Source organism: Anarhichas minor, unplaced genomic scaffold (assembly GCF_050575085.1).
Source record: "Anarhichas minor isolate MPS153535 unplaced genomic scaffold, ASM5057508v1 ptg000035l, whole genome shotgun sequence".
NCBI lineage: Eukaryota > Metazoa > Chordata > Actinopteri > Perciformes > Anarhichadidae > Anarhichas > Anarhichas minor.
This window is the reverse complement of record NW_027466481.1, coordinates 223,226-366,205: the sequence shown is the minus strand read 5'-3', so window position 1 is coordinate 366,205 and position 142,980 is coordinate 223,226. Positions and strand designations below refer to the sequence as shown.

Genomic DNA, 142,980 nt, shown 5'->3' with positions numbered 1-142,980 from the left:
AGATACATTTATTTGTTCTTCTCCTGCTTAGTTAGGAAGCCTCCGTCTTTGTCTCCAATAGGTAGAATACAGTATTATCTGAGCATTCAAAGTGCTTCATCCCAACAAGAATTAGCAATAATTAAAAAAAAAACATTGCATTTAAGATGACTGATAAAAGTAAACTTTTTTAATTATGTGGCAAGAAAAAATGATTTGGTTATTTTACAAATCATGATAGGTTTCAGAGCTCCTGACTGACCAGCGGCCCAAAATGGATCTAAAGCATTACTGGAATAGATGTCTTTCAACTGCGGACAATGTGACATTGAGGTCAGGGGAGCTTAGGTGTTGCCTTATGATAGGCGAGTCTTCTCCAAATGACTCCCACAAAGCAGTAAACATCAAGAGAAACTTACAAATTTCTCTTGATGACTACTCTGCTCTGAGCACTAAAGCTGCAAAAAGATGTTTTAAAAAAAAGGGGGCAGCCCGAACAAGCTCCCACATAAACACGTATTTGTGCACACGCGGGCCGAGCATGCGTGTTCATGGCACCTACATGTATGTACTCACGCACACGCACACAAACACACAAGCACCTATCCCTCTAGGGCGATCCACGACCCTCCCCCACCCTTGAAACCCGATCTGTCGGCATGCAGCGCGGAATTCTCCAATCGCCCTGACTTTTGACCTCTGCCCTTTTTGGCAGTGCACACAAGAGAAGATGAAGTGCCCAAGCCTCTCTCTTCCCTGACACAAAAAATCCCCTGTTCTAGCAGCCCTCCCACACATGAACGGGCGCGCACACACACACACACACACACACACACACACACACACACACACACACACACACACACACACACACACACACACACACACACACACACACACACACACACACACACACACACACACACACACACACACACACACGGGACGCATTTGAGGCCAAACACTCTGTGGTTCCTGTGAAGCACATGATTGAAATGATTTCTGATATGTAGGTAGCAGATACGTGTGTGTGTGTGTGTGTGTGTGTGTGTGTGTGTGTGTGTGGTAGACAGAGAGATAAACTTTTAAAATCCCTTCATTATATTCCTCACAAAGCAAAGACGCAAAAGAGCTGCTAAGGCGGTGAGGGGTTTTAGTGAAGGGACAACAGAACAGCCAGAACTTGTTATCATTACCGTCATCATCTTCTTCATCGTCGTCACAATCCTCATCATTGTCCTCATCAACAGGGAGGAAGAGACGGGATAGAGAGTCAAAGAGAGGGTCACAGCCATGTGTTTCTGTCATTTGCCCCCTGACTCTGTTTTTATGTGGTGTCTGTTTGTGCTTTTCCGTCTCTGTAAATAACATTTCTTGTGTGTTTGGACTCTCACCTGCCTCAAAATCTCCATCTCAACTATCGTCCCAAAAGGCTGTGATGTGGCAGTAAGAAAATATGACCTGATGATCTGGTGTAACTGATGCAAGTTCCTCGTTATTGGCAGTGCCGCTTGTTTGGCACATTTGATCAATTTGTGTTGGCTCAGCTTTCATTCAGATTCAGGGCTCTACACCTTTTATTTCAGACTTCAAATAGAAATGTTGACCAAAATTCTCCCTCAAATCTTTCATCTTGTGGTATTTGGTTGTGTTTTTAGTTTTGGTTTTATTTGCCCAAGTTTTGAGATCTTTGAGATCAATAGAAATACAATGGAGGCGAGTGGAAGAAGTAACTTCTCCATTATCAAATCGTGTGTCCCTGTAACGGAACACTCTTTCAACAGTTTTCATTAGAAAGTATTCTAATGAAAGCTGTTCATATTGAGGTCTGTTGGTTAACAATACATTTGTTACTGGAAAGACAGACTCCAGTTGAATGTTTTGAATGCCATGGTTCAATGCTGTGAGCGCCACGCATTTCAAATTTCATTCATATACCATTTCATTGGGGTGGTGGCAGAAATCTCAGAGATGAAGGCCAGAGTCATCTTAAAAACGAACCAGTGCCATCTGTCCACATCTAGAAGCAAAAGTGCTTCTACTTGTTCTGAATGAGGCCAAGATAACCTGTAATCACAAAGTGGGGCAAGACAAGATGAGTTATATAAATGGAGATAACAGCGCACACTTTTGGACTCGAAGACATTCATGGTGTGGTACTCTGTTGTAAACATGCAAAGTGTCATAAAAAGTTGTGTGAAGACTGAAAGATGAGAGCTTGAAGAAGTATTAATCTTACGCACATTTGTCACTTCCACACATCTGGCTAATTACTACAGGAAGTGGGCAGGCTTGTCAGATTGACGGTTTCATTACAAAAGTTACAAAAACTGGTCTGGCGGAAAGGTGTGGGAGCGGAGAAGGTTTCAAAAGCCGTTTGATGATCCGACAAGTACTTCGTTTGAAGTGTACTTATGCCTTCATCTCAAATAAAACAAAAACTATATTCACGGCTAGATACCACTCAAGGTAGACTTGTAATTTGGGTGAATTGACCCGTTAAATGTCTTTGAGGGGGAAATAAGGGAAGTTCAGATATAGTTAGTCAAAAGACCGACAAACAACTTCAGCTGTTCAATGTGTTTTAGGTGGCGTTTCTAAGAGGATACACTCAGAAGATCCTCAGTATTTCTTTCCTAAATTGTTACAAAACTTAAAGCACCTTTAATCTGTTTTTTAGAACAATTAAAACGTGTTTTGTCTGTTTATGTATATCTTAAAAATCTAACATAATGCCACGAACATTTAGGACACAGGACCGCTCTGTTTTATCCCTGTACTTGTAAACCATTAAGCAAAAGAAACTGTGATATTTTACCTCACTTCTGGAATCAAACTAGCTCAGATATTAAGTTGTTTACGTGCCTCTCCGTGATGTGCTGAGAGTTTCCCCATACGTCTGACCCCCGTCTCCCAAAATGCGTCTCTAAAATCTCTCTCCTCCACCATCTGACCGCTGCCATTTGTGCATTGTGTGTGTCCAGCATGACTGCTCTCGTCATTTTCCCCTTTGATTGGCCTTCACACAATGTAATCAGTGTTGCAGCTGTCTGAAAAGGCCTCTTGTGCAGTATCTGAGCAATGCCGATCACCCCGACGCGTCCACAACTTTGCTTTTAGTTCCATTCAGGCGCTGTGACAAACGGCAAACTGTCTGGTGAGCATGTGTCAAGCCACTTGATTTAGTGCTTTGTTTGACTGCTCTGGCCCTTTTCTGAATGTCGCCTCCGTTTTGTATGGCCTCACTGTATTGGTAAAAATTGCCATGGCCGTAAGCTTGAAATTTTAATGTACAGACAGACGGAAAGAATTGTCCCACTGTATGTGTGGGTCATTTGATGTACTTCCAATACACAAAAGCTGACTTATTCCCTAATTTTCTGGTTTTTTGAATATGAATAAAATGATGGAGTGAAGAATCAATCAAGATCATCTTCGGGTGTAACTGCACAAAGTCAGTCGGCTCTCTAATGCCGAGGCATAACACAGAAAAATATACGAGGACCAACATATTTTGCATTTCGTAATGTGAAATAAAGATCCAAGCCAAGTAAGTTTCAGGGAAGTGCCATGTGGTTTGAGTTATATTGTGAGCAAGTGATGTGCTTTTAACTAGGTATAACTCTGTGTACTGGACCCCTAAACTGTAGCCAATCCATTAAGACAAAGCTCTCTTGATCCCTTTCTTTAAATCCTCCACCGTGGCTGATTAAATGTAGCCGATTTTCACGCCAGTGCCGTGGAGGCCGCGAGGCCTGAATGGCTCCTCACAGCACGACCACGGTGTGCTGTCACTCCAACAGCATGAGGAGGAAGGAGAGGATAACCAGCAGGCTGAACAGTAAAGGCACATGTTTTATGATCCTGGTTAGACCTGATTGATACATTGACTGTATGTAGACTGTCTTGAGCACGGACAACATGTCACATGTGATCTCTAGATTTTCCTTTTCTGCTCAGCATTCAAGCAAACACACTCTTTGCAAAGTTTCTCCCCAAAGAAACAATCAACAGTCATTCCAAAATTTTATTTGTTTTCCGTGCACTTTATTAAGCAGACGCCATCAAAGCAGCGAGAGAGCTGAACAGAAAAGTAGGCAAGGCAATAAATTACAACGCCGCTGGACCGTAATGATATAACATTGACTTAATTGGCTATTAGCAACACAAAGTTAGCTAACTTAACACATAAATTCTAAATTCTTACAAATACGTTAAACATACTTTGCTGCCATTTTCGACTGGTGCTCAAGTTACTCTCCCCCGCCTTCAGGCTTATTTATTAGGCTGCTTATTTCCGTAAGCTCTGTTCGTTACCGAGCTGTTTAAATTTGTCCAATACCAGTTAATGACCAACTACCTGCCAAACTGACATTCCCCTCAGTCTCAGCTGTAGTGCTTAGTAAATGTTAGCATGCTGCCACGCTAAACTAGCATGGTGAACATGGTAATCATTATATTTGCTTAACATCAGCATGCAAACATCGTCATTGTGAGCATGTTAGCATGCTGATGCTCACTGGATGTAGACTGATCAGACAGAGCGAGATTTAGCAGCCTCTGGCGGTCCTGTGTGTAATGACTGAGTGAGTGTGCACCTCTGTGTCTGTCCACACCTAATCTCACATTCTGACTCACACATTCTCAAAACACCTTTTATTGCCTGTTTCATACTGCCATTGACTGCCTGCGGACTCCTCACTCACCACTCCTAAGCGGAACCCGGCCGGTAGGGGCCGCTAATGATAACACAGCTGAGTGCAACACCGACCCCCAGCGGCTATACTCTGCAGCCAGTAGCCTGTACGACTTTGATTCCGTTGCTTGTATAACGTCAGATGTTTTTGAAAATGAAATCAATAACCAGTCACATGCTGTCTTGGCTGGTAAAAAAGGATTAAAACAGGATGTAGCATCTTCTATCATCTATCAGATTACTGACCTATTGAGTGTCTTATTTCCTGCGTGACTGTACTTGATTTCTCTGAGTAACCTGACTTCTTGCATGCATCGTTTGATGTGTTCACACCTTCATTTTTAACTGTATAGTTGAAATCGGATGATAGATTCAGGTTTTATACTTCTATAATACATTTTTATTGTATTGTGCTGATTAAGGCATCATTTTAAATTACGATGTTTAATTTCACCGACTGTTAGAATAGTTCCCATGATGCATTGACCCTTTTCATCCTCCTCAATCTTTGTTTCATGAGCCATTTCAAAGGAAAATAACCCAATTACAGGCAAATCCAGTGAATTCCTTCCCCCAGATCAGTCCAAACAAAGCATTACTTATGCATCACTTGACTCCCAATACGTGACCCTTCGGACAACAAACTGCCCTCCCCCATCTCCCTCCTCCCTTCTCCAAAAAGGGTGTTAAGACCTGTCCCCACTCTCCCAAGGGAATGCTGGGAAAGGAAGGCCTCCACATCTGTCCCAAGCCTCGGGCGGAAAGAGTGAAGGAACGAGACGGCGAGGGAAACATTCCTTCATCCACGAGAAAGAAAGAAAGAAAGAAGGAAAGAAAAAAGGACGAAAGAAGGAAAGAAAGAAAGAGATGGGGGACCAACGCAAGTAGACGGGAAATAAAAGAATAAGAAAAAAGCGAGGGCTGTTATCTCCGACATCAGTGAGAAACTGAAAGCAGACGGCGAGAGACGGACTGAAAATGAAAGAGTCATTTAAAGAGGGAGATATTTTGTGAATGAGAGATGGATCTTGCCTCCTTATGAAGCCATCCATCACTCCTTCAATAGCCCAGTGGGCAGAAGGAGGGGAGCAGGCACCCCGGGCTCTTCTTCAATAGGCCGGGAGGAGAGGAGGACGGCTGCAATGTGCTGGCGGAGCTGTGATCTTTACCTCCCTCCCTCCTGTGAAGTCAGCAGGGAAAGTGATTAGGCCTGCCTCTCTCCTCCTTCTCCTCCTCCTTCCCTCCATTTTCCCCTCTAATACAGGTTGTAACAGAGTTAGGCCTCCCAATGAGAGCCTGCTGCTAATTTCTTCACCTCACTAATGTTCCACTGTTGCAGACCAAACAAACAAATACACCTGCAATTTATCAGACTACTCCTCCCTCTCCTCCTCCTGTCATGTTACAACCAAAATACATGTCAATTATTTAGCTTGTTACCAGTAAATACCAGACACTTTAAGACACGTCCTCGTCACACAGGAGGTATCTTTTCTTCTTTAAAACATCAAACTAAAGATTACAAAAGATTTTGAAAATGAGAAGTTAATAGTGTTAACAGTGCCATAATTTATCCTAAATCTTACTATTATATTATACTGTACATTGGAGTGACATCCATATGTCTCTGACGAATGTTAGAATCCAGACGTCTGGACCATTACTTTTAATTTCATAGACGCATATATAATCAGTGGCCATTATATACTATCAGGTACACCCGGACAATCTATTGCAATCCAATCCTGCCATAAATTAACCTTTATGTAGTTGATAATGTTCAGTGTTTGGTGACATTGTCAGAAATGTTTAAATTCATTCATATGTTTATTATTGAGGTCACAGTTTTATCTGATGCTGTCCAGTACAACTACATGACTAACTGTGACCTCAATAATAAAACATTTAATTGAAATAACTATTTTTTGCATCGTAGAATTTATGTAAAAAAGCACACTATCCAAGGAATGAGTAGATATGGAATAATTGAACCATCATCACATTAATTAAGTGTTCATCACTTTGACCTGGGTGACAACGTTGTTAAAGTAAAGGCTTCTCTTCTGTTGAGTAGCCAAATCAATCAATATATCCACACAATAATTCAAAATACTGTGTTCATGTCAGAAATGTACAAACATTGAATCTTTAAGATCCCCAAAATGACAAAAAACATCAAATGGATTACAAAAAAAACAGTTAAAAGGTAAAAAATATAACATTTCGGTTGCCTCTTCTATGTTTTAGTTCCCTTTTTAATATTCTAACAATTCAATTTGCCTAATCTCCAGCAGTATTGATACAGAAATGAGATGTGAACACTTTCACACTGGGGTGTGACAACTGTGAGATGTTGTTGACCCCTGTCTGTCCCCTCTCGTTCTGCTGAGGTCCCTTCACGTTAAGGTCACAACCTAGCAGTTTTATTGGCCCTCTAAAGTCATCAGTGCATTGGGATTGGATGAAAGCCCTCTAATGGAGTCAGTAATTGGTCCAGTTTATCAGTTTATTAGGTGCTCTGGCTGTGGGAACAGCTTTGACGTATAAAAGTAAAGTATACATCATTAGCAAAGAACCAGCACCTTTAGTCAAAACCGTTAGCACGACTACGTCATTTGGAAAAAAAGTGTTTAAAAGGAATATTTTCAGGTTTGTTTTAAGGAAATGTGAGAAAATATAGAATGCGGAAGCAGGCAAAAAAAAGAGTCAGCTTTGAGATATTCAAATTGCATCTCAATTTAAGTCTGAAAAGATTCAGGGACCAACAGAAGCTATTGGAAATCAATCAAAATCTTGTGAGCCAAAAAATAAGCTCCTTTCTCTCAACTTATATTTTGTTTTGATCTATTAATCAATTAATTGTCTGACAACCCCATGCGCGCACACTTTCTCACTATTCCTAAACCTGCAAGAGAATCGGTTGAGAATGAAATCACTAACTTAAGCTGTCATCTAGATATATTGTGCCCTATTTGTTGTCTGCTGCTCAGAGAAGTGACAGGACGTCAAAGGCTCCGTCCACGACCTCCAGTAAAGAGCACAGCTTTGGTCTTTGGTCTTTTTTCTCGGGTTCCCCATTATCTGTGTGACCCGTCCCTTTAAAACACTTCGGACGAGTGAAAGGTCCTGAGCTCTGGCATAGATGTCAACCTTTGCTATTCAACCTGCACGCTTGCACACCCCCGCTGCAGGACGAGGAAGCACAAACACACAGACACTTGCAAATATACCTGTATGCAAAATCAAAAGAGACGCGATGTATATATGAAATATCTGAGGTTTGATTCTGTAGCACACACACATCCACACACACACACTTGAATCTTGAATCTGCTGAGGTTTCATGAGACCACAGGAACCTGGTTCTGGATGAGCTGTCAACAAAGAAGAGGAAAACAACTGTATAAAAGCTTTCCCCCACCCTCCACATACTCACCATCCCTCTCCCCTCCTCACCCATGGACTCCTTTCTCCCACTGACCACTGTTCAGAATTGCCCCCTCACCCCTGTGACCCCCCCCATTGGGCCCTTTCACTCCGCGACAATGGCTGCTGGGGGCCGTGTTATTTGAGGCACTAAAGAGCCATCCCTAACCGCCCGCCCCCAGGACAATGCCCACCCCCGCTGAGAGCTTTCTTCCCCTCACCTCCCTAATGACAGGTTTCATCCTCTCTGCCCTGACCCCCGGGAGGGGCTGCGGCTCTCGGCTCGGCCCACCGCCTTTCTGCCCGCTGACCCGCTCCGCCAACAGGCCCGCCTCCCGCTCACTAATACACATATACACACTTTCACCCTCTCACACGGGCTGTTTGCATGCAGGGAGCAGTGGTGGGAAGTAACGAAGTACATTTACTCAACTACTATGCTTCAGTACTATTTTACAGTTTTACTTCACTACATTTCAGAGGGGAATTTTGTATTTTTTAATCTACTAGATTTATTTAACATCTTTAGTTAATGTAAATAAATAATTTCATTTAAAAAAACAAAACAATAAAAACAGCCCATCATTACAGGTCAAATAATAGTCACGGAATGCAATCTATTGGTTTCATGAACATGGACACGAAATGTCGTTCATGTCGCTCAGGACAAAAATATTGCCAATGGAAAGTCAATTGGGATCCTTTTTCGTGGTGGACACACATATTATTAATAGCATCCACTTGACTAAGCAACAGTCAAAGCAGGTGTGGTTTCAAATATCCAAAAAGACCACCGTGCTGTGGTTTTGAGGTTGTGTAACAGACTGGTAACCCCTATGACCTGCCTGTATGTACAGTAGCAAAAACTATCTCCAGCTACAACAACGAAATGCTGCTCGTACATCGTTGCATCAGTATAACCAATGACAATAAAACTATTTTGAATGCAGGACTTTTGTTTGTAATGGAGGATTTTTACATCTTTGTATCGGCACTTAAACTTCATTAAAGCATCCGAGTACTTTTTCCACTGCTGTGTGACAGACAGCAGTGGAAATCAATTTTCAATCAATGAAAAAGGTCCCACAGAGCAACAAGCACGAGCAGCCAGACGATCAGATGGTTTGTAAACTTGTAGCTACCACAGATGAGCTACACACATTCATTTGTACCTTTAAAAGCTGTATTGTTACTAACAATAATAATCATTTTACAGTGGGAATTGAATAATTTTTATTTTTTATTATTTTGACTAGCTTGGGGATTTGTTAACAACGTGTATGACCGCTCATGTTTTTTGCCCTGTTGTACCCATTTTGAGCTAAATTCAGCAATCACTTTGGCACTTTAGCTTTCAGACGTGTTCGGACATCACATCACACAAACTGGCCTTAAGACGTAACTGATATGTCCCGGTTCGAATCTGACTGGGGACTTTTGTTACATGTTATCCGCCTCCCACATTGTATCCACAAAGAAGATAACTCCACAAACTTGCGGCTGTTGTCAGTTAAAAACACATTAACAGATATCCTAAACCAGTCTGACAGTTTGCTTGTAAAAGAAATATCTCGCCACGTATTCACATGACAAAAGTTGAAGAAATGTGGCTTTGTCTTTAAGTTGGAAACCTGTAGTTCAACCTCTAGACACCTTTAGGTTCTGTGATCCTGCTAAATATTCACACAGCCGCCTGTTCGCCTAATTTAACCTCACACTCAGCTCATGGCTGTCGACAGATGAAAAACCGCCGCCTCTCTTTTACAGGTTTTGGAAATGATTCAACGCCCTCCAAACACCCACAGGGTCAGGAAACGTACTCAACACATTAGCAGCCTCACAAACTCTCAATTCAAGTCAACTCCAAAATTCAGTCGGACATTCTTATGCGACAGCTGCATTATTCTCTCGGACAGCGTGTTAAAGGAAACCTCTAAGTCATCACTTACAAGTTGTCACTCACAGGCTAAGATAGTTTACTGTTCATTCATTATCCGAGCCTGAAGCATTGCAACACCTTTCCTCACGGGGGAAATCAACCTCTCTGCTCCGATGTAACGTCTGTCTTTGTGATGGAGATGTATCGCTGTCAAAGGGACCAATGCTCATTGGCTAGTTTAGCAATTAAGCTTGTGGAAACTCAAATAGCTCGAGCCGAGAGGAGTTACATTCCCTGTGGTTAATTAATGACAATGATTAATAAAGTTAGTCATTTTTTTCTTCATTGTGTTTTAGATGGAGACACGAGAGGGAAACTTTCTTCCTGTGTTGCTAATTAAATATTCCCCTCGTCGAGTATTACAGAGTCGATTAAACAAATAAGATTGCATCATGATTCCACACTAAAAAGCTGCTAATACAACAACCAGATGATAATATACAGCAACATATTACCATCCACTCACAAGAATGTTCAGTGGCTAAAATGTGTGGACAGTACAAGTGTGATTAAAGGAAACAGCGGACCAACCGCCGAGTTTGTAGCTTTGAAAAAAGAAAGAGAGAGAGAAATTGTCTTACGAGTGAAAAAAGAGAAAGTTGTTGAGGTTCCTGAGTCGGCATTGAATTCTGTCAACGCAGAAAAAGTGGATTTCACATTTTGGGCCAAAATGGTCCAAAAGAAGCTTTTACCATTTGATTCTGAGACTTAAAAACCTGCCTTTTTGAATTAGCGGACAGTGGCACAGCAAAATCCTAGCATTCACATACCAGCCCTGCCTTCCTGGAGCATCTGTGCTCCTTTAGCAGGTATACCTGCTGCACACTAATGTATTTCTGCCTCAACGTGTGGTCAGATTGATAGTTTTCTCCTCGGAAACATGATCTGATGGCTGCATTTGAAAACACCTGCCGGCAAGAGACGCCGACACTGAGATCACTTTAACCTGTGAGCACTCAAATGGCCTCGGACCTAGTAGTCTGACTCACCGGATGTAGACTGTTGGGAAAATAGTCTGCCATCGGCCGCGTATTTCACACAGCATTCCCCTCCCTTCTGCATCCTGGGCTTACCGCCACCCAAAATTATTGTTTTGATTCCTTTAAACCAATCGCAAACAAGCCACAGCATTTTTTCCCCTACAGCAGAATGATCATGCGTGGAGCCAGTTTTTTTTTTTAGCGCTGACACACTGCTGTAGAGATACGTCTGGCTATGCGAGACTACTAGGCCACTGTAGCTGGAGGGCTAACTGCTAACACGCTAGCCAGCTGGGACATACTGGCACTAATCAGTCACAATAGCTCCCCAAGTATATTTCTATGTTCAGGAACTGTGCCACTGACTACCCCTGACATTTTGTTCTTAAGATTATACATCATTAATTTAACCATCGTTGTATTTGTACCATTGACTCTTGTCTCATAACTCATTTATACTCTGACAGAGGAGGTTGCAGGTGCTCAATACAGAATTCAGAGAATATCTCTTGCCTCCACACCAAACCAAAAAACAGCGTTCAACCAGTTTGTCAAGAACGTTTATTACTGCCACCAAAGGTTAAATGAACCTGACACTGTTAAGTGTTTGGAGAAAGAGAAAGAGTTGCCACCATTTAACAGAAGGGTGAGTGGCGGTGGGCGTCTTGCTGCTGCTGCTGCTGCTGGGCGCTGAGGTGGAGAGAGGGCGAGAAAAGCAGCCGCCGTGCAGCAGTGACATGAAGGCGACAGGTTGTGACAGGATGAGCCATCGGGCTGCAGGGCGCACAAGTAGGAATCTTTTCACTTTCTCACACAAAGACAAACACACTCACGGATACATGCATTTCCCAATCAGACAGATCAAATGTCTTTCTTTTTTAAGCAGGTGTACACGCTAACATAAATTGTTTAGTGAAAGATTAAACTCACACACACACACACATCTTGCACGCTAACTTGTGCGGAGATTTCTGACACTACAAACGTTATACCGTCATGCATTTGTTCACTTTTTCTTGTACACAGAGTGGAAATACTTGAATGGACAAGAATACTCACACACAGACAGGCCCAAACAGCCAAACACACACACGTGTGGGCACACAACTGTACAAAGCTGGATTTATGCCTTTATCCTAAAGGCAATTACCAGCCCTGCCTACCTGGAGCATCTGTGCTCCATTAGATGTACCTGCAACACATAACAAATGTATTTCTGCCTCAACATGTGGTCAGTTTGATGGTTTTCTCCTCAGAAAAAAAAAGTGAGCACTCAAACGGCCCCGACTTGGACATCGGAAACTTTCCTCCAGGTGATGGTAAGTTCACTGAACTGTTCCCAAATGTATTTGACAAATTTGTCACTGAGCTTGAGGTTAATCTGTTTATCAAGGCTGGCGTTTGCAAATGTTATTTTGCTAGAAAACAACTCCAAAAGAGTCAATGTGTTATAGAAATGCATAAAAAAAACAAATCTACTGTAGGTATATGTTGAAGGTTCTCTATAGGATACTCTATTTGCTATGTAAAGATATAGTGGGGTAATGTCTACCTGACCAGAGCATGAACTCACTCTTCCTCTTTGTGTGTTGTAGTCCTGGCTTCTCTGTACTTTGTTTACATAGCCCGGCAGGCCTCGCATTTTAGTGCATGTGAGCGTGCCCCACTGGTTAGTTCATGGTCGCTGCTCTGCACTGCGTTCATACGGCGGTTTACCTCTAATAACGCCGCCCCGACCGTCGGCATCATCACGGATGCGTAGCACCCACTCTCCAGTTCCCCCCAGGCAAACACTGTTGGCTCTTTTACACCCTTAGCGCTATTAGCACTGTTAGCTGTGGCCGCCGCCTCAGCGATCTGAATAATAGATTTGCTCTGAATTTCAAATTCAGCACCTTTAGTGAACCTGTTTTGCAAGTATTCTTGGTGAGAGTACGCAGGTGTGTTCTGGATCTGACCGGTATCGGTTTTTACCAACGAGTAGGCCTTTTAGGTACTGATACTTGTTGGTCATGGAGTGTCATATACTGTAGTTACATGCCACATATTATGCCCCCGTCTTTACTCCACTCTGCTAAACCACACACGCCTCACTGCTTGTCCACAGCTCCTCCCTGGGGGGTCACAGTGGCAAGGAGGGAGGGATTTCACGCTTGACCTTCCCCTCACAGCTTTGTGAGCCCCTTCACTCCCGCCTTGATTCTCTTGACCTACTTGGTCATCCAGGAGCAAGCCACTTATAATACCTACATCTTACCCAGCAGCACGCTCGCTCTCTCTCTCTCCTCTCTCATACACACACATGCACATCTGTCTCGCACATCTGTCTGTTGGTTTCTCTCTCTGCAGGGATCTGTAGCGGTGGCCTCTGACTGTGACTGATGCAAAAGTTTAGAGATAAAGATTTAATCCCTTTGCGCCAAATATTGTTTGAGACCGCACACTGAATTCTGGGAAATGCATTGCCTGCACTCTCCAATCCTTTTGTTTGTTTTTTAATCCAAATCTCTCGGGATCTCTCATGTGTTGTCACATGTGTGGAGGTCTACAACATTCACAACTTATATGGAGATGACTTTCCTTACAAACACATCTATAGGTATAAAGGACTTAATCATAGAGCTGTACATTATATTGAACAATTCAACGCTTAGAATTATTAGGACTGTTTATGGTGGGAGGGTGTCACGATCATCAACTAGTAATTTGTTACAAATTTACAGTAAATCAGCAAAAAGTGCAATCGTGCTGTAATAGCTTCACCGATGACAGTCGCCCTTTGTACCAAGCTCTGGGAACCCCCCACCCCCCCTCTTCCTCATCCTTTCTCACCCTCCCTCACCCCTCTACAGCCCCAGAGGAGGTGGATGGAGCGTCTGCAGCACTCAGCGGCATCCAGAGCCCCTTGTTTCTCCCCCCGGCGAGCACCACTTAAGGCCTCCTGTCTCACACTGCAGCCCCGCCGGTAGTTGGGAACCATTTTCTACTCAGATGAGCGCAAACAAAGACATGCATGTGCGGGAGCGAGGAAGAGGGAGGAGGAGGAGGAGGAGGAGGAGGCCATTGGAGTGTTTGGTAAACAACGAGAAAGCCGAAGGGAGCGGCTACACGGGAGGAGACGAAGAGGGGAAGTGGAGGCGAGGGAACACGAGGAGGAGGACAGAAGGGAATCGTACTCTGAGATATGACTGAGTCGGAAGCCGGTAAAGAGCTGAGTAAAGAAAATTGCAGGGGCTTCCATGTCACAATCCGCGGTTGAGCTGATCACAAAGGAAGGGGACGGCACACCTGGCACTAAACAAACACATATGTATACACAGACACAAAGCTGGAGCTGTACATGGTGCTCTGTGTGGCAAGCATGCATCCTCCTGCACATACAATGTAAACCACCTGAAAGTGCAATCAGATGTAAACAACATCCAGAACTCACTCACTCATTCATTCACACACTCAGCATTCATAAAGGCATTGCTGCAGCCACTACAAATGACAGAAAGTGTGCACATCCCTTAAAGACACCCTGTAAGCTCTTCAGTGTTACCCTGAGCCGCGTCCTATTCTGAAGATTTGAGGGTTGAACCCAAAGATGACAAAGTCTTCATATCAAAGCCCACACACTCCCAATTGACCCAGCGCTCCCCCTGACCCCGTTGTTTTATTTGAGCCCTAATAACTCTCCTAATTAAAGCCCCTTCCTATTATTTTTTTTCTCTCTACTCCTCTGTAAAAGGCCTGGGTTTCAAAGTGCTAATAAAATAAACTGAAGGGGGCCCATTTCTTTATTTGTATGTGTGTGAAGAGTGTGTGGGAGAAGAAGGCAGGGAGAGGAGGGGGGTGTTGGAAGGACAGAGGTTTTAGGTTCAGAGGGGGGTAAAAGAAACAGAGGTCAGTGGAGACAAAGAAGTGCGAGACCCCGGGGTCAAGCTGCCTGGTGTCCACAGTCACCGGCCTGGCGTTGTTGCAGGGCGAATGGCCCCGCTTGTATAATCGCCGGGGTATGTTTTGTCCACGAGTGTAGGATAGAATATATCACGGCGCTGCTGACAGATGAACAATAGATCACGTTTTGTGGAAGTCCGAGTGGAGCCTCCGCAGCTCCTTTGAGCTGGCTGGTACATCTGGAAGAGCCAAGATTAACCCTGCGTTTACTGGCCTCGCGTATAGCTGACCCTTTTGACCCAAACTGCAGCTTCAACAATATCGCTTATTGGTTAATATAGGATTCAAAGACACCCTATATATGTGGCATCAGGGAATCATCCTCTTAGAAGCGAATGGGATACAATCAATACAAAAGTGTTGCGTGTTGTTAGGAGAGCATCAGCAACTGACTGTTTGAAAGTGAAATAAAACACAATAGCGGCTCTCTGAGGCTGTACTTTAGCGTGCTCTTCATAACAATTCTAACATGCTGATGTTTAGCGAGTATAATGTTGACGATGTTTACCCTCTTGCAACCACAGACTGAATATAAGAAGTGGACGTAGTCACCCATTGGTTTGTGGACTACAGTTTTGAAGCTTCTAGTTAGGCATTTTGACTCCATTCTGGTTTTTTTACAACCAGGAGTGACACGATAGGGTGGAGCTAAGTACAACCCAACACTAAATAGATTGTGAAAGGGTTAAAGTTCTAAGAAGAAGACGTGGACGACTCCTAGACCGAACAACGCCGTGGTAGCGGCCTGTTAATCACAAGGTAGCCCTAAATCATAGACCATAATTTACTAAATGAACAGCATGCAGTATTGAATACTTGAAACCATAGACTAATGTTTACAATGTTTACTGAGGTAATAAATCAAGTGAGACGTAGGGTCATTTTCTCATTGACTTTATACAATCAGACTTATGAGATGAGAGGAGTCGCCCAAATTTCATGACAATCCATCCGACAGTTACAATTCACCTCAAAACCACAACTGTTGGAGCTAGAAGACAAGTCAGGGGTTCACAAAAATCACCAGGATTATATCTCTGGGAACCATGAACGTCTGCAGCAAATTGCATATCAATCCATCCGATAGACCAAAATGGTGGACCAGCAGACACAAATTGCCACTCCAAGAGTCCCGCCGCTATCATCCCCACAAATTGAGAAATAATAACTAACACAAACATTTATGTATGTCATCTAAAACCAGGGTTCAGCAGGTGCAAAGTGACACCACTGCCCGCATGAGAAAACCTGGTGCTAATCAATTCCTTTTTTTTTATGATATTTGAAGCTCAGCCATAAATGTGCTCAATCTCTGTTAACGCTCCCCTCGGTTTTACGATGATAAACATGTCGGTGTGGAGGTTTATGAGTGCGGCTGGGTCTTTCTGCAGCGACTATAAAAGCAGCCATGTGAATGTCATATGCTTCATGGGTCTGCTGCATGTTCCTGTGCGCTGGCTGCCATTCAAATACCCCAAAATATTCTCAACGCCGTTGTTTGAATAACTTACAACCTTTCGACTAAAAACATCAGCACTGAGCAATGCCCGAGGGGAGAAGCAATAACATAATAAGGTGATATGATAATAGCTTCAGGCTGTGCATGAGATTTAAACATGATCATATAGGGTGTTGAGTACTCCAGGGGGTTAAGTGAACGTAATCCTCGTTGAGACGCAGCGCTAAAGAAGGAGGGAAAAGGGAGGCAGAAAAAGTCATGTGTCAGGGTTCAGCCATGAGCAACTGGGAGCTCTGGGGAGGCTGAGGGACGATTTGGGGGCTAATCATTAGAGAGGGCTGTAAAAATGTTGAATGCAAGTTGATCAGCGGTCAAAAGAAGTTTATGAGGTGAAAAGCCTCTTAAGGCAAAGGGTAACTAGCCAAAGCGTGCAAACTGGGTCGCAGCTTGCACAGAAAAATGATGTGATTGACAGCGAGTGGAGACGAGGGGGGTGCAATAGGAATGAGGCACAGGTTCAAAGCTAGCGCGCAGGAAAGGGAAGATCACAGGGGTTGAGCGAAAAAGGTTGAGGGAAGGTACAGCGGGAAGCCACAGAGAAGGCCTTGAAAGAGCCTTATCTGTGACCCATCTGTCTTGACATGCACACTCCTATGGTTAGTGCCCTGGAGGGGAGGGAAGGGGAGACGCATGCGTGTCAGTAACTGAGTGTGCAGGGCTTAGGGCTAAGGCCTTGGCCTGTGCACTCTGGCCCAAAAACCAGCCTAACCAGCCCTATGCCTCAACGCCCCCAGGAGAAACTCTCATGACTTACTGCTGTGATCATGTGATTGACTGAGCCGCCCGCGCAGGAGGAACAAAAAAACAAAACGCATTAACAAAAAAAGGCCGTCACACATCAGTGGAGGTACAGATGTTACTTTCTTTGACAATACACTTTTTATCAGGGGATTTTTTTTGAGTCGTAAACAGAGTCATTTCGTTATCGATCTAAAAACAAACACAATAAATCACAGGCATCAAGAACTTTTAAATTGCCAGTGGAGTGAGCCAGGAGAAAGGTGGCATTCCTGTTTTACTCCATGACCTAACCGCTCATTTTACTTCATTAGATGCCTGAGAGGTTAAGTGAGGAATTACAACCAGCTGTCTTGTTACTGATACATATTTACACTTAAACATCCTGAATGTAATTTTCAAATCACCTATTTCAGAAGTCTTACATCACCGGACTGTAAGTCCATCATTCCCAGTCTCATGTCTATTCAGATACACTTATTTCACTTGATATCTAGTGTGAAAATAAATACTTAAAATCAAAAAATAAGTTTGAAAATTAAAGAGAGTTGATCAAACTGTTGTGTTATCTGTCAAGCTTCAAATGCAGATGTTTCATCTGAATTTAGACCCAATATTTACACATCATTTGGACTTTTTTTCATCGTGGGGAAGCCTTTCAATGCCTCAACAGTGTCGGACCACTAGGCGCTGACCTGTGATTCTGTATATATAAAACTAAGCTTCAAATCACTAAAAATACACTTCACTGATTTGGAATCAGTTTGTGAGGTCCTTGCCAGTTCCCACTCTTACTGTCCACAGCAAATATCTATCAGTCCAAGTTGTTTTGCATCAAATCCAACCTCCTAAGATGTGTAACTTTACTTGCATGTACAGCACACCTGGGAGATTTACCATAATGAATACCTGATGTGGTGAAGCACTTAATTCCGCCTATAAAATAACTCCCTTCTTCCTTCCTGTGGGCCCCGGCTGTTGTTTATCAAACGAGGTAACGTCCTGTCATGTGACCCCTCCTCCCTCCTAGAAACCCACCTGTGTGGACTTTTCTCTTAATCCCTCTCTACCCCCCCTCTTTTCTTTTTTTTTTTTGCTGTGCGCTTTGAATACTTAGACTACGGAGTGTAACTAATTCTCCCACACAAGGATATTGTCTTCTCCCTATCTCTGCCTTTGTCCTTCCCTTTAAAGCTGGCTATTCACTGATTTCATTAGTTGGCGGTGTGGTGTGAGAGAGAGTTGGCTTAGGGGGGCCTTCCCAATTAAAGGCCTTAATAGTCTATTACCATCACCTTAAATTCAACTCTGTTTTTTTACACACAAAACCAGGCTAAAGACGAATCACCAGGCCAGTGTGGGAGCTTTTAAAAGTCATTCTCTGAATAATTAACTGTAATTAGGACTGATGGTTTTGCTTCAAAATGTACTGTTGTACTATTTCAATATTTCAGGGACAAATATGTGTCTTTTGACAGTTTTCTTTAATGACGAATCAGCTTTTGCATTGAAAACAACAAAAGTAATGATTGTTGTTCCTAGTGGGGGTTTAAATTGAATGTGTTTAACAGGCGGCTCTTCCTACACACATGCTGCACAGATCCTGCAGCTGACCAGGCGGCCAGAGGATAAAGCTAGTCCCCTGGGAGGACCAAACCACCCTTTCTCAGACACCCATTTGTCGTAGAACCCCACCCCACCTCCTCCCTCTCCCTCCCGATGGATGACCCTGCAACCAGCAGGGGTCAGCTGCGCAGAAGGAGCCCCCCGCACCCATGCCCGAGGTCCGGAGCCGCAGCGTAAATCAGAGGCTGTTCATCGCGGGAACCCTGCCCTGCCCGAGGTCTCAGCCCAGCCTGGCACCATCTGTCCCGGGGCTCTGACGCAGAGGCAGCGCTGCCAAGGTGGGTTCCCACTGACCTGCTGCGCCCTCCAGGCCATATGGGCCAGACCTGGGACCGGAGACAGATCCATCACACTGCAGTATGGACATGCTAGAGGAGGCTTGGTGCACTGGTCTACTGTAAATTAACTCTGAATGAGCTGATACAGTACACAACTTAAAGGAATTCCTCACAATAGAATGCAAACCATTACGTTGACAACACAAATACAAAGTGTCCACAAAAACTGGTAAATGTAAGTCAAGCTTATTCATGATATTGTAGAGCTATTTCATCAAATCACGTTGTTGTGTCCATCCCCTTGTGGGAATGACATTGATTCGCGTTTCAACAATTATTCAAGTACTGTAAAGTACTCTTATACTATATTTGTGCATTTCCATTTCATGTTACTTAATACTATTCCAAACGCTGATCACACACATTGATGACTCAGCATTAAAACTGTAATAAATAATAATAATTCACAGGAAGCAGTTTTCTGCAAGTTGCATACTTTTAATCTTTCTTTTTTTGCTAATGGCACTTTTATGTACATTTTGAATGCAGAACTTTTGCTTGTAATGGAGTATTTCTACATTGTTGTATTGGTAATTTTACTTAAGAAAAGTACCAGAGTACTTCCTCCACCACTGGTCAGTATAAATGAACTAACATTTTAACCCATTCATAAACATGCCTACATAAACATTCTTGGTTTAATAATGTACACATAACAGCTTGTGTATGTATACAATTTAATTTAGCTTTTTAATTAGATGGGTTTAATGAGAAATAGATTCATAAATGGACGCTTTGCTATAAAAACTACCCCTTCTTATCACACTGAGCAAAAGCATCTAAATAGACTTTGATATAGTGCACAACATCTCCTGCATACGCAAGCAATAACACAGGGTGGAAAGAGTACTGTATTAACATGTAGAAGTACTGTTACTTGACATTAGTGTTACTGAAGTGGAAAATTGCTACTCAAGTGGGGAAGCAGCCTTTTTGAAGACAACACAGAGTACGGTAAACAAAAAACTGCCAATTTGGCTTTTAATGAAGTCGTACTGATCATCACTCAACATTTCCTCAGAGACTGATCCATGAAGTTAAAAACAAACTGAAGTGGACTCTCCTCCTGATTACACCTTAATTGCACAGCTGTAGGCTACTCTCAAACTGCTGCTTTTTTTTAATGCCAAAAGTAGTAGATTACCTAAGAATATGCAAGAAAAACAGCGAAAAGTGCACAGAAAAAGAAAGTCAATTAGAGCGCTCGCAATTCCACCTCTGGCCCAAACGAGTCACAAACGGTGACCTGACCGACCTTGTTATTTTGCTGAATAACTGCCACAGACTAAAAAGGTGATGTGCTACTCACACATGTAAAACAGCCTCAACCTTTTAAGTGCAAGACAAGTCTCTGCACTCCACCTCATCACCCTTGATGACTTGACGTCTTTCCCCTCTCCATCACAACAGCACCTGGAATAGTGACACGTAAATCTCATCGGCAGAGACAGTCTGCGGGTCCCGGGGCAGTGCAAGCCCAGCTTATTGCTTTCTCCCACAGCCCCGACCTTGCTTCTTGCCCCCTTAGGCCTGGCTCTAATGGGCGAGCAGGGGTCATAAAGTGGTTGTGTTACTGTTTTCCTTTTTCCAAACCAGTGACACCAGTTGTTCACCCTCCTCACCGGGGCCTTTTGTGAGGCCTGACAGGCTGTCAATTCCAGGCGGAGGATGATTGTAGAAGACGACATGCGTTACCTCGAGGTCACACCACATTCCATCCACTGAAGTCCTGTCTTTATCAGCTCGTAATAACCTTTAATAGCTTTTTGCAGCAAAGCCTTACAAGTATTGCTTTGGCTCTGCGGAGTGCGTTTGGTGCCGTCTCATTCAAATCTAGACATGTTTCTTAAAAGAAATGACCTGAAGCGCAGATCATTCTTGTAGATGAATGATAATTGGGGTAAGGGATCGTTGTTTGTTAAGACTCCCACCAACGATTAGTAACGTATATTTGTTGTCTCATCCCTCTCACAGGCTTGAGGAGTGATTTTTGGCCGTCATCAGAGTTTGAGGGGAGGACGAGAAGACCTTCACTGTGACACAAACAACCCCAAGACACAAATAGACGCCCACCCACACACACATGCAGTAAAGAGTGTGTCATTCTGAGAACAAACTGCCGAACACTTTCTACTTTTGTCCTCTGGTTTGTTCAGCCAATTACTGAAAAGCTATAATAATGATGATCCAAGCATTATAATTGAGCCACTGTTTAAAGAAATGCTTCTTTTGTAAATTAAAACATTTGATTTAGATGTTATTTAGTTTATCAAATGTATTGGGTGGTTCTCGCTCAGTAGTCCTGAGATTACTTGCAATACTTTATCAGTAGATTGTGTTTTTATTAAGACTACATGTACAACCATGACAAAATTTGACTTCTAGTTGAATAATGAAGACATCTTGTATTCATCAGCCAACTCTCTGTAATTTGTTCACATACTGCCCTCATGTGGTGAACCAGCAGTACTGACATTATTCTCCCAACCATTTCATATGTCAACTACTTTAAGCAATGGTCCCTGTCAAACATCACAAAAAGAGGTTTTGGCACAACTTGTTGAAATAATGTCTTACGATAAGATATAGTTGTTTGTTATTTGAGAGGGTTTTGATATAACTGTTTTTCCCCCAAACTATTATACATCATTATAATAAGGTTAAGTGATTATTTGGGCCTTATAGAAGGATGTCTATAAAAGATTATATTCAAAACATTTGACCAACAGGGTGGAAGGCATACAAGGCTTACAGACACCAAATCAGAAATGTACCAGATGACTCCATCTCATTTATGTTTTTAAATTAAACGCATTGAAGGCTTAAAATGTGTTTGCATTCATGGCACCCTTCGTAAGTAATCCCTTTGCTTTGAGCACAACAAATATTGCTGTTGTATTAAATCTTGAAGGGGTTAAAAGGAAAGGTTCAGATGTGTATCAGTCTGTCTTAATACTCCCATGACCATAATGTAGAGTTGACAGTCACTACAGATAAAGATCCTGAAGACAGCGAATCATCAGCGATCAATATTTCAAGTTACATATTGGCATGCGAGTATTTTATTTAGATAGACTGGAAAACGACGCTTTAAATTAAGGTGCGGGACCTGTTTCTTAAGACTTAAATGCAACAACAGTGCCTCATTGTTTCAGTCAGATACAGTTCACAGGTTCAAATATCGTACCATGTTAATTAGCGTTTCAGGAGAGACCGCTGCCACTCACACCTTTTCAGTTGCCAACTGCGTCTGTAAAGAGTTCATGTGTAATAAATTCCTCCCTGGTTATTATTATATAAACTTTCAATTATGACTTGCAGAAATGTATTTTTTTTTTTCTTAAAGAAAACTGTTTATTTTAATTCACTAGCAGAAATGCATTCTTAACCATCAAATCTTCACCTCTGGTCCGTATTAAATGCTATTACTGCTCAGACAATAGAAGCTTTTCTGACAATAAAATGACGATACACCATCAATCTGAAATCATTGAGACAGAGCTGTGAGCAGCAGCACTGATCTGGAAGGTCCTCACATGATTTCCTCTGTATTGAATTAAGAAGTGCAAAATACCTGCGACCACCTGTCGTGAAACGGGCTATTATAGCATTTGTTTGACTGCACTAAATGTACCCCGAAAAAAACATTGCTGACTTAGTGTTTACAATTCTTGTTTTATTATGATAGAATAACCATATGAACCCATTTTGTATTGAAATCTGCAACAGAACCCTGACTGCCATTACATTAATGACATTGATCTTTATACCTCTCCGAAAGCATTCACTGCCTTCTTCACAGTTCAGTCCAAAAGCTTCATAGTCCACAACCCTTCACTCCCGCCCGGCCTTCAGTTTCTCCTCCACCGTGTGATCCCCCCTTGAGCCTCCCATGCAAGGTGGACTCTTAGCCAGGGAGGGGTTACTGCCCCACTGCTCAGGAGTCTTTGCCTGGATAGCCAGGGCATGAACGCAGCTACTCAACTCTTCTTTCAAAGCCTCGTTCACCAGACGGTGGCGCTGTATCAACGGCAGACCATCAAACTGCGAGCTGACGACCAGGACACGGAAATGGGATTCAGAACCCGGGGGCACGGCGTGCATGTGGCTTTCATTGTGGACCTCTAAGTGGTCCGGCTTGAGTTTGTCGGTCAGTTTGGTTCTTATAGACCTCTCAACGGGCCGGCTCTGGTCTGGATCCATGTGTGGTCTGAAGTGGGCCAGAGGCCGGCTTAAGGCAAGACTGGTAGAGATGGGCCGAACACAGCGGAGGACAGTGGGAAGCATCGGAGGTTGTGGCAGGAGACCACCTATGAAAGCCAGATGGGTAGAAATACAGGTGACATGCCATTTAATGAGCGGAAAGATATTCATGTTGTGGTCGGCATACTGATGAGATAACAAGCTTTGGGGTGTATTAAAACACTGCACTGGTATCGGCTTACTGCCTGTTATCAGCAGATACCCTGAGTTAAAGAACTGGAAACGAATTTAGAAGAGACAAAGCTGGATCAGTGCATCCCTAATGAATCACAGGTCACCTGCTGTACCAATACATAATAAAGTCTCTTAACTAAAGACCTCCATAATAAACATAATTGACACCATGTCAAAAGCTGAACCGTATAATATAAGGCAGAAATGTATTTAAATATAATGTACAGGTTAACGTTATATGTAACTGCAATGGTGCCTTATACGTTGTGACATTTAATACCGGTAATGTGCCTGTTTGGCTGATAGCTTGGTGGCTAACCATTCAAGCTAAACGTAAGCTAATTCACTGCTCGTTTGCTAGCATTAGCTGTTAGCTGCATTAGCTGCTTAGCACAATAAACACCCAAATATGTAAGAAAACTGAGAATGTAATGGCGTCTGTAACAGGTTTATAAAGGGTAATGTATCGGTCTGTGTTTATTAATACACTTAACTAAGTCATGACGCAAACGTGAAGAGTGAATTTTGTGAACTACTCACCTTGTAAGTAAAGTCAAGTTGCGTCGCTGGTACCATACGCAACACTCACCGGAAGTGACAGCACACACGCTGGGCTGTGTAGTTTTTAATGCTTTGTAGTCCTGTAAGCGGCATCGCTGGCAGCTACAGGATATTTAATCATTGTCTGATGTTAGAGAGTGGATCAGAATGAATACAAAATGACAAGTGAACAGTGGTGGAAAATTGTCTAGGTAGGGCTGTGCCACATCCAATACATTTCGGCAAAGATCCCAGTATGATTTAATGCAAAACAATTAAGGTATCAAAAACGCATTACTACTTTGCAGTTCAATATTTAACATTTATTCCAACACGAAAAAAAGCAGCATTACGGAGTAAGAGCGCGTATGTGTGTGTGTGTATTCATTGTAACTTATGGTTGATTTTTAGTGCATGTCTTGAAAATCAATATAAATTATAAATAAATATAAAGCTTCAATTGAACTTTCCCAGTTTCACATCTCAACCGCACTGTGGCTTTTATATATAAAAGCACCCTTTTACGAACGTGGCTTCAACATATCGGGTTAAACTACATTCTCGCACCATGCCATCCTATGAACGCAGTCGTTTACACACTGGTCGTGTGAGAGAGATGTATGTAACTTGTGGTGAGAATGCCAGTTCATCTTAATCTAGGTTGAACACTGTTGTATATCAATTTTTTTTTTTTTTTTCATTTATATTTTGCACGAGGTAGGCCTACTAATTTTTCTATTTTTTTAAAGTGACAATCTTTAAGTGTTTCATTTAGATATAAGGGTCTATTGCTGAAGGGAGGAAACACAATGATGATCGAGCATATAGCCAAATAATGACAGTATTGCAATACATATATATATTTGCAGTATTACGAACTGGGTGTGTGTGTGGCGATAAAGTTGCTCTATTGCACTTTTTCTCACAATTCTGAAAAATAGCATGTTAAGTAATTTCGGACGCAGCCAAAAACTCCAGACGTTTAAACTTTAAGCACAATTGCATCGTTTTCACTCAAATAGACTTTCTAAATAACCATGCCACTTTAATGTGTGCAATGCTATAATGGCCAGCAGATGTCGCCATCTTACCACCTGGGGGATTTTGGAAAGGCACGCATTGTTCGAGGAGATTGTAACTCTCTTTAGCAAAGACTAAGGATATACTCAGTCATTTTGAATGTAAAGCTATTAGCATTAGCCCTGCAAGCTTACCTGTTGGTTAAGGTGATGTGCACATGCATCGTTTGTTTCAGTAGTATTGTTTAGTTTGAAATATTACTATAATCTGAGACGAAGAAAAGCAAGAGAAGAGTGTGTAAAGCAGGCGTCTTCATTTATTATTATCTATTATTGCACTTATTTATTGCACCCCGCCATCATATATTGACGGTAGAGCGACCGCAGGAATCAGATGAAAGGATTGATTCTGCAAAGTTTCAAATTTGTACATATTTTTGATCTCTAATTATAATAAAATTTACAGCAGAATTGTATTCGTCCATCTTAAACATCCTTTGCAACAACATGTCTAAATCACCATTAGTGGAGTCTCTTTTACAGAAGTTGCATATTATATCAAATGGAGATGAGGTGTCTGCAGTCAAGGTGTGATTTATTGTTAAATACACCTGTATCCAACAGCTGTTTAGTCAAATTCTGGCCACGAAAACAACAATAATAAAGACAAAGGCACATCCTGCAGTCCCGTAGCAGCATCGTTGGCAGCGGCAGGATGTTAAGAAATTGTATCATCTGTAAATGTCAAACAATATTTATCGTCACAGGACATAAAGAAACAACAAAGATTGACTTTTCTTTCTTTTTTGTTTATTTCATGGTTCTTTGTTATCCATTGTGATTCCAAAGGGGTCAGTTGCACAGCGTAGTGCAAACCCAATCAAAAATCAACAATGAGAAAATATAAGAAAAAATCTCACACACCTTTTAACAGAACTGATGTTGTCACATTTAGGCTAACTATGATTCATAACCGGTATTTAACATTGATGTATTTACTTATATTTCATTCTCATTTACAAAATACACAAAATCAAAGACAACATACAGCATTGTTCATTTACACTTCTTTTTATACCTTTTTGTTATATTCATGGTTCCATAAACAGTTTCTATACTCACAAACAATCAACTACAGTTTCTACAGCACAGTACAATGACAAAGGTGATAAATTCTTTGTTACATTTAATTCATGGCAATGCGATCTTATTGACAAAAGCCTCAAGACTTCGGGCTGTTTTAGAGAGTACACACGGATGTTCGCTGTTAGAGTCCTGTGTCATTATTAAGCCAACACACAGCATTTTAGTTGACAAGGCCAGCTTATAGTAATGTCCTCCAATTCCCAATAGCTTCAAAGAAGAGAATAAAAGACAAATACCCAAACACTTATTGCTTTGTTAAACTTTTTGCACTCACGATTGACCGTTGCTCAGGCAACAAGTTAATTATACAAAAAAACCCTGTAACATAAGCTAAGATATGTATCTACGAGAGACGATTTGAACTTGGACGGAGCCTGAACCGAGTCACTGAGACAGGTTAGCGCTTTAACAGCATTCTATGTTGAACAAGTACAACAGTTATCTTGACATCGTCGTTCTTAAATTTCATGGGTGATACAGGACGACATACAGAGAATAGGACCGCTGACGCGCAGCTTTTAGTACAGTTAATGTGCATTTATATACTACTATTGTGCTCTTGAGAGGGAATCTGGGCAAATTTTGTTTCCTGACTTGTTGGTCATTTTGGCTTCTGAAGCCATAATTTATTGCAGCTTCAAAACAGGAGAAAACACCTGGACTCTTGTGAGAAGTCTGCATCACCATAATAAGTCCAGTAGTTGGCTGAAGACCTACAAACACTGACTGCAATCTATTTCCCAGGGGGGGTAAAAAGGTTTGAAGATCGTATTAGTTACATTATAAGTACTTCTATTTACATATATTCATATATATAACAGAAAATTGATGGTGTAATGTATAAACTCAGGCCATACAAAATATTTGGCAATAATTAATGAGAGGTGGTACTCATGGCACACTCAAAGATAATGGGTCGGATGTAGAATTTGGAGTTGGATCAGTGTGAGGCGGAGGGAGCGATATTCAAAGGGGCGTGTCTTCAAAGCTCGAAGCGCCTATATATGTTCACAACTGCACTCGTGTTCACAATCTTGTCACTTGGTAGGTTTTGGTCTTTGTGCTCTTGCTAAACGCCCACCTTGTTCTCCATGAAATCAGTAGCAAGGCTGCATCCGATTGCGTCTTGAAGAACTCAAGGCCTTCACAATTGTGCATGTACGACGGTGTACATTTAGTGCAATGGGTTGTCTATTTATTCAACTGTCTTGAGTCTACGTATGGCTGCTATCCTACAAAATGGCAGTTTGGGCAAAAACGTTTTTGTTAATCTGACATGTTCATGATTTTTTTTCTTTTTTCTTTCAGCAAGCAATTGTGAACACATCACCCTTGCTTTTCTGGATCAGCGGGGAATGTGGCGATAATATTCGCCAACACTCTGTGCTGTTACCAGTGTGGGATACATGACAATCAGCCCTACGGTGGATCTCGTCTTATATCTAGCTAAATGTGTATAATAAAGCACAAGTAAACACAAGTCTCAAATGCACTCAAAATCCAGACCCTCATTAGCAGAATAATCCTTTCCCACTGCCAATTAATCCTCACTGTTCAACATGGTATGTGCCCCAAGGACATCCCAAATTAGGAGAATTTAAAATAAAACAACTCCACTTTGGGTGCAGTATTTTCCAACAATTTTTGTGTTGACTCTACTGATGCTAAAATATAACTTATCCGCCTGTCTTCATCCAAGAGCAAAAAAAAACAAACAGTTTAAGTCCTGTATGTTTAGTTATCAATAAAATACATCTACCCCACAAACGTTCACAAATCAGAATGGTGCTTGCCAAATATGAAATGGTAAAAGACATTAAAAAATTAATTAAAATCCCAATATTGCACGGAGGTTCAATATTGCACTAAGAAGCACGCTCACATTAATGGAAACATTCAGTTCACACAAACGATTAGGTTATAGTTTATCTGTCATCTCTCGCACGCCTGCACTGAAGCCTTTAAAACTAAAAGAGTAGCCTTTTTGTCTCTTGTGGTTACCTGTTTTTCCTCCACATGTGTGTATGATTTAAGGTAATAAAGGGACATTTTCATCTTGAGATCATCCTGTAGTATGTGCTCTAAGGGACAGTTTGGGTTCATCAACTTTCATGGTGTCCCTGCTATACCAACAGCAGAATAAAAGCACTGTGTTGTCTTTTGTGTGCCGGAAAAGTCAAAGATATTATGGGGACTTGAGCCAGACTAATGGATGAACGAACTTGTCCCTTACGCTGTTTCCATGTTGTACTCAGTTTTCACAAATTTACATACATACATACTTTGTAACATGCATAACACCCTCCAAAACATATATCGTTAGAGACAAACATACTGTAAGCCTGGGAGGAGAGGTACTAAAAAGGCATTTCTTACAAAGGGATATACAGTATGATTGAAAAATGGTGATTGAGTATGAGAATCTTAACATTTTCATCAGGTCAAGAAAATGTTAGGGGCATTCACACCGGCAAATGGTTGTGCTTTTAAATGTAACAAACTGCTTAATCTTTGCGAGGAAATGGTGATCATGACAGCACACAATTTCCACTTGGCATGGGGAACGTCTCCATTAACTGGTTTGAATGATCGCACTGCTGTTTGGAGGTGATCGGAAACAACGCTTTAAAGGGAGATGGGGCTCGATTGATCTCCTCGTCGCACTCTTAACAATAGCAAAAGCAAACCTGGAATGTTCTATAATCTATAAAATGGCAGTTAGTCTGAACACCAACACAAGACCTCAGGAGATAAAGAATGAGGACAGGTCTTTGCCAAGAGAGTTGTCTCTTGGTTTTACCCTGCAAAATTAAAAATGCTTCAAATCAAGGCATAAAATGTCGCATTTTTGATTTTTGACTCTATGTCCAACAATGGCAAAGTACTCAAGACTTGATGGTGAGTTGAATTTGCTCAGAAGAATGGAGGTGACTACAGAGAACTCTGCAACAATGGCTAGTGGTCATTTCTATGAGTCTATTTGCATGGCTCATTATCAAGAACCCCCATCCCCTGACCTCCAACCCCAGGTTTATGTACTTATATTAGGGGACCGCATCTAAATTTACTATTATATTCCAGGGGGCTGAAATGTCATGCTCTCACTGAACATGTTAATATCACTTTTTACTCTTTTACTTTTGTCTCAGCTCAACCTTTAATCAGGCCTATCTAATAATCACCAATTCCAAATATTTACAGCAGATCTGCGTCGCTCTTCTGCGTTTTCTCTATCGTTATGAGAGAGGGGGTTAGAGGGAAGGATTTGGAGGGCTCTTTAGCTGTTCGTTCACAGTGTGGTGAAAACTCCTCTGCCTGCCCCCCCCTCCGGAAAGTTGTTGACGTCACACTATTTCAGCACCTGACCCCGCGTCTCTGGTAGTTTGAGGGCAAGAAAGCTGCCCGCCGCCAGCGCCCCCGAGGCAAACATGATGGGCACAGCCTTGGTGATACCAACGAAGGAGGTAAAGATGCTTATGCCTAAAACAGCCGCTAATTTACAGAGGGCGTTGAGGAAGCCAAACGCCGTGGTTCTGAGAAAAGAGAAGGGGCAGGTGAAGAGTAAAGAGTCAGGTTAGTCAGGTTATTGTCTGTTGTTTGATAATGTATCAAGAAGGAATAAAAAAACAACCAAAGTGGACTTATAGAGCAATAGAAAATTCATCTTTCACTTTGTATCCCAAATACAGACATTTTCTTTCTGATATTAACAGTTAAGGTGAGTCTGCGTTTACGGCTAATTCATAGTAACGGCTGCAAGCACTCTATATATCCAGAAGATGGAGCTACATCTTCTAAAATGAGAACTGAAAAGTTCAAGAGGGGCAACACAAAGGAATCATGTTCTTGGTTTGCTAAAATGCTTGAATTATGTTCCACAAATACTCATATCTTATATGCGGTTGCATTGAGGTTGCACCGCATTAGGGGCGCATCCTACTTAAGCCATTAGGTGGCAACAAGATAACTGGGTGCTTTAGATCACATGCACCACCAATGATTTCACCCCACAATGTCATCCATCCCTGTAAGCCAACCAGTCACTGTCGGGCAACTCCTATGACATCATCTGACACGTCATTCAGAACCACTGACCGTGTCTTCACGGTGTCAAGGCGGTTTCAGGGCATGCCTAACATGCTTACCTCTTGTCAGAGGGGTAGAGCTCGACGGTAAGCACATCCAGGGCGTTCCAGGAAGCGATGCTGATTCCCCCGAACAGGCAGAGCAGAGCAATCATGGCTGACTCGCTGTTGCCAAAGGAGAGGAAGAAACAGCTGATGCAAGAGATCACACTGGAGCCCGCTGGAGGTGGACAAAGGGAGAAAGAGAAATGTGGAGGGAAAGAGTGACGTATGAAGAAAGGAAGGAAATCCTGCATATAGCAACTGAAAATGAGCATTAGCCTATTGCAGTAAATGAGAAACGTCCCTTGACGGTTCGAAAATTAGAGGATGGTGTTTCCGACTATCTTTCAACAGTCATCAACTGATGCATAAACTTAAAGGAATACAAAACGACCATTTGTATATCAAGAACTCACCCCCGTGTTACCGCAAATTCTTGAAGAAAACTTAGATTTTCTCGCATGCCTCCACGGTTAATCAAGAATCAAAAATCGGAGAAAAGTCCTGATGAATTAAAGTTATTGGGGGCCACATTTAACAACAGCATATCTATATCAAAGCATCAGTTTACAAACTCTCACACAACTCGTGCAGTATAATCCAAGTCTCATTTATCCAGTCACATGCTCACTATTTATTGCCAAAACTTTAGTACGGTCGCCTTTTACTTCAGTGCATCAAGACTTTTCTACGTTTTATGATTCTTTGTTCAACATGGAGGAATGCGAGAAAAGGTTTTCTTAAAAAATTCAAGGTAACACAGGGTGGGTAATTGATACACATATGGTCATTTAGTGGGTGAAGTATTCCTTCAACTCTCATTCTACTTTTCTTTCAATACACATGGTGCCTGGTAGTGTGGCCCTGCGCACATTACCTAGCATCCTCAGCCGTCCAATCTTGTCCATGAGCAACGCGGAGACAATGTTGCCGGGCAACACGGCCAAGGTGCCCAGGAAACTGACGAAGTAGACCATGTAGGCGTTGTTCTCGTCACTGACGTCACTGAGCAGGCAGCCTTCTTTGTTGTGCAGGAAGGTGCTGTTGATGAGCTTGCAGTTGACCAACCTGTACTTGAAGAGATCTGGGGAGAACAGCGGGGGGGAGGGGTGGGGGTGTGTAGAGGATGGCGAGACGGGAGACAGAAAGCGAGCAGAAATGAAGGGGTTGATTAGTGAACTTGTTGACAGGATGGGGAAAAGGATGCCCATCATAACATTTGTAGCTTTAATCCATCCCAACATCTGCAGGAAGTAAAGTTAGATCATTTAGTGAGCCCCACGATATGGAAAAATGCCCCAGCATTTGCTCCGATTGCGATCATATGAACTATCACACTTTTATCAATAGTCAGGATTTTTGAACAATTTGAAGAAAAAAAAACGCAAACATTGTTTTTTATTGATTTTATTATTTTACTTTATTATTTTTATTGCATGCCTGATAAGCCAAGAAGCTGCGCTGCTGTTTTAAACTGCCTCTGCAACATTTTCTTCAACTTAATAACTCAAAATCAGAAATCATATAGTACCCGTTTCGATTTTTTTTATGTCATCAAGTTTGAAAAGGTCTATAGTAAATAAAATTGTATCTTTCAGTTGGCAGATAAGTAATTATTTGGACTAATAGGACGCATCTACAAATATTGCAGTCGAGATCAATGTGAATGCCATCTTCTAAGTTACTGACATCTGGCAGAAGTAACACTATAAGTTAATACATTGTGAAGAATAGCCCTTTAAGCCTGCAGCTAATTACATATAGACATTATGTCACCTGTACAGTCCAACTGCATTTTGCATTTTGTTCCCATCATGTAGCACTGTGACAATAAAGGTGCACTATGGCAACTATCAAACAGCCTTAAGTTCTGAACACCGAGCCCCAAAGAACAGATTAAGCATTAATAAGCAAACACGTTTCTAATTCCCATTCTAATGAGCAACTCCTGGCCGGCACTGATAGCAGCAGTGAGTGATTGCTTGACACGTGTTAAGACCGTAAACACCTAACAAAGCCCAGCGGAAGGTCTGGCTGGAATAGCGATTGTATGCCAGCGTCTGCGTGTGTGTGGATGCAGCTGCTGAATCTACAGGGGACAGTGGCCCATTTTCTAAAATGTACAAAGGCACAACTCTCATCCACTTTCTACATCTGACACCTTGCGTTGTCATTTCGGTGGAGAAAAATCAATGGTGTAGTCGGAGAAGAGAGACAGGCTCCGCAATTTTAAAGCTGAAATAATGGAGGTTTGAGCCTGGGTTGCTAGGAGACGTTTTGCGGCCCTGCGATGCTGCATTTGGTGTAGTGCCAGTCATCCAGCGCAGAGAGAGGAAGAGGAGAGTAATTGAGCCATTTTGACAAACAGTTGGAGCTAATTTTGCTTTTCTTTTACACATCAGGAGAAGGAAAGTAGGAAAATACTGAGTCTACTAAAACAGAATATTATAAAGATACAAAAAGACGTCCAGAGCTATTCTATTGCTAATAGATTTGACAGGTTTTAATAGAATCATGATACTGGACGACACTTGATAAGATTGCATTTGTAGACAGCAAACACCAAAGAGTGAAACTGTGCCAATAGCTCTGCTTATAAGGACATCTTTCAAAATACTATAAATAGCACAGAGAGGATAATGACACAGAGAGAAGAGAAAGACAAAATCACACTCACGGTGTACGATAGTTTATTAGCAGTGGTCTAATGCCGGTTCAATGCACAGCTCACACCACATTTAGATTTTCAAAATGGAATGTATTCACTAATTTTGTATCAAACTGATGTTTGAAGTTGTGGGAAAAAAAAGGTAAAATCTTTTCCTGAAAAAACTGTGATGACAGGATTCCCAAATACATGAGCTCTCCCTGCAGGAGCCTGAGGGGCCGAGACAGGAGGGCCAGTCTTCTGTCTTCCTCTGCTCGCTTGCTTACACTTGGTTTCTTTCTCTGCACAGCACCACATCCACACAGCACATCTTGTGGATTGAAGACAATCCTGATGTTTTGCTTTTTTATGTGTTACATTATGTTTTGTGTTCAAATCTGTGTGTGTTTTACCTGGCGGAAAGACAAGATTTCCCTTGACGACAATTAAGTTAAAATAGAAAGTTGATGTCATGCATTCATTCAGAAATTGGCGTCAAATTTTTGCAATAAAAATTAAAATGTTGGTTGCAACCTGCCCTACGGGCTGTGTTGTAACAATGACTATGTTTACATGCACACTTATTTCCACTATTATTCCGAATATGACAATATTCTGAATTTGATATGGGTCATGTAAACAGCATTTTCTGTTTGGATATTCCGAATGAGGCCTTATTGCGAATGGAGCATTTTCCGACTAAGACATGTGGGATATGCCGATAGTATCCGGGTTTCAGGAGCATTCTTTGGACATGTATACAGCGCATTTTGAATATGCGTCTCAATGGGTTTTATGTGACGTTTGCGACACACAACCTCTTGCCTGCTTACGGTCAACTGTGTTTGTCGTACACAAACCAACTAGCTATCAGTTTGCAGCGATGCATGCCCAAAAGAAAAGCCAACAACTTTTTAAAACCTTATGAAAGACTTGGACATCAACAGGTTTTTGGATATGCACAAGTATTGCAACGCCAACCTTTTCGAGAAGTTGGTTGAAGGACTGAGAGAGGGAGGCTGTGGAGGAAGTCCACCACTGGTTACGTTAATTAGAGAATGAACAGCTGTATTTCAACTGGAATATTAGTAGAATATTAGAATATAGCTTAGTAGGAATATTGTCTTTTTCGGAATAAGGGCAGAATATTTTGTACATGTAAACATAGTCAATGTTGATTATAATTTCTTTGTTGGTGTTCACTGATGTATGGCAATAGTTACGCCATATTAGTGTGTGTGTGTGTGTGTGTGTGTGTGTGTGTGAGTGTGTGCGTGCGTGCGTATCCTACCTGTGTTGTAGAAGAGGGTGGCGATGAAGGTGCAGTTCTTGAAGAAGGTGTTGCTGGAGGTGATGTCTTCAAAGTAACACTCCTCAAACAGCGAGTCCTCAAACACCATGGATCTCAGTTTCAGGTTCATAAACCTGCGAGCGAACACACGCAGGGATTGTGGGATCAATAAATGGAGACAATGAATAGATGGAGCGTGGCGTTGAGGGAGACGAAAGGAAGATGCAAAGAGATTGAGGGGTTCCGTTTGAATTTGAACAACTGAAATCTAATGCAGAGTTCAGGTCGAAAAGGCAAGGTCCGAGGAAACATCATAGTCCGGCTTGTTAAACATGAACAAGTCCGCAGAACCTTCATCCAATCAAAACAATACTTAAAACAAGACATTTTGCTGAAGCCGCATTCATATTGGTTTGTTTTTATCCACCACAAAGTATTTACACTTTGTGAATAAATTCATCCACCAGGTATTGGATTTATCAAATATAAAAATCAACCTTGGAATAAAAGGCAACTGACCATCATGTAATTCAAACTGAGTCTGCCCTCATTCGACAGGCCAACGCTCACGAGAGGATGCGGCTGACTCACTTGTCGTTGAAGTACTCTCCCTGCCGGTGGACCTGGTTTTCCAGGGTGAAGTTAAAGGTGACGTGTTCGACTTTCTCCTTGGCAAAAAACTTGGTGCGCGAGGCGTACTCCTGCTTCTGCAGGTACTTGATCATGTCGGGGAACCACACCGTCAGACCGTAGTAGCTGGACGAGGAGAGAGACGGAGAAAGTGAGAGTGCTGCTGTCACAAAGGAGACAAACCTACTGTTAACACGCCTGCTGAGAAAAGATCGAAGAGGCACATGAGCAGTGTTGCTGTGTTCATGAATATTGCAGGGACATAGATATACTGTATGTGTGACACTGTGCCTGTGCACTATGGCTTACTGCTAGTCTTATATATGTTGACATCCTGGGATTTCCAAGATGATTGTAAATATAAAAAAGTCAGGGAAATCCAATAATGTTGTGTTTTCCCTTCAGAAAACTGAAATTGTTTTCTAGGGTACTGAACTAAGTACATTTACTCATGTACTGTATTTAAAGGAATAGGTCAACAATTTGGGATATATACTTATTTGCTCCCTGGCAGAGTTAGATGAGCAGATCAACACTGCTCCCATACAAGTCCATTAAATATGAAGCTACACACAGCAGCCGGTTAGCTTAGCTTAGCACACAGACTGCAAACAGGGGGTATAAAATATCACTCACGGGGAGCATTTTTCTGTATGACAATAATTTATTCCTTTAATATATTTTGACGATAATACTTCTATACTTTTACATAATGTTAAATTTTAAATATAATGGAGTATTTTTACATTGTGAGATTCCTGCTTTTACTCAAGTACAGGATCTAAAAACTTCTTCCCCCACTGCAAGTTTCAAAAGCTTCTATTTGAATCTTTTGTGCTTTTGCTTCTCTTCTGTTTACTTATGTTATTCTGACCTACCAAGACAGACACTCTTGTGTATCAGCTGTATTGACACCTGGTCATGTCATTTAGGCTTGAGATAATGTTGGACAAATGCGCGCTTCCTCTGCATTCAGATCGCCCATAGCTGTATGACAGCAAGCTGTTTGGCCAACAGACAACAACACAATACTGCCGAGTACGACTCTAGCCACTAGCTGGTAAATGTCTCAATAAGTCCCAGAAATACCTGCAGAAGAGCACCGTTCTTTAACCTCATCTTACCTGAAGGACATAGAGAACCACACGGCCATCATCATGTAGGTGGTGCGGCGGTACTCGGGGGAGAAAACAGCCTGGAAATTATGCCACACCTGAAGGAACACAGACACACACACATGGAGACAAGGGGGAAAGACAGATAATAAACATATTGTACAATCAGATAAAAAATACATATACACGGGACGTCTCTGAAAACTAGTTTCTTTCCATCGGCTGCAGGAAGTAAACACCATGTCCCAGAATCCCTTTCCACGCTTCGAGTAAACAAATTCTGACTGATATATATTTTTGTTTTTTTGAATGCGCTTATAAATTACATTTTATTTAACACTGCTTAAAATAATAACGCTGATTCCCTTCATCATAATACCGGTTCTTGATGGTGCACCGTGATGACACACCCTGTTTTAAAGGAATAGTTCAACATTTTGGGGAATATGCTCATTCACTCTCTTGCGAAGACTTAGATGAGAAGATTGACACCACTCTCCTAAAGCTAGAGCCAGGAGACAGTTAGCCTAGTTTGGCATAAACATTGAAAGCAGGGGGAAACAGCCCGGCTCTCTCCAAAGCACACTAACGCGAGACAATGTTGTATCATATTTTTTAATATGTACAGAAACATAAAAATAAAAAGGTATTGTTTTTGGTCTCCACTCTTGTCTTGGTCTCATGGTGATATCAAGACTGCAGGAAGTCACTTCAACGGGTCGCTGGTCACCAAGAAATACTCCCCGTAAAACCACAACTTTTCATTTGTACCATCCTGCTTGTTTACAGATAAAACAATCAGGATACCTGTTCACAGGGGAGCTTTACGGGTAGAGGTATTTTTTGGTACAGCCAGACTAGCTGTGTCCCCAATGATTCTAGATTTTAGGCTAAGACAGGCTTATTGCTTCCTGGCTTAGTTACCATATTAATATTTATTTAAGATACAAGAATGGTATCGATCTTCTCATCTAATTCATCAGAAGTATTTATTCCTTTAAGATGGGACATATTCTGGATTCCTGGTTATTTTTACATCAGAAAGAAGAAATAAGCTGCTGAATTATTTCCAATGAAAGCATTCAAGCTTTGTGGAAGGCTATGGCCACGGCTGCTGCGGGCACGGAGGCATAAAAATGTCTTCGAAGATTACCAAATATTCCTAAATAAAAAGCAGTAAAATAAAAAATAAACTGTCACCTGATGGAAAAGTGTAGTGAGCTTGATCCTCCATTTCTGATGCCAGGCGGCACCGTCTCCCAAGTTCACCAGGTCATCCATCGGCTTCACTGTTTTGATGGTGGTCACCTGGAAGCAACAGCACAATCATTCAATATTTGGATTTCATTAATGCGTTTAGCGATTGTTAAATGTGTTCTTCTAGATGGCACAAACTCAACACATGCTTTTCTTTATACCCTGCATGCCATAGACACACAACACTATTTCATGCTCCGTAGAATTAATGTTCTTTCCGTACCATTACACAACCTTTGAGACAATGAAAAGGCTCCACGTAATATAAGAGGCACCTGATCTGCCTGCCTCACCATCAACACTGATATATATCAAACATGACTGGTTATGGTAATAATAATGGAGTAGGAAGAGGTTATAAAGTATTTTTGTCACCATATTCCATTATGTATTAATATGTACTGTGTGGCTTGAAGCCTTAAGAGATTACAGTAGAAAATCTGTTTTAACGTAATTAATATGCAAATTTATGCAGCACAGAGCTTAAAACCTGCTGCACTGCATTAGCCTGCAGACAGACAGACACACACACTGTGTGAAGACATTTTCTCCTGCATACAGACAAAAGTGGAAAGCATATAATTCTTGAGTGTGACTTACAGAGAAGACCCTCTCTGGGTAACCCTTGGCCCTCATGTTGGTGTCGTGGACCTGCTTCAGAATCATCCACGCCTCGTCATGTTTCCCATTCTGGAGGAGAGAAACAAAAGCTAATTTACATTCAGTGCTCATGTTGTACTGAAGTACTAAAACCACAGGGAGGGTGAAAGCTCCCAAACCTAAAGTCACACTCAATATTTGAATATCTTTTTACAGTTTGCTGTGGTTTGTAAAAACTTAGTTTGTTCTGCTTAGTATGGCGAAAGACGTGTGTGTATGTGTGTATGTGTGTGTATATATATATATATATATATATATATATATAAGGAATACAACACTTCAACAACACTTAAAGTATCTTACAGCACCGCGCTGTTCAGCCTGCTTCAGTATGTATATATGCACATATTTATTTACTTATTCAAATTATTCCGGAAAAGTGTGTAAGCAGCACTTTGTCTCCAGCACGGCATCTTTCACTTTGCAAGTGCAAGAATGCTTTCTGTTTAAGGCCGTTTATGCATTCAGTATGTCAACATTTATTTAAATGATATATATATATTTCCACTGAACGTGGGGAGCACTGACGGGCTGACCTCCAGGTAGAAGCGAGGGCTCTCGGGCATGGTGGTGAGGGCAGAGATGGCCGCCACAGAGGGTAAGGCACACACCATCACAAAGACGCGCCAGCTGTGGAATTGGTAGGCCGAGCCCATCTGGAAACTCCAGCCTGAATGGCGAGAGAGAGAGAGAGAGAGAGAGAGAGAGAGAGAGAGAGAGAGTGAGCGGGGGAGGGGAGGTCTACAAGCAGCTGCAAGACTTGAATTGTGTGCACGAGAAGCTTCCTCCATTGATACTGTACTGCTCTGGCTGTAGCATTGCAGTGATTTGCCATAAGTGCTCCATTTGGTTGGCTACGTTGCTCTTCTTTCAAACACTATTTTACTACTAGAGAAATATCAGTATGGTTGAAAAAGATTGAGGAATGTCAAAATCCTGGGCTTGACACAAAAATAAAGTTATTACATCCATTTTCCATTTCCTGTATTTACTTCCCACCACTGTCAAATGGAAACAAACATGGCATCTCATCTCTGCAGAAAAGAGTTAAAATGACTGTTTCGCTAAGTGACACATTAACTAACAGGCGTTCAGCGCACATATTGCCTTGGAAAATAATTTCCTGACCGAGTGATCTGTTTGTTTTTCATACCGTAGTGTGGGATGATGGCCCAGGCCATGGCGGAGGCGTAGATACCACCGATCATCCAGAACATGCAGAGCCAGCTCAGATGCTCTCCTCGCTTCTCCTGGGCCAGGAACTCAGAGTAATAGGAAAACACAATGGGGATGGAGCCGCCGATGCTGTGGAGTAAAGAGGGAGGTGGGAATTAAAAAAGGGAAAGACAATTAAAGGAAGAGCATGAGAAGGGATCCACATGGAGGAGAAGCAAAATGGTGGGAGGGATAAGAGAGAGAAGCAACAACAGAGGGAGGACAAAAGTAAGATGACAATGGTCATTTAAAAAGGTGGCAAATAGGAAAATAAAATAAATGAGGTAATGTTGTGAAGAAAGAAAAGAGTTGAAAGAAAAACAATACAACAAAGGGAGGGAGTGGATAGTGGAGAGAAAAACAATTAATTGAAATAGAGGGTTCTACGAAAAAACTGCAGGAGATGTGAGAGACAATAGAGCAGCTTTGAGGATGAAGATTAAAAGTATTAAAAAAAACACACACACCGATGATGGCCTAGCTGACTGCAATCAATAGCACCATATTTATGGCCTCTGTACATGTTCCATCACAACATTATACAATCCGATGGGAACAAATGCGACTCAGAGCTCTGCAGTCAAACAGGGGCAGAGGTTGTTAGTACCGTGACTTCATTTGGAAAAAGTCCAAAGTTCACCACACTGCAAATGGCAGGAATATCCATAATGAATAGGTCACTGTGCACATTTCACCAGAATAACAGACACTTACAGTTTCACGGTCTGCAGATTCTTTTTAACTGGAAGGCAGGGTGGGAAGAGAAGTCATAGCTTTTTTTTTCTTCAGCTAAACTATTTCAATCAAATATTATTAAAAGAAGAAGCCCAATTGCACGCAGTTGGAAAATCTAAAAAAGAAAAACTTGGTTTTTAATCGTCTGATTCCACTGTTGTTGTTCTTAAAGCCATTGTCTGATGAATTTGAATGTCTGACTTCGATGCCCCCTAGTGGTCATATCAACAAGAGTCTACAGCCACGCTAGCTGGCACACAGCAGTGCTTTAAGCTCAAAGCTAACGTCAGCAAGCTAACATGTTCACACCGACATTGCTAACAAGCTGATACTAGACAGACGATGTTTACCATGTGTACCATACAGGCAAATGTAGTGCATTAGTATGGTTACATACATCAACACAAACTACAGCAAACTACAATTGACAGGTCAATTTGGCGCAAAGTTTGTGGTCGACATAAAGAAATTCCATATTATTCAAAATATACAAAACTATAAACTTCATGGTGCCAGAGAGGAGCAGAAGTCAAGAGGATCAACAAAGGCACTAAGATTCATTCTCTTAGGGGGAAAAATGTCTGTACAAAATGTCATGGAAATACATCCAATATTAGTTTAGACATTTCAGTCTGATCCAAATTGGTGGACCAGCTGATATTGCCATCCCTCAATCAACACCACACACAGTAAACTAAATAGTACATGTGAAAAGTGCAGTGTATTCTAGGTTCCCTTTTTTGGTGATGTGTTTTCAGTTCTTCTATAAATAACAGACAAAACCGAAACAACATGATGCCGTAAAGAAATATTTATTAGGGAGCTAAAACAAAAAAATATGCTAATATTTACTGAATCTAAAACATCTTAAACCTGGTGACGGTCATGCTTTAAAGTCAGACCCTGCAAAACAAAGCAAGCGCCTCAATGTCGCTCCCATTTGGTTAAAGCCACCATCTTTCAACAACAGCAGCAGAAATAGCCCGAAGAGACCCGATGCAAGGAAGCCACAAATTATTAATTTCAGATAAGGAGTGTTCCAGTAGCTTCGTTTATATTCCTTTACAGCCAACTTCTATCCGGCTCATTGTGTGGAGGCTGTTGACTTCAGTGAAGCAAATTACTTCCTTAAGTAAAACAGTTTAAAGGAAATGGGAACAACGAAAAGCACATTCCAACACTTAATTGCAAAAATAGCTCCTAAAATGCAGAAAAACCTCAGACCTCCAAGTATCTGAGGGAGGTTTTCCTTCAACAGCAATATGAGCTCAGTGTTTGTATCTGTTCCTTGAAATGTGGCACTGCTCTGCCCGTCAAGTCGACTGATGTACCACAGCGGTCGTGACCGTCTCACTCCCAGCTCTGGCTGCTGTGACTGTGTGACTCATCGGCCTTCTTACCCCACACCAGAGGCCAGGCGGCAGAAGAGGAAGGAGACGTAGCCCTGGACGAAGGACGAGAAGAAGGCAAACACGCTGTTGATGGAGAGGGAGATGAGGAGGGTCTGCCGTCGGCCAATCCGATCGGCCAGGCCGCCCCACACGAAGGCCCCGACCATCATCCCCAGGTACACGATCAGACCTGGAGGGAGGAGGAGGGAAACAAAGCAGCGGAAGAGAGAGGGAAGAGTTGGTGGATAAGAAAGAGGAGAGAGCAATGGCAGGGCAGCGTGATGGGAAGAGATAACGAGGAAGTAAAGAGACAAAGGGCATGATAATGAGTTATTATTCATCAGTAAACTCATTGATATTACTTCCAGTCCTCACTTCCACTCTCATTAGATTTCCAATGTCGAGTAAATTAGCTCATTTGGCTCCATTGGACTGCTGAAGTATTTTTCATTAAGCACAAATCAGAGAGAAGTACACCATAATCATCTCAACTATATACTACCACAGCATAGGTGGTGGGTGTCAAGATCATAATAATCATAATAATGACACTTTTTGTATAGCACTTTTCAAAACTAAAAATAATTGTCAGTTAAGTATGGAGCGAGAGTCCAGAGGCTGTAAGCTCAAGTAAGCATGAATCTAAAAAAGAGTGCACCCTGCGCTCACCAACATGTAGCTCCAACAACTTGTTGTTTGGCCTTGTTGTTTGTGTACAGATTGAACAAATATGAGATAAAGTGGTCAGGACATTGGACCGTAACAAATCAGGTTAGCGGTACCTCATAAAGCATGGACGCCTGGCCAATCATGGCGTTTGAGTGCTACACAGGTCTTGGCAAGAAAAGCAGTGGCATTCGTAATCACGCAAGAGGCATTGGGTCAATCGATCTCCTCATCTAACTCTAGGCAAAACAATGAAGAAGCATATATCCCAAAATGTCAACCTATTCCTTTAACATATCAATTAAAAGTAACAGAAGAGCAGTAATCAGAGATGCCTCCTAACTACTTCTGTTTTTTTGCACCAAAACATCTTTTTTTCCTCCAGTATCATCTCATTTGACACATACAGACTGAATATCAAGTAGAAAGTCGTTCTCTCTCGCGTCAGGAAGTCACCGCCAGATAGCAGAAACAAACGGTAACGTTGTCAACCCAGTCTTGTGATTTGAGATGCTAACATGACTCACATCCCATGTGCTTATCCAAGCCAGCCTCTTTCTCTCTGCCTGTCTCTCTAGCTGACTGAGACATGATGCTCAATCACACACAAGTTGCTCCCTAGCAATCGCTGCCTTATTGACATCCTGTCAACAGTCTCCACGCTCCCTGAGCCTGCAGTGACACAGTTACGGGTGGTGCGGCCGGTGTCTCGTCTTGACATCTGCATTTAAATGTCACTCTCAGTTTTCTGGATGTAAAAAAAGCTTGGATTAAATGTTATATGTTTCTTTTATTAAATGGGCAAATTAAACCCAGTGTGTCCAGCATGCATCTCCCGCAGCTTTGTCAAATACTTCATTCTGATTGGATAATCAACACAGTCCACAGTTTCACTGCTCATCATACTGTACCAAAGTCAAGGCCACAAGTCGATTCTGTGGATTTAAAATCAGTTTGACGATCATTGTCCTGGGCCAATAAGACAACAGCACCTCATCACTGCGGGCAAACAATCTCAACTCAATGTACACTTGTTCCAGGGCTTTCAACTGCAATTGATTCGAGATTGTTTTCTCAACTGTTGTTTTAAAAAGCCTAAAATCATTAACTGTTGAACTGAACTTTGAACATGGATGAGAAGTCCTACAAGTGTTGACAAATGTGACGCTATCGCAAGACAAGAGCACCAATCTTGGTCGATTCTGCAAAACCATGGATTATCTTCAGTTACAAAGTCTTTAACGTCAGATACCAATGTTCTTTTTTACATTTTTTAATTTTATTCTCGCCATCTACATCTATATCTGCGAGACATTGAGTTGTTTAATTAAATGCCCCAAAAAGATATATGTTTACACTGAAGTGACGAAGCCCTCTAGGTTTTCTTGACCAAGATCTTTCCCTTACCTTAACAGCCGTGTGCCGTTAGTGTTTTGACCTGCCAAGGGACTACGGATTTGAAGCTATTGCAGTGTATCAAGAGGTGACATTTATGTTTTAAACTGTACAAGTCACTTTTAAATAAAATAAAATAAGTTGTGTGGTGGTTAAAGTGATCGTCATTTGACTTTATGGTAGTTTTAACGTTAAGAATTGCACTAAACTATCATCACTTTCCTACACTGCACTTTTAAGTGGCCACTTGTGTTGTTTTGACTGTTAAGACAGTGCACAGCAATATGTTTCATTCTGCATTGTCACAGCCTGTTTGTAACGACCAGCTTGCCTTTTGCTTAAAAGCACCAACATTCAAGGAGACAAGCCGCGACAATGAGGGCACAAGATGCTTCTTTACCACTAAATGGTGTGAATGAACCCGACGGATAAGCCATCATGGGGTCGTTTATTTAAGAGAGAAAACAAAAGAGGACGCCTACATGGGCTTTAAGCTGATCAGTTGGCTCAGCTAAGATCATCCATCACGCAGTCTAACAAGCTAACTGCTGGGATGATGAAATCGAACACATAATTAAAATATTGAGGCGGGAAAAGCAGAGTTTAGCACTGAGGATGGATGTTCTTGCCGTGGTACAATATGAAGAGGGCTTTCCCTTTTACTTTGGATGAAAAGACCTTTGAATGCATTGACAGCAGTGTGTGTTTGTGACTCATTCTCTCGTTCCCTCTGGCTCTCCTCTGTCTGTCTGTCTGTTTCTGTGTCAACACTGCGTGCTGAATCGGGGAAGAAGGTGACTTTCATTCCCTTGTTTGATTGATTTCAGGGGATTCTTTGTGTGCAAAGCAGGTGTGTAGTCCCACATCTGCGTGTGTTTACTCCTGCGAGTCTGTGTCAATACTCCCATGTACTGTAAGTGTGTACTACTACTTTGTCTGTGTCTGCACGCGTTTCACCCTGGCAGGCTGACGGTGATGACGACTGGGCTCAATAGCCGTCGTCGCAATGCAGCAGCATTTGGTGACGATCAGGCAGACAGAAAAACAGCCATGGTGACCAGGATGGGCCTTAAAGTGCATCTTCTAAAGTCTGAGGTCTGGGAATCTGCTGGGATGACCGGTCACCCTTTTCACTCACTGCAACAGGATCACTATCTCCCCCCCCCCCCCCCCCATCTCCCTCTGTCGTCACAAACAGCCGGCTCAGGTCTCTCCATCTGCGTGGCTTGTTAGCAGCTGCATCTGGCTCAAGGATAAAACATGTCCCAATTTATCTCATTTAATTTATGAGGGGCAAAATAATTGATTGGGAGTTGTAGCAGAGAACAGCATACAGCTTCGGGTGTATGCTTGTTGGTAATTGTTTATGACTGGATTCTGGTGTTTGGAGAAGATAGCCAGAGAAGAGCCATACACACCCCTCTTTATGACCTTGTTCTCATGGGTGCGATGAGGAGGAGTTATCTAGCAGACCCTCTGCAGCCTCTGATGTGTGGAGTCCCGACACCAGTTCTAATAAAGTATTAAAGTACCGTCTTGTAAGACAACAGAAATTGTCCAGAGACTGTTCTTTATTCATCAGGAGATGATGAAGCAAAAGCGTGCGGTTATCAATATACAAAGGCAAAGCAGTTTGTGACTTTACAGTTTTTACATCTTACACAGATGTCCTACACAGGAACATAATGGGCTCTCTTGAGACTTGTACCGAATGATCACCACAAAAAAGGTACAAAGCAGTTTCTGTAGTCTTAGAAACTAACTTGTACGTGGCAGTAGGTGATGAACCCACAAAGAATTATCACCCAACTCTGCAGTTTCCCTTTAACTCTGTGGGCTTCATCGGCTTTCAGCCCATTGTTTTAGTTCACTCTCTACAGCCATTAAAACTGTACTGCTCAGCACCAAACAGCAGACAGAAAAGTTAGTAACTAGCCAGTGAACATGGTGGAGCATTAAGCAGGTAAAGAGGCAGATATTTGCCTTTGAGCGCTAAAAGGAGAGTGATTATTGAACTTACTTTTGACTCCAAATTAACACCGATGTTGTCCCCTAACTGCTGGATGTTTAAGTAAGCAACCGTCACTAACATCTGAGCAACAGTACAACCTTTTGTACTCCAGAGTACTAAGCTGCTGTATTTTGAGTGTACAGTGTACATCTGGCATTTGCATTTGTTATCAGTGTTGTGAAAAGCGGCAAGGACATTCAAAGCCCATAATGAGGTTTGAGGGTGACATGTTTATTCTGCCGACAATGAGGATTTTTGCACTTTAAAAACATCCAGCAGCAGTGATGCTGTCAACCACTGATTCATGTTGTATTTATTTGACTCCTTAGATTGTGCATTTTGTTCAGTTAATTATGTTTCCTGTTGGTAGATGTTTGTTAAGCCCCCGAGGCATTCGTTGCAGTATTTGCTTCACATTGAAGGGGTTGGCGATGTGCATCTCACACACAAATATCTCAGTCTAGTCCATTCTTTAATAATTCATATGTTGTGGTATTCGAAAGAGAAAGAGAGAGAGAGAGAGAGAGTTGAGCAGGTTGGGGAGTGAAAGGACGAGAGAGAGGAGAAGCAGGAGTCTTCAGTCAGCTGAGCACCTCATCACTCTGGGGAGGAAGCGGGGGGAGGGGAGGATGGAGAGAGAGAGAGAGTGTGAAAAAAAAGAAAGGAGGAGGAGGACGTTGGCCAGTCTGCCCTGTGACAGAGCTCCCAAAGGCTGCTGGGCAGTGTGTGTGTGTGTGTGTGTGTGTGTGTGTGTGTGTGTGTGTGTGTGTGTGTGTGTGTGTGTGTGTGCATGAACATGGAAAGAGAAAGTGTGTGCCAGTGCAGGGTTGTGTGTCTGTGTTCATGAGCGAGGGAGGGAGAGGGCAGGGGGGCACTATTAATAGCCAGTTTTCCCTTTCTGCCAGAGCGCACAGGGCTTTTTGAATGAGCCGGGAGGCCGAGGCTGGTCAGCACCAGAGGAGAACACACGCCCTCATCAGTTGACTTGGCCAGTCAGCCATCACACTCCTCACTGCTAACCGCTGAAAGCAGCGGCTGCCTCGCCCTGTGACAGTGAGGGCTGCACTACGATGTGATGTGAATGCAGGTTTTACAACACACCTTCAAATCACCTGCATACGTACATAGAGCTCTATTTAGCACATGGTCAGAAATGACACCCTCAATTCACCTTCAACGGTAGTGCAACACTCACTTTACTGTTTGTCCTCATTTTAGAGAACAAAGCTCTTGTTCTACATGCAGTGTAGATCTAGGTTTGTATTCTATTAACAGGCTTTATTATTGTCGGTTACTCTGGATAAGTGTATCTGTGAGTCGTCAGTTGTTTTTCCCTCTCTTCCAACAGAGAGGGAAAAAAATGAATCCAGCTGTCAACTGATGGCTTGCATATTTCTTTTCAGATGTTAGCTGAATGCTAATATCAAAGATTAATTAATTTCTGACAATCATTTCCATCAAAATCAAATTTGACCAAACGTTTACATTTTCCTCTGCTAGCGTCTGCCAGCTGCTAATAAATCAAACTGACACAAGTAGTCCTCCTCTCCCATCTTCTCTTCATCACATCTGTCATCCTTCATTGATCTCAGCTCTTTATTCTATGTTCATTAAAATGCCAAGGAGACATTATGATACACAAATATTTCTGTGCAATAGCTTTGTCAAAGAAACAAGCTAATAGTGCATGCAGGCGCAATGCAGAGCAAATATTACAGCTGCAATCTCCAGCAGAATATCAAACAGGAGGACTGTATACAGATATTTTTTCCTTTGTCAACAAAATAGTCACAACAGGCAGAGCACACCGAAGGCTCAACAGTGTGAAATAATCTCGACATTAAAGTACTTTTTCCAGCGCTTTTCTAGAAACCTCCTTCCAGAGCTGCTGCATGGAACAAACCACACTTTCTTTTTTCCATTATGGCAAAACAACAACGCTGCAGATGCAACCTCTGCAGCTTCACAACAAGGACAAATCAATGACAACCACTCTGCGCTTCTCTGCTGCCTGGGAAAGTGTCTCCTCCAGCTCATTGTGGAAAAAAACTGCTGCACCACGCAGGCATCACTGCTGTCATTTCAAAGCCTCTCTCTGCTTGTTCTGCTTTTTATTTCCTTCCTTTCTGCGATGGTGGAAACATGCAATGAATATGAGATCTGTGATACATACTTACAGCACATCTAAGAAAGTCAAAAAGGCCATGAGAGGAAATTACTTTATGTGGATGAAGGTTTTTATTTGTCGAACTTGCCTCTGAATCCTTCTCTCTGCTGTGAGGGAGTTAATATTCTGCAGGCTATTAACCCTCACACACGTGCAGCCGCTATCTGTCCCACACCGCACACACAATACAGTACAGACGCACACATACAATACATGATTCCACCACAGTGCGTCTGGTTAAAGTGACTGGCACTATGACGGCAAAGGGAAGCTCTATATGGACCTCGTGCGGAAGAAGAAGAGGGTGAGGATGGGGGGTTGGGGAAGAGGACACTAGGAATCATGGGATGCAGAGAGGCATGAGCAAAGGAGGCTCTGTAGAATGAGTCAGGCGTGTTGCGTAACAGGGAGAGGGGAGGGAATCAGGGGGCCGGTCGTGTCTCCCTACTGGCTCCCTACTGGCATGACACGAAACCAGCAGAGAGAGGGGAGGGAGAGAGATAGAAGGGAGGGAGGGAGAGAAGCTGGAAGTAACCGAGTATAAATGTTTCCATCTTATAGGAATAGGTAATTCTGTTACTCTGCTACATTACAGAGGGAAATATTTTACTACTTTTTATAAAAACTGTTTTATAAAAAAACAATTTTTTTGCTTTCTTTGCTTCATTTATTCCTTCCTGAATGGTCTTTTACTGCTTTATTTTGTCACCATTGTAATGGACAAACACACTCACTCACATTACAAAGATGGCCCACATGCACACACAGTCAAAATTGTTATGGATGTACGAGCAGACACACACACACAGGCTGGTCACCGAACATGTCGGCACTGCAATCCATACCTTGTGCCGTGCATGGACCACCGGGAAAAATCACACATCCCAGTAACCAATTAAAGGCATGGATGCCTGCCAAATGTTTGTGTGTTTACGTAAAACTCTACTTCACTTAAAACAGATAGAACACTGCACAGTACGTATTACAATTATAGGAGTATAGCCATTGTAACTCTCTCCACTGATACAGTGCAGCAGCTCACTGACCAGCTTGTACTTGAGCTGAAAACAAGCACACTGTACTTGATCAGCAAAAGAAAATCCAAACTTGTGACCTTTTGAAAAAAGAAAGCAATCAGACTGAATCGATCTGTCAGAGGATGACGATAGTTAGGGTTGCATGAGGGCCACCGTTAGCACAAATGCGCTTTCATGATGTTCCATTATCCAACAGCACGGACGCTCAATACACAGGGGGACAATGTTCAGTCACGTGTCAGCAGCACAGCTGTACAGTCAAAACCCCGTGAGAGCACTGGAAATGATGTCATCAGATCTCATCAAAACTAAATAACGTAAATGCACATTTGAGACCACGTCGACTGCAATGCTTTTTTAAAGTTGGATGATGTGGATTCAGCAGCCTCTGAATGAGACGATCAAAGTGAATGTATTTGCAGATGATGTTGTTAGTTTGTATTAGCCTGCTGCTATGTTTAGCATGTCAGGACATTTACTGAATTTTCCCCGAATCCTTTCTTCTTTCAACAACGCACCAAAGAATGGGTGTGAGCTTTGCATGCTGTGAAAATGTCGCATTAATGTCCAACAAATCTGGACAAGAATATTTCACTGATGTCAATCTATATTTCATCCACTGAAATAAAACTAAATCTCTCTCTGGGTGTCTCTATGGGGAAGATGTTTCTCTTTGTATCTCCTGACACGCTTGTTAAATACATATTTTATAAGTTATTTATGTTATCTGAACAATGCGTTTGAATTTGTAATCTCTGAGAGACCTCTGGCCCTTGTTCATGGTGTCCTTGCTGGGCAGCCAATGACAGATGGCGAGGCAGGGTGTGGACTCTGATTGGACATTGGCCCTGAGGATAGGAAAACGACCACGACGAGGTCTGTGTTTCTGTATGCTGTGAAGTGGGCAAAGTGAAAGACATGCCGCACAAACTATGAGGAGGCAAACAGGAGGAAGACAAATAGAGTACATTGGCATTTAAAACAATTTTAATAAAAAATGCCCACAATCACCTTCACAACCTGAGATACACATAATACACACTGAAGCAGAGAACGGAGAGGCTGAAGGGTTCGATTAGAATTCTACGGCTGTTCAGAGTCTGCACGGGCAGTTGAATCTTAAATAGCTGTAGTTCCTCTGCCAACTATGGCTGTAGAAAAGCAATTACTGGGGGATAAACTGCAAAGGTAACTGCTAAAATAAGGCAGAGATGAAATGTGAAGTGGTGGCATAAACTCCCAAAGGAGGCACTGAGTCGAAAACAAACAGAGAAAGGGCACAGAAGACAGCAGATGAGTTGGAAACAGTTGCTGAGTGGACAGAAACACGAGACTATGTTGGTACTGCTATGCCTACCATCTTAAAGTTTTTCATTCAAATAAGAAGCAAAATATGTGGAAATCTTACCCAGCATGCCCTTGTTGGGCTCAGATAGACACATGTCCTTCTCTGCGCTGGGCAGCACGAAGCCGACCACAAAGATCTCCACGCCATCCGCCATCAACGCCAGCCCCAGGACAAAGTAGAGCGTCCACTGGAACTTCCCGTGGCCGCACTCCTGCAGGATGGTCTCGTACTGCTGGGCCAGCTCCTCCTGGTCTTTCCTCCTCTCGGCCTCGTAGGCCGACAGATCCCTGAACTGCGGCGCCTGGGCGTCCGTCACCCCATCCATGCCGCCGGCCTTGCCCGAGTCAGCCCTCGGGATCCCCTGGTACTCCCCTTCATAGATCTCGTCGTCCTCGTCGTGTCCTTCAGTGGAGTCGCTGTGACCTTCGTCGTCATTGGCCCGGCTGTCATTGCGATAATACCCGCCGTCGTTGCCTGGCACGCCGGCGTAGTCTTCATCATCATCTTCCTCCTCAAAGCGTTTGTAGGAGCGCTTGGTGTACTCGTCGACCACTTTGTCCGCGCCGCGCCCCATCTTCTTGCCGACCTGTTTTTTGGCCACTTTGGCGATGTCCTTGGCGCCGCGGACAAAGTCTGAGCGCCCGTCTCTGTAGCGCGCGTCGTCGTCCATCTTGGATGTGGAGGTGGTGGTCAGTTACTGCTAGGAATGGGAGCTATCAGGAGCGGCCCAAGCACATGAGTGTGCACTGGGGGATTTTCTGTTAGCTGATGAATTCAGCACCGCGGACAGCTCCCTGCTCCACTGCACTGCTGCTGTTGGTCTGTGGCCAGCGTGCACTCGGATACCAAATCCTGTGGAAAAGCAAAGAAAAAGGAGTTGCGTCAGCACAATTGATCACACTGGTGCACGTGAGGGAGAGACGTCCATTGTTAGCACAATCTAGATCAGAGCCAATTCATACTGAAGGACCGTTGGCATTCACATCACGTTGACATTTGCAGGACTCATCATCCTGCTTATCTCAGCACTAATGCCAGGAAGAAAAAAAGAAGGACACAACAGCTTTAAGGTGCTGACATCTGAGTCTTGGAGCTCGTTGACCTATAATGACTGAACAGCAGTCATTTCATGGCTCTCTCCTCAGCTCGGCTCAATTCACAGTGTGGCATTTACGTTGTGGCACACGGCAGAGCGTTCATAAGATGGATCCATGCTGTGACACAGACATCTGTGATTACCAAGCAGGGCTGCAGTGCGGCGCTGTATAGGACATGCACATAGAAGGTACTACTACTGTTAAGGTCAGATTGAAGCTCCCACTGAGGACACTCGTGATTACAATCTGTGAACTCTGACTTAAAACCACACATCTATTACTAGAGAGTCAGAACATAATGTCTACATCTCAACACCTTTAAATGTATCTTCCTTCCCTTTGCTCGTCCATCCTTTGTCGTCATCCTCCTGCTCACACACACACATACACACACACACACACACACACGCACACAAACACAAACACACACACACACACACACACACACACACACACAAACACACAAACACACACACAAACACACACACACACTTTTAGCGCTACTTTTAATTTCCTGTCTCCATTATCTTAGTACGCATCAAGTTGAGAAGAGAAAAGAAAACAGAGCAAAAAAAGAGCTATTGTAAATCTATCAGCAGGCCACCCTGCTAGTTTCCATGACACTTATGTCACTGTGGTGCTGCCCTTGTTTGTCTCACTGGCGGGGACATGCTGCGCCAAAGAAAAGGCTGCAAGCACTGGGCAAAACAAACGCAATAGGGGAAAACATCAGCAGCATATGGGTTTCAGTAAGCACTTGACATGCTATATATTGTTTAAAATGTAGCTTTGATACAAACATTTGTCTGCGAAAAACAGACAAATGTTGATTTTGACAAAGAATGCAAAGACAACCTGGTCGGTCACAGCGACACAATCTAGTGACAAATCAAATACAGACCCAATTCTCATGAGGAAGAAGTGGCAGAGTGAAACTCCGATCACCCTCCAGCCTCTTACACTGAAAAACACCAGCCCAGATGTGTTCATCAACAACAGCAGTAACAAACTTTTTTTTATATTCAACAAATAAATCACTGATGCTGCAGTTTAAGCAGACTGTTTTATCTGTGTGGCAGACTTGTGAGTGATGCATGGCGCACAGAGGATCCAGAACATCCAAAAACTTTGGCACCTGCTTGCGAGCCGTGTGCACAGCTGTTGTGTTCAATGATGCTCGTTGACATGTACACCAATATGAAGCTAGATATGAAACATTGAATATTGAGGGGAGAAGATTAGCTTTTGGATGCATTTGATGAATGGTGTTTTACACATTCTTTCTATATTTTACTTTAAGGAATATGTTTTCAAACATTGTTGTACTAATAATGATTAAATGTTGTATTAATATTGCATTACATTTTCATTTAAATTCACACACTGTTGCCAACTTCCTGGAAATCACAGCTTTGGCTAAGCTATCAATGTTAAGGACATATTTTGGCCAGTGAATACCCAGCTGCACACCCTGGTCTCCTGAAGCTAAGATAGGAAATTGTTTACAGTGGGCCTGCCACGGTAACACATCTCCAACATGTATGTGCTCATGAGACCAAGCAGAGATGATATTTCCCCGCAGAGTGAGTCTCTGGGGATCGACTGCAGCCGTAGCCAACACTGAAATCATTCCAGTAGCTTCCCATAGTCTCTTTAAAGAGAACAGCAGCCGCGGCTCAGCATGGGGGGGGGGGAGGGAGAGAGAGAGAGAGAGAGAGAGAGACAGAGAGAGAGAGAGTTCATCCCGGGGAGCCTGCAGCACGCAACAACACGACCACAAACGCTGACTTACTGCGAGAATAGCGTCGTGTCAAAGCCTGCCTCCTATAGTGCTGCATTTGTCATAAGCTTCCCAACTTGGTTCCTAATTTTTCATGTCCTGTCATACACCTGTTCACACTGAAAGCACAAAATGAAAAATGACACCGCTCGTTTCTTATGCAACACCACCCCATTACTTTCCCTTCCTGTTAGACAGCACTATTTAACGGTTGATGTGTCACATAAGTGTTTATCTAAGAAACTCGGAAGCACTTGTAGTAAGTAAAACACTATCGAACTGCAGATGGTACTAATGGCTGACACACAGACCTTTAATCTTATCTTGGCATTGACAACATCATGGTGTCAATATGGGCCAAGTGCTCAATATTTATTGTTGTCTTGTGTCTAGGAAGTGATCAGACTGCACTGGCAGCGTAATTATCAATATATCAATGAGCCATGTAATTACAATGGAGGGGTGGTGTTACATTACCCCGGATAAGTGCCAATAAACTGCAGACTAACCTTGTTGACATTTGTTATTACGTCATTGTTCCTGTTCATTAAAATGTGTTTAACCTATTAGTGTAACAATATTTGAGCAAAACTATTTTATTACAGCAAGAAAACGACAGCAGACGTACCCGGAAAAGAGGAGGAAGGGTAGCAGGCAGTGGGAGGGCGGGAGGGAGGGAATCTTTGAACGCTTCCTGTGTAACCTCGGGGGTGCTGAACAGACACAGACTACTGCCGAGTCACCATCACACGACCCTCGGGTCTGCTGGGGCGACGGAGTTTCTATCAACACGTTCACCAAAAGCCAGCTGAAACTAAAACCCAAGGAGGAGGGGGAACGTTTTGTTAATGGTTCTCTTATTGTAGAGCTCCCTTCACTTGGCTTGTCAGGATATTGTCAGAATAATATAATACCGAGATTACAGAATACAAAACTGCTCTTGTATAGTTTGTGTAATGATGACAGCTCTGGCATTATGCAACCAGATGAAGCTCTAGAAGTAAGGATTCATGTTAACGGGAATACCAAATGGGAAGTTATTCGTTTTGCACGTATTTGCCCATAAACAAAAAACATTTTTAAATAAAATAAAATGTTCACCTAATGATGGCACAATATGCAAAGTGAAGTGATAACTAAAGTTGCAAGAATTCATCCGTAGGGGAATGTGAATGTCTTTACCAAATGTCATGGCAATTGATCCAATCATCGTTGAAGATATTTCACTCAAAACCACCACACCACTATGTTGAATTAATGTCATTTACATATTACTTCAGGCAGGCAGGAGAGGAGGCTGAGCTGCATCAGTGACAAACGTTTGGGGGTCAAAAACACTTCAGGCTGAACCACAGGAACAAAGAGCCAAGGCTGAATCCATGACACGTGTACATGGGTGACTTTAGCCTCTGTGGCGCTGCCTTCGGGTCAGGTCTTGCTCAATTTCTCACTTAACAGCTCCGTTCAAACTGGCTGCAAAAAAACATTTGTTGCCGAATTATTTCTTTGGATTTCCAGCCTCACAAACGTTCCTCAGGCCACAGGATTTGGACAGAAACTTCAGTTTCCAGTTTCCTGCTGGGCTCAAATGATACGGTCCAGCGTAAAGATCTATAGCACCTCTTATCGTTAGTAATCCATTTATTCATATTCTTCATTTTGTGGTCGTCTTGAGAAAAAAACCCTCTTATGGTTCAACAGATTCTCACTCTGACCGGCAGCATCACATCATCAGCAAATGTTGTGAAAGACATTTGGTGCTTGGTCACCAGCCTGGATCTCATCCTATCATTTGCTCATTTTAGTTTTCACTTGCATGTTTGTGATAACCGAGTGACCAATTCACATTGTCCCGGCCAGGAGATTCAAGCATGTGCTTCCATTCCTTGTGGAGTCCGTTGGATAATGGCTACATAGTCGTGTCAATAAGTTGCTTTGTATTAGTTGCTCAGCTTTGACTCACATGCTCAGCTGCTGTTGAGTCAGTCTGTTGCTTGGCCACTCAGTCCCAGAAAATGTTCAACAGCTGGGCGTGTTGCAACACAAATACACAGATACAGAACCTTGCAATGAATTTGGGACATACATGGAGCCCACACTGTAACTAACTGCACTCCCTGAATAAACACAACAACATTTTTGGAAAAGCGGACAGAAGGGTCTTCAATATGCGATTGAAGGATTTATCCAGGACGTCAAGCTGATTCAGCAGTGAAAACAGGTTAAAACGATAAAGATAGAAGCGAACGCCTACAGATCAGAGTGAAAGTGAACCATCGCATCACCTGGAGAATCGAGACAAAAGACAAATGAATTAAGGAAGAACACGGTTCCTCTTTATCCACCGTAACAATCGTTGTTGCCGGCCGATGCTACGCTATGATTGGCCAATCTGCGTTCAACGGGCGGGGCTTGGCAAGGGACAGTTGATTCGTGGAAAAAGCTATAATTATAAACGTTATAATAATTTCCCACAGACCGAGGGGACATCATCAAAAGTAATTTTTGTTCAAAATCCAAACATATTGACTTTTCTCTCATGTTTGACAAAGAAATCATGAAATAATCCCATCTGTATGGAATATGCATTTTTATTTTCTCTCCATTAGAATCTAAAAACTTCAATTCCTGAAATCTACGTCTTTGAAAGAGGTTGCTGCATTAGAAATATATTGAGGGCTGTGTAAGCTTCAGTCCTCTTAGCTCCACCCTGCAGCACACAATTGGATTTCATGGCTCAAAAACAAACTGCCAAGTGATAAAGTCAAACTCCAGGCTTCAAATCCACACTCTCGTCTCAAATTCATGGCCGACAACATGTCGCCGTGTTCTGTAGCCTACAGACTGTGGTTCAGTAAACGACAGCAGTCAGTTAAAATAATCAATCAGTTCAGTTTATATCTTCATCAGTTTTGACATTTACCCAGCCTGCACTGCTCCCATAAAAGACACATAATGTGAAGGGAACAGAGGAGGGTTTTACAGCCATGTAAATATGTTGTGCATGGAGAGCAAGATTACTGTGTGTGTGTGTGTAGGTGTGTGTGTGTGTGTTATGGCTGATAACGTTATCATTCCCCCTGTAAGATGCACATGCATTATCAGGGATGTAACACGACTCATCATGGTGCTTTAAATAGCAGGTCGCAATATTTACTACATCTGACCCATTATGACTCGTAAATGGTATTTTCTGTATAGATGTGAAATGTGAACTACCAAAGCTCTGCTGCCTCCAAGCAAGTACAACTGCTTCATTTCTTATTATGAAGTATGCTGCTTACAATAAATCTGTGTTTCTTGTCTCTAACTTCAGACATTGTACAGCTGAAATCTCCTACATCCATCTCTGCACAGTCGATCCATTTTCTATTTCTATATGAGGAGTCAGCCGATTGGTTGGTCCTCCTCACGACCTCTGTAGAAGGAGACTCTTGAGGGCCATCTGAATGCAATGAGGCAGCCCATCACCCTCCGATTAGCCTTTCACCAGCCGGAGATACTGAGATGAGAGTGGGTGTTGGTGGTCTCTCTGCCTATGAATAACAAATCCTCGAGTGCATATGTAGGGTTACTGTGGCTGCTTCATTGCTGCAGGGAAAATATCAGCGTGCTCTCAATAAATACATAATACATAATACATAATAAAAACATTATATATTGATAATGTCTTTGTATGCAACTGGCCAAAAGGCTCAAGAGAAAATGGATAAAAAAATATTGTGGAACAAAGCCCTTTTCCAAACTGTTCTGGCATCTGTAATGAAGTGTAAATTGATAATAAATTATCAGTCAAGAGGGGGCTGTCGTTTGCCAATGCTGAAAGACTTAATTATGTAATCCCATTTTCTTTTTAGTGAGCAGAGAAGACGCCAGAGGGACTGGAAGCCTCACACACACACCAACACACGTGCAACATACAACGTGGCCGGCTAAAAGCATGCCGGCAAAAGATGGCAGGGAAAAACAGGGGAGCTAAATGAATCGTGACATCTCGGAGCTGCACCACGCAGTCCACGCTGCACCACGCAGTCCACGCTGCACCGAATAATCACACAGTTTTACCGATCGCCTGGGGATGGAAACATTGAGGGGCTTGGTCCTGTCTGGCATCTGGGACACGAAGGCCTGGATGCATAATGGAATGAGCAGTAAACGCCTTAAAGTCAACTGCACTTATAGTTTCACTGTATTCAATAATCTTGTTTTTACAAAGGATCAAATGAGTATGTCTGAAGAGAGAGGGGTCACTCATAGCGACAAAGAATTATCACCCTCAGCTCTATGGAGCTCTCTTGCATCTTTCACACTTTTTTTGTTCATCCTCACCCATTTCATCAGTGTTGTTTCCAGCCGCAGCAGGCAGCTGTTTTTAGATCTACTACACCGTCTCATTCTTCAGTAGAGCGCTGTATTGTATTGGGAATATTACATTTCATTTGTGAATAGACCTCTCAACTATTTACCTCTCAACTATTTACCTTTCAGAGAAGCGCTAGAGATCTCCAGTCACCACTGGAGGAGTTATAACCACATAAACCCGACTCTGACACGGCAGTAGTTCTTTCAACACCAGCGCATCACCTCCATTCACAAGTCACTGATAGCCTTGATCATTTATCAATTACTCTTCACTGCACTGTTAAAACTCAAACGTTAAGAGCATCTGATAAACTGCCCAAAATGGATTTCTCCTTTCACATCAGGCCTTGGCACTCGATGACAGGAGCGGGACGTTTTATTTAGTGGAAATACAAGACCCATTTAGCAGCAGACAGCTCTTGGCAGGAAAAAAGACAAGCGTTTAAGGGCTCCGAGAAGATGGATGAGGAGGAAGAAACCAGTGAGCAGTTCATATAGAGCACCGCCACCGTCGCCTTTAAACCACACCACACTAAAACGTCCTCTCAATAAACTAGCCTATCACACTCACACTGATTTTCTGGACAGCATGAGTTACCATCTTTTCTTCTGCTTTCTTTCTCTTCCCTTATGCCCAAAACGAGACCTATAGAGAGGTGCACATGATGAATCACGACTCATTTCTATCCCTGAGTTTGACTGTTAACTAGCATGTTCACATAAACGGATGTCAACGTTGTGGTTTTGTCACTGCATCTGTTTGTAGAGTAGTTTAACCACATTACTCATGTCCACACATGTCTGACAGCACCGTTAGCTGCGAGCCGCCGGCTCAGCCGTCACAATGTTGAGAGCCGCATGGGCCCACAACTTCACACAGAAGAAGGCAAAACTACCTGCTCAACACCAAACAGCAGACTGGCTTAGTTAGATACTATAGCTGGTAAAAATAATGGAGCATTTTGCAGCCCAAAAGCCAGACATTTCCCTCAGGAGTTGGTGGAGACCAAAACAGAGATAAAAGAGAGTGAGGAGGACTACAATGATTTAAACACAACTCCAAATAGATGCTACTGTTACTTCCTGTCTGCTAGATGTGTAACACATCCCCCATTTCAACTTCATACGGTCATAATATGTCAACACACTGCCACCGAGAGGCCAACACCCAAATAATACAGTTTTAAAGCAATATACAGCATCGCATTGTGACAAACAACACCTCTAAACTATATTTATATTCACCTCCTGAGTTTCTTTCTGACACGAAGCAAGATGGCTTCATGGAACAGAAATGATAGGCTGCTGTTCTGCTTGTGTTAAAATACCCGAGAGCCTTCAGAGTTTCCGGCAAGAACATATTGTAACGAGTCAAATAGTGAAAAGACTTTTCAACAGAGAACAACAAACATACCCACAGCAACACCAGGAAGCAGCAACAAACTCCACCAGGAAACAACGGGGATTTTGGGATCGTTCACTCCCACAAAAATGTATTTCAAATTCTAGTGTAGATCCAAAATATATCGGGCTGAATTTGGGATTAATGATGTACAGGACATCCATAATTTCCCCATTTGATGGCACAGTGGGGCCTTAAGAATAAGGTTTTTTAGAGGCCTCTTGATTTATTTACTGTAATTCAGTAAACAACAGAGCTGATATGAGCACATTTCTACTTTTCTTATTGGAGCTCTCAGTGCCTCAGGTACATTATTTTACATAAGAGTTTCTCGCGTTCAATTAAAGTTGCATCCAATTAACAGCTCGTTCGTTGGCTGCCAGGATGAGTCATTCCCGTCTCCAAATATAACCTCCGCTTTCATCGGGACACAGATTAACACACAGCTTCATGCATAAGCGATCATTCTCCAGCTAAGAGTTATTTCCATTATCAATAAAAAAGGTCAGATAATAGTTAAGAATGCATGTTACAATTTTACAGCCCCAGATGGCGTCTTCAAATGTCTTGTTTTGGCGGATTAACAGTCTAAAAACCAAACTTATTTTATTGTCACACATAAAACCAATTCATGTTTTGCGAGAAATAAAATGACTTAAGATTAATCAGATATTAAAATAGTTGTTTTTTTGTTACTAATTGATGAATTGTTTCTGTTCTTCTCTACAGAAACAAAGTTGTGCAGTTGAAGTTTATGTGATAAGATAACACGACACACTCATATGACCAAGATAAAGTTCCACTGGAAGTCGATAAATATGAATTATTAGTTGTCACCTAGTCTTGCAGTATTCATACTGTGTCTTTAATGCAATTTTGGTTTCATTGCCGAAGTGTTTTCTCCACTTTTCCTTCACACGTTTGCACACTGAATTAAATATTGACGCTCACTTTGACGGCACAAACGCTGCAGTTAGCGAGTGTGAGAGAGAGGAGCGTGAGTGATGACAGTCTGTGTCTGTGAGTGTTTGTGTGTGTGTGTGTGTGTGTGTGTGTGTGTGTGTGTGTGTGTGTGTGTGTGTGTGTACACACAGATGCGGGGGCCAAAGAGTGAAAAAGAAATGCATGTATGCAAAAGTGAGAGATTAATGCAGTGTGTGTCTGAGAGGGAGATGGTGATGATTAGATCAGTGGAATCCTCAGAGCTGCAGATGGCTGGTAATTCATTTCTATCTATGATTTCTCGTCGTGACGCACGCAGGGAGTTTTTCGATAGATTGTCCCTGAGACTCAGCGGTGCAATCCTGATCAAGACGGCAAGCTGACAAGAGAAAGCATCGCCGCCGAATGTGATGTGACGAGTTCCTTTCCTGAAACGCCACTGTACATATCCATTCTGACAAAAAAAACTAATCAGCTTAAGTTTGACATTCAGTATTTTTCCGAGATGCAGGCTGGAAGGAACAAAGCACAGCAGTCGTCTTGGTGAGAGAAGTTCTTTCTAACAGCAAAACTTCAGCAACTCCAGCAGTTTTGCGTGCTTGTTTTTGTTTTCCACGTTAACAAAGGGCATTTGTTCCTCACAATCGCCACTTGAGACCAACGGAAAACACGTCCATCTATACAATTACTCCTCGCAGCCCACTGAGATGCTCAAAAAAATTAACTCCTGAAGCACACAATGATCAAATCTGGCTTCGTCTGTGTGCTCAATCCACTGGATGGCCGCTAATATCTCCGTGGGAGAGTCTTTTCTGCTCTCATGAGTGCATTCAGGAGCGTTGCATTCTGGCTCGGGTCAGCACAGCCCACTCGCCTGCTCAGTTTGAAGATTTACCCCCACAAGACTCAGTCAACAAACACCTACGCTCATAATAAAGCGAGCTCAGACAGCAGGAGGAGATTACGTTCAGCCGTATGTTCATTTAAAAACAGCTCGCCAATGTGGAAAGAGTGAGACAAGATAGCTGATACAGTGACTAAAAATATATATATATATATATATATGTATATATATATACTGTATATATATATACACACACACACACACACACACACTAGTCTTTTTAAAGTGTCAACAGAAAACCCAAGAATAATGTCTCTTAGGAAGTTACACTCTACTCTATACTACTAGCATTCATTTTTTTAACTGAATTAAAAGTGAAATTGTTTTACCGGATTATGGATGTTTTGAACGTGGACGTGAAGGCTGTGCAGTAATTACATGACAAAGCTTTATGCCAAACCCTGAAAAAGGTTCAATTCTGCTAAATCATAATACTCACCACAACTAAATATTTAATGACATACTTTGTGTAAATGAACAGCGTTCCCTTTAGATCGTTGTGGAAGCAAGAGTTTTGAAAATAAATACAAAATTATGAAAAAGTAATTTTCTTGCTAAAATGATTTGTATCGGCTCATTTTTTTTTTAACGAGCACCTTGTGGGTCGGAGGAGTCAAAGGTTAAATCAATATCGTCCTCTGACACTAATCTAAATCATATAAACTCTTTGTGTAAGTTGGTTTAACCCCCCCACCCCTCACTGGGGAAGTCATTTAAACGTCCTCTAGACTGAAGCAGGGGGAGGTGGAGCATACTAATTTAGTATTCTTTTGAACTTCTTACACAAACGCACACACACACATACACACACAGTCTGGCTTCATCATGTTGACCCAGCCAAGGCCTCTTGTAGTAGCTCTGAATTTCAGCCATCAACCAGCCTTCTTCATTCGTCCTCATCCATCGTTTTTCTATCTGCTCTGGTCTGAGCTTCCAGGGGAGTCCTCCTGAGGCTGTGTGAAGGATCAATTATTCATGTATTGTTTTCTGGCCACAAGGGCGGAGGTGCCCGAGTCAACTCGCCCCTCAGCAGTGATGAATGTTTGCGATAAAAAACAACAACAACCCTCTTCTCACAGCAGCTTCAGTCCAGCTCCTGCTCATCTGCACCGACCACAGTGTGACATCTGCACAGAGTCACACAGGAAGTGACAGTTTTACTCAGCTGCACCATGTTTCTGCATGGCTTCAGGCCCATCCAGGCTGAGGAGATAACAGCAGCCTGAGAGGAGGGTGTGATGATTGGTTGTGAGGCTCACTGGGTCATAGCTCCTCCCCGGCTACAAAGTCCCCTTTGGGAGAATCTGCAGCCTAACATGAGTCACGTCATTGTTCTGCTGCTCGAGCATTCAGCGTGCACCGTCACCCTGGTGGCACCGAGGCGGCTAGCAACACCGCGTGACGTCAGAGCTCTGCATCCATTTTGGCTTTGCTCGCTGCAAAATGGACTAAAGAGGAGTCAGACTGAGGGCAGCGGAGAGGTGCAGTTCAAAACCCTGCAGCACGGCAGAGAAAAACGGTTGTGCAAAATGCAACCGTTTGGGTTTTTTCACTGCATTAGAAATTAAAACTAATGTGTAGTTCATTAGCATTCACCACAAGTGTCTCCACAAGTTAATGGTGTTGTGACCTGCAGTCATCTCAAAATGTCTCAAACTGAAGGTGTGTTTGTTAGAAAAGGACTGACCTGCTGAGAAAACGCAAAATCCCCAGTGGTGGAAGAAGTATTCAGATCCTTTAATCAAATAAAAGCATCACACTGTGAAAATACTCCACTACAAGTAAAAGTCCTGCATTCAAGACCTCTTAAATAAAAGTGTGTAAGTATTGTCAGCTAAATTTACTTAAAGTATCAAAAGTAAAAGTAATGATTGTGCAGTAAAATTCGCTGTCATGCATTATGTTGCATTTTAGTGCTGTAGATGTGCAAGGTTGTGCTGAAACGACTTATTTCTAAAAAGTCTACTTCCTATGAGACAGTCTATGAGTCTGTGACGATGCATTTTTTTCAGCTGATCCAAGAGGCTTTTTAAATTGTTAATTTAGCTTAAGAAGTAGGACGGAAATTTAAAATCACCACATTTGGGGATCCACGGTTTTAAGTGAACAGGAAGGGGCCGACTGTAATCTGAAAAGTAACCAAAACTGTCAGACAAATGTAATGGAATAAATACAATATTTGACTGAGATGGAGTAAAGACGAGATATACCTTTAACATAAAATGGAAAAACTGGAAATGTACCACAAATATGTACTTAAGTACAGTACTTGAGTAAATGTAGCCTACTTAATTACATCCCACCACTGCAAAAAAAGTAAAAAGCTGAATTCATTACGAAAATGTGACAAATGAATCGTGACAATAAGAAGAAATCAGATTAACATGATCTGTGCAATAGTGAATTATCAACTGCAAGACAACAACACTACTTCCAAAGGATATGTAGGCCAAACTCTCTCTGCAGACATCACTTCCACTGCAGACATTCTCTCTCAGTGAACACTGGGTTTCTTTTATGGTTGTTTCAATTAAACTGTTGCCACTACAAGCTTTGCTCCTGCTTCCATGTGCATCAAATCTATTTGTGTTTCAGCCGGAGCTGCGGTGAGTCTCATCCCATTACTGCACCGAACACTTGTCGTTAATTAAAGTAGTGGAGTGGAGAAGAGCAGCTGCTCTATTTAACAGGTAGTCGGAGTTCTTAATAATCTCTTTGAAGGTTTCTTCAAAGATTTTGTGATTAGGTACAAACCACAGGGAAATAGAAACCGTTCACATTTTAAAGAAAAATGACAACGTTTTTACGAAATATGCTTTTGTGCTTTCTTGCATAGTGTTGTGTGTCAAGTATGGAGTGAAGTATGGCTGCAATTAGCTTAGCCTAGCATAAAGAAAGGCAGGGGAAACAGCTGACCTCTCTCTCTAAAGCTAAAAAATATATCTAACAGCTCACATGAAGCTCACTAATTAACATGTGGTCATTCATTTAATCTGTGCACAAACAGGACTGTCAAAAGTTGTGGTTTTAATGGGAGTTACATGCTGTTTCCAGTCCCTATGCTAAGCTAAGCTAACTGCCTCCAGCTCCATACTTAACGCACAGATACGAGAGTGGTGACAATCCAAAACTACTGTTATAAACAGATCTCTCAAATATAAAAATCAAGCAAAAGAGGCAGGGCCAATGAATATGAATGCATTTGTTTAAAAGCAGAAGACACCTCATCTTTTATATAAGAAACAAATGCACTGTCAGTTGTTAATGGAGAGTTATGTGCTTGACACCAATTGCTGCTTCGCCCCACCAATCTGGGGACGACAGAGAAGGCCATCGATTATCTCTCAGTCTCTCAGTAAATCTTTAGACGAGGGGAACATCTCAGCGGCAGCATCACGAGCCAAAAACAGATCGGTCTAGAAAAACCATGCAGCTCAAATGAACCCGTTTCCTCGAAGCACTGATCTAAACGTTGAAACAGCTGCTAATTGCTGATCTTGACAACACCCTGATGGGGTAGTTGAAGAGGATATGTGCTCTACTGCACAGTTTTTTTGCTTTTTAGCTGTTATGCTAATATATATCCGGCTCCACTGCTCCCAGCTGCAGGGAGAGGCGAGTTGTAACTTGTGACGGGGCTAATCTCTGTGGCCCAATCAACAGGGGTAGCCTGGCAGAAAATTAGAACACCAGACATAGCAGCTCCCTCAGCTCCTCCTGGTTCCAAGTGGAGCTACAGTATGCTAAGCTGCGTGAACGTCAGCCTCACCTGCAGCACTGATGTCAAGTCGCCCTGCTTTTGTTGTGCTGAGCGACGGCTCAGGGCAAAGAAACATCATCGAAACATCTTTTCAATCTTTAGCCACAGACTGTGGAACAACATGGGCATGTTTTCAGTGGCATCATTGATTATGATGAGTATCTGCCATTAACCAGCTCAGGATGACGGGATTAGACAGCTTGTTATATTCAACCAACAGTCCAAACGTCCATATGAGCATTTTGAAAGTGACAAACGATTGATAATTATCAAAATCGTTGCTGGTTGATTTTCTACAAATGGCTAAATCGACTTATCGTTGCAGCTCTAGAAGGGATGTTCTGGAGAATGGATTTGGGTTTACTGTTTGCAGCAATCTAAATCGTTTTACCGCACCACTGCGAAGTTGAAGCAGGCATCTTTACCCATGGCTACAGCCTCTTTTGCTGTATGTTAAGTGGCAGCTCAATAGGATTCATATTAAAAGAACCTTCAATGATTTGCACTGTTAAGAAGGTCTGGGGTTCAAATCCCACGGCTGGCTTGGGCCTTTCTATGTGGGTGTGTTCTCCTGCTGCACAGGAACTAACACGTCCAACGACTCCAGCTCAGGACGACACTGCACAGGTGCAGAAAATGGACTGAAGGATGGATTGCAGAACCAGCACTGAATCACCACAACACAAAAAAATGATATTTTCCTGGAGAATGTAAGAGTGCATCGGAAATCAACTCAAGATCCAGTCACAACCAAAAGCAAAAAGCCAAAACAAAACTGTCAAGAGGGTACGTTTGATCGCTGTGAAGCCCTTTAAAGAGGAGCTGCTAAACTGTATGTCACGGTTAAGATGTTGCTCTTGTTACAGCCTGATTCCAGATAATTAAGAGGCTGAAAGTGTGGCAGGTTTTGAATCATAAATCTGATTTTTTTTTAAGCAAAGAGGTCTGTCAGTATAGTGCTGCAGGTTTGCATCAGAAGCTGCTCCCCTCACTGCCACCCATCATGTGAGTCGATGCAGACATAGCTCAGAAACTGCCTCAGCTGCAATCATGGCTGCCACAGGGACAAGACATCAGAGATGCCAAGTTGTAAAAACGCATCGCCTCTGAACCCGGAATAGACCATGAATCCATCCATCATGTTCCAACTCTTCCAAACAAGAGTCAAAGGACAGATCACATTATCAAACAACGTCCCTCTCTGAGCATAGTCCTTTCAGCACCACTGTCAGAAACCACGCAAAGCAGAGGAAAGCAGGGGGAACATTGCTCATCACTCTTTTTCTCCATCACATTCTCACCCGCTGGGTTTCTACAAGGTCATTTTGGCGCACGACGCAGGAGAGGGCGCCCAGCTCCACCGGCGCGTTCCCTGAGATTGTACTAATTTAATGTAACAACAGAAAACCAGGACAACTTTTTTTTAATAATCTGACAGTGGGGATTGAGTAAGAACAAAAAATAAAAAATAAATAAAAAAAAGGTATGGCCGTGTACTGAAGAGAGGAGGAGGAGGAACAGGCGACAGCGAAGGGGCAAGGGCATCGGTGCCAAAAGCATCGCCAATTAGACGGAACTGGATCGATGACAGGAAGCTGGACCTAATGTGCTGTTTAATGACATTAAATCACAACACTTGTAACCTCCTGCCCTTCTCCTCCTTAAAGTCAACCCTGTGCGCTCGGATGGATGATAAAGATCGCTCTTAACGCACAAGACCTCCCAGCAAGAACAAGAACGAAGGGCGCGTTTCGCCAAAATCCGCAATCTGAAATCTTAAAATATTGCCCAATTGCAAAAATTCGGACGAATATCGTTTACTTTCTCATCCATGAATCGGTTGTACTCATTGAATCCCGTCGCGTACCAGTTTAGGGGTCATCGCGTAGCGCAGAGAAGGCCTTCAAACTCGTTTTTAGTGATATATTAATGTCGAATTGGAGCATAAACACATGCAAATCTCCCTGATCTCATGCTCCTGAATACACGGTCGATATACCGGCAGCAGTCGAGGAAATTAGGGCCATTAACGCTTTAAATTGAAGATTAAGATTAAACTGCACATTTAAGGAGGATTATGCATTTTCTTACCTTTTCTGGTGCTAATGTCGGCGCGTTTTAGGGGTGACCGGGATTCGCTTTTTTTCCGTGCAGGGAGTCACCCCGGAGTACATGAAGCAAAATCCTGTGTGCCCCTGTGATGTACACTGACGTAGTAGCAGAGAGCTGCACCCTCCGCCCCCTTCACTTACTACACAACATCCCTCTTGGATGGAGACACCGCCCCCTCCTCCTCCTCCTCCTCCTCCACTCCCATCCCTCCTCCAGCAGACACCATTCCTCTCAGAAATATGAGGGGGGTTTGCTGGCTTGGCATGAAACCTGAAACGGCGGAGGCAAGTTATTTTTTTTGTCCCCTCAGTGATTCAAACCACAGGTGAACGTTAATATTGCAAGGTCACACTATTTAAAGGTGATTCACACAACCAGGTGGAGGGGAATGCGCTCTGCACGCTCGCGCTCAGCGTATCTCGGTTAGACTGCCACTGGCTCCATATGCACCAAATGGTTGGTGCAATGAACTGTGCAAGACGAGCCTCTCCCTGCACGTGCTTGGGCTCGTGCCTATAATTGGCCATGTTAAAAAGAAAAAAATTGCAAGGATGCCCCTGGTGGAAAACAACTGAAATCCTTTTAAATTTAGGTATCGACACAAATACTGAATGTTAGTGTAATACTGAAACCACGAGTTAAAACCAATAAATGAGCCAATGCGTCAGAAATAAAGCTTGTAAATAAGCAGTGAGATTTACTATAGATTATACATTTAATTATATTTGTGAAAATTGATAATGTGACTTTGTGGTGTCGGATATCGTATTTGTATTTTTAGATTTTCAAATTAAATTGATTGTCATGCATTTCAAAAGAACAGGGGTTACGAATCAGTATCAGAATACAGCTTATTGCCAAGTACCTTCTCACATACACGTTTTTGCTTTGGTGTATTGTGCATGAAATAAACAAAGTAAGATATAGTAAAAAAAATAAGGCGAACTCCGCGGAGCACTGCAGTCTGCCCTTGTCCTTGGCAGTGGCTGCAGAGTACCAGTATATCTTTAGCTGCTGAATGTTCCACTATGTCGTTATCTTAGTCTGCAATTTGGAGCTGGAGAGGTCGCTATATGGTGAGTTTAGAGCTTTTATAGGGGAGGTCTTTCCCCAAAATATTTAAGTGCTGTAAACAAAATGTATTACTTTAAAGTGCTATAAATAATAACTGACAATGTTTTGAAAATTGTGAAAGAACAAAAAAACGTATTTACTGGGATATGAAGAGAACAAGCCATGAAAGCAAAGAAAGCTTTTTTTAAGAAATTATCTGAGAAATCCTCAGCAGGGTTGCTCACCCACCAGAGCTGTATCAACCACAAAAAAACCAGTCAGGATCAGAGAACGATAGCAGCATGCAGAGGCTATCGATATGGCGGAGGTATTAAGGCCCATCTAGCCCTACGGTGGCCCAGAGGAACACTTCACTTCTGGCTGCACAAGGATAACAAAGACGGAGGTTAACTGATACAGCCTTGAAAATAACTCCAAATGATACACTTCATTGAGTCATTTCATATTTAAAAATATATTTGTTATGAATCTACCCCAATTAACAGTTTAACACTGTGTTGCCAGTAAATTACCACCAAAAATGCAATAAAAGGTCTACATGCTAGGACACTTTCTGCTTGCCGGTGCCCTTTTTATATTTTTTCGGCCCTGCCCCTCAAACAGCCCGAGTCTACCCCTGGGAGAATGTATAGAACTGAAACGTTTAGTCAATTAATCAGTTTCAGGATTTCAGCATGTGATCAATGAACCAATCATCATCATTCTACACCGTAGGAAAGAGAACCTGTTGGTAATGCGACACAGCAGATGAACGCAGCTGCACGCGTCTCCCTGCGGCGGCTGAAGCCCTGACACACCACATTATCATCTCCACAAAACCAAAATAAACCTCCAGAGACCAACTGCAGCTCTACACTGCATGTGTGTGTGTGTCTGCAGCTGTTGACTCTTAATTGGTTGTTGATTGTGTCCTCTTTACCTGCCTTAACAAAACAGCAAGGTCACGCCTGGTTGACACACAATTTGCTCTCCAGACAGGATCAAATTTCCTGGACACAATAACGCAGCCAGTGCCAGTCTAATGACTCCGCCAGCCCTTATCTGCAGCTGTAAACGTAATGTAATGAATCACAGCAGCGAACAGGCGCTTAAATGTGAAACTACACTGGTGCATGTGTTGAGTAATTATGATGCAATACGACTCATTAATCTCCATGAGGCGTTCAAATCCTGTACAACCTCTGACAAACAGTAATATTCTTATATCTACGGGAGCTTGTGGGATATACTGTGTTGGCTGGTGTTTATGATAACCAACAGTCACAGTGTAGAGTATTTTTATTGTTTCATGGTGTAAATATACTTCTTGTCATTTAGGGAGAACATGATGACTGATCAAATGTATGTAGTTTGTTTTTAGGGTAAATACCTGTCGCCATCTGGTGGTTACTTTAGGTAACGCTTACAGTACAAATGTCTATATATATTTATATATAGTTCCTTAATATAAATATTACTACACCAGGTCACTTTTTGCAGTATGTAAGCCAGCATGCTTTTCTTGCTATTCTGACCCACAATCCTTTGCACAGCACATATATGAGGAAGAGGGTCAAAGTTCAAGGTGCCATGTTGAGGAAGTATTAAATGTCCCAATTGAATACTGCATACTGCATGCAACAGTACATACTTTAATAAGGGCAGCTGCAGTGTGTACTAAAAGTAAAAAGAAAAAAGTATGCGATTTGGAACGCAGCTGCGGTTAGCGCCGTTAACTATGAGCCTCCGGCTCACCACCGGCATGTTGAGAGGCATTAACAGGCAAACTAAATACTCCCAATCTCTGCTCGTGCGCTTGAAAATATATGACATTGAACAATAACAGACAGTTAATGCTGCAATTAAAGGAATAGTGTTCTTTCTTTTTTTTTATGGTTTTTATGTCAAAATGTTATATTGATACATTATAATATCCTATTAAAATAATATCCAGATCACCTACCAATCACCGATCCAGTGTTTTGATGGTGGTGAATATTTCACTTTTATTCGGTGCCACATCACCTCTTCATTTCTAAACCTGGTGAGTATTTGAGCTACTTTAAGGCCATTTAAGCCTCCGTCTCCACAATAGAGCTCATTAGTGAGGTCCGGTGTGTCATGTGTGTCTCTTTCTCTGATTGATTTAAAAGAAACACCTCAGCTGCGCCTCTCCGCGTCCGCTCTGTGCTGCTACTGCGGAGGAGGAAGAGGAGGAGGAAGAGGGAGAAACCAGCGACTCAAACACGTACCGGAACGAGAGAAGCGCTTTGTTTACCTCCATTCAAATGTCTGCGGATCGATGATGATGATGGCGCATCCTTTTCGCTCGCACATTTAAACACATAGCGTGGGAGTGGCGCAGGGTCCCTTTATTCTGGGTTGTTTTGTCCTGGGTGTTAAAGGCAACAGAGACTCAGCGGTGTCGTGTTATCTTTTTTGCAAAAAATATGACGCTCGCCAGAAACCAGGTCGATGAAATTTGGATTTTACCATGAGAGGAACGGGCATGGATCTGCTGTGGAGGATCCTAGCAGCTCTCCGATTCGACTGCTTTAAAGATTCATCGTCGTCAAAGTGAGTGGAGAATGACCAGCCTGTATTTCACCGGAGATAACCTGCATTCCCGAATATTCCTGGAATATTCCTAGTGTGTGTGTGTGGCCATCAGTAATGCATTTAGTGAGCACCTGTCTTCCAATCTCCTGTGAATCTACCTGTTTATTTATCTCTCATATTTGCTTGTATTTAAAGAAAAATCTCCACTGGTATATAATCCTTAATTGTGTAATCCTCACTGCAAAGGACAACGCTCTGTAACTGAGGACAGATTCAATGTTTGCAACGACTAAATGTCAGCAGGTTGTGACAAATCGTGCAGAAATAGATTTCTTTAAAGAGGAAATATCGTCCTTCACTTCACAGGACTCCTGAGTCATTATTTGCTGTCATTTTATCCAGCTTTGCCTAAACTGAAGGCCAGTTTGTGTTGCAGAGTTCACGTCATCTAAGAAACTAGTGAATATGAAAACCCTTTACATCCATTTGTAAGGTGTCCATTAACATCAGAGGAAGCCTGAGAACCACACAAGTCCATTTTAAGAACACGCCTTATTAACCGGCAGACAACATGAGGATGATTTGCCTTAATTACAGGTGTTCACTGTATTAATGCGCGCCAGTCGTCCAGGTCTGGTACAGAACATGCAGTCTCATCGTCAAGACCAATAAATAACCAGCAGACACACACCTCCACAGTTTCAATCGCTCAGCTCCACCCCGACCGAGAGCACTTCTTGTTTTACCAGTTATTTATTACCTGGAACAAATATTTGCGCCGACATCAGATCTGTTTTTAGTGTGTGCGCACCGGAAAAGCCTAATCCCAGCCTGTCCCCATGTGCGCCAAGTAGCCTACAACATGCTGTCTCCTGTTTTTACGAAGGTCTGGTGAAAAAGGTCTTTTATTTTAATAATCGATGACTCATTTGAAGTCATTTTTCAAACAAAGATGTCAACCATTCTCTGGCTCCAGTGTCTCTCATGTGAGCATTTACTGCTTTTCTGTTTTAAACCAAAGTGAATAGATGTGGACAAAACGGGACATCTGAAGAAGTCACTTTGATGGACATTTGACACTATTTTCTCACACTTTACAGACCAAACGATGACTCCATGAATTAAGAAGGTAACTGGCAGGTTGATCAATAATGTCATTAGCGTCGGTTGCAGCCCTAGTTTGGCTTGTTTGCTTTCGATTTCCAGCTAATCTGCTTTAAAAGAAGAGCAGTGTGGGTTAAAGTGATACTATAAAACAGTGTTGAAGCGATTAGTCGATTCATTTTGTTAACATTTTAGCTAATGTTAGGAAAAATGATAATTGATTATTTTTTCAATTATAAATTGAATATATTTAGTTTTTGGACAATTCTTTTTTTTATAGGCTGATATAGGCTGCGGTAAAAACCGCAAGCTAATAAAAAAAATATTCCTTTAAAGAATTGTGACTGATGTGTACTGAGTGGGACATTTTTACAGTTAAATTAGACTTGTGCTCTCTGGTGATCAAACTATATAATGGAGTCACTGTACGTAAAATATACCAAACGTATCTTTGACATTTATTTTCTGTGCGTTCCCGTCCTTTATTGACCGACATTTACACTGACATCAAATATCACAGTGGCCTTAACCTTTGACCTCCGGATTCTAATCGGTTCATCCTTGAACCCGAGTGGAGGTTGGTGCCAAATTTGAAGAAACTCCCTCAAGGCGTTCCTGAGATATTGTGTTAGTGAGAATGGGACGGACGGGCAACCCAAACGCACACTCACGGCTGTCGCCAGCGAGGAAACTTAAAGATCTCAATCTGTCAGAGCCAATCGTGAGGTCTTTAAATGTCTCGTCCTGTCCAACCAACAGTCCAAAACTCATGTTCAGTTTTAAAACGATAGAAATCAGAGAAAAGCTTCTCACATTTGAGAAGCTGGAACCAGCCGGTGTTTGGCATTTCTCCATTTAAATAAACAAATGAAAACAATGACTGGATTATCAACATACTCAACCATTCATTGAGTCCATGTCGCTGCAGCTCTACACTGTGTGACTGTTTTGTCGCTCACATCCTGACTGCTTCCTTCCCTTTTTTGTCAGGTCTCCCACCAAGCAGAGCTCCAGCCAGGCCGGCAGCCTGGAGAGCAGCTCCCTGACCGGCTCCCTGTCGCTGGGCCCCGACCTGCCGCACTGCCAGGGCTGCATCACCTACGAGGCCCGCCTGAAGCGCCTCTCTTGCGGACACCTCTACTGCGACCCCTGCTGCGACCAGATCGTCAACCTGGCCTTCGAGGACATCGAGGGCCTGTCCGACTACCCCTGCCCCATGTGCAAGTCCATCCGGCAGCTGGGAGGCCTCGGCCCGTCCTCCTCCGGGTACTTCTACGGGCCCGATGGCATCCTGCAGCAGGAGCAGTGTACGGGGAAGGGGGGGTAAAGTTGAAGTTCTACCGTGGGAGAGATGTAGACTTTTGGTTTCTTCAGTTAGGACTCTGTTGCTTTTTAATGCGCTGCCACTGCCAAGAAAGCCATAAACTGTACGTTACTCTCTCTCTTGCTCTGTCGTCGAACCATGTGAGAATGCATGAGACTAACATCCGTAAGTTTTAAAGTGCATCTCAATACATGGAAAACTTGCTTGTCATCACACGGAATTTTGGTTCATTTTTCTTCCCAGAAACAGAAAAAAACATCAGTCGTGTTTTGAATAGCATGCAGGTTTTCTGCCTTCTGTATAAAAAAACACTGAACACTGTTTTATTCTACTCAACATAAAGTTGGAAACAGACCGAACCAGAGCTTCACATGAGCCAACTGTGCAGTAGCTGTTTTGTACATTCAAGTATTGAGAGTTTTTGCACATGAATCCTCAAAGTTGTTTTATTGTGACTCAACATGTCATGCGAGGCGGTTGGATTTTAAATGTACAGTGCCATGCTGCTTTGTGTCCCAGATCATATGTAAATATTTATTTTGCTAAAAAATAAAGTTTGTGAGCTGTGAGAGAGAATGGGTTTCTCTTTTTGTGGCACAGATTATGAACACAGACGAGAGTTTAATCAACTGATAACACTTTTTATTCATCACAATCAAAACATGCTGATACAAAAAATATGTACATCTGGCAAATTGAAGTGGCGCTCGTACCAAAAACATTAAATTATACAACGATACAGACGGACGGGCGTAGCAGAAGATCAAATTAGATTTTCTATGCGACATGACAAACCTTTTTTTTTGTTTTTTTCTCTTAAGGTAAGACAAGCGAATGCATTGGCATCACACCTGGAAAGCTCTGAAATTGTAGCTGATATCAATGTGCCTTGATATTGATGTGATTAATATTTACAACAATTGAATAATTCATAGTGCTATCAAGTGAGGTACCTATTGACATGAGGGAAGGTCGGCTTCAGTCACACATCTGACAATTGTTATGCTGCCGGAACTCAAATTTAGAAAAACACGCTCCCTTCAGATACATAATTTCATCCATCCGAGGGAATGACGCCAGCGCATCTACTTGACACCCACACCATGCGAACGACAACCCGTTCATCTTTAAAGGCGCAGGACCAGCTCGCTCCCTCTGTGCTTTAAATACGGTCAGACACTTCCAAGTCCTTGACCTAAATGCTGGCTGCATACTAATACACCTCCGGGCAGGACTAAGAGAAAAACGGGAAGAAATCACACTTCTCTACATGTATGACATCAAAAGATTTGACCAATAATGGCCAAAAAATACTTAATACTATAATAAAGATGAAAGTTTAGATAAGATTATATAACTAAAGCCCTGAAATCATGTCAGTCATGCAATCGTATGCAGTGCCTTTAGCCACATCCAGGCCTCACTGCTCACAAGCATGCACGCAAGTGGGGAGATATGAGAGCAGGACCAAAATAGCTCTCATGCCCTAAATTCCACATTAAAGTCACCGGCCACAGCGCCTGCAGTTTAATATTTAATAATGACGCTTTTTCAAAAATGATCGTTGTCCAAACGACGTTCTACTTTTCTATTTGAAGCTGTGATACAAAAAATGAATTGAAAGTGTTTTTTGCACATTTAACGTGACAAAGATCTAAAGAGCTAGTTTGTAAAAAAACAAAAACAAAAAAAACATGTATTCACAAGTCAGATCCAGTGAGGCAGATGTGTCCATTCACTGCCATGTGTCCTGTCAAAGCGCCCTTAAGAACCACCTTATCACGCCACTATCTATATTTTGGATAAGAAGCAAAAAATGGAGACTACAAGCTGCCTGTCTGTCTTGAGCGGTGACATGGCGTTTACAAAGGACGACAGTTTCTACTGCATTTTAAGATGCTGCAAGATGTGCTTCTAAAGTTCCGTTGTCATACATTGTTCAGCATCTTCAGCACTGATTCTTTTTGCCTTGGATATATTTCATTTCTGGAATATTGAACTCTAAGATACTCTTTCCAAATATACAGTACAGACGATGCGGAGCAGGGTTTTGAGAGCTCATACACTGATTATTTCATACTGTTGCTTTTCACTGCGGGCCACCTAAAGGTTGTTTTTAAATCACTTTATAGTCAATCAAATACTGTTTGTGAGGAAACGCACGCCTGGGTCTCCTCTGTACATGGTACCAGGGAGAGATAGGTCAGTTTCATATTGTGCAGGCAGGTGATTTGCTGATAGCACCGGGTCTTAAGGTGGAACGGTCTGTATCATATCTGAGAAGAGTTCAGACGAGGACCAGACCTCAGGACGCTATCGAGGACCCGTTGCTCTTAGGCAGCTTGGCGTTATTGGGTGCTGGGTAATAGCGCTGGTCAGGGCGGGCCTCTGCTACAGAAGGGTGCCCGAACAGAAACGTGTGCTTGTTGCCACCGCCATTGTCTTTGTGGCCGTGCCTGGATGGTGGAGCTGAGGCGGGCGGAGGGCCCCTGGAGGTGTGGTGGTTGGTGGAGGTAGGAGGGGGCGCCGCTCTGGGCACCGTTCTGGGCACCGCCGTGCTCTGAGGCCGCGACGCCGGGAAGAGGAAGGTGCCGTTGTTGGTGTTTTGGTTCAGGTTGGTGTCGGTCCGCCGGGGCTCGGCCATCTTGGTGGGTGGGCTTGTATCCGTGCCGGTGGACACTTGTGCGAGCTCGTCTTTCAGCTGCTGCACCTCCCGGGCCAGCCGCTCCACAGGGTGGGGGTGGTTTGCTGAGATGGGGTGGGAGAACGCCTGAGGACGGAAGGCAACATGGTTGATTTCTCTTACACCAGGTGCTCATCAACTTAACTTCTTCTTAAAGGGGTCTTACAAATTATCACTTAAAGTTGAGACAAAATGAAAAAAATGCCTTTTAGATCACATCCCCAGTCATATTGTGCACCCATTTAACAATAAATGAATTTCCTAATATCTCGGGTTCTGAAAAGTGAAGCCAATGCATAAGTGTCTTAAAGCTGCATTCTCTCTAATGTCCACCAGGGGGGCGACTCCTCTGGTTGTATAGAAGTCTATGAGAAAATAACTACTTCTCTCTTGATTTATTACCTCAGTAAACATTGTAAACATGAGTTTATGGTCTCTATCTCTAGTTGCAAGACTTCTTCAAGACAGCATGATGTTCATTTAGTAAATTATGGTCCATTTAGAGTCAATTAAACCATAAAGCAGTTTCCGTCTTAGAATTTTAACCCTTTCACAGTGTGTTTTCAGTTCATGAAAGTTAATTGTGACATTTTTGTCGCCTAAAAATGTCTTGGTACACGTTCGGTTGTACCAAGTTCCACCCTCTGGAGTCTGGTTGCAAAAAGAAGAAGGAAAGGTACGGAAGTATTGAGAGATGAACTAACACATTGTTGCTTTTGTTGACAGCACCATTGTTGTAAAAACACAAAAAAGGCAAATGGCCCCATCTCGAGCCAGAAAAAGAGTTTTAGGGAGGTGTGTAGTGTTTGTTTGATGCTGTGAGTAAGTGGTTTTGTTGTGCTGAAATGCATTATACATGAGAGTTGTGAAGTGTCGTGTCAAGACGTTGATACTGTGACGAGGCAAGAACACTACTGACAACAGCCACGTTAACAAGACTCAGATCGGTTGCTGCTCCAGTCCTCCGGGTAAAGAAACTAACCGGTGTTTGTTTTAGAGTCGAGCTGTGCAGAGGTTCCCAAGCTCAGTGATTTCTGAATGAATAGATATCTTGTGTCAATGCCGCTGAGAGAAGAAGACAGAAATGGGTTTCTGTGTGAAATTGTAGGGGAAACACTTCAATTACACAGAAGAACAGAATTTAGTCTAATCTCTCTCCACTGTTCACATGAGTTAGTGGTTTTAGCAGTTTGACTTGTTCGTCTGCAGCAATGGATGACTGCATCCACCCACACGGCTGCGCAATGTTGCACAGACATCACAAAGGCTGTACCGCCTCCGTATTAGGAGTTTGTCGATCAACAGCTCAAACTAATCTGCACATCAAAGAGACTCATCTCTTGAGCAAGACGTCATGATGTGAGAGGATGTGCCACAGCAGATGTGTGCCTTCCGGACGTTTTGTGAGCCAAAATTTAATAAAAGAAAAATGATGAGGAGGATGTCGCCCACTTGACAAACGCAATGACACATCTGCACTTTGACACTCCACCCTGCAATATTTAAATTAGACAGACAGCGATTAGTGCTGCCTATCTGACGCAAATTTAAAAAATATACATTGGGCTTTAAATGCATGCCTGAAAAAAAATCTACTTTCATCATAATAAATCTCAAATAACCCTGAAATAATCAGCCCGAAACCCGAACATTTCCTGTCATTGCTGGGCTTTAGTTTCTTCAAGAGAATCTGTAGTTGGCATTTATATATAATCCTCCGAGGACGCCTTCGATGTATCTTTATTGACTGCAAAAGCAAAAGAGGGCATCTGGAAGTTCCTTATCATTTTAGACCACTAACTAACAAAGTCAGTAAACACTCATGTTTTGTTGAGAATCTCAATTATTTGGCGCCACGCTGACAGTTCCTGATTCACTTTCATTCTTATTTGAGTATTTCAAACCACCTATGGGACAATGCCATCGTACCTGTGCATGGAGCGCCCCCCGGAGGTAGCACTCCTTCCACAGGCCCACGCAGGGCCCCATGAGGAGCGGCAGTAAGGGCTCATTGGGGTCAAGTGGTCCTTGAGGTCCGGAGGTGGAAGTGAGGCCTTGGGGAAACTCAGCCAGGGCCCAGGCTTTCAGCAGCCTCTCCAGGCCGGGCACGTTCTCGGAGGACGCCGCCCTCCGGTGGCTCTTCTTGTAAACGCCTGAACTGCCGCCGCGCCAGGGAAGCAGGTTAGCGGGACAGGAGAAGATGCCTCGAGAGAGGAGGAAGACTGAGCCGGGGATGGTGTCAGTCAGCTGGTGGGCACATGTGGGAGGAAAAGTTACTGGGAGTCAAAATTTTGACCTAACAATTTAATTCTATAAGTTTCACTCACAGTAACAAGCTAATGTGGGTCTCATCCATGTGCCATGAAGTGTAAAGTGAATGTACTGCAGCGTCCTGTAGGTATGTATTTAAAAACAATTACTTCTCTATTTCACTCTAACCGGAGAGAGCAATAAATCTCAGAATTAGCTGATGGTCAGTTCAAATGGCATAATGATCAGCCTCTTTCCAAGGAGTCAATTGGAATTGTATGCATGTTTTATGACTACCACAAGAGGGCGCAGTGGCCTGTTGCAAATACTATGTCCGCTCAGTAAAGTCAAGTTCACACTTCACGAGTTTCATAGTCGTCAGATCGTTCACACGACACAAGGAGTCTTGGAGTCGTTGTGGTTTTCACCCTACATGACTCACTGGTGAGAGTGAGTCACACACACTTTAGAATAGCTGGTCTCCAAACTACGTCTCGTCACAAAAACAAGCGCAAGAACTGGACAAAGGCGTAGTCGTGCTTGTTGATGTTGTTGTTGGCACACGTGTTCACAGAACGGCCTGTTTCCACACGTCTTTACTATTTATAGCCTGCTTCCTGTTTGTGCAACAACTTTGGTCCTTTTTGCAAGTTCCTACTATTACAGGTGACCCCCTCCACTAGATTCCCCCTCAATACAACCTGACCTAAGTTATTACCTTTATTCATCAGTGAAGAATGTCTGTTTAAAACCATTTGGATTCTAGCAATATCACAGCAAGCACTAAAACAGTTTTCTGCCTTTGCACAAAACTGTTTGGATCCAAACAATAAAATCATTAACTTTAAGTCAATAGATGCAAAGACATTAAAAATGAATGAAATGAAATAAAACAAATAAAAATGAGATGCTCTCTGGATTCAGCTCCCACCATGGCCACTAGAGGGTGTGTTGCATGAAGCAGTTACCCACCCTGTGTGTGTCTGGGTTGGTGTTGAGGTTGCCATTGAGCAGCGGTTGGAGAGGAGGGATCGGGGGGACGGGTTGGGTGAAGCGGTCTCGTCTGTGCTTGCTGTACTGCAGGGACCAGTCCCACACCGAGGGCAGAGGAGGGTCAGAGGGATCCGAGGAAGAGTCCATGTCTCTCCAGCCATTGACCGGTGTGTAGGACTGCCCGAGGTTCTGGGGAGAGTAGGATATGCATTTTGAATGTTTATGTTCATGACAACTCTTCTTTCTATGCAGCTTTGTGCACCAGTGTTCTCATATATTATATATAACAAAACAGGGAAATAAAACAGTGTCACATAGATCCAGAAATATCTCTACAGCAAATGATATTGTAATGACTTTAAAATGAATAAAGTGTCACTGCCTACACCGCTACTATAACGACGACACAATAGAGTTGCCAAAATACCAAAGCCCCTCTCAGGTGTCCAGTACCTGGGAGCGTTTGCATCTCTCTCGCTGGCAGTTGGCCAAGAAGCTGGAAAAGAGTGGCAGGTGGATGCTGTCGTGCAGGGCCAACAGGAAGTCATCTGTCAGCTGGAAGTGAGAGGGATACTGGGACAAGAGCTGCCAAACACAGTCCAGGAAGAGAAGGAAGACTGGAGCCTGCAGGGACAACAAGAGTCTTTAGTTACAAGGCGCTTCACAGGCGCAAATAAAAATACAAGACCATGAAAACAATCTGCACAGTTAAACTTGTGACACGGACAATCCAATGGGAGCTCTCACCTCCTCCCTGTCGTTGTCGCGGTGGTAGTTGATGCGGCTGTAGAAGCGGTGGCCGGCCATCACCCACTCCTTCTGCACCAGGCTCTGGAAACCGTGCTGGGTCCGACAGTGGGGGTCGCACATCACCTGCACCAGGCTGGACACCACGCAGCCCATGTCCCGGTCGTCCGCCTCTGTAACGAATAAAACACGGGGAGCACATATTGAAAGCTCTTCAAAACGTCTATGCTATTACCTGACAGTTATTTTACATCTATTTACCCTTTAATTTACAAACACCATTTAATTCTGCTCTTAATCTTCTTCAGGCTTATTCTGTTCCATAAAAGAGAGACGGAGCAATAGACAGAAAATGTCGATTGGACAGACCTGCAGATAAAAGTGATGACCATGAATGCAAAGACTAAATACCCAGTGCCAAGCAGAACAAGAGAAAGAGGAAGAGGCATGTAGAGAGACCAAGTTTTCTTGGGCTGGTGTAGGGAGTCATTTCTGCAGAGGGATATTTACGGCTGATCCAGCCAGAGACAGATCGGCTGCATCAAGGAAACTTGGAGCACGACTGATATATGAAGCTAAACAGGCATCGTGAAGGCCGGCATTACAGCTGCAGAGTGGCAGAGAAAGCCAGCAGCAAGTTGTAAACATCCTCAGCTGAAAAAGGCCATTGTTTGAGTAAGCGGTGTCTCTCTGGGTGTTTATGAATGCAGCACAGGAAGCCAGACCAGATAATTAGAGATCAACAACAGCCTACTGTCTGTAAATGGAAATCTACTGAAACAATCCCCCTTCTTTTGTATTCTTTTGTCCCTATTCCTTCACTGTGAGAGACATCTATAAGTGCATCTTGGATGGCAAACAAAAACGTCTCAGTAGCCTCAGCAATGACAATGTAAGGACTCAGAACGACAATACCACAATAAACCAGTCTGCAATAACTTGAGGGAGGTGAAAGCTGGAGACTTTGCAGACAGGAGCCCCAGCCTGACACTCTGAGGTCACCCTCACTGCACGTTTGGGTTTACCTGGTCTGACCAGTAGCTTTCCCCGTCACCTGATCCAGCTCACTGCCAGATGGAGATCAGTTGACACCTCTACTCCACAACAAACAACAGCCGGCATCTTCCTTATCTCGACACACAGTCACATAGAGGGGGCCCTCTTCTTCTAAGGTGGACACTCCGACAAAGCTACATTCAGACGCGGGCTTGGGAGTATCCCCAGGCAAAGAAATGCAGCCCCTCTCCAGCAGTAAGGTGCGAGAGACAGTGGTGTGTGAAGATGAGCCACGCTTTATTTACAGTCGGTACCGCTCCACCTTCCACAGTAGCTACGTCTTCTTCCTGCTCTGGTACAGGGAGTTTTTGTTGCACATACGTGTGGGTTTATATTTAAGTTATTATTATCTCCGCCAGGAGGATTATGCGATCGGTCCGTGAGTGTGAACCTCTGTGTCTGTCCAGGACCATTCTCGCATTCTGCTGCAGCAAACTGCTGAATATTTAGGGCGCTCATATATGGCTGCATGCTGAAGTACCTCTTGTGGTTGTGGTGGCTCAAATCTTTTATTGCCCGTTTTATTATGCTATTGACTGAACGCTGACTCCTCACTCACTGGTCTTATGGGCCTTTCACACAGAACGCGGCAACGGCGCCACTGCGCTCTGAAACCCATTATTCCTAATGGCTCGGGCGGCACCACACATATTTCACATCAGGAGTCTATCTCGCCTTTTGAATGCAAACAGGACAGTTGCAGCCTGGTGCTACCGTGTTCTTCAGCGCATGGAGGCCTATTGACAGTGTGCATGCGGGCTCAGTGGAGTGTGCTTGTCTGCGTCTTATAGCTACATCAGGGCAAGCCCTAAAGTGGGATTAATGAGAGGGAGGCGCCGTGAATAATGAATGGATTGAATAATATGAGCCGGGTTCTGGGTCACGTGACTCACCTTGCAGCGCCACAGTCAGGTGACCGCCACGGAGCAGGCAGGCAACCTCCGAAGCTTTCCTCAGACAGGCCCTGGGGGACAGAGGGGCAGAGGGGCAGATCTCAATACGTTTACAAACACAGCAATCGCATCACAAATAAGTTTTTGTTACATGACACGAATTGCCAGACTGGCCAATCAGAGCCGTTACCTGGTGTAGTCGAGCCAGTGGGTGCTTTCCAGGGTAGACAGCCATTTGTCATCAGGCACTGACACAGATGTGGAGATATCTGGAAGCCAAAACAGATCATGTCCAGACATTATGTATCACTACAAATGCATACAAGCCTTAAAAGGGCCCAGTGAGGGGGATCCCTGCACTCCAGCTGAATTGACGGTTAAAACCAATCTAACATTAAGTTTTCCACACATGCAGAAAGACTGCCTTGATGAAAACGTGTCTTCTTCTCTGTCCATACTCAGATGAAGACATGCTGTTTGTTGGAACTTTACTTACTGCACATTATTAAAAGCTTTGATTATAAGCATATCTTCCAGGCCTCAGAGTTTCTATTTCAAAATGCTGAATGCTCATTTAGCAAATTTAATGTCTGAATTCCCTTTTTGCCCGTTTATTAGAGTTTTACCCAGAGATCCAACTTTAAAAATAGTCAATTTAACAACGCAACACTGACCGGGGTCAACTCACATTTTAATACTTAATGCTGCAGTCTAGCTGTTACTAACTGAGAGCAGAATTTGTTATTTAAAAGATAAATTGGACAACTATTTCAATGGAAAAGCTACCTCCTCAAAATAAGTCCTCCCCATCCTCAATGGGACCTTAAATGGAAAAAAATCTCAAACAGATTAGCCTTTAATTCAGTCCCCAAAGTCTATTTTCATTTTCTATCTAGTTGTTGTGAAAACCCAAAGTCCACTGCCAGCAAGCCGACCAAATACACGAGGACAATCCTCTGAGCTGTGAAGCACTCAACACTGTGAAGACAAAACACTGAGCTGAACCGTGATAATCGGGAACCTTTACACTTTGTCCGTGTGCAAAAGAGAGAGAGTGTGTGTGTGAGTGTGTGTGTGTGCGTGTGTGGGAGACATGTCAGCGTTTCAGTTCCAGGGCCAGTAGTTGTAGACGACCATGAGTTTTGTCATCTCTCTGTTTACTCAACCGTGGAATGTGCCGTGTGCGCCGACATGACAAAAACTAAAATAAAGGACATCTCGCAACACCTGTTTTGAGCTGCTGGTGTTGGAGTTTCAGACCCAAAACAACTCGGACAAACATTACAAACATCTGTAATCTGTAAATATAGATTTTTAAATGTACAAAGAAAGTAGGAATTTGGGGTAATGTAACACAACTCAACAAAATATATAACATGGGTCTCGTTGTTTTTAGGCAGACAAGACGCATGTTATATCTTTAAGTGTATTTTTGTGTCAAGGACCCTTCAGACCACCTTCCTTACTTGATAGAGGTCTATGTAACCAGTGAAAGACGCTTCATTTGTCACAATTCACTATATGCAACATTTTTTTTCATGTTGTGCTTGAATACATATTTGCTCAGGTGTTGTGTGCGTGTTCATGTCTCATGCCCACCTCCCAGACAGAGGGCGCGCAGGCGGCTGTGAGCCAGCTGGATGTCTGCAGGTGAGGGCAGCTCCTCGCCCAGCTCCACCACCACACACAGAGACGACTGGCAACCGAACAGGATCATCTCCAGGTTTCTACAGAACACAAGTAGTTGGTTTAAATGTTACATCAGCCGTAAAAACTCATTAATGCCAGTCGAGTCTGCTATTCAGACGTCATGCTGCGTTGTGTTGCTTTTAACCTGACGTCTCAACCTTCTTTAACAGCTCGCCGTATTTCGGCTGTGGCCAGCGGATATTTTAGTGAGGACTATTTCAGCAGTTTGGTTTCCTGTGTTTAGGTAACTAACAAACACAACACTGCATCTGGTTAGTTTTACTGTACCACTGCTTTGCCTTGTGAGAGTTACAGCCTGCAGTCAAGACTACGGCTAAGTCGTCTTTGAACACATTCGAATGTTAATGCCTACACTGACACACGCACACGCACTGACAATGTATTTTGGAAAACAACAAACCTGATGTCGTCCTTCTCGTGGTAGATGTTGTTCTGGAAGCTGGCCATTCGCAGCAGATCACTGCCTCGAGGGTGTCGCCAACACCAGCGCTGAGACACAAAACACAATCTCACGTTCCACATTGTTGAAACTCCCTGAAGGCTCTCACTGCATCGGGGTTCATCTGGTCATTTGTCTCACAGGAATGTTAATAGGAAAGGAAACGATATCTAAACGATGACAGCATAGTTATTTTGGGTGATGAAGTTACAAATACAGGAATTACACATGCGGTCTGGAGTCCAGGACTGTTCGAATAATATATCAAATATGTAGAAAATGTTTACAAATAGTGTTTTTATATTTTAAAAAAACTATTTCACAGGATTGAGGGTCTTAACACATGAATTTAAAACAAAATATTAAGTGTGCTTAGGTAAGCTAGAACAAACCAGTTTCAACCAATAATATCCGTCATCGTGTGTGTGTGTGTGTGTGTGTGTGTGTGGAGCAACAATCCTCTGAAGCTCCGTATTAAATCAAATGCAAGGGATTGTATTTAAATCTCTCTTGTGACTGTACACCGCTCACATATTCCGTTCCACTGGGGAACAGTCACAGTCGAGGAGATAAAAACACTAACTTTCTGTTTCACTGGGTCTGTAATGAACCCATCTGAAACAAGCGGTGGTACGTGATGTAGCAGTTGAACATTTCTCAATACTAAGTGCACTCACGGGGATGCGTCCTTCGTTGAAGTGGGCGAAGCTTTTCTTCAGCTCAGTGTCCAAAACCTTCTGTGGAACCGCGATGGACCTCGACAGGCTGACAGGAAACAGAGAAGAATGCACCGTATTGGATGGATGAGGTTTTTATGTATTCAAAGCACCAAAAAGCTCCGACCTTTGAGCTAACCGAGCGGTTTATAGGAGCTTAGACTTGACTCTGCCTCATATCTGGGAAACGGATATACCATAATGGTAATTTAAACGTACCAGACACAAAGATATGTGTTTTACTTTTTACCTGGTGGACATCTCGAAGCGGTCGTTGACTGAGCTGACTCTCCAGCCAGTGGCCCCGCATCTCTCCAGCTCTTGCTCCCAGTCCGAGGCAGACTCAAACCAGTTCATGTGGGTGTTTCGTCGACGGTTGCTTAGAAACTGCTTCATTTCTGGAAGAAAAAATAGTAACATCTCAATATCACACAATATCTTGTGTCAATTTATACAAACACAACATATCCGTTTTGTGAAAACAGGCTTTCAAATCTTTCCTAAAGAGAGGGATGGGGGACGGCAATTCAGCAAAATGAGCCCAGATGTGGTACAGAGCTGCTGCAGTGGACTGATCAGAGAGTAACTCATAGTACCGTTGTGCTTCATGAGAAGGGCCGATTCATTCAGATATTTCTGTTTCCAGCTTCTCTAACGTGAGGATTAGCTAATTATTTCTGTTTTATTTCATCGTTAACTGGATTTATTTGGGTTTTGTACAGTTGGTTGGGAAAAACAAGCAATCTAAAGATGTGACATTGGACTTTGGGAGCTTGTTAAGGGCATTGTTCCCTATTTTGATTTGACGATTGATCGTTAAATTGAAGAAATAATTGTCAGTCCTTAATTTATTTTGGGGTGTTATTTTGCTGTCCCTATTTTTTACATGTTAATAAAGCTGTTGATGTTGATGGCAACAAAAGGTCAAGAATTTGTTGCCAATTTCTCAAAATGGTTGCCAATGGTGGATCAGAGAGTAACTAATAAAGCGCTAGCCTTGTGTTTCATGAGAAGAGCTGATTAATTGTTGAGCTCAGTTTTGGGAAATATTTCAGTTTCCAGCTTCAGTTGTCGCACGCAGCGTTGTCTTCATTTATTTTGGGCTGCACATTGTGCCCTTTGCTGCCCCAGATGGCAGCCAAAGGCCCAGAATTGGTTGGCAATTTGTCAAAGCGTTACTGTCGCGCCCTGAGATGTATTGATGGAGAATGACAGAATCCTTAATAAGAAAATCTTACAAACCGAGGCTGTGATTGAATCTTTTAGAAAATGGAAAATGTTAAAGTCACGTCTTAAACGCACTGACCACACACTGGACACACTTGACCCCTGGGGCAGAGTTTAACTGTGGGTCATCTAGCGGCTTGTTTCAGAGGGGGGGGGGGGGGGGGGGGGGGCTGCATTATTTATCCAACTGCTGACAGTCTTCCACAGCTTTGTCAGCCTGGCGTGACTTTAACATAGCATAATGTATTGTACAGACAGATATGGTCGAGGTGAACAGCCAGTGGCTTAGTAACAACTGGGCATCATCATTTTGTTTTATTAGAGATGTAAAGTGTGTATTATTTGCTGACACACTGAGTTGGTTTCCTTCGCTCTGATAGCACAATATTACATTTAATTACTGTGGTTTAATCTTTCAATCACTGTCAGAATCAGCCACACGAACATTTTATCGCGCCTCGCTTTTCAAACCACTCAGCGAATTTCCTCACATCTGGGCACGGTTTCAAAGACAGCATTTTCCATGAATCACATCAGAGAAGAACGTTTCTAATTTTGCCAACCGGAGAGGATGTGAGCTTTTTCTGTCATTCCGGTCTGCACAGAAACCGTCACGTTTCCTGTTTAATATTCGCTCCAGTCTTAAGTTGAACCATCTTGTCCTGATGGTGAAGTGAACATGGACAGAAACAAAAATAGATGGAACTGAGTTGAAGCCTTGTGTAAATGACGAGCAGTGTTTTTTGGGTACATTCTGTTCCCTGGAGCGAGAGAGCGGGTGAAAACCAAAGTGAGAACAGACTTGACGAAAGGCTCATCGGGAGAAAACATCTTTGACTGACACATTCATGCTGCATTTCTCACTTTCACAGAGCTGTTATTTCTATGAATATTCATCACGGTGAAATATACACAGACGAAAATGAATGACAGATTTACTGATAAATACTTTTGATCATTTTCGTGTCATAAGCATCCAAACAGACACACGCGTATAGTGCCTGCAACAGTATTTTATTTCCCACGTATCTCTGCAGGAGGTCAAGACTATTTGTTCTAAGTCAATATTGTGAGTCTAGTAAAACAAAGCAAAAGGATGAAAACCCCAAAAACATGTGAGCTATATTGAAGTACCCCTCTATGTCCTGGATGACTCAACACAGCTGCCGGATGATAGACAGAGTGATGAGCTATTGTACCGGTGCCAGGGAGAGTGCCTGGTTGTAGATGAGGCTGAATGCATTAATCTACTCACCTACACTCCCCAGGGCAGCGTTCTGGAAAGATAAAACGGACCCTGGTTTAAGAGGCTGGTAGGTCTTGGCGATGGTGTAGGTTATCTGAGGAGGGAAACCACAGTGAGCCCATCAACATGACGAAGGTCATCAGCTGTCAACATCGATGCCCCGCAGAGTCGGATTAACGCCGTGTGGTACAGATCACCTTCTCCGGGCAGAAGTCTTTAGGCTCTGAAGTGACTGCTGAACGGTAAGACAGTAACCAGAGCCTCGAGTATTAGCCAATACACATACACCCCGAACATGCAAATATTTACCAACCCTGGTGCACACATCTCTAGGAGAAGAATTTGGAAAGTGCGTATAAGGAGGAAGAAAACAGGGAACAGTGAAACACACAGATAATTGACTTGTTTCAAAAGAAGAACATGTATTTTAAAGTCTGGGAAAAACATCAGTGGTTGTCTGCAAATCCCCGTTTCTGGACTGGGCACACAGAAGTTCAGTGTTCAAGCCGGTGGAAGCTTAAAATGAGAAGATTAAACTCCTTAAATCAGAGGACGGACACTTACCTCAATGACTTGTGCGTCAGGAGTGAGGCGGTCGAACAGGAAGCAGATGACTTGCAGGTCCTTGCAGTACAGCACCAGCTCCTCTGGAGTGAACTTCAGGGAGGAGTTTGGGGTCACCAGCTTGGTCCTGTTTGGGCCCACTGCAACACGGGGGGGGGGGGGGGGGGGGGGAAGTGGCCAAAGTAAACATTAAACAGATAAATGTGTCAAGAGTAAAAAAAATAAAAAAAAACATGGAGTACACGCTAAATATAGTACACAGTATGTGGGCCCTACTGAAAATAACTTCACAAGGGAGCCAAAAACCTGCACATTATTTAAATATCTCACTTTGCATAATTACATTTTAGTAATGATGGGGAAGTGTCCTTATTACATGCGAGTTTCTTCTTATCTTCATTATAAGTAACATAAGTACTGATTAATACAATCTGATAGTCGTTAGCTGTAGCATTAACAGTATCACAGCAGAAGGCATGATATACAGTATACTGGTCTGTGATTGGACAAGTCAATATATCAATATGTCGTTGCAACATATCCCCAGCAGTCTATCAGGTCAGGAGTAAACATGTGGGCATACATTGAGGTTTTACTTACCAACCACAACCTTCTCTATGGACGCCAAGGCCACATCATGATCTCCTAAAAGCACTGGTTCTGCATTGTCCTGCAACATGAAGGTTATTTAAATATAAATATGTACTGTAACAAACAAAAAAAACAGACAATAACAACACATTATTACACCATAATAGACTATGAGTAAGAGTATTTAATCAGCACAGAAGGACTCACGTCAGGTTTGGGACTGTCCTGGGGCACAAAGGCCACTCTGAAGTGGGTACAGAAGAGGGTCCCAGACACCCAACCCCTTCCTTCCCTGGCAGTCAGCTTCTTCCTCACCATAACGGCTCGCTGCAGCACGCACTCGCCTAGTGGGGGGGACACAAGGGAGATGGAAGGTTACAGGATGGAACGTATGGGTAGTGTAGTTTTGTACATGTCAGATGCAATTACATAACCGAGTGTGTCTAGGTGGGGGGGGGGGGCTCTTCAGAGGATACATAACAGGAAGTGAACGGAGAAACAAACAGCAGCGTGGACGTTCACTGAGGGAGCTACTGGGAGTGGGTGTGACGAATACCTTCAAACAAAAAGGTCAAGCTGCTGCATATTGTTGCAAGTCCTCAGGCCACAGAGGATGAACCGGGAGGAGCAGGAAGAGCAGCTAAAACGCAGACTTACAGATGACAGTGACTCCGTCTGAGTTACACTACACTAGTTTGTTTGCTGGTAAATACTAGCAAATGTCCATATGAGTGAACAAGCAGATCTAAGTGAGGTACAGCAGATATCTCCCAAAGACGCCTGAATGGCTAATTTTAGCTACAAGAAGTTATTGTAAGTATAAAGTCAAGAATTATTATAAAACCGCATGGCATAAGAAATAAAAGTCAGTGGATAATTTGTGAAAATGTTTAATAATTGGGTAATTGGTATAAGGAAAGGCCAATGAGGGATGATGACTCAGAGAAGACGAGCATCATCCATAGGCTTCTTTAAATGAAAGTTTAAATCTCAAAAATAAACATCTAGATTTTGAGAAATGTCTACCCATGCACAAATATATTTTTCAGTTTTAATAATTTGATATGTTGAAATATGTACTTGAGCAGAACATTGAGCGATGGAACCACATTCCTAAGTGGAGAGGAAGGTTGAAGAAGCAATCTGAAATTCCAGAACAAAAGCCTCCAAAAACAAACTTTTCACCCAGAGAGCTCTCTTACAAACAAACACAGATGTGAACAAACACTTTCAAAGGGGAAAAAAAGGAAAAACACACACACAGCGGTGAGACAGCACATTTCAAACGGTTTCCTGCAGGAATACAAAGCCTTTGCCAGCTAGACTGTGCGTTTCGATGGCAACAGAGTCCAGGTTAGGGTAGCGAGGAGAAAACTGCCTTTCTGTCCACGACAAGAGGAGTGTTTGGCCAGACACATGGCAAGGCAAATGTTTTCATATTGGCTCAAAAGACCATGAAATAGACGAGGAGAGACTGCCGGTCCTTCGAAACTGAAAAAAACATTCCGAGGGAAACACAAAATTCCTTCGCTGCACATGTGGAAGGAACTAGCTCGGTCCTTAAAACTGAACGTGACAGATTAGCAGTTGGGCTACTTAGCTAACAGAATGTTTTACAGAAAAACATGAAACACTTGTTTATGCTGTGAGAGGAAGAGGAAGAGGAGCCTTTATTTCCAACACCATCATTTGCCGATTGCACAAGAGGAGTTTAAATCTCAGGGCGTGCTCTATGATTATGCTTATTCCCTTTAGTCTCCAAACCACACATGAAAACCCCGGGCAGGATTCATCAATTAAATCCGACCGCACGTGATCTAGCGACAGAGATTTGAGATGCTCAGTGTCACAGGGAACACAAGTGAACCCTTGTTGCCTTTCAAAAGGACAATCTGTGGCTTTTTCCGTGCCTCGTTTTAATGTCTCCCCAGGGTGCAACGGAGCCGCAAACATTCCTGTAGCGTGCAGATCTGAGAGCTGGGGGGGGGGGGGGGGGGGGGGGGGGGGGGGGGAGAGAAGACAGGGAGCAGAGGCTTCTGGGCCTGTTTGCACTCTTTGGTGAGATTTAAGCAGTTTGTGTTAGCAGGTGGTTCAACCCAGAATGAGTCAGCCGTAAAAGTGAAGGTGTTTTACGAGACTGTTGTCCTTTATTCATATAAAACATTTTATGTGCTTCCTGGAGAGCTACAGACGGAGTGTAACGGTGTATGCTCTGCTAACGCAGGAGCTTCTTTAACCTCTCATCCTTGAGGAAGCCGAGTGGAGGAAATCAATTCAATTTAAATACTGAGAACGTGTTTGGGTCCGTTTGAAATCGCAGACTAACAGACTATTCATACTAAGTATGACGTAAAAATTGATATTTAGTGCGTTCCGACTGCATTTCATATGGATTTTGTGTACGTGAGAAACCCCCAGATGTAGACTAGATGAGACTTGAGCTTAATGGACATACTCAACCGCCCCAAAATGTATTTCCGCGGCTCTTCAGACGAACCGATGGCGGACTGCAAGGCAGAGGGTTTAAATTATTAATCGTTGGATGAAATTCCGAATATGGGAAGTAACATTAAGGCACAGTTTAAAGGTAAACACATTTATAATGAACTGTAGAAAATATATCTAACACTAAATGTTGCTTGAGAATACTTCCGAATGAACAGTCTGCTGCCTGGCATACTTAATCGTTCATTTAGTAGGCAGTATGCAGATTAAGTATGCAGACTGCAGTATGTATGTAGTTAAACATTAATATGCCAATACGAACACAGTCCAAGACTAGAACTCGTCAGGAATGTGTTAAAGAAAGTATTTAAAAAGTGTTTGCATTCCTTACATGCTAAAGGATGGTTTTTTTTCCACATTAAAGTTAAAATTTGAGTGTCCCCTTTAATGGTCCAGCTGCTTCTGTTGATGTTGTGGTCACCGATGAGGAGAGAGCGACCTGAAGAACCCGCCTGAGCAAATACAGCTGAGAGGGATTAGAAACCACATGCTCTCAGTCTCAGTTTTATTTGTTTTCATCCACATTTGTTCCTCGTCTTCAGCGGGCATGCACGCAGAGCGAAAAAGGTTTCGGCCCTCCTCGACCCACTGGGAGGACGAGGAAAGACCGGGAATGGGTCACGTTGGGTTGAATCTAGGAATACAGGTGTTTCGGCAAACTAGCCGCTGATGAAGTTAATGTCGCAACAATGAGAAAAGTCCAGCCTAGAGTCTTCCTCATATTTAACACAACAAAAAATGTCCAGAAGACTCCGTTGACGAACTATAGCACAGAGAACCCAGAACTACCAACCTCCATGTGACGCTACGTCCACCAACGGTGACAGCATATTCTAAATGACGACAAGAAGTTGGGTCAGCTCGTCATGTAATAGGTTGACCAACCAGATGTATGTATGAACATTAAAACAACAATACGTCTCCAGACATATTGATAATTAGAAATATAAAGTCCCCCAAAATAATCTATTTTGTAATAAACTGGAACACATCCAGTCAAAGTCATCCCACTAAAGAGCATTTAATACTTTTTCAGATTTAAAGATGGAAATCCCAGTACACAAATATGGACGCTCCGGTCTCTTGTCCATCAATCAACGAGGCATAACGCTGATTGACAGCCCTTTAATCCCACAGTAACATGAGACTGTGGAGAAAGGGGATTGTGAAGTTGCTCTGAAGGGGGTCCTGGACTCTTGGCATTGTGTGTGAATGGACAGTATACCCCCTCCCCCACTCGCAGCATTGAAAAGGTACATGATCTACCTATGGCTGCCGGAGCTGTGCTGACCCGCTTGCCCTCCCGCAGGCCGGCTCGGTTTCTGCGGTCCTGTGTCCCGGTGTCACATGAGAGCACGCTGGACACCGAGCACTGCCCGTTAACTACTGGGACAACGGGACCACTTCTGCAAACATATCTCTGATTTTGAGATTACTGCGGTTGTTCTCAACTTGTCAGTGGATCGAGCTTGAGACAGGTTCCTGTTATTTTACAGCCCTCCCGAATTGACCGTACCATGCAACAAAAGCACCACTGTGTTGATATTGATATGAACTCCCCCCTCTCCCAAAAAAAGCATTTTTTTTACGCAGCGTGGACAGATGATCATCCTTCTGCAGAGTACGTGCATGAAAGAGAAACGGGAGGAAGAGAGAGCGTCCACAGGTGCAATGTGAGCCCTTCCACTCGGTGGGGTAACACTGACTCCCGACTCCTTTGTGTCTCAAAGTGAACTTGTTCTCACAAATTGTCTCAACACTTACTCCGCAGAAGCTGCACAGAGCCAAGGGATAGAATTCCCCGCCGGAAATCTGAATCGGTTTACAAAAATAAGTTTAGCTCCTCTGTCTCAATGGAAAAAGAGAAGAGACTTAACAATGCTGCCAACACACGTTTCTTCTTCCCTCGCTCTTAAATATAAAGCAGGTTGTCACGGACAGCTGTGTTTCTAATCTGCCTGGAATGGAGGTGGAGAGAGAGAGAGAGAGAGAGAGAGAAAGAGAGGGGGAAGAAAAAGAGCAGAATGTGAACAGCAGGGTGCTGTTGGAGATGGAGATGAAGTTGAAAGCCAGCAGGAGGAAAATGTGAAGTGAAGAGAGTCAACATTTCACAGTGAAATGTTAACAGCTAAGAATAGGATCTCTCTCTGTGTGTGTGTGTGTGTGTGTGTGTGTGTGTGTGTGTGTGTGTGTGTGTGTGTGTGTGTGTGTGTGTGCGCGTGCGTTGTCAAGGATCAGCCGAGTCTGGAAAGCATTTGATGATAACACACTGCTGGAAAACAAATTAAGCTGAGTACGTGAATAAAAATAAGGAAAGGAAGCGTGTGTGTTTGTATGGAATATGTGTGAATGCATGAGTGAGTGTTTGTGTATAACTGTGTTTGTGTGTATGTGTGAAAGGTCACAAGATCCTTTTCCGACAAAAAACTAAGAGAAAAAAAACATAAAATGAAATATGAAGTATGAGTGGACAAAAGAAGAAGATGTGTGACTAAAGAGATATCAGTCATAAGGTGACGTGCTGAGGCCCACCTCACAAACGCCCATCCAACACACCCACACACTCATTTACATCGGCTCCGGTGTGTCGTGAGTAACTGCTGATACGCAGCGTTAAAGATTAGCCCGTCTCAGATCCAGCCCCTCTGGTCTGCTGCCAGTCTTATAAAAAGCTCCAGCTGGGTGTTGCTGACACAGGAATATGAGCAAGGCAGGGCGGGCGAAACAACTTAGACTGCAGCAGCAAAGATTCCCTGTGGCCCTGCACCAACCAGCAGATCATCACTTGGGTTAAGAGGGTCCACCTCTGGCTAAACTGTCTGGATCACTACTGCAGAGGGTGGTTATAGTTGGGGGGGCGGGAGTAGAGTGATTTCAGGGTGATCAGGATATCGCTTTGCTAAGCCCGCCCCCCCTGCTGCCACTCCACAAGCTGTCAGAGCCACCATGGAGCCCACACTGTCACTAACTGCACTCCCTGAATAAGTAGTAGAAAAACTGAAATTATATATATTAAACTGATTCAGCAGCAAAAACAGGATAAAAAGATGAAGATAGCAGCTAAAGCGTACAGATCACTGCAATAAAGCTACAAGACTTTTTGATCTTAGCCACACACTAACCCCCTCTTTGCATGTTCAGATTAGCTTTTCATTAGCAGATGTTTTCCCATCTCAAAAGGTAAAGCCTGTGACATTCCTGGTCCAGGTGTGGCTACGAGTGCAATACGGAGATTTCAACCCTCAGAGAACAATGAATGCTGCAGCAGCTTTCTGCCTCAATAACACGGAGTGTTGATATTTCATCTGATCCCAGAGCAGCGTGGCAAGTGTCAACTGAAGTTTGTGCTGCGTTGTAATATTTAGTACCTTCTATTTCTTGTGTCTGACTAGCTGCAATGGTCATTTGCAAACTCTTTATTGTTACAGTAGCTTGAATTTGAATCGGTCCAAGACGGGTCTCAGAAGCAGAAGTTTAGGAAGTACACAGTAGTACGTTTAAAAGCACAATCCTACCTGGTAGGCAGCGTAGCCCAAACACATCTCGACTCCTTGCGTGGACGCCACTTTGACTCAGCATCCTCTCCTGTAAGAGAAACAGCAGACATTAGCATGGTTTAAAGAAACTGCCTTTATTTTACATATCACTGTCGACAATAGATGCCCTGTGCTTAAAGCAATAGTTCGACATCTTGGGAACTTGCTTTATTTCCATTCTTGTCCTGAGTAAGTTTAAATTGTTTAGTCAAGGGATAAACAGAACGCACTCAACACATGGAGAGCACCATATGTCATCTTCGGTCTTGTTGATTGGATTTAAGTCATGGCTCTGGCTGCCTCTCTCATCAAAGTCTGGCTGGTCTCAATGGACTCACTTTCATTTCAGACAAAGAAAGAAAGCCAACCACACAATGCTCCAAGATTCTTATTTTCCATTTTGCTGATTGTTCCCCCTTTCTATAATAGTCACGGAGCCTCAGAAGCCAGAATCCAGCCCCGCAGTCACAGCCACAGAGGTTTCTATACTCGGACTGCAGCTCACGAGCACATATGCTTCCAATTAACTTCGCTACCAACCCCCCCCTGTGAGGGCCATTTACATTTATCGGCTTCAAATCCCATAATACGCCAAGGCCTGCAGCGTGAGCTGTGATTATACAGGTGGTGAACACGCTCGTGCAGAAATAGAGTGAGGGCCCCCAAGCTGACATCCCAGGAAACTATACATTGTGGAGCCTCAAACGTCTCCCTCAGCAATTCTCTCTTGAGTTCCGCCCGCAGTGAAACTATTAATCATCGTTTCGTTCACAGCTCCATCGCAGAGCGCCGGTATTTCTGCGAGTCAGCAAGGACGCGCGTGGACAATAACAATGAATCCACTCAGTCGCCGATGTGCCAACAGGTTTGCAGGACGGTGAGTTCTGCGTTAGCAGCCTGAAAACCTGAGACTCTAAGCTTGTGCCCCCCCCCCATAAAAAAAAAAACTTTAACAAAGAGAACCTTTGCTCTTTGAAAAGCTAGTAAATCACACTTATTCATAGCTGGCTGTGTTCTTTGTAAGTGAGAGCGCCGGTTCTTCAGTTTGCTTCTGATGGTGATGTTATCTTGAAGTTTTGCAAAATGAAGCAAATGTTTTCATGCGTATGCTCTAAACTGTTAACTAACCATATATGTTTTCCACATTGTTTTCTAAAATAAAAATGTATATTAGACTACTTTGTAAACTGTAAAAGAAAACCATACTTATTTTGCTAACGTCATCATGCTCTGTATTGTGCTCTAAAATGGTTCTATACTGCCAAACTAAACATCTGTAATAAAACTACAAGTATTATCCAATAGCTTGCAGTTCACCCCGACATAAAATATGGCTGTAGTTCCAACCGTTTCACTGAGCAAATTAAACGCTGTTGGTGAAAAACCGCTGGAGAAAAACAAGCCATTTTTGATTATACAGCAGGACACTAATATTTTACAAGACTTACTTTCTGCTTGCCAGATCATTGTTCATTTATTTTCCATCTGGCCTTAAAATGTTTTATGCTTTCCCCTCAGTCTCTCCATCAACAGCCACAGCAAACCCACGGCTGAATTCCTCACCCCGTTTTTAAGAACATCACTATTCAGACGTGTTTTGTGTCTTAGGTCTGTCCTCCGAAGGTTGTCAAGCCTGGCAGACGTTGAGCCTCAAGGTTTTGTGAGGCGAGCGAACTCGCTAGATAACAAGCCGCAACACACAAGGTGAAGTACTGCTGGCACTGCGCTGCAGACTGGGCTATGTACATAATGTGATAAGGGGGAGGTGAGTGGAGCTCCCTCGGTTAAACGAGCATAAAAATTGATTTGTAAACAGAACAGCAAATGCATATTTATGTGAAATACAGGCATTCTTCTTCACTTGCAGGTTTTGCACAACGGAGGTACAACGGGCAACAAAGATAAGGAGAATGAGATGTCTAAGCATGAGTTTGCTGTGAAGCTAAAGTAAGGCCTTCATCTATGAGTCACGCATCACTCAAAAACCACATTTCCAGAGCCGTGTTTAGGCTGACATTTCACTTTCGCTGTAATTGTGTGGCTTCAGCGTCCCCACTCTATCACTTCCATTGCCTCTCTTTCTCTCTCTCTCTCCTCCCCCCGTTCTCCCTCTCTGCCCCACTTTTGCCCTCCTCTGCTCCCTCCCTTCATCCTCGGGGACAGCAGTTTTCCATTGCTCATGGCTTCCCCTTTGCTACTGCGGCCAGACTTCTGCAGTGGGCTTGTTCCTGGGTCCGGAACATACTTCTCTCTCCTTAAACAACTCACGAGGGAAGAGAACAAGTGGGAGCTTTGGAGGAACACTGGAAGAATACAATCCCAATCGCTGAAATTCAACTCGCATGTCATTATAAAAACGTATTTTACGTGGGACAACTGACAACAACGCAATGCCGCCTCTTTGGACAACAATCTGTACCAGCAAGTCGTTCCCAAAGACTGCGTAGCAGGACCTTTTACTAGGGTCTTCCAAACAAACACTGAAGTGTATATGTGTGTGTATACATACATACATACATACAGTGGGTACGGAAAGTATTCAGACCCCTTTGAATTTTTCACTCTTTGTTTCATTGCAGCCATTTGCTAAAATCAAAAAAGTTCATTTTATTTCTCATTAATGTACACTCAGCACCCCATCTTGACAGAAAAAAACAGAAATGTAGAAATTTTTGCAAATTTATTAAAAAAGAAAAACTGAAATATCACATGGTTATAAGTATTTAGACCCTTTGCTCAATATTGAGTAGAAGCACCCTTTTGAGCTAGTACAGCCATGAGTCTTCTTGGGAATGATGCAACAAGTTTTTCACACCTGGATTTGGGGATCCTCTGCCATTCTTCCTTGCAGATCCTCTCCAGTTCCGTCAGGTTGGATGGTGAACGTTGGTGGACAGCCATTTTCAGGTCTCTCCAGAGATGCTCAATTGGGTTTAGGTCAGGGCTCTGGCTGGGCCAGTCAAGAATGGTCACAGAGTTGTTCCGAAGCCACTCCTTTGTTATTTTAGCTGTGTGCTTAGGGTCATTGTCTTGTTGGAAGGTGAACCTTCGGCCCAGTCTGAGGTCCAGAGCACTCTGGAAGAGGTTTTCTTCCAGGATATCTCTGTACTTGGCCGCATTCATCTTTCCTTCAATTGCAACCAGTCGTCCTGTCCCTGCAGCAGAAAAACACCCCCATAGCATGATGCTGCCACCACCATGTTTCACTGTTGGGATTGTATTGGGCAGGTGATGAGCAGTGCCTGGTTTTCTCCACACATACCGCTTAGAATTAACGCCAAAAAGTTCAATCTTGGTCTCATCAGACCAGAGAATCTTATTTCTCATAGTCTGGGAGTCCTTCATGTGTTTTTTGGCAAACTCTATGCGGGCTTTCATATGTCTTGCACTGAGGACAGACTTCCGTCGGGCCACTCTGCCATAAAGCCCCGACTGGTGGAGGGCTGCAGTGATAGTTGACTTTGTGGAACTTTCTCCCATCTCCCTACTGCATCTCTGGAGCTCAGCCACAGTGATCTTTGGGTTCTTCTTTACCTCTCTTACCAAGGCTCTTCTTCCACGATTGCTCAGTTTGGCTGGACGGCCAGGTCTAGGAAGAGTTCTGGTCGTCCCAAACTTCTTCCATTTAAGGATTATGGAGGCCACTGTGCTCTTAGGAACCTTGAGTGCTGCAGAAATTATTTTGTAACCTTGGCCAGATCTGTGCCTTGCCACAATTCTGTCTCTGAGCTCCTTGGGCAGTTCCTTCGACCTCATAATTCTCATTTGCTCTGACATGCACTGTGAGCTGTAAGGTCTTATATAGACAGGTGTGTGCCTTTCCTAATCAAGTCCAATCAGTTTAATTAAACACAGCTGGACTCCAATGAAGGAGTAGAACCATCTCAAGGAGGATCAGAAGAAATGGACAGCATGTGAGTTAAATATGAGTGTCACAGCAAAGGGTCTGAATACTTATGACCATGTGATATTTCAGTTTTTCTTTTTTAATAAATTTGCAAAAATTTCTACATTTCTGTTTTTTTCTGTCAAGATGGGGTGCTGAGTGTACATTAATGAGAAATAAAATGAACTTTTTTGATTTTAGCAAATGGCTGCAATGAAACAAAGAGTGAACAATTTAAAGGGGTCTGAATACTTTCCGTACCCACTGTACATACATACATACATACATACATACATACTTTTTGCAGTACCGTCTCAAAACATACCGTGGACATCCGTTGTGGAGACGAACAATCCAAGAGTATTTTAAAAGCCTCTCTTGTTGTGATGCACTTCGCTCATGGGCTTGTAAAACACACATTAGCTTTTAGCCACTGCTCCCTGTGCTGAACAGAGTCACAACCCCCCATTCGCTTGTATTGTGCTTTTCATTCCCCTCACATGAACATTCATCTGGCATTGTGAACTGGCTTGGAAGGAGAACGAGGACATGATGTAGTTTAGCTAAAAGTGGCTCACTTTGAAGTGTTTCCTCTTCTTCCTTTCAGAATAACATGAGATCTATTTTTTTGTCTACAGAAACAAAATGGACTGAGAACTTCACCGTGTCTTCCCTCTAGAAGCAGACCTGCAATAATATACTTTATAGAAACAGAGGACCTGATGTCAAATGTATTAATGCACTGAGAGCAAAACCACAAGGGCAAAGCAAAAGGACATAAAACCTGCTCTGAGTATATTCAGCAGTGGAACAAGGTCTTCTGTGGAAATATACTAGCGTATAAAAAACAAAACTGCATTCCAGTAAAAGCTGCATTTTGGCCTCAATATGACATAAATGACAGAGAAGACAGAAACACATTACGACATATAGGGTTAAATATAAATCAATGTTTGGTTAATATGGTTAATATTTAATGAGAGAATTTCCGCATCTCACGATAGTGAATATCCCGCAATCAGCACAGCTCTGCTTGTTGTGACGTTTCATTCTGAAATCTCACGAAAGCCTGAAAACAAGGGAATATTTACCGCCGTGTCTGCATTCTCAGCTTAGTCTTATCTTCACTATAACAGCACCAGTCTAGACTTCCAGACGCACAACAAACAGATCATTACTGGCTCTTTTTTTAGTGGTATCCCTGCTGGATGATTTGCAATTAATGTTCTCATAACACAGTTTGCGTCTTCATTATCCCCTCCTCTTAACGCTCAACTGTTTAGTCAAACGTGTGTTTGTGCGCTTGATGGTTGTAATGTCTGTACAGGAAGGTTCAAAGGTCATTTGAAGCCAGACACCAGCAGTGTTTTATGACTAAAGGAGGATTGTAGTTTGACCCGACTAAGAGTATTCAACCTGTGTGACGCTGGACTTAGACACAGCGGTACGTTAGCCTACATGCTTAAATCAACGTTTAGGTAAATACAGATGTCAGATCGAACTCCGTATACGAAATACCCAAAATGAAAGGCCTCGGGTCGGGATCAGAGAATCTTCACGAACAAGTCTATCCATTTGTTGTTGAGACATTTCAATCAAAACCACACAAGTCAACCTCATAGCGGCGCCAGATGACCAAAGTCAATAGGGTTCATCCTCTGGGAGTAAGAACCATAGATATCTGTACCAAACGTTTAAATAGTGATTAAACACTGACTGACAATGCAATCTTTAGAGCCACGACAAAAGCATGGCTATCACACGAGCATCTCTGAACCTCTTACAGTCTCACTACCAGTACATCACTGTAAATGTCAGTCACCTCCCACGGGTTAAGACTATCAGAGCCATTACACGCACTCCAAACAGACAAAGGACTTATTAGCCTCTCAGCCCTTTGGCGAGTGAATAGTGCATCTGGTTAATTATCACCGAATGCCAGATCGATACACCCTCTAAACGGGGGACCATAAATCTGCTCCGCCATTAAGAGGAGCCCATTGTTGGGCTCTGTTTAAGCAGCGGAGGCCTCGGCAGCTCAGGGGCTCGCAGCGAATGCGACGTCTGGGTCCTGTGGGAGCGGGTGTGGGCGACTGTACCGCTTTTGGCCCACTCCTATCGGGCTCGGATCTTCAGCCGCTCTGAATAGAGCTCAGATGATCCCTCCTCTGGCATTTTGTTTTGCTTCTGTGGAGCTTTGTGCCTTTCATGCCGTCTGCTTCAAAGCTGGCTGGGAGATGCAGATAGAGCGAACTCAAGGGGATAGGCGCAGCCAAAATAAGCCCGAATAAGCCTGCTGCGATGCATCCTTGTGCATCGCAGCAGGCTGATCAGCATCCTTATGTAGAGTGCACGACTGTTGTGTTCTTATTTCAAGTTTTCCTACCTCAAGCTTCTGAATTGTGAGGATCTGCTGCTTTTCTTTGTCTCATGTGACTGAAAACTAGATTTCTTTGGATTTCGGACCATTGGTCGTACAAACCGAGCAAATTAAAGATGTCTGTGGCTTTAAGACATTGTGATTTCTCATTTATTTCTGTAAAACACATAATTGATTGATCAAGAAATTATAATCCAATCCAACAATGATTTGGTTACAGCCCTGACATGATCTATGCCATCCAAAATGCCTCGGGTATTAAAAGAAGAGAAGATTCTTCCATACATGCACACTGCAGAGCCATCTGGCCCACATGCAGCCCAGTATTGGCTTCAGCTTTCTAAAGCAGTCCTAACACATGCTGATGGAAGTGAAACCCACAGTGTGTGTGTGTGTGTGTGTGGGTGGCCTGTGCATATATTCCACACAGCCTACTACTCCACATTACCATATCTTAGGCTCGGCCACATTCTCATACTTTGGACACATGGGATTCCTTTGGTTTGGGGGGGGGGGGGGGGGGTGATTTCTGCTCGTCTCATTCGGAGGTAATCAAATTCAAAAAAGCGGCTTCTATACCTCTCAACTGCTGTCTCCATGGCGACAGCCAGATGTTGTGCAGGGCACGTCCCCCCACACTCCACATGCAAGCCTCGCCCGAAGGCAGACTAAAGAGGCATCTGTTACCGTTTCCCCCTGCGGCTGCTGGAAATAACCAGGGAGAGACAGAAAGGCAACACAAAGGGACCGTTCCCAAAGGAATGAGCACGTCCATGCTGTGCGTACTCACTGCTTTGTGCCGTCTGTCACACTAATAAGTCCTCCGAACCTCTATCCTCTCAGGTGCTCCAAAACTGGGGCAGTATCTTACTGATCACTTGAAACGCAAGGATGTTTCTTTGAGCGATTCATTACAGCCCCCATGTAGGCTACAGCTGTTCACTGATGATCGTCTGCACAACATCATATGAGAACCCCCCCCCCCCCCCCTGCCATGAGAAGTGATTAAGATTAGCCACCACTTCATTGGTCTTTAATAAGGCAAGCAGCCAAAGACAGCCACCTTAGGTACCCTAATTATGCATCCCCCTGTTCTCCAGACAGAAGGGAGAAGCAGCCCTTTGCAGCCTGAAACAGGAGACCAGATTCACGGTTTCTGATCCAGCCAGGCTGCAGAACCACCTGAATGCACATCTACAGCTCTGCACGATGGCCGGTGTTTCCTGCTGCCTGCTGTTAAATCACATGAGGACTGTTGATATGTACCTCTAAAGCCATGTTGACTGTTGTGAAATACAATTATAGACAGAACTCAAACTGAAAATTACCGTAAATAACCTAAACTGCTCACACTGAAGCAGTGGCAAGTCCCAGAACAGAGAAGATGAAGGAATATAGGGGTTGAATTACTATTAAAACACAGAGAAATATACATTTTGAAATGCTTAGACATTGGCATATGCTGTGAATCAGACAGGTAAAGTAAAAAATAAAAAAAAAATACTCAAGTTACCTTAGATTGGGACCTTACCTTGATGTCTGGGAGCATTTGTCTCACTTTAAACGTGGTTTTAGATCCTGTCAACATTTTTCACGACAATTCAACTCAATTGAAACGAAAAGATAATGGATATTACAAGCGAACGGTCGCTGTGTTAGCAGAGAGAAGCCGTCAGAAAGGGTCCGGAGTCCGGTAACGTATCACCGGGCTGCTGCAACCGAGGTGTTCAGTGTGCACAAGCAAACTATTGTCGCTTTTTTCATCGCTGTTCGCACTGACAGAGAGCACACCCCGCCGAAAACCCCCCACCACCGCCAACACCAGTCACCGGACTGTTACTAACTGGTGTGAGTTAGTCACCACCAAGGAGCTGTGTGCACCGTTACTGCTGTTTTCCCACCGGGCTCTGTTTGTTTATCCGTTCGCCATAGTGGGAGGAAGAAAAAAAAAAAAAAGAAGCTAAGTGCAGCGGTGGAGCTTCTTAAAGGGCCAGTGCATCTGAAAACATAACAAGAATATACACATGATGTAGCGTGACAGTATGAAGGACACAGGATGTGTTGTTGTTTTTTTAGAAGTTGCACACAGTGACGGAAGCTGCAAAGTGGAACTCAACACCACCAAACAAGTACAGAAGCACTATCAGCAACATGCACCTCTAATAAGAAGCACGCATCATGCTGTGTACTGATATTCACTGGTCGTGGATACTGTATGGATACTGCTTGCTGTGTAATGTTGAGTTAAATTGGTCTTTTTATTTCTATTACCTTCTTTATTTCACTTTTTCACCTGTACGTGTGCTGCTGCAACACCTGAATTTACCCTGACTGATCTCATCTTATATTACTAGATTAATAATAATAATAATAATGCATTAATGTGTCGAGTAGCATTTCTTGCTCTAGGTGCAGGTAATGGTATTTGCTTTATACAAACCTCGGTAGTTTAATCTATAACGTTATGCATCATCTACATATGCACAGTCACTATAGAAGTTCAATGCATCTCTCTGAAATGTGGTGAAGTAGAAGTACAAATTAGGAATATAATGGAAAGTTTTGCACTCGGGTAAATAGTTTCTTTGCACCATTGCATTTACACAACTCTGAAGAGTCCCATCAATCTGTACAATGTGTTTCCTTAAACTGTCCCAGCCTGTCTTGTCCTTTGTCTTGATATTGTTTTTCATACGTCAGTGTTCTTTGTTTACACACACAAGAAACATCTTTGTAAAGTGGTTCTCCTATAAATTTGACTTTGTTCTCAAATGTTATTCAAGGAAACCACTTTTGTTCAGGACAGAAGAGAGTCCGGTTTGATGGCTTTGTATTCAGGCCACTTGTTGTTGAGGGTTTAAACTGAAGCAGTTGCTGAGCTGGAAAGCCAACATACATAAAATCATTCAACTCACGACCCTTTGGTGTTTCAATCTTGTAAAAACCCCAAAACAATCCTGTTCATTTACCATCTACAGCCTCTTTTTGGTCAGCGGTACCTTTTTCCTGATCCTTTAGCAGCTCTGTGTGGGGACGGGCTCCGCTCCTCTCTCATCCAAACGAGTGGAAAGAAACCGCTAACAACTCTCTTCCAGACGAACACAGGAGGCCGATTCAGAAGAAATTCCTGTCCGGAGAGAACGGAGGAAAGTTTGAGTAATCCTGAGCGACGGTGGCGTGTCCCGCTAAACAGGTGGAGAGACAGTGTCCTCGTGAACTATAATAGAGAGAGGTCTGGATTTTTTACCACATGGGAAACCGTTTAATATTACATAAGGGTGTCCGATGTCTCTGATACATAAAACAGTCCCAGACACAGGACCTTGCATCATCTGAGCTGGAGTTATTCAACGATGTATAATGCAACAAGGTTAGGCTAATACAGAATGTCACAGACAACAAATAGGTATTCACATTCAGATATATGTTTATCAATTCAGTTTGTTTCTATTCCATTTCAATGTTTCTCTGCAGCTTAATGATGATGATGATGATGATGAGAACACGATACTTATTTGATAGATGAGGAAATTCAGTTTTCTCCTCACAGAGAGTTGAGAGCTAACAAGTTACCCTGGAGCTGGTTGGGAGTCAGTGCCTTGCTTAAAGGGCACTATGGCAGGACAGATGCTTTCTGTGACTTCTCGCACCACCACCACCCGGAAACCTTAAACAAGCAGAATTTAAGAATTCGCTTCAGATGTAAAGCAAATGTAAAATGTTGCCCTTTTCAAGTAGGGCTGCAACCAACAATTATTTTAATTTTTGACGAATATGTCAGTTATTTTCACTTAGTCTATAAAATCTGTAAAAGTTGACATTTTCAAATTGGTTGTTTTGTTTGACAAACAGTCCGAAGATATTCAGTAAGACAATAAAATGCAGCAAAAAGGTAAAATTGAGAGGCTGGAAACCGGGAATGTTTATCCTTTTTAGCTTGAACATTTTGAGAAATGATTGTAGTCAATTATCTAAATACATACAATTGTAAATTAATTTTCCCTCATCTGACAGATTTCTTTCACACTCTAATTCCAAGATATTCCAGCATAGTGCTGCAACTTTATGCATGTACTTGTTTCTTATGTAATTAATCTCATATCAGTGCACATTTACGATCCAGCAATGTGTAGATTACAAAAGTTATTGTTCATATTAAACACAGAAAAGAGAGGAAGCGTGGCGTTCTTGAAATACAATGAGAATTTATTCAAACGGTGCAAAAAAAAATTAATAATTATAATAATAATAACCTAACATCTGATGTTCTTTCTATCCAGATTGCACTGTCACACAGCCTTAGGGCTCTCCTCTCAAAAAAAACAAAACATTAAAACGATAAAAAATAAAAACAGATCAAAAATACCAGGACAACCGAAATCAAGTTAAAATAATGCACAAATTTGGTAAAATGGATTTCCATTTACATGCAACAGTTCCAGTCACATGCAACTCGAAGTATTCCATGTTAATGTCACCGATGATGAATGTTCTGTTCACACAGAGAATACAGTGTTGTACAATATATAAAAATATATCGGGTCAGTTGTGTCGCAAAACTAATTCTGAGCCATTTCTCTTCTGGTTCGGAGGAAACGAGCTGGGTCAACAAAAAAAAAAAAAACGCCGCTGTCATGTTTTAGCATAGCACGGATCGGTGGCTGTAGAATAAAAAAAACAAAAATGAACAAATCAAAAAAAAAAAAAACACCAACAAACAAATAAAAGCCAGACTGCTAGACAATTAGCCATGTGAGAAAGAACATCCTAAAATGTCGCAAACTAAACATTCCACAAGGAAACCTATTAAAAAAAATCTCACTATAAATATATATATATTCTCAAATGGTGTCTTGTTAGGTCAGCTTTGAGGAAATTAGTTTGCAATGAGAGAGCCTCGAGTAGCAGGAGGCTCGTCTGGGAGTCGCTTTCCACAGCCAAAATGTCACTTTCTGGTAAACACCAAGTCCAGGCTCTACAAGCTCATCATCCACTCATGTTTCAGTATCCAACATACATTCTTACCCTTTTATAAACACTGTAAAACTTTGGGCTTACAAAAATAACTTGGAACATATTTATACAACCGCTCATTGTTTTTTTTCTTTTTCTTCTTCTTAAATACAAAAAAGTGTTTCTAGCCTGTAAAGTCTGACGTCTTTCTGAGGCATCCGTTTCATTGCAAAAATAAAATGAAATGGTTTTGTCAGCTAATTATTACTTTGGAGAGAGGAAAAGAGAGTTTGCACACAAACAGGCATCACCTCCCCCCCACAGTGAGGGAACACTTGATGGGTCCCGTCTGAATTAAAATGTTAGTGCACGGACACAGGTCAACACACATAAACACAGCAAATGCATGTTGTTTTTTTGGGGAAATAGCATGATTTAAGTGTTTTATTGTCATTAAAACTAGTGTTTTTCTAGTGTTACTTTAAATGCACAGCAAATAAACTCCCTTCTTCCTTGACCAGCTTTAGCATCACAGGAAATATTGTATTATAGTGTTACATAGTGTTAAACGAGCACTACTGCCCTAATATTTTGGTTATTTGTTTGCCTGTAGTTGGTTACCTGTAGTTTTGAATATAGGTCGTGACGGTCAGCTCCACACGCAGAGTTCAAACGAAAAACAAAACAAGACTGCCCTCAACTGGGCAAGGCAGTGAGTTGCATACTAAATTGTGCTTTTCTAGACTTGATGCCAAAGAACAGAGTCCCTCAAGAGTCACACTACTTTAACCATGGCTTATTAGAGGGGAATCAATGAAGTATTTAAGTAGAAATTCTGACATTAAAACAGCGTTAACTCTGATATCTTAATAGGGAAGACTCAAACTGAAGATTAGCGGGTATCAACTAGTTGATATAACTAACAGAATAATGGCATTACCGCAATAGCTTCAACACGATTCAATAAGAATTAGAATTAGTTAAATTGGGGGGGCAGTAGTAGTAGAGACTGCGGGCAACGAGGCAAGCGGCGGATACTCAATGTTCGTCTTGCACGACGTACAAACAGTATTGCGACGCCACGAGAACAAATGCTGAAAAAGGCAACTAGGAAACTGAGTTAGATGGTGACGCTGGCACCAAAATGCTGTAGCTCTACAGTAACGAAATCCTTTGGAGAAAAAAAAAACCCTCTGGCCCGCGCCCCTGATTCCTCACGAACAGAGGTGGCAGTGTCTGCAGAGATGAACAAAAGACAACAGTCAGGCCACTTCAAAAACAGTAAAAAGGTTTTTTTTTGTATCTACGGACATCAGGAAAGTGCTTGAAATTGTGCAAAAAAGTGATTACGCAACTGGATTTTGTCAGGACGAATGCCAGAAATGAAGAAACGGCCTTTAGTAGAATGTCAGAGTTTGCAGCGGGATACAAAACTAATACGCACTAGGACGTCCTGTTAGGAAGGACCCCCTGAATGTTTGACCGTCTGTGCGATTGCACGAAACATCACATTTCTCAACCCCCAGACAGAGTTTCAGAACCATAACTTGTAACCATAAAATGTGTCAACACAACGCGAATGTTATTGGGTATCAACATCCAACAAAAACGCATGCGTCCCTTTGCATCAGGCAAACAGAAGTTGGAGACAATTGTCACAATTGCGGACATTTGGAGCCAGATCACGTCACTTATTTTAGTTACATGTGGGTTCATTTGCTTGTCAAATCCAAAATACGGTTGCATTTGAAGTATTTCACTTTGCAGCATGTTACGCATGTGAGGGACGTCTCCAAAAACTGTTGTGCTATGTGACATTTGACTCTGTATTGGCCACAATAATCAAATGCCTCAACGGCAACCTTTGTTACAGAAAGAGGAAGACCCAACTAAGAGAGACAAACTTTGCAACACACGTCTGGAACACTCTGGCTCGAGGAGCAGTGTCTTGTTGTCTGTGTTGCTGTGTCATCTTTGTTCAACGATGCCTGGTTAATAATCTGGCCAATTGCATTCAATCTTCCAACAGGTTGACCTCTTTATAATCCAATTCATAGCTATATGAGTAGTGTTTTTGCCAAAAGGATAACAGTACAGGGTTGATGTATGTAATGCATGGACATGTATGTGTTTGCATTCTGTAACAGTAGCACCACAGCAGCCCACAGAACGCTTCATCAGAACGCAGCATTGCACGGTAGCTTCAATTTGCATTATGCAAATATGGACCAACGAAAAAAGCAATTCGACAAGGATTAATTCTGCTGTTTCCGAGGTACATGTGACGCAAGCATCTAGGAACAGTAGTGTAAAATTTGTGGAACACTGAAATCAACCTAACCAGATTTGACTTCAAAATGCTCAAACATCCCTTAATTAACCAACCCAAACATGATCCCAGACCACACACCCGTGCCCGTTCTGTTTGTGCTTACACCTCTGTGTTTGTGGTAGTGTGAGTCTGACTTAGTGTCGATGTGTGCATGTACTGGACATGTGTGTTGATGAGTGTTATGTATGGCCCCTGCCATATACATTCTCTCCACTAGGAGGAGACAGTAGCAAGGCGTTAAACTGATAAAAGAGAGGCTGCAGCTCACACACACACACAAACAAATAAAACACACACACACACACACACACACACACACACACACACACACACACACACACACACACACACACACACACACACACACACACACACACACACACACACACACACACACACACACACACACACACACACACACACACACACACACACACACACACACACACACACACACACACACACCAAAATGTAACAGAAGTGCAGTTATTTAATTCTATGGTCTAACATGTGACCCCAGCAGCGAGAAACCACCCTGTTTATTCTGTAGTCGCGTCGACTCTCTGCCACTTTCTGAGGTCGTCCAGTAAGTAAGTGACACAGCTAAAAAAAAAAGGGAGGGAGCTGGTTGTGCCTTTCTCTTGTTCATTCAGAGGCTGATCCGCCCCAGCCGTTTTTTTTTTTTTTTAATTTACTGAAAAAGGCCACTTTCAAATTGGAGCCATAGCAAGGTTCCTTCAGAACCTGTGGATGGCTAGTTCTGGCTCTCTCTTCTTCAGCTCTTCCCGGTAGCAGTAGGAGCAGTAGTTGCCCGTCTCGGGGTGTCCGTAGTAGGTGCAGTTGGGTGTCCGACAGCGGCTGGACTGCAGGTTGGCCAAACCACCGGCGCTGCCCAGCGAGTAGTGTCTGACCGGGGGCTGCCCGCTCCGAGAGTCTAAGTTGGAGCGCATGTCCCGGAAGCCGTTGGTGTAACTCCCCCCCACAGGCTCTGACCCGGGGTAGTCCGGTGGGTCGAACTCAGGGGGGTACGAGGGCGCGAGGCGAGAGGGACTCAGGGAGGCGGGGCCTTGCGAGTTATTGAACTGGGGATGGGAGGGACCCTGCGTTGTGGGGCAGTGCCGGGGAAGGGTGGCGTAAGAGGGGAGGCCGGGGTAGGAGGTCGCCGGGGAGCCGCCGGCTAGCTGGCGCCGGGTATCCATGTAGCCGTGCATATGAAGGTGCTGGGTGAGGGGGGCTGCGACAGGAGTCTGGTCGATGAAGGAGGGCCGGGGGATGGGCACGACACCAGAGTACATAGAGGTGGTCAAAGGAGAGGCCTTGAGCTGGTTGAAGGAAGGTGACGAGTTCTCCGACAGCTCCTCTTTGGCCTCATAAGGCCGGTAGGTCAGCTCCGATACGGCGACCGTCTCCTTCTTAGGTGGCTGGATGCCATTGGTGACGCCCTTCCTCTCCGCGTCACGCCGCTGCTGCTCTTGCTCGGAACGAAAGCGCTCCTCTGCGTCAGTGAGGTACCGCTGGATCATCTCCTCCTGGAAGGGCTGCCGGTTGCTGGTCGTGAGGAGGCTGGCGAAGATTAATTTCCTCTCGCCTTGCATGGCGGCTCGCAGGATGCCCAGGCTGACCTTGACGTCGGCACCGTACTTGTAGTTCTCGTTCTCAGTACTGCTCCCACCACTGCTGCTCATGCTGCTCCCGGTTCCGTTGAGGCGCTCGCTACCTGAGGAGGGGGAGCCTTTCCCAGAATCCTCTGAGGCGTGGGCTGAAGGCGAGCTATCCTTGCTGCCCTTCCTCCCCGTAAACGAGCCCTTCTTCTTCTCCACACCCTCCTGCTTGGCACCTCCAGCTGCAGCGTTCTTTCCCGTCATCAGTCCGCCCACGTTCTTCTTCAGCTTGCTGCCCAGGCTTTTGCCAAAACTGCCAAGCTTATTGGCCACAGAGTCCGCCCTCTTTTTGTCTTTATCCTTGTCCTTGTCCTTCTCCTTGTCCTTCTTAGTTTTGTCCTTCCCCGCTGTTCCCGTCCCCGTCCCCGCCCCGGCCGATCCACTGCTGGAGGAACTAGATGAGGAAGACGAGCTGTTCTTGGCCAAGGACCCACCTCCATTGACCGTTGATCCCGTTGTTGCGTCTCCGTTGCCATTGGAGCTGCTGCTGACTGACTCCTTATCCGACTCTCCGGAGTCTGGAGGCGTTCGGGCATCCTCTCCTGCTGAGGCTGTGGGAGACTCTGGCTGGGCCAGAGGCGCTTGCTGCAAGGAAACAAAAGCAGAAACACAAGCTAGTGGAAAAATACTGTCACAATGAAAAATATAACTTTCATAAGAAATGTGAAAAAAAGGAAAAGTCACATTCTGGCTAAACTCTAGCAGTACAGTACTCTAGCTGTCCCTTAGGTAATGGCGGAAAAAGGAATGTGAAAAGAGTGATTCATAGAGTTGTTTTTTGCAGACCAACGCAAAAAAAAAAAAAAAAAAAAAAAATGACTCACTTTCCAAATGCCTTTTCATATCTACAAACATGTTATGGAAGCTCTAAAATTAACAATGCTGGATTTGGAAAAGTCATGACCTCCACGATGACGCACTATTCTCATGTCAAACAAGAAGCGGTTACAGAATGCCCAATCTTTCAACAACAACTCCCACCACACAGCCATCCTCCGGTCGCATTTCTAATCTGAACAATCCCCATAAATTATGGTTTAATACAGGGTTTCCTGTTTCCTGCGGACAGTCCCTGCAGCTTAACCATCAAGCTGCTATAAACTAGTCCTGTCAGGCTCCCTGCTCTCAGCGTGTGGCACACAAGAAGAGCTTTGTCCCAGTGTTTGTGCGGTGTGACTTCATGACCTGAATGACCCAGTGTAGTTTGTTTTTAATATAGGCTTTGTACAGCAGTCAGGGGACAGCTGGTCTGATGGAGGAGGAAAATGAGAATAACCCCCACGCGGTTGTATGCCTCTGCCAACCATGTCATGTTGCAGTTTACATCCATGTCTGTCCAAAATGTCATCACGTTGCAAAAGGAGTTTGGGTAAAACCAGGTTATACGATAAAAGTTACGGTGGATCCTGATGTCTTGAGCCGGCTTTCTAAACCTCCCTGCTGTAGAGGAGCAAACGTGGCTCTAGATGGACGCGTGGACTTTCATCTTTACCTCACAGGGCAGCGGCAGCCAGGTGACCGTCATGTAGCTGTGTAGCATCTGGAGCTTGGCCTCCAAAGAGAGAGCCACACTGGGTGAAAGAGACAGAGAGGGAAATGAGTCACAGCTTGGTGAGAGGAGACCAACACGGAGCTCCAGGAAATGTAATTAATGTTTTCGGAAGTTGATGATGTTGTCTCTAATGTTATAGCTGTTAGACAGTATTGGACAACAGTCAGGAGATAGATTATAATCCATGGTACCAGAGGAAAATGTGCAACAGATATGCAAGAGAAACATACTACAAGAAATAACACATTTTACAGAAGAGTTTAGTCAGTTTTAAATAAGCTCAGCTGTTCTCTGGGATAATGGTGAAGATAGCTAACTTGATAGCAACCTTTGACTATGATTTGTGTGCTGCTGCTCAACAGTCAATGGGAATTAGGCTCTGAATGGCACAGTAAATAGCAAATGCACTAACAGCATCTCGCTGTGCATTCTCCTTCTGCACTAGCCTTTTAACTCAATGACCTTTTCCAAACAATATCCTCTGCCACTTGTGTAATATCATCTCTGTCCACCATTCCATCTGCACAAGACATCCACAGTGGCATCGAGTGACGTACGTAAGGTGGACGGTTATTTTTACCCAGCTGCTATTTTGGTGCTCCTTCCCCTGTTCCATTCATAGAAGGTATTAAGAGCTAATCTTATTGTCACTGGCACCGAGTGTGCTAATCTGGAGTCAGGGGTCAATCCCTACGCACCGACACTCGGTGCTAAAGGGACAGCTGTCTGTCTATAAGGACGTACACATCTATCATTTGCACCCTCTGACAAATCCGTTTGTAAAAAGGCAAAAATAAATACGTTTGAGATGCGTATGAGCGGTTTTTAGAAGGAGACCATACCTTGCTAGCATCACGTTGTCTGTGTCATCCTTGCCCCACTCCCAATCTTTCCCAGGATCCACAGCAAAGTGCAGAGGCAGCATTTTGTGCTCCGAGTCAGTGAGAGGGATCACAACTGCTGGTAGAGATTGGATGGGGGGGGGGGGGGGGGGGGGGGGGGGGAAGTATTCTTAGAAAAACAGCAGATAAAGCGTTTGGATCCAGCCCTCTGGATTGTCTGCAGACCGAAATACTTCTGAGTGCAATAAATTCTTTCACTTTCTATTTTAGCATTTAGTCTGCGGCGTGTGAGCAATGTTGTCTTTGGATATTTTTAGACTGGTAAACAATTCATTGTCTGGGCAATGTCTTGACTTTTGAGGATACACTTGTAAGTTGTGCACAAACTTACTACTGGTGGAAACGTAAGAAACAGCACTTAGACCGACAGTCATTTGGAGTATATTACATTGCAAGAAAGTATTATTTTTTTAACGACAAATCTGTGACTTTATCGGTCGAACTTTCATCAAAAATATCATTCAACTTTAACACTGGAAGGGCATTTGCTTGCTTGGTGTTGAGCTGGAGAGATCACTGGATATACCCAAAAGCCCAAAGGCTATTAGTCACCATTCTTAAATAAACCACTAAGGTCAATATTATAAAAAGACTGACCCACCAAGCAAAGGCACCGAGCTGTAAAGAGGGTTCAAGTGCGATGTAAAGTCAGAAAACTCTAGTTCTAAACCTTACGCACAGGAGGAATTTATGTAAAAGTGTTACACCCACATTGATGATTTCAAATGTCAACAGCTTACTAGGGGGCTAATATGGAGATGTTGATGAAGACGAATGCTGCAGAGCATTACCTTGGTCTTTGGAACTGTCCCTCTGCTCCATGGAGACCAGGGCAGAGAAGTGCGCCTGGTCGTATGCCAGGACCAGGGGCGAGCGATGGCACTTGGCAGCTGGCACTTCCAGCGGTAGGTAGATGCCTCCGAACGGGATGGGAGCAAAGGCTGGGGAAGAATATCAAGGACATTAAACATTAAAAAAAAAAAAAAGACGACCTCAGCACTGTTTCTTGGCAATACGGCACACCGGGAGGATTTGAGCCAAATTTTATAAATGAGCTTTCCCCCTCTATCAATAAATCAAACCTGTATTTCACTTGTTGGAGGTTTATTTATATCTACCTCCAAGTTTCAGACAAATTACGAGTGTTACGAGTTCATATTGTTGGTTTTACCCTGCTTCAGATAACAGATGGGTGGTGTTTACGTCATTGGCCAATCAATAGCCACTGACAACTTCATCAAAATCTTTTTTATTTAAAATTCTAGGTACAATGAGGATGAGTTATATGATGAAAAATGTACTCGGGCATATTTACCCTCTCCTCCAGAGTCCCTCAGCATGGTGTCGGCCACCACCACTATGGGTCTCCTGAGGACGTGGGCCAAGACAAAGACGTGAAACTCCTCCAAACTCTCGTACACCGGTTCGTCTGAGGACTCCGCCCTGAAGACAACAGAGTTGTTTATACTGCCGCAAAACCAGACATAATCAAAGTTTGGGTGGATTGTAATGGATTCCTTATGACTAATAACAACAAAAGAACGTAAACGGGAGACTTGTTGGTGGGCCACAAACTCAAAATTCATGAACGTATGAAGGCAAAACCACCCTGAAACTAAGAGTTGGTATTGTGGAGCGCTGTCAGTATGTCTAACCCTTTGAACTTAGGCCCCGTTACAATAAACAGCAGATTGACTGAAATGAGGGCCAGCCACTCAGTTGTGACTGTGAGCGCCGTTGTTTTGTTCATGAATAAAAACATGAGTGTGTGACTAAGTGTGCGTTGGGCTAACAGTCCCTGCATTGTCCGGGCCAGACCTTACCCGTTGGTGCCGTTGGTGCTGTAGTGTATTCTGGGCTCACTGGAGGCGAGCTTCAACAGTTCATTCCACTCTTTCTGCCACTCCTCCTCCGTGTAGACCAGACCGGACTGAGGAGAAAGCAAGGACACACACACACACACACAGAGACACGTTTGCCATTTAGAGAGGGAGTGTCAAATGTCACAAAAGCATGCACTGACGTTATGGCGTCTTACCACAAGGTTACATTCTGACAATTGAGGAAAGAAATTTAACTAGCGCCTTTGCAAATCCCCCGTGTCGGTTACACGGCAGCAACAGAACCCTCACCAAGATCATGTTTTAATCTCCATATATGGACAGTTATATGTTTTTCTGCTCAGAATCAATGTCCCTGTTCACCTACATGGCACATTCAGACAAGAAAAAAGCATCCCAGTGCAGCCACAGTCCTCCACCGCTGCCCACTTTGCAGCTCCACTAGAGCAGTTTTGGTTTTTAGTGATTTGCTTAAGGACACCGCTGTGGTAGCCGTTGAATAATGGCAGAACATTAGGCAGTCATTCGTGTGGCATCTCATCTGCGGGTGTCTGCACGCTGTCTGCAACCGCTTTGGAAAACATACTCGGTGTGCTGCTACGCTTGCTTTCCTTGGAAGAAGAGTCATTGTAGTCTGTCAAAATAAAAAAAGCCTTTGAAGAGTGTTCTAGTGAAGTGCAGTGCGTACACGACTCAAACATTCTCTTTCTGCAGCTCTGATAAAGAGCAGCGATAGAAGGTGGAGATACCGGCACTTACAGATAATATAGTTAAACAGTAGGGCAATGATAAAACAATCTTAAAACCACTTTGAATGTGATAGGGGTCATCAGCAGGGCTGCAGAAAGTGACAAAAAATGACTAGCAACTGATGTTACCCACCTAAGAGGTGGAAGGTTGTTCACCAAGAGAAGTAAAATCAGTATCGAAGTTTTGATATTTAAATCCTGCCAAACCTGCTGTGCAAACTTTTAAATGTTTTGTTACAGCAGTTGTAGTGCCACACACACACACACACACACACACACACACACACACACACACACACACACACACACACACACACACACACACACACACACACACACACACACACACACACACACACACGTTTCTGCAAGATGACATTTCTGACAATGTCAACAATAACTGAACACTCCAAACTTTGTAGCGGTAGAATTGATTGCATTAATGGCCCCTCCTCCCTGGCTCAACGACACCTGAAGCACACGCCCCCCCTGACAGGGCGCTCAGCAGCGGGTGAAAGCCAACCACAGAGTCGCTCTTGTTTTAGAAAGAGCTTTGTACGCTTGCCATTTTGCCTCGCTATAGTTGCGTTGTTCGGCGCTATGTCTCCCGTTATCTTTTTTTGTTAGCTTCCTCTTAGATGGCACCTGGTTGCTACTTCGTGGTAGTATACCAAATGACCCAGTATTTGCCCTTAAATCTAGGCTGTGGTTATTATAGACATCCAATTGAAATAACTTGAAGTTGCCCTGCCCGTCTCTGGTGTTGTTTACTGTTGCCACTGGGTTTTGAAAGAGCACAGGCTTGCATGGAACGCAGAAATCTAATGAACAATAGTGAGCTGTGTGCATTTGGCATTTCAAATGTTCTATTGCAGAAGTGCGAGCAGCTGCCGGCAAACAGGCTGGTATAGGAAGCTTGTGAAGGCCTTTACTTGTCCATTGTCCCTGTATATTTCCCCCCCCTTTGGTCAAATGAGTCAAACAAGCAACATTGTGACGTTCACGAGCTTCTCCATGCTTTAGACTCTCCCCCCCCTCCCCCATAAAGGCATTACAAAATTGACCTAGAGAAATGTGCAGCCTCTACAACAGACCTCTTTGTTCTGCTGGGTCTGCTGCCACCTCCACCTGCGCTTCAGTGCCTCTCGCTCCAACCCGTGATCCATCAGTGCATACAGGGACTTCCGTAGCATCAGGTCCCGGTCATGAAAGCCCCACATACCTGCATTAGAAAGCATGTTTAAAAGACACAAATCAACTTACTGAAAGACCAAAATTAACTGTAAACCAATGAAAAGCTGAACTTGTAGCCAGCTTTTGCCTTCAACCTATAAGTATCGTTTTTCAAAAGCAGAGGTTAAGCACATGAATATTACTTTACCATCTACTACCCAGGAGCACAAAGGGGGCTTTAACAATGCCTGCACATTAGTTAGGACATTATTCATTTCCTAAGTGGGCCACAAAGACTTAGTGCACTGCAACATTGCAAAATGCAATTAGTGCTTAAACCAACAGTGAAGCTCTCTCAATGAATGCTAATGGAGTGTGAACCTGCACGGTATCGGGGTCTTGTTTGAAAGGTCTGCGACACTCACCGAGCGAGGCGGCGTGTAACAGGCAATTTCCGTCTCCACTTGTTGCCAGAGGCAGCAGATTCTGACAGTTTGAAACCACTTTAGTCCACCAGTTCAGTCGCCCTGCAGGCATAGAGGGGGAGAAAAGCTTCACTCACCTGTTTGTAATACAAATATGGTGCTGCATTAATCCAAAACAGCTGCTGTAGTTCTTATCAAATAGAGAAAAGAAGATAATATTTGTATTAAAAATACACTTTCATGCTGGGAAATAGGATGTTCCACGACTCAGTGATATTATAGAATATAGAACACAGTTTTGTTTTTATGTCAGAAGTCATTTGATATGTGTTATCAATAAAATAAATGATTCTCTGCTTTTCAGAGGTTAACATTGGAGAAGCCACCAGGAGTATTCGAAAAACAAGCCCAGCGTTAAAGTCGTAAAGTCGGCAGCGCTGACAGCCCGTCCCTTCAGGCCTCAGCATTACGAACGTTAACAACAAACATGGCTCATGTCTGAACTCACAGCTGTCGAGCTAACAGCTTGTGGAAGACGCCGGAGACGTGCAATGAGTCCACGGGCTGAATAGGCACAGGTAGGCGGGCAGGTAGCCCGTCCAATCATTTCATTCGGCCAGAAATGATTGGACGGGTTGATTCGATTCCTGCGACAGCCACAGATACCAGATTGTTTCCTCTTATTTTGCCAGAGCATTTGATTTATTGACTGCCATCAGGATGTAATAACAATTTAAACAAATACAACCTTTATTTCTTTCTAAAACCCATTACACTACCTTTAATTACATGTGAAATGGCTGCTGCTTGGGGTTCAGAGGGTTAAGTCATATCTGCCTCATTTTTAAAGTGTTGAGGTTTTTACACATTCGTTCCTGACATATTTTTCTCTCTGTGGCCTTGATTTTTCCTGCACCTCTATGGAAACAGCACAATCATGGCTCGTCAAATAGAGAGAACTCAAAAATGTCTTTTGAGCAGTATAACACAGTTACGATGCAATAAATCATAAAAAGATAAGAAAAAAGAAAGACGAAAATCTGACGATTATGATGTTTTTACAGCTTCTGGCTTTGGTAAACGGTGTAGTTTTGGCGATTGTTTGAAGAAAACATGCTTTTCCAACCCGCTAGCAGGTTTCGGGGTTCACAGGGTTAAAAGCAGACATGTTCACCTGTCAAGGTAAGATGTTAATGGTGCTAATAACACTGATGATGGCTTTGCTCTACAGTGAGCCAGAATGCATCAGGACCATGAAACCTAAGCAGCTAAATGGAATTCAGCCATTATTAATTTAATTATTTACACCTGTGCTTTTCCTACTGTCACATGTCAAAATGTCTGTGTATGAAAAGGACTATCTGAAGCTTTACAGTGATGTGAATCCACTATAAATCTTTCCGTGCAGTAGTTCTGCATCTACAGAGTGAGCATGCAAATCAGAGAATCTCATATGTGGCTTTGTGATCGCTTCTCCTCACCAGCATGCTCCAAGGCCACCATCATGGACTGCTCGATGAGGTCCCTCTCGATGAAGCCGCGGAAGTCGTCCCGGTACACGGTGAGGTCCGGTAGTTGGAAAGTGCACAGGGGCGTGTCCAGAAGGGGCTCGGTGCTGCTACCTCCGGTGCTTGAGACGTGAGAGCGCGCCAGCGACACGATGGTGGAACTGGCGTGGGAAATGCCCCTCGACAGGCGCTTTTCTGTAGCTGCTGAAAGACGATGGCAGAGGACGTAGAGAAAAGGTGAATTTAACTATATTTTTACAAACTAAATGATCTACTACTGGTTAATGTCTGGGGCCTGCTTCCGGGTGCTTCACACCAGTGTGTTGTCACTTAACAGTGAGCCCAGCACTTTGAACTAGTGGAGCGTCCCTCACCTTGCACCACCTCATCTTGGCGGTGGAGTAGAGGCCGCCCTACCCTGGCCATCTCCTTTTCGAGTGGCGGATACGTCCTGTCCTCTGCGAACGAATACGTCAGGTTCCCAGCATGCACCTGTCGCAGCTGCTCAAAGTCACTGAGGGCAGCAGTGAAATCCCAGTTCTTGCCTACAGACGGAGAGAGAGAGAGAGAGAGAGAGGAGTAGGAACAACGTCAGTCTGAGCCACCGGGTCCAGCGGTTCTAAGTCGAGCAAATGATGCTTATGATCCTTAATTAGTTTAAATATTTACCTCGCGTCAATTCAACTATTAACCGTCTTATCTTATGTGAAGGCGCATTCCTTCGCTTGAGTAAATATCCGAATTTGGAGCACGTCTCGGCTCGCTGCTTTTCACTGCGTTGCATTACATTTTTAACCCATATTCTTATCTAGCAGCTTGTGTTGCTGCTAGGCAACAGGAGCCCTGTTGACTCCAGATATACCTTCCTTCTGTTAGTGGATGATTGGCTAATTAACAGTAACAAGCCAGAAGCACTGACTGAGACAGCGGTCAATCTGGCTGCTGCTCAGAAGATCACCAGCTGTCAACTTCACCCCCCCCCCCTCCCTTCAGCACAGATTAAATTAAAGGATAAAAACAGAGTGGATCAAAGCGTAACTTAATTGAATGCAGTTGGTGAAGACATAACTGAAGATGTTTAACTTGATTTAGTGAAGAAAGATAACAAAAAAACAAGCCTGATCGTTCATCACAACCCTCATTATCACTCCAAGTTTGCAGTGTTTACTGTGTGGCACCTGCACAGGACGATGTGATAAATGCATCAATTAAAATACACAGTGACTTGGGACCCACTGTTATCATTCCACAAATATAGCCATGATTAGGACAATTATGAAACTGTAATGGTGTAATGAAATACTCACCCTCTAGCAGGTCTCTGGCCAATCCTGGTTCAGCTCCAGTGGAACGGACAAAGTCGGACAGGACTGCGTCCATATCCACGGTCATGTGATCATGAATCCACCAGGTTGCGGGTTGTATCCGGGCAGAAAAAAACGAAAAAGAAAAAAAAACACGGCCTCCCTGACAGGGCGGCAAGGGAAGGGGTGAGGAGGAGCAGTCCTCGCTGCCTCGTGCTACTCTACCTGCCTCCCCTGGAAAGAGAACACAGATGAAATAAGATTAAAGCTGCAGGGGGAAACACATCAGAAGTGAGCTTAGTGAGTGAGAGGCACACCGGTGTAATGACCCCGCTCAACCTCTTTTCAAGTGCAAGCCTGTCGTGGTCTGGTTGCTTTTGAACTAGACACCTTTCGCAGTCAAGACAACAGCTTCGGTACACAAAGCCTCACGAACTGTTTGCTCAGATTTGCATTGAAACGGTTAAAAAGCCAAACGACGACCCGTGCAGGGTAGCTGCTGTCAGGCGTGTGACGCTGGTCGTGGTTTCTGTCTTCATCATGTTTTTTGTGGAGACGTTACGGATTCAGAAGTCATGACTATTTCAAAATCTGGACTTGAGACCAATGTGCACGGTTACCGCCTTCAGATATGACCTGTTGAATATGTAAACAGTCAAGATTGTTTTCCTGCAGCCAGAGAATCGGATCATAAAAGGTCTGCGCAGAAACACCGTGTGAAAGAGAAAGCGAGGGGAGTGTTCAGAACAAGCAGCCAAGATTAATGCTGTTTTCCCTGTAAATCAATTGGAGATTAATCATATCAGAAACTGATATCAAATGTCATTATTATTATTAAACAAATTTCCCCCTGGGGATGAATAAAGTATACATCTATCTATCTATCTATCTATTATTTGCTTGTTTTTGTGCCGGCAAAATCTGGATTTTTGCTCATCATATCATCATAATCTACAGTGATTTAAGATGTCGATTAAAGTACAGAAACATTATATATTTAGGATACATTTCAAACGGAGTAGGTAAGGAAATGGACCTCAAAGTCAAATTTGTTGGAGCCGTGTGATACGAGGAAACGGTACTCCTTCAAAGAGGCAAATCAATCAGACGATTTTACTCTTCAAATTCCCATGGCAGATCTAAAAGGACCCGCATCAGTCGGGCCTTGAAATCAATAGAGACACATTATCAAGACCGAGAGAGGGGGAAAAAAAACAGTCAGCATGATTGGGCGGTTGAGTTGACACAAAGGATGTGGAGGGCAATCGATGCGCGGCCGGAACAGAAAGACAGGAATCTAAGTAGCTCTGGCTCAAAAAGATGCGCCTTTGGGTCCAAGCTGAGGATAAAAGCCTCCGTTTTACCAGGAAAGGTATTCTGAGCGTACGCACACTTTGAGCCACTCAATCCGGAACAGTCTCAAGCCTTGTTCTGTAATATTTGTCCTTCCACAGCACTTTGCTCGCATCCTTTTTAGACTGTTTCAAACATCTGGTTTATGCTAAATCTTGCTGATCAATGCAGGTCAAAAGGTGAAGGACGTCCTTCATGTTAGGGCTGCAACGCTAAATGCAACAGTATGCTATTCTCACTCGACATTGTAAGCCTTATGTTTTATAGATGTGAATAATATATTGTGCTGCCTTTAAATACCGCCTCCAATGAAGTATTGTTCGTCAGCGCAGGAACAATGACAATGTTCTCTGGGTATTCTAATAACAAAATTGCTGTGCACACAATAGCAAAACGCTCCAGTCATTACGCTGCCTTGAAGTTCTTAAACTGCCTGATCCAGTTTGCCTGACTTTTTTCATCTACCTACAGTCATCTATTCCCATCCGTCCCATGGCTCATCCACCACCCAATGTTCCTGCCTCATCTCTGACTCAGTGAACTCCTTTCCACTGCGCCTGATGAGTCACCAGTTTACTCTTCTTACACCTCTCTATCATCCTCTCTCGCTTCGCGCTCTTCCTACCTCCCTCAGTTCCTCCATCATTATTACAGTGAAAGCCACAAAAAAAAAAAAGGCACGCAGGGGGAGGAACAGAAAAAAGGGCCTTTTCTCAGCCGGCAGAGTCGTTTCTAGAGCGTTCTCTGCAAAGCCAGGCATTCAGCAGCCTCCCCCTGCAGGGTCTTCGAACAGTCTCGTCGATTCTGCGATATTCAGGTCTACTGATCACACACACCTTAAGGGACGTGGGACTGTGGTGAGTTAACCATTCGAACCACAGGGGTACTAAAACAGACTTAGACTCACACAGAGGTGTGGGTGAGACCGTGTTCTGACCGATAATAGCACTGCATCAAAACACCAGGGGTGTGTTGGAGTGAGCGTGTTGCTATAGGTACCGAAAAGAAGATGCAACACGAATCAGTCCACTTTATTATCACACTCACAGAAAGAAGGCAGAAAAAAAAAAAGGTAAAATGAGAAGGATTTTCCTAAAGACACTATGTATAGACTCATAGAGAAAATAGTCCCTTATGACCCACTAGAAGCGTGAGGGGGTGTTTGTATCTGCAGAGTCCCGCCCTCTGCCTCACTAAACAGTATAACTGGCATGATGCTGTACAGGGTTGTGATCTCTGGAAAGAGACGTCGCTGTTGAGTTTTTCAAATGTAATATTTTGGGGTGCTTTGAGCACCACGAGTGCCATACAGACCCGTTAAACTGGAGAACAGGAAGACACGCTTAAGGCCCGTATCACTCGACAACTTTCACCCCAACAATCTAAACTGACAGAACGCACTACAGATATAAAAGAGATATTATGGAGTCATACTTCTGCTGACTTAGTGCTGTTTCTTCAACTCGGATATGGAAGGAAAACACGTCCACAAAAGCGGAATTTATTTAAATGAATTAAAAGAAAAATGGCAAATCCGTGTGAAAGTCCAACATGGATAGTTTCAGTTTTTTTAATAACCCTCCAATAGCGATGCTGGAAAATCCGCGCAGCACCAATGATAATCTGTGCGGTTACTGGTCTGGCAGAATCACGCCTCTGGCTGGACTTTAAGGCGCTATGTGTGTATGTTTGTTTGCTTATTCACAGCCCATTAAAAAAAAAAAGAGGTAATTTATTGGTTTGATTATTGTGAGAAAACACTGTTATTTGGCGTATTGACTACGAGCGCTGGCACCGACAACACAAGGCACCGTGAACAGGGTGATAAATGTGAGAGTAGCAACACAGACCAACAAAAGGCCGGCTGTGGTCACTCTGGGCCGGTAACATCAGCCATTCCTGTGAACGCACCGCGGTGCGTTTGATGTCACGCGGCTCTCCTTCAAAAACACGTAAAACAAGTATCCTCGCAGATTATGTCCCACAAGATCTCTGGTGTAACACCAGAATATCATAAAAGGACTGATCGTACGCACAGTGGAAAGGACATTTTTATCATTTATGTATTAATTTAGTGGAACAGATCTGAGAGCATATTAGCAAGTCAGAATTAACCTGCATGAGCCAAGCCTTATTAAAGAGGGCTGTTGCTACGTGTCTTCATTATGCTTACTTCCAACATTGCGAAACTTTTTTTAAATGGGTGAATTAAATCAAAACAAAAGACAGACTTAGCAATGGTGGATGTGTCAGAACGTAGTCATTAAAACAGTTTAAAGCGGTTTGGACATCGAGCAACAGTGAAGGCGTGGGAGGCTACAAGTTTATCGGGTTTATTAAATACAAGATTAATTGTGGGGTGTACGTTTTGTGAATAAGGTTTACAGGGACTAGCGTTCATGAATTGCTTTTTCTAAAAGCAATATATGCATATTTTCTTATTTGATGGCCAAAATTTAAAATTTGGCAACCAGCACAAAATAAATAAATCTATACAAGAAAGCCCCCTGTGTGTGTGTGTGTGTGTACTACCGGCTAACATTAGCAGCGCTGCTGCCAGCGTGGGGCAGTCAGTGATTTGTGTCTGGGATGGCTGAGCTTTTGTCTGGCAGCAAGGCTTACGTAACAGGAGCTGCTGACAACACGTGGGTGCTGAGCTGTGGGCCGGGAGAATGGCCTGGATCACCGGGGGAGACAGAGAGGTCACCGGAGCCCACCGCGGCAGCCCTCGGTGGGCCGAGAGGGTCAACGCACCGCCGGGACCGCGGACACAAGTTTGTTTTTCCGCTCGCCCTCGGAGCGTTTAGAAGAAAGAAAGAAGGGGACACATTTTCCATGCTCTTCATATGGAATGCATGACATCAGAGAGGTTAGCTTCTAGGAATGAGACAGCGTGAGGTTTCATCGCGGGTCACGATAACATAAACTGGTGATCGTTTTGCATTCCCACGAATATCGTCACGAGCTGTCTAGCCATCATGGTAGGGAAGTGAAAGATGGAGCCTAACTTAATCAAATAGGCTGCAGGAATTATCATGTAGGCTGAGAAAGAACATCCTTTATTCATGCGGCTGGACCTTAACTTATGATTGACTTATTTTAGATTACAAAAGATGAGTGTCCAATATATAAAGCAATACAAATATTTGTTTCTTGTCAAAATTCAAGGTTAAGTGATTCCAGTATGTTTTAGTGCCATTTTAAGAGTTGATATCGGGATAATATTGTGAATAGTTATTATTATTAACTATTGTTATTATTTTAGCCGGGATAATTGTGACTTAAAATGTCCATATCGTCACCATGCCTATCACCTACATCTACACCCGGATGGTTTGAGTTTGAAGAAATTATCCTTCTTCCAGGAGAGTTCAAAAAGCTTAATTCTCGAGCCTGACCGAACAGAAAAATGCAAACTATATGACATGGCTTGAAATGGCAATTACTTCCCAAAGATGAAGACAGGCTGGAGAGAAAAAGAGAAAAACAACTGGCCTAATTGTTAAGGAGCGATGTCACCAAGCAGTAACAAGACATTTTTAGATATGACCTGCATAAAGGCTAGTCTGGTTCCAGACGTCTGAATCACAGTCCACATGTCGGAGTTTTCTTTCTAGAATAAAACTAAATGTCAAATCAGCCGGATTATTAGACGACATGAAAGCCACAAGAAATTAGCACACACGCAATTTACCCCGCTGTTATAACTACCCAAACACTTGTATTTCTATTATTCTTTACTGTAATCATGCTATAACTCTTCACTTGTAACTGTTTTAGAATACATCGCTGTGATTTCTCGACGTGAAGCCTTCTGAGCAGCAGTTCTTGTCTTGTTTGTTGTTTTCTTTGTCTCAGACAGGATTTAGTAGTGTTGGTTCAATGTGTGCTTATCAGCCTGGGGTGAGGCCATTATTGTGAACCCACTGTTCACAGCAAACCAAGATAAGGAACATAAGAGAAACAGACACACACACACACACGGTGGAGGACAGAAAGACTACCCTTTAGCCTACAACGTGCAAAAGGCACTGGCTATGCCTTTTACAGAACATGCCTATTCAGCAACAGCGTGTCTCCGTGAATGAGGATAACGAGGTCCCGTGTTTATATTGGGCGATACACCACTTCATGTTCGGCTCACTGGGGTTACGTTCATGGTGTGAAGCATCAGCTTCGCTTTACAAAGAAAGGAGCTGAGGAGTACACCACACCTGAAAAGGTACTTAAACATGACCCCGAGCCAGACAATTATTTCATCATACAGCACAGCTTGTGGTGAGAAACTTTACCCAACGAGGCCGACTGAGTTTCTCCGTTTACCTTTAATGGTCCGGACGTGATGTACGACCACGGCTATAAATGTGTCATATCTATTTCGGTTCAATCACAAACTAAATTGTTCCTGTGATCTCAACGAATGTAACACACCCTCTCAGCCCCACATGAGTAATGAGATAAAGGGCACAAAGTAAGCAAACAGGGGAGGGCAGTGTGGCGGCTGCAGCAGGAGTGATAAGTGTGGCCCCGGCGCTCCGCCTCCAGTCTGGATTGATGGTGAGATGGAAAGTAAAACCTTTGGAAGAACAATCAGTACTGACGGCTAGAGCTAGACCAATGTGTGGACAGTTATTAGCTTATTGCAGATATATTGCCAAATAACTAACTAGAAATTGCCATATGGATGAGGCAAAGTAGGCTAACTCACAAACAGTGTCTCGTTTGTTAGCTAGAGAGCACTGACAAGTTGACTTTCCAACTATAGAAACGTCCTGCTTAGTGTGTATCTTTGTCACAATTCATTGAAAAACAAATCCAAGGGATCCATATCAGGTTTATTTGTTAAGCCTATGTTATTTGCTCCCGATAGAATAAGTACTATGTGCCGGTATCACATTTTTAAACTCTCAAACATCAACGTCAATGAGGGGAATTGGGAGAGACACAAATCTCCACGTGATTGATGCACATTAGTCTCGATCAGTCTAATGTTATCAGAGTTGGCAGCCTAAGTGCTCTAAATGTCTGCGATAGGCGTAGCGTTTAAAAACCACAGACACATGCATAAAAACATGTGGGAGTGAACACAGCCAATGCTTCCTCGGTAATTCCGCTTTCCTCCGTGAGTCAAAGTTCCAACGGCCGGGGCTCGGTCCGCTGTGAACAATCACAATAAATACCTCGCTGCTAAAGAAAACCAGAAGAGGAAGAAAAACAAAGGTGTGGTGAGATGGCTGTCCTTCAGCTGTCTGTATCTGCGGAGTGCAGTAATCTGGTTACTACAGCGACTCGTTACATAACAGTGAGAGCTACAGCTGGACGGGAGGCTGAAGGAATGGAAGGGGAACCGAACCCTTCGCCCGGTTCTTCCTAAGTTCCTCTCAGCTGAACCGAGCGGCACAAAGGCAACCGTGTCCATGCACTCAGCAAAACAGAATCTCTGCTATAGTATTGTGCCAGTCCCTCCTGACATGTAATGCAATTGGGTGAAAAAAGAAAGAATCAATACAGCCTTGGACAGCACAACAGAGAGAATCGCAACGCAAAAGCCTTGCTTAGTATGGCGTAATGTAATCCTATAGGATCGGGCAATGCGTTCTTTACTGACAATGTTGTAGTTGTGCTGACAAACAAACAAACAGATTTCATGGCATTGAAAAATTGCTCTGCCCGTGGAGAAAAAGCCGGAGATATCTCGGCCAATTTTGTCATTTTCTGCAACATCGGTTGTCTTCAAGGGCAACTGTGTGCATCGTGTAGAACAGTGTGACGTAGGCACATTCACTTCCAAGGCCTTGCATAATGCTGAAGCATATGATGAGCATTGCATTGTAAATACCCCCACTGGCTTATACGAGGCGAATGCACACAGACAGAGAGAGAGAGGTTACGGCTCTTCCTCCTTTCTCAATGTCAAAATACATTACGTTATTAAGCAGCTTTAACTAATATGTTAATCATAGAGGAGGAAAAGCAAAGAACCCTAAATGTAAAGATTACGTTAGCTCCCTGCTCTGTTTGCAAACTGCTGCCTCACTAATTCTCCGAGCCGAGCAGATGTGCTCGGCCGGTCCTGAGGGAGGGGGCCGACGTTTTCAGCTGCTATTGGCTTACATCTCGGAAATCAATGCAATAAATGCGAGTGTGACCATTTCCCTGTACAAAAGGAAATGTACCCGTAAGCGTGTCATTGGAGAAAAATCAATACAACCCACAGAGGCAAAACAGAACATCCGTTGACATGTGAATTATAAGAACTAGTGGGCCGTTTCAAGTCCATTGGCAAAAAAGCTTCTTCATGTGAATCCAAGAAAGCTTTTGTCTTTAGTGGAGCAAAGAAGCCGATGCAGCAAGGACTGGTTATCTTCTTTCCAAATAAGGACATTAATTATATTTCACCACTTGCCTCAGCCTACACTGTAAGAAGTGTCGAGCTAACCGAGAACCTGCAAACAAGTGGGAATTCAAAAAAAAGTAGGAAAAGCTCAGCGTCCCTACAAGGAAACAAAAACCGGTTTCGGTAGATTCCTTCAGCAGGTATGTTGTTATCACTATAATAGATTGAAAAATTTGCATTGGGAGTCCTGTGCTGCTAACAGATAACTGTAACTAGTGCTCCACATGTCGATTTCAATGCAAATTTGTTGTTCAGAATGTAGTGTTATCAGGGGGCACAAATATAGGGCGCACAATGGCGTTTAGTTTGCATATGTTCAGTACCGATCGAGCAGGATGTATGGATCGGGTAGCAAAGTGACACGTGTTGTTCCTGAGTGGCGTAAAGAGCTGATCATCAATATGATAACGTGATATTGTGATATGTTATCGATGCATAAGCCCGCGCACTCACCGATACTCGATCTGGCCTTTTAGGCCGTATCAGACGCATTTTGAATACTGGTATTTATTTACAATTTTACATCTTTATTGTCCGTAAGGACACGGCCCCTTAGTGCCCATTAGACACTAGACTGCTAGCCCCGAGTGTCTATGCATCTAAATCAGAGACATGTCAACTGTGTAAGCACAACAGAACCATTGCATACAGAGCAACCTCCTGTTTGAGATGGTCTAACAATAATCTGCTCATAATCAGTTTAAACATAGAAACACTGCACTGTGCAGAGTTCACAAACCACCAACATTAGACTACTATTTAAAGCGCCTAATGCCTCCACTAAAGGTGATCATATATCGGTGGCATCATGTGCTTTCTCAAAGCATGACAGCAGAGAGGACAGCAAATAGAGTTAGGGCGGGCTCCCGTTTACAGTACAGACAGGACGTGCTCGTGAGGTTCCAGATGATGTAAACAACTGTCGCTTATCAGGTGACACGGCGTAAATTTGGATCAGGAAATGTGACACGACTTCAGACAAACCCTAGTTAGTGGAAGACGTTAGAGTGCTTCAAAGAGGTTCAGCCCAGTGTGGACTTATGTTCAAAATTTGCATTGGGAGACATGTAGCATGCACATTCCAGCCCCGATGAAGGCTTCGCCACCAGCTGTGGGCATTTGTGTGTGTAAAGCGTAAGACAACACCCGTCTGAATGCACACACAGCTGATGTCAGAGATTCCACACCATGCCTGCCCTCTGAGGCCATGCCACTCGAGCTGGTCCGGTCCAAAAAGCTGTCCAGTCATCACACAAAAATTTGCCAAGTCTAACTTCCCTGTCGAGGCCTCCCGGTCTCGCTCGCTGGCTCAGAAAACATCCAAACCTGATCCAAGTGAACTCAGCAACCAGCCTCTTTTCTCTCTCCGAGAGAGCTCGAGGCAAATAAGGCGAGGTAAACAAGCTCTACTTACAGATGGTGAATTTGACCGTGGTTTCATTGTTTGGAGTGTATACAGCCAAAATACGTTGACCTCAGGTTGCAGCAGCTTTCGACTTTGTGACTGAGCCACTGCAACTGAATACAATGCATCTGATCTAAACATGCAACACAAGGAGTCAGAAGAAAACAGATTCATAGTGGTTCGGCTATATTATTACTGTTGTTCATTCGTAGGCTACCAATCAGATACCAGTGCATTAAAAACAAAAAAATAAAGTTACACTGGTCATAATTCCCTCTCTTACGTCTATTGATGTGAAAACATCTCGTTCAAACAACTGTATTCATTTCAAGTTTCTCGCCAAAACAAAAAATTTGACAAGATTACATTTTAACAAATCATTACAACGTCCTCAATTTTACTGAATGGAGATTGAACTTCAGCAATGTAACTCGGTGGAATCGCCGTTTACGGCAGTTAGCTCCGTCGTTTAGCCGAGCAGTCCTGTGCTGCTAACAGATAACTGTAACTAGTGCTCCACATGTCGATTTCAATGCAAATTTGTTGTTCAGAATGTAGTGTTATCAGGGGGCACAAATATAGGGCGCACAATGGCGTTTAGTTTGCATATGTTCAGTACCGATCGAGCAGGATGTATGGATCGGGTAGCAAAGTGACACGTGTTGTTCCTGAGTGGCGTAAAGAGCTGATCATCAATATGATAACGTGATATTGTGATATGTTATCGATGCATAAGCCCGCGCACTCACCGATACTCGATCTGGCCTTTTAGGCCGTATCAGACGCATTTTGAATACTGGTATTTATTTACAATTTTACATCTTTATTGTCCGTAAGGACACGGCCCCTTAGTGCCCATTAGACACTAGACTGCTAGCCCCGAGTGTCTATGCATCTAAATCAGAGACATGTCAACTGTGTAAGCACAACAGAACCATTGCATACAGAGCAACCTCCTGTTTGAGATGGTCTAACAATAATCTGCTCATAATCAGTTTAAACATAGAAACACTGCACTGTGCAGAGTTCACAAACCACCAACATTAGACTACTATTTAAAGCGCCTAATGCCTCCACTAAAGGTGATCATATATCGGTGGCATCATGTGCTTTCTCAAAGCATGACAGCAGAGAGGACAGCAAATAGAGTTAGGGCGGGCTCCCGTTTACAGTACAGACAGGACGTGCTCGTGAGGTTCCAGATGATGTAAACAACTCTGTCGCTTATCAGGTGACACGGCGTAAATTTGGATCAGGAAATGTGACACGACTTCAGACAAACCCTAGTTAGTGGAAGACGTTAGAGTGCTTCAAAGAGGTTCAGCCCAGTGTGGACTTATGTTCAGTGGACAGCCAGCTGAAATGGGCAGCAGTATCAGCTTCTGAGCACAAGTGTTTATCAAAGTGTCTGAGAGCTGACGTCAGGGTGTAGCAGAGGGTTCACTTAGTTCCCCAACGTCCGCTGCAATGCTGCACAGCATGCCAAAGCCTCGGAGGACAGACTCTAATTTTAGTGGAGAAAACAAACCTGTTCGGAAGTCAATTCATGGACAAAACTTTATCAAACTGTCAGAGGTCTACTTCCCCATATGGATAGAGTAGAAGCAACTTTGTGGTTTACGAATAAACACACAGAACAGGAAGTGTCTCATTGGCTTGTGATTTATGGTCAATAGTCCCTATGAGTCAGGATAAAGATAGATTTAATATTACAATATTACAATATGTACTCTCTTTATAATTTTCACAAAGACATCTCAGTTTACACAATTTAAAAACTAAATGACTGACAACATTTAAAGGTTTCCTCCAAATCTGTCTTGTATTCAGTCTTTTAAATAAAAAACACAGCCTACACGAGTTGTCGTTCTTGTAAAACGCCACGAGTAGTGGTCGGACTGGAGTTTAACGTGGTAGTGTAATTTTGAATATGCAGAGCAAATATCGTGACAGTCATTGTGATTAGAATTTGTTCCATATCCTGCTGTAAGCCCCAGCTTTATTTCCCCTTCCTTTCTGTCCGTCTGTTGTGACGGTTTATTAGGAAGTCTAAAGCCGGCCTCAGACGTTGCTGGTCCGGGGCACGTCACTGCAGTCAGGCCCAGTAACCACCACTCAAGGAGCACTAATTAACAGCCGCATGAGGGAGGCTGCTGTGGAGAGGGCTATAGGGGACTATGAGTGGCATTCCCACATCCCACACAGAGACAACATTACACACAGTGTCGGTGCGGCCGACACGTGAAACAGCAGAAAATGTAACGAGAGCATTTGATCGTCTAAATGAGTGCGGGAAGTGGAAGCTAATCTGCTATCAATGCATTCCTGTTGTAGAGGTGTGCACAAAAAGAAAACTCAGAACAAGATAAGTTCAGCGTGACTGCTGCAAAGAGCGTCCTGTGCAGAGGGCTGCTCTGCCTCTGAAGGTAGACGGATAAACTGCGGCGCTCGGTGAACATTATGTGTTGGTTTCAGCATTCGAGAAGGCTGCCAAGCCAACACTCCAGACTCCGTGGGTGAGAAGTCCTCGTTCAGCCCCGGCGGCCTCTTTATCGATTTCTAGCCTTTGTGAAGAAACACAAGCCTCTGCATCCATCCGAGCGCTGCCCAGCTACTTATTAACAAAGGGTGAGGGAATTCAATACGACAAGCATCCGTATCTTATCCTTAACCTACGAATTCAAACATGTAGCGATGCAATTTATCAACCTGAGACGCCAGATGGTTCGTTCGACAGAACCATCTGAGAAGGAGTCATTGGAAACAGTTTGGGAAAGGGCAGGCACTTTCAAAAAAATATACACTTGGCAGGGGATTGGATGAACCATCTGTCAATCAAACTCTTGAAGAGCCAGTCGGGAGGAGAGCAAAAAATAAAAAACATCTTTGAAATTGAGAAAAAAGTTGTTTTCTGCTCTTATTTCAATGAAGTAATACTTTCCAGTTCTGATATAACTGACGCTATCGCTGCATCTGTGCCAACCTCTTCAGGAGCCGCCATTGTTGTCGTCACACACACCTAAACCCCGTCCACAGCTGCCAGTGGCTCCTCTCAGAGCGCTCATTGGTCCGTAAGATGGATTTGCCTGTGATATCTATTGCTTACCTTGCACAGCTGCTGTGCAAGGTAAGCAATAGATATCAAAAACACACAACAAAAGAAATGAATCCTGGTAGTTTGTCGATGTTGGGCAGGCCAGCTTTATACAACAGAAAGACACAAAGGATCTATCGTGGAGAAATGACCTCTCACAATGTTCTTAGGTATATTCATAAATCAAACTATACACGGGCAACAAATGTCTCCGGGTTGTCAATGATGCCGAAATATCCTTTTTGCTTAGTGTACAAACAATGAGCTTATTATTACATAATTAACATTTAGAAGCCAGATTTGCATATTAACCCTCGAGGAGTATGAGACATTTCCGAGGCACTAACCTAAGAACCTTCGGCTGTGCTGCTTTAGAATGAACTTAAAATGTATTCCACTCCTGCAAAAATAAAATAAGGCGCCTGTAAGAGAGCCAGTAGCCTGGACAAAAAGCCTTAATATTAAGACACAAAATGGAGCAACGGCTCGCATCTCCATACTGATTCAAATGTTCACGATCTCCCCCTGCTAAGTCAGCCTGAATGTGAAGCCAACCAAACCCAGCTAGGTCTTAAGCCAGTGGCTAAACAGGCACCAGCCTCTGCAGGCGGGCAGCACTAATGCTCATGTGAATCCCCACGTGCTGCAGGCCGGGCCCAGTACGCAGCAGGGCCACCTCACGTCACGCCCCGCGTGATGTCATCGTGGGTGACAGGCGCCTCATCAGGGCCGTGTGTGGGATTACTCCCGCTGTCCTGGATCAACAGGGCGAGCGGGCGGGCGGGGGATGATTGCTTCCAGTCTGCACAGGAAGCTACAAATCTCACAATTCACCTGCTATGAGCCTAATGCTCTGAAACAAACATTACCCAGTAAACAAGTGTTGACATACTTTGTGGCAATGGCTGGTGACTTCATCAGCAGACACTTAAAAAGCCAATCTAACCTTCCTGTGGAGCCTCGGTTGGTTTTCAAATCCACCACCAGCTATCAGTTGTTTTCTAAAGCCCCCCTACTTCATTGACTTTATTACAAACTTGGGTCATATTAAGTAGGATTCAATTCATTTGTCAGCTATAAGAGAGGTTTTGCAGACAGCACATTGACACACAAATTAAATAAATAAAGCAACTTGTCACAAACTGACAGATAGGCAGCAGCAGTCACAAGCAGGGATGTGACACACACAACAGACAATGAAAAATACTGCGTGCTGGCATGCAACGTGAAATGCTAAACCGTTTGCAGCCCCGTTTGCTATGGTATGACATTCACGTTAAAAATGTAAGCCCTTTTTTAAATGAAATATTGATGTATTCAAACAGCAGTATGTGTGTGCCTAAATTTCCCACCGGACAGATAAAACAGTGAGGTTTTGTGAGGTGGCGAGTCTAATCATCAACATCAGCCTGCACTGCATGTAGAGGAGGAAGAGATGAAGAGGGAGTAGAGAGTAACTGATACAGCGAGCTCTTGTTACCACAGCATCTCTTGTGGGAGTGCTGTCTCACGCTATATGTGATTATGGCTGCTCAGCTGGTACCATAAGGCCACATCTTTCCTCGTATAACCGCTCCACCCTATACGGTCACTTCTACGATGAATGATCCAGCCTACATGTAATCCCGAAGCATGGGCGTACTATCCACGACATGTTGATCAAAGTGGAGCAGCTGCAGGCACCACAGGTACCACAGGTAGAGGCCTTCAGTTCTGGGTCTCTCCACCCTGACAGAAGCAGCCCTGGGCCCGGGCTGGCTGCTGTGTCACAAGACTGGCAGGCAACCAGCCATGCTGGGAGGGTTGGGCTCCAAAGAGTTTTTCGAGTTGCTGTCTGGACACAGAGGCCTCTAGGAGACAAGCCACCTATTGATCCCTGTGGCACTGTGGGGATGGAGGCAGTTTTCCCTTTCGTATCACTGTTCCTCCTATCAACCGTTCTTCATCTTGTCAATAATGTAAGCAGCTCAGTGTCCTAAAAGAAGGATCGGGGCTGAGATTTGTTGCCTGCTCTAGGCTGAGAGCGTGCACCGCTGCAAAACTCAGTGGAACATGTTCACTTGACACAAACGTCATGCGTTTGTCCCACTAACCTGAAGAAGCACTCGTCTACTTACTTATTAATCTGACCGTGCTTGAGAGATCCCATGGGAATACCCCCATGGCCGAATGGGCCCGGCTCTCAAAACAGACACTGGATCTCTGGCGCACGCCCACCCCATACACACACACACACACACACACTGAGCAGCTGTTTGGGGGAGCCCGGCGAGAGACTAATTTAAATTGTCATGCCCTCTGCGCTGCTGAAGCAGCACAGTCCCCCTGTGAAACACTATATATACACACACACACACACACACACACACACACACACACACAGCCGTCCAGCACATTAACAGTTAACAAGATCCATGAAGATATTACGGATACGAGAGAGAGTTAAGATAGTAACACAAAACCTGAGAGAGAGAAGCACTACTCCAGAGGAAACATGTTTACCAAGTTTAACCTACTTTCTAGTTTGTGTATAACCTCACTGCTCTACAATCATGTAACTCTGCTATGAGTCACATCAGAACGGTGCGTCGATAGCCATATTGACTACATATTAATTTGCCCATTAAAGATAACGGAAAACATTTGACCATTCTCACCACTCACCTCATCTGTGTCATTTTCAGGCTACTGTGAAATGCTGACCGCAGCTTATTTGAACAGTGTTGGAGATCTCTGTGTGATAAGCTGCAAAGTGCAAGCCACATATTTCCATTTGGATCGACAAGATGTAAATGTTGCTGTTTTTTTTTTTTTAAGACAACTAAAGTGCAACAAAGGGCTTTTAAAGACGCTGCCTTGTTATGTGTCGCTGGCTGCAGGTTGTGAATGGATTTATCTACTGGCTGGTTTTGTGCACTGACCGATAAAGCCGTTCAAGCATTCACAAAACGGTTCCCGTCTTCTCCATCGCGTTACTTACAAAGCAGATAAATGGTGGTTTTGCTGTGTTTACCACTAATATCTTTCCTTTTACGCCCTGTCAGTTTGGAATGGGAATTGCAACAGGAAGGATGCTGAACCCTACTTAAAATGCGTGCCCGAGGTGCTCTCTGTCATCAATATGTTCCTTGAAGTGCTGAGGACTTGCATAATGAAGGCTGACAGAGCCACCTTCACCTCATCTTCTAGCCACAGTGCATGGTGGACCTGTACAACTACACAATAATGCATGCAACACATGGGCTGATTATCTGCATATTTACTAGCATTGAGTTGAGAGTTCACTCTAGCTTTTCATCACTGCTACTGATCAACAGTCTTCTTTGCAACTGACAGGCAGTTTGTTTGTGTGTGTGCCGCATTTCAAACACAGCCATAAGAAAGGAATGAGTTCACGTGGGAGGACTGGATGCATTTCGTCTTCCCTACAACATAACACCTAGCTCCTTTAAATCAACCTTGTATGTGGAGTTTCCTACTCAGGTTATGTTTTTTTTTTTAGCAACATAAACAGTTCCTGTGAGGAACTTGTACCCATGTCCTACTTTTCTTGTTGACCGTCTGTCCAAACAAAAGAGCCCACACACAGAAAGACCTGAATAATTCAGGGGAAAGTGTAACCCTAACCCTCACATCGCGAGGATGTGGGAAAATACACTATAACCTAAGTCCTAGTTTCTAAAAAAAAATAAAAACGAGCACGGAGCACTGAACCGAATGAACCAGCAGTTAGTCACACATATCTGGTAGCAGCGTTTTGAGAATGATCTCGCGCTAGCCACTTAACGTTAGCTTCATGACACGAGTCTTTTTGGGGTTACACGTTAGGAATTGCCCGTTAGTGAAAAAGGACTTTACTCCACAATTCCCCCCCCCCCCCCCCCCCCCAAATTAATAAGTAAATGTCACGTTACGCATGCACCTTAAACGAGGCTCGGATAATCTGAATCGTGACTGTGAGTTATTAGAAAGCTAGCTATGACAATTTAAGTGAATTATTCATGCAAAAACGTAAACTGATAAAAAGCGTGAATACAGAACTGATCTCCCATTCAGCACAACTTAAAAAAAAAAAATGTTGAACGTGCACGCAGCTATAAACGTAAGTTGACAGCTTAAAAAGAAAAGCTAACGTTGTGTTCAGCGACCACTTCTGCTCGTCAACCTGCTCAGTGTACAGATATAATAGATGCACATCAATGCTACCGTCCTAAAATTATGAATCCGAGCCTGCCATTACGGCTACGACTGATCTTTGACAGAAAATATCAAAGAACAATACACATGCTTACATAAACGCATTTGAGGCGTTCAAACGCATGGGGTTCGTGCACGGTTTACACTCAAGCTATTAACTTTAATTTCACGTATTAGTCGGTTACATCAAACTACCGTACGTGTGCATGAATTCTCATTGCAAAGGAGTGTTTATTTATTTATTTCTCCGTAGACTGAACCGTAACATTTGGCTATAGCAAGTGGCTACTACAAGCCTGGCTAATCAGCAGCTAACGGTAGCTAACGCTAGTAGCCAGAGTATCTCTTTACAAGCTTACCTTCAACGGCCTCGCAGAGGATTTTGTCATCGTCCCATTTAGTTTCCCGGCAAGTACCAACTTGTGAATACCGTACACATTTCCAGGACAAACAATTCCTAACTTTTTAGCATCTTCATTAGTGGAACAACGCGTAAAAATCCCAAACAGGACCACCACCACCGACAAAGTAATTTCTACACCACTTACAACAACAACGTCAACCGAGGAATTTGAACCCGCCCCCTCCAAGAAGATCCATCCAATCAGAGAGAAGAGTCGATTTCATTGACATTCTTAAGAACCAATGGGCATCCCCGAGGTCTTTGACTGATGTTCCCCCAATAGAGTAAACACCAAATGAGAGGGACAGAGTGCAAAGCATTCGCTTGCCAATTGGCTGCAGAAAAGAATTACGGGCAAGTGGGTTTTGTCCAAGTAGCCTATGAGTGTGGCACTCACAGCCCAGAGTGACAGGTGCTTTGGAGTTGATTAAATAGCTGGGGCGGCACCATTGCATGGGTGAGGTCATCTAGGATGACGTAAACTCTACGTCATCAGCACGGCTAAATAAAAACACAACAGTGCACACAAGTACCTTTTAAAAAGTTTAATTTCCCCCCAAATTATTATAAAACAAAGCAAAATGCACGCACCATTGAGAAAACAAACAACATTTTTAAGGGAATCATAACCATGTTGGTGTTGAAAGTAAATCACTGGATGGATATCCTTCTGTTGCACTTTAAAGCAGCATAAGCAATTTACAATAAACTGAAAATGCTGCTGTTAGGCCGATTGATTCTTGTTATTCAAGCTTTCAAAAACACTTTATCCCAATATTTTAAAAATCGCACAACTAGATGGCAAACAAGTCAAAAATATTGTACAAAAACGTGTTTCTTATGAGAAGATGAGAGGATTATGAACTGCCTGACAAAAGTGACAGACACCCCGTCAAGCCAATGACAACTGCTGTACTCAACGCCGCCTCCTGTCCGGGCTTCTGCTGCGTCTCCGTCCGCCAGTCCTGTGAAAAAACACACAGCTCTGTTATTGAATAATTATATTAAGTGGTGTGTTCTACCATAAAAAATATTACATAAATAAATAATTTAGATCACACATCAGTTATCTAGACAGCTTAGAAAGCTACATTTTCAACCACCATGAGCTGGGCAATATACTCTAACTTGTTAAAATTAGCAGTATATAAAAATAAAAATGCAGAGTTAAGAAGTGCAACATGTAAAATGTTGACAGCACTCTCTTTACTGGGAAGTTACTGTTTCCGTAGCCACACACACACACAGCACCCTCACCTCCTCTTGTTCTTGGGGGGCCCTCTGACAAATCCCCAGTCAACACTGATAGGCTGACCCATCATGTCCTGAGCATTGAGCCCCTCCATGGCAGCCTGGGCCTCTTTGTAGGTCTCGTACTCCACCAGTGCATATCCCTGGGAACAGTCATCAGGACAGCATGGGAGTTATTGGACATTCATGGCATCACTGCTTGGGAATTTGGAAGCATTTTACAATTAAAATGTACAACACAGCACAAAACAGGTCTCCTGATCACTCAGTCTTACACTCTTCAGGCTGATTATCAGAATGGCCTTGCAGAAACAAAAGCTCAGCTACCAACTAGACATGTTACGTCTCTAAAGCATTTAAATATTCAAACAGCCTGTGATGGACATTCTCTGTACTCACTGAAATGGGATGTTTCGGGGGCAAATATACTTCTTATTTCATATTTAAAACAATGCTGCCACCTTGTGGCGTGGAGGAAAGTTGAAGAGTACTGTGCTGAACAGCAATAAAACAACTGGGTAAATATGTCGACTTCTGATCACTTCAATTTGGTCTTTCTTGACATGTCGGTATAGTTTCCAGATTTACTATGTGCTAAAATGAGACTTCTCGTTATATAAAATACGACAAATGGAATTTGTTTACAAACCGCCACTATCAAGAAGCAGTGACAACATGGTTTATTTATATAGATAAACAAATATCTGTTTTACAAAGGAGTCTGGTTTTCTAAACACAACAAATGAAGACATATAAAAACAAAACATTTATGAATGTAAAGAAATTCCATAATCTAATAGGATATAAGCTGCTTGAATTCCCCTCCATTTGAAAAATTAATATCTTAGTAACAATTGGTGTGATTCAGGAAATCTAGAGCAATTACATTCTCTGAGTCAACATGACATTTGGAGCTTCTGTCACAGCCAGTTTATCTGATCACTGTGGACAGCGCTGAATACAAGTGTAAACGACAACAGAGAAGCATTGTGATCCCATCACTCAAACCACCATTTGACCTCGTATCTTTTGTAGTGTAAATGCTAATGCCCCCCAAACGAGCACACAAGAGGAAAACACTCCATCAAAGCCGCAACTCTACTTTTCCTCATCTCCAGTTGGTTTCTCAAATCTTGTACGCCGCTTTGACCACAAAATATTTTTTTAAATCCGAGTGCGTGAAGCATTTCAGTTTGGCTGGAACACACTAAGGAGTAGACCCCTCTGTCTTGTTCTTCAGTCTAGGAAAGTGATTTTGCTGCATTAAAAACAACAACGCATTTAGTAGAGATGGACCGATTTTCTTGGACAATTCTAATTTAGATTTTTTAGGATTCAGATTTTCTTTTTAAGAACTGTAATTGGCAGCATAAACAAACTTTTGTGTAACTTTTCTTTAATAGAAAACTCAATTGTATGTTGATGCATAGAGAAGAATCAGGGGAAATATTATTCATACTGTGTATGTAGACCCATTATAGAGCGTCAACTATGTTTTATCTATTATTATGTATATATATTTATACAAAACTATTTATGAATCAGTATTTACAAGAATGTAAAAGGTTTGTGTATTATTAACTCCTGCAGCAAGCGCATCCTCCCTGTGCACAGCACAAGAGGAGAAGACGGGACCCATCGCAAATAGTTGCAGGGCACTCTTGAGGAAAAAATGTATCAAAGCTAGCCACCAAAATGTAATCAAACCATCTTAAAATATATTAACTATCGGGTTGGCCATCATATTTTTATTCTATTTTAATGACGCTCATTTAAGAACTGCACACAGGTTAACATCTAAGTCCATCAGATTGTTTGAAAAACAAGGTGATGTGTTCTATAAATAGCCGATTATATTGTACTAGTAAAAGATAACATTAGTGACCTATTAAAGCAAGCAAGCGGCCTACAGGTTGTGTCAATAAATAATACAAAATGAACAGTAACTGGTGTACATCAATTCAATGTGAACACATCTTGCTTGGAAATCTGTCTCACCTTGAGGAAACCCGTTCTGCGGTCAAGGTTGAGATGCAGGTTCTTGATTTCTCCAAACTCTGAAAACTTGTCATGGATGTCTTCCTCTGTGGCCTCTTCATGTACACCGGTCACAAACAGGATCCAGCCCTCCACAGCTGCACCAAAACAAAGACAAGAAGAGGTGTCAGGGGTCAAACAATAAACCAAGGAGCACTTTTAACGAGGTAAACTAATGACACGTAGAGGTGTGATCACTAAAACTCTCATTCCATGCAAAAGGTACAAATAATAATAATAATAAATACAGCTAGCTCTAACCAATATAAAGCCGACTGAGCTCCGGTTTGTGCCTCTTATGTGTCGACATTAAATTACAATCGCAGAGCTGCACTTCATCCCCAAAAGCTATTTTGAGAACAATCAAAAAAAAATAAGTCTAGCTGGATGTTCATTTTCACACATTTAATACATTGAGATAAAGAAGTTTTAAAAAACACAATAACGGGTGCCAACACAGATTTCAAACATAAGTTGTGTGATATGCTGTAGTAGGTTCACGTATAAACAATAGAGAAGGTAGCAACTCAGTAATCAGACTCTATTTGCATTGAATTTAAACTGAATTAGATTTCTAATACAAACTGCAACACTTACATCTCTGCGGGCCCGGCTCGTCCCCATCCTGCTCCACAGTATCATAGTCCTCTTTGATTCTGGACCTGGCTCCTTCCTCTGGAAACAGCAACACAGAGAAATATGAAACACTGCTGACTAGCTTAACTGTATTAAGAAGCTGCAGTAAGAGATCACATGAAACAAACTTAAACAGTTGGTAACTCACCGGAGCCAAAGCCTCGTCCTTTCCTCTTCTTGGCTTTCTCCTTCAACTTGTGGATGCTCTCTGAGTAAGAACAGTTGAATAAATTAAAACCAATGCACACTACCAACGTTAACGTTACATACTTACGTTTGCAAGTTTCACAACAATCACACGTTATCACTTTTACTGGACTAAACTGTGGATGGGTTTTCTGCGGTCAACGCTGGGGTAACCAAAAGTGACACTAAAACAGTGTTATCTTAACTACTGTATATTATTAGTGCATCTTAACGGTACTTAGCTATTAGCTAACGGTATAGAACAGACTGAATTAGCGTGCTAACGGCGGCTAACAATACGCTACGTGTGTTATAGCTTCAAGTATGTAATCCACGCCCTTAATCAAGGGGAATACATTAAAAATAAACTTGTTTTGTAAAAGGGAGCTAACGTTAAATAGCTTGGAACAACCACGAGCTACCTATCTTACTTAAAGAGCTTTGAATGAACCACTAGTGCGTTGTTAGCTTAATATTAGCTTGTTAGCATTTCTCAGGCCTGCTACCACGCAGTAGCAGTAGTCACGGCACATTTTAATGTAGACCTTCAAATCTACACATCGTTTGAACGCCGGAGTCGTGGGGCCCTTGCTACCTGTGGCTTTACGTATAAGTATTACCATCACCATCCTCATCCATAGGAAAGTCCTCTCCTCCCGCTTCATGAAGATCCAATACGTCCGCCATGATGCCAGTATGTGTCGTTTGAGTACGCGGCTGATCGACGCAACGTACGTACGAGAGCAGGTTGGCGGATGTTGCCGGGTTACTTCTTCTTCTCTGAGTTTTATTAGCGCTTGGCAAACAACTCATATGCGCATTACCGCCACCAAACTGGTATGGGGTGTGACCAGCCTTGGATGAAGTGAATTTTATTTTTTACAAACTTGGACATTAACTTACTTTAGTTTTTTTAATAATATGACTTAATCATCCAATAAGACATAAAGTATACAGATATACATCTTGTGACGATCCCTCCACTCCATTAGGTTACCCTGGTTCTTCTTTGTCTTGCAGGATCTGGGTTGTCAGCCTCATGAGCATGAGCCACACCTGTCTAGAAATATGCAAAGAACACTCACACACCATACACACACTCTCTCTCTCTCTCTCTCTCTCACACACACACACACACACACACGCACACGCACACACGCACACGCACACACACACACACACACACACAGATTCCTTAATTTATAGTTCGATGCTGCTGCTACAGCGCCACTTAGTGGCCAAATGGCATGTCACTCAGACATCATATCCATGTCCATCAATGTCATCTCTGTACAACCAAAACTGTGAATACGAGAAAAAACGAGCAAAAATCTGCTTTTACATTACTGCATTGAGTACCTTTATTTTAAATTTAAGTAATTTAAGTACATTCTCCTTATTACTGGCCATAGCCTACTGACATACAATTACATAGTTGCACAGCAAATATTAGTCATATTAATCTTTTCTTCACAATTTTTACCTGTAACAGAATATTTTTACAGTGGTATTAGAAGCCTACTTTTACTTAAGTAAAATACCTGAATACTTCCTCCACCACTGCTAAAAGCCCATGCCAAACCACAATTTTGCTATATTTTGGCATTGTTAGTTGATGACCAGCAGAGGGCTCTCATGCACCCACGCAGACTGAGGCTGCATGTTGTGGACACACATGAAGAGAGGACATGTCATTTGATCCCCATCTGGTGGTGAGTTGGATCATAGTGCAGTGGAGATGGACAAAAAAGTGACGCATATTAATACATAGAACGAGGGTGTGCTGCAGATGCGTTGTGAAAGACATGCATGTTGAATCAAAACAGACTCTATACAACGCCTCTGTTATGGACTGGGATGCTGATTCAAGATTTAAACATTTTTGACCGCCCTGAAATACCACATTAAGACACCAAGACCTTAGAAGAAAAGTCCATGTTTTGATTTGGTATCGAGGACTTTGGACATTTGGAGATTTGTGCAAGAGTTGCATTTTTCGTTGATTGCTTGAGAAACCCCCTTATTTTCAATATATCTGAGCCACACATCCTCTGAAAGCCACAGGTCTGTGATTTGTGATAGTAAAGTTTCATGAGGCTGTGATTATCCAAGAGGTCACGACACGCCATTTTATACAGTGAGGTCAAGTTTTTAAAAACAATGGTCTTACTATACAGTGAAATGCCCATTATGGGGACTACCATCATAGACAAGAGTCTCAGTTTCTCAGTTTCTTAATTTCTGCAATTCCAAGACTTTTATTTTTGAAATATGACATTTTTAGAATGGATAAAAATAGCACAATTATAATAATACCATAGGCAAACAAACGGCATGTTTTTTCCCATACCAACGGATTCCTGAGGTTTTCTAGTTAAATATTTTTACTTCACTCTAAACTGAGCCTTCTTCAGCCTCTGTAAGACAATAAAGTTGACCGAGGACGCCGGCGGCCGCAAAGAAACAACTACTTAAGGTCACATTTAAGTGAGTACAATTTAGTTTCAACACAGTGTGGCAGGGCTCGCTTTCCACTTAGCAATTTCAAAAGACTGGTCTTATAATGTTGCCGTCTAGCGGCGAATGTCAAAGTGAGTTTATGTGAAAGCTTTACCAGAGGAATCCTTGGAGTTTACAGGTGAAAAGGACCACTGCACTGCTTGCCCTGTGGCCATGGGAATCTAAAACCACGATAATCAAAAGGATTGATCGATAGATGAATGAAGGGAAAGCGTATCAGTGGTCAGATAGAGAGACAATGGTTTGGTGTCGAGTTAGGAGCTCTCTTGAGCACATAGACCCAGTAAGATATGTCACGTGGTGGGTTCACTTATGTCTAACTGAAGTGAACTCTGTGTAGATTAACACATAAAATGAAGATAATCCAACACCAAACATAGCCATGTAAAAAATATACTGTTTTATAAGTCTGCAGTTCGATACACTATGTCGAGTAATGTATTTAGATGCATACATGTGTTACAATAACACAAAACAATTCTATTACTGGTCTAAAGTTAATGCATGCTCAGGACAGATACAGCTGACCTGAACTTGGATGTTAAATAGCCTACAGTGACATCAATGATCGGACATGCAGCCATCAAACAGTGCAAATGTGCAATTTAATTGTTGTGGCAGGATCATTTTTATCTTTTTAAATGAATATTCATTCTGAACGGACGCCCATTGTATGAATCCATTTTAGAATCCCCATCTATCAAGTCAAACAAAGCACACTGGTTATATCTGAAGCTGTTGCGCCGTCATTTTCACGCCGTCATGTTATGCTTTGAAAGACAGAATCCAAGATGGCATGCGGAGCACTAAAAGTGACTGCAAAGCAGACATGAAAACACTGAAAACAACATAATCAACATTTTTGTTAACACAATGTTCCTGTGAAGTCTGCTAAAGACATGAGACTCTGGAACCACTTTACTGCACCTCAATGTCCCCCCAAAAAGGACTCCAGTGTTCTATCAAGAGGTACAAAAACAAATGGGTTAAGGAACACCACACAATGTTTTATATACTAAAAGAATTGCAAATAAAATACACAAGTAAACCAAATCACTTCAATCATTTGATGATTTGTAGACACACTAGAAAAGATATGAAGCATCAGTCAGAAGTGTGATGATGCACACGGGAACCACTGTATCTCCTGTGATGAGGTTATCAGGAGCTCCTCACACTGCTGTAGATTTTTGCATACAGTATGGGGCAACTGCTGATCGGATGAAGTGTCCAAGGCTCAGTCAGCATAACTGAGTAACTCTG

At 43.1% G+C, this 142,980-nt stretch overlaps 5 protein-coding genes across 9 annotated transcripts; all 5 read right to left on the bottom strand.

Annotated features, from left to right (window-relative positions):
• Nucleotides 1–22,838: 22,838 nt before the first annotated feature.
• bola1 (bolA family member 1) lies at nucleotides 22,839–24,220 on the bottom strand. Its single transcript, XM_076106838.1, has 2 exons — nucleotides 24,161–24,220; nucleotides 22,839–23,493 (listed from the first exon to the last, which is right to left on the bottom strand). Exon 2 carries the CDS (start codon nucleotides 23,468–23,470, stop codon nucleotides 23,018–23,020), a length of 453 nt encoding a protein of 150 aa, XP_075962953.1. The 5' UTR covers nucleotides 23,471–23,493; nucleotides 24,161–24,220; the 3' UTR covers nucleotides 22,839–23,017.
• A 5,454-nt stretch (nucleotides 24,221–29,674) lies between these two features.
• sv2a (synaptic vesicle glycoprotein 2A) lies at nucleotides 29,675–50,687 on the bottom strand. Its single transcript, XM_076106791.1, has 12 exons — nucleotides 50,078–50,687; nucleotides 41,403–41,583; nucleotides 39,206–39,357; nucleotides 38,589–38,722; nucleotides 37,993–38,082; nucleotides 37,336–37,443; nucleotides 36,145–36,233; nucleotides 34,982–35,146; nucleotides 34,391–34,524; nucleotides 31,330–31,536; nucleotides 30,471–30,630; nucleotides 29,675–29,858 (listed from the first exon to the last, which is right to left on the bottom strand). Exons 1-12 carry the CDS (start codon nucleotides 50,685–50,687, stop codon nucleotides 29,675–29,677), a joined length of 2,214 nt encoding a protein of 737 aa, XP_075962906.1.
• A 22,349-nt stretch (nucleotides 50,688–73,036) lies between these two features.
• On the bottom strand, nucleotides 73,037–103,886 carry mtmr11 (myotubularin related protein 11). The gene is made up of 18 exons (XM_076106868.1): nucleotides 103,412–103,886; nucleotides 101,370–102,965; nucleotides 93,552–93,621; nucleotides 87,739–87,875; nucleotides 87,541–87,610; nucleotides 86,941–87,080; nucleotides 86,386–86,470; nucleotides 84,154–84,301; nucleotides 83,865–83,952; nucleotides 83,149–83,237; nucleotides 82,638–82,765; nucleotides 81,229–81,307; nucleotides 81,039–81,109; nucleotides 79,090–79,262; nucleotides 78,796–78,966; nucleotides 78,322–78,531; nucleotides 77,029–77,346; nucleotides 73,037–75,186 (listed from the first exon to the last, which is right to left on the bottom strand). The coding sequence occupies exons 2-18, from the start codon at nucleotides 101,424–101,426 to the stop codon at nucleotides 74,722–74,724; spliced, it is 2,499 nt and encodes an 832-aa protein (XP_075962983.1). The 5' UTR covers nucleotides 101,427–102,965; nucleotides 103,412–103,886; the 3' UTR covers nucleotides 73,037–74,721.
• Nucleotides 103,887–104,023: 137 nt separating this feature from the next.
• On the bottom strand, nucleotides 104,024–135,247 carry otud7b (OTU deubiquitinase 7B). 4 transcript variants are annotated; one of them, XM_076106864.1, is made up of 12 exons: nucleotides 135,044–135,247; nucleotides 118,242–118,472; nucleotides 117,309–117,479; nucleotides 116,908–117,138; nucleotides 115,427–115,528; nucleotides 114,923–115,050; nucleotides 113,062–113,168; nucleotides 112,554–112,681; nucleotides 112,030–112,179; nucleotides 111,179–111,296; nucleotides 110,277–110,355; nucleotides 104,024–109,369 (listed from the first exon to the last, which is right to left on the bottom strand). In XM_076106864.1, the coding sequence occupies exons 2-12, from the start codon at nucleotides 118,324–118,326 to the stop codon at nucleotides 107,861–107,863; spliced, it is 2,808 nt and encodes a 935-aa protein (XP_075962979.1). In that variant the 5' UTR covers nucleotides 118,327–118,472; nucleotides 135,044–135,247; the 3' UTR covers nucleotides 104,024–107,860. The 4 variants fall into 4 exon arrangements, with proteins under 4 accessions (XP_075962979.1, XP_075962981.1, XP_075962982.1 ...); XM_076106866.1 differs by having other exon boundaries at nucleotides 116,908–117,135; XM_076106867.1 differs by having other exon boundaries at nucleotides 111,179–111,293; nucleotides 116,908–117,135.
• A 370-nt stretch (nucleotides 135,248–135,617) lies between these two features.
• On the bottom strand, nucleotides 135,618–139,967 carry rbm8a (RNA binding motif protein 8A). 2 transcript variants are annotated; one of them, XM_076106870.1, is made up of 6 exons: nucleotides 139,824–139,967; nucleotides 139,160–139,219; nucleotides 138,973–139,050; nucleotides 138,337–138,473; nucleotides 136,345–136,481; nucleotides 135,618–136,052 (listed from the first exon to the last, which is right to left on the bottom strand). In XM_076106870.1, the coding sequence occupies exons 1-6, from the start codon at nucleotides 139,882–139,884 to the stop codon at nucleotides 136,004–136,006; spliced, it is 522 nt and encodes a 173-aa protein (XP_075962985.1). In that variant the 5' UTR covers nucleotides 139,885–139,967; the 3' UTR covers nucleotides 135,618–136,003. The 2 variants fall into 2 exon arrangements, with proteins under 2 accessions (XP_075962985.1, XP_075962984.1); XM_076106869.1 differs by having other exon boundaries at nucleotides 139,818–139,964.
• Nucleotides 139,968–142,980: the final 3,013 nt, after the last annotated feature.

Coding starts and splice junctions, on each gene's coding strand:
- otud7b (XM_076106864.1), bottom strand. CDS start 118,326: ATGACCGTGGATATGGACGCAGTCCTGTCCGACTTTGTCCGTTCCACT. Junction 117,139..117,308: donor CCAAGATGAGGTGGTGCAAG/GTGAGGGACGCT, acceptor ATCGTCTTTCAG/CAGCTACAGAAAAGCGCCTG. Junction 112,180..112,553: donor GAGGGACTCTGGAGGAGAGG/GTAAATATGCCC, acceptor ATTCTTCCCCAG/CCTTTGCTCCCATCCCGTTC.
- sv2a (XM_076106791.1), bottom strand. CDS start 50,687: ATGGACGACGACGCGCGCTACAGAGACGGGCGCTCAGACTTTGTCCGC. Junction 35,147..36,144: donor TGGTTCTCTATGTCCTTCAG/GTAAGATGAGGT, acceptor CTCCTCGTCCAG/CTACTACGGTCTGACGGTGT. Junction 34,525..34,981: donor GGAGAGTACTTCAACGACAA/GTGAGTCAGCCG, acceptor GTTCGCTCGCAG/GTTTATGAACCTGAAACTGA.
- mtmr11 (XM_076106868.1), bottom strand. CDS start 101,426: ATGTTGACAGGATCTAAAACCACGTTTAAAGTGAGACAAATGCTCCCA. Junction 87,081..87,540: donor CATAGAGAAGGTTGTGGTTG/GTAAGTAAAACC, acceptor CCCGTGTTGCAG/TGGGCCCAAACAGGACCAAG. Junction 86,471..86,940: donor CTGACGCACAAGTCATTGAG/GTAAGTGTCCGT, acceptor TTCCCTCCTCAG/ATAACCTACACCATCGCCAA.
- bola1 (XM_076106838.1), bottom strand. CDS start 23,470: ATGCTTCCCACTGTCCTCCGCTGTGTTCGGCCCATCTCTACCAGTCTT.
- rbm8a (XM_076106869.1), bottom strand. CDS start 139,884: ATGGCGGACGTATTGGATCTTCATGAAGCGGGAGGAGAGGACTTTCCT. Junction 139,051..139,159: donor AGGACGAGGCTTTGGCTCCG/GTGAGTTACCAA, acceptor TGCTGTTTCCAG/AGGAAGGAGCCAGGTCCAGA. Junction 138,474..138,972: donor CGAGCCGGGCCCGCAGAGAT/GTAAGTGTTGCA, acceptor GTTTTGGTGCAG/CTGTGGAGGGCTGGATCCTG.